At 38.9% G+C, this 144,179-nt stretch overlaps 1 long non-coding RNA gene across 9 annotated transcripts, besides 3 other annotated features; it reads right to left on the reverse strand.

Annotated features, from left to right (window-relative positions):
• Positions 1-4,378: 4,378 nt before the first annotated feature.
• Positions 4,379-102,892, reverse strand: LOC105374493 (uncharacterized). 9 transcript variants are annotated; one of them, XR_007058047.1, is made up of 3 exons: positions 91,263-102,892; positions 17,305-17,593; positions 4,379-6,664 (listed from the first exon to the last, which is right to left on the reverse strand). It is a non-coding gene; the product is annotated as an uncharacterized LOC105374493 (long non-coding RNA). The 9 variants fall into 9 exon arrangements; XR_007058049.1 differs by lacking the exon at positions 4,379-6,664 and adding an exon at positions 16,151-16,310; XR_001741370.2 differs by lacking the exon at positions 4,379-6,664 and adding an exon at positions 19,445-20,068 and having other exon boundaries at positions 16,151-17,593; positions 100,524-100,617.
• Positions 61,292-61,586: an enhancer, noted in NCBI's record as "tiled region #2307; HepG2 Activating DNase matched - State 5:Enh". NCBI's record gives its function as "activates a minimal TATA promoter and a strong SV40 promoter by Sharpr-MPRA in HepG2 cells {active_cell/tissue: HepG2}" and the evidence as "EXISTENCE:reporter gene assay evidence [ECO:0000049][PMID:27701403]".
• Positions 61,292-61,586: a silencer, noted in NCBI's record as "tiled region #2307; K562 Repressive non-DNase unmatched - State 24:Quies". NCBI's record gives its function as "weakly represses a minimal TATA promoter and a strong SV40 promoter by Sharpr-MPRA in K562 cells {active_cell/tissue: K562}" and the evidence as "EXISTENCE:reporter gene assay evidence [ECO:0000049][PMID:27701403]".
• Positions 135,281-136,290: an enhancer, noted in NCBI's record as "VISTA enhancer hs259". NCBI's record gives its function as "enhancer in: limb[10/15]" and the evidence as "EXISTENCE:transgenic organism evidence [ECO:0001131][PMID:17130149]".

A 144,179-nucleotide genomic window follows, 5' to 3' on the forward strand; every position in this document is an offset into this window, starting at 1 on the left:
TATACACACATATATACAGTTTTATATATATTTTTATATTATATATATGACAGTAGTTTTCTGGTAGCATCGTTTTTTATATATATATATATAATATATATATAATGTAATATATATATGACAGTAGTTTTTCCAGTAGCATGGTTTTCACACCTGAATTTCTAATATATAATTTCAATTAGAATGGAGCAAATCCTAGTGGTTTAGAGGAGAGGGATCTTGAGTCCTGCTCTCTCTGCATCAGAATTCACTCCCACCTCAAGACTCCTGGAGTTGCTGTGACTTCCCAGAAGCCAAAGATTCCACAAAACATACTGTGAAAACGTAATTGTCAAAATGAAAATAAAATGCAAAAAATATTAGAATGTTAAAAACTTATGTTCAAAAACAGTATTATAAGATAACCTTTAAAACATCAACTAAAAGTGTAAAGTTCCTTTAAATAAATCTAAGAAAATATGTAAAACCTTTATAGGGGAACCTTAACATTTACCCAAAGAGAAAAAACAAAACTTAAACCATGAGAGATATCATGTTTATGGCTTAAAAGATTGAATATAAAAAAAGTGTCAGGAAACTACAATTTAAGTGTAGTAACAATGAAAACATCAACAGGACATTTTACAAAGCCTAAAAAATTATTCTGAAGTTAATAAGGAAACATATGTGACTAAGACTAACAGGACAATTTTGAAAAAAAAAGGAGGGGGATTTAGTCATCACACATCAGTATTTTTAAAATGCAATAGCTATAAAAATACTAGGTGCAAGTGCATGACTAAACAGACCAATATTTCACAACCCAAAGTACTCAAATATATGTGTGTGTGTGTGTGTGTATATATACACACACACACACATATATGTGTATATATATATATACATATATGTGTGTGTATATATATATGACAGCCAATCATTGATATTTCACAGATCATTGAATGCACTTTTATTTACTTACCAAGTAATTGACCAACTGAATAAATGAGCAGGGGTATATTATAGTTCTGTTCGTTCTGGTCCATTCAGATCACTCCATATGATTGGGGCTCAAGGATGTTTACCCGACTTCAAATTTTCCTCTTTTGGAAGGAGACAATGAGACTACAGAATGTAGAACTTTTAAAGAGCAAGGAATAACAAAAGAACTGCATATATTTAGACTTGAAGCCAACCTAAGCTGCTTATAAATCTGAAATGCTGTTGTGGATTAATTCTACAGCAGACCCTGAAGGGTCCATGCACAGGATTTAAGGGGGGTCAATTTTGTCCCAACTGGTACAAGTAGCACATTTTCCTACCTGAAGGCCATATGGAGTTATGAAACCAAGAATTTGGAGTCAGGCAGAAGCAGATTCAAATCACCATTTTGTCACTTTTTCACTGTGTAACCTGTGACCTGTCACAAAGGCTCTGTGACTCAGTTTTCACAGAGGATTAAAATGTCATTAAAATGAGGATAATTAGAGGCAGCAGAACATTACTATGTAAGTGTGAGTTCTGGACCTACTGCCAGTGTTCAAATTCACTTTCTAGCTATGTGAACTCAAGCAAGCTGTTTAACCTCTTTGAGCCTCAGTTTCATCATCTATAAAATAGAGAAATAAAAGTAGCTACTTCAGAGGGTTGTTGGAAAAATTAAATGACTTACTATATATAAAGTGCAAAGAAGTGTATGTGGTTCCTAATAAGCCTTGCTCCTAGTAGTAATAATAATAATAGAAATAAAAACTACCTCAAGTGTTACGAAGACAAGTAGATGCAATGACACATGTAAAGCTTTGGGCACAGTGCCTGAAATATTCAAAGTGCCCTATAAAGGTTCCTTTCCTCCGTTCCCTTAAGCTGTCAGCAAAAGGAACAAATGTCCCTCCAGAGGTAGTGAGTCCACCATCAGCAGAAGCATTCAATCAGAAGTTGTTTAATCACATCTCCAGAATGTTATAGTAAAGCCTTGAAACTAGGTGAACACAAGGATTAGGCAATCCCTGAGCTCCTCTTCAAATAAAGATTCTGTGATTAAATCTAAAACTTTCGGAAAGGCCGTCAAATGGGAGTTGTGGGTAACCAAAACTTTCCTGAAATTTCCAGCTCATTTTCCAGGATAAATGCAGCCCCCACTACCCTACAAAGCACACCAAATATTAGCAACACACACACACACTCACACACACATGCACACATAAACACACACATGTACACAGAGGCATCATTCATACATCCTAACATAAATCTTTTCACCACAATGACCACGGTTGTCAGTGAAAGAAATACTCTTGTTCAGTCCAATGCACTTGGGTAGCCCAAATAAACAATAGTATAATACCCGACATTTATTCAGCACCCTTTGGGGCAAGGGCTCACACTTTATACGTATTTCTCATTTATCATGGCCACATTCCTGGGAGACAGGCTGCCCCTCAGAGAGGCAATGGTGTTGGGCTTTTGATTTCAGTCCTGCCTGGTGGAGAGCTGTTGCTTTTTGCATGTTAGAACATGCAGTACTTAAATGTCTTTCAGCCTTCCTGGGCCTGGCTGAGTGGCCTTTCATGAAAGGCTCCTGGTGTTGCATTGAGAGTTGCAGTGCCTCTGGTCTGGGCTGTTTCCCCTCACTACTGAAGCTTGCACCCTCATGGCTTAAGAACACTCGGGCTCTGAGTGACAGGCCTGGCATTGTGTTTCAGCGAGGGCATCCCCTTGAGAGTGCTGCAGCATTTGAATCCAACTGGAGAGAAACCTACGGGATCTTTGGAGGTCATTGGGAATCTCAGCCTGTGCCACTTACTAGCTGTGTGACCTCAGGGAAATCACCTACCTTCTCTTAGCTACCTAACCTAGAAAACAGGCCCAGTAAGACATGATTTGTGAGGCTTTAATGACACAACATGGGATAAAGCCTGTCCATTCCCTGTCATGTGGTGGAACTTGAATTTAAAATACATAGTATTATTATTATGATAGGCATAATCTTGCCTCCAAGTTATGGAGCTCAGTGTTTCCACACATCCAGTGTTATGGGCTCATTTATGTCCTGTTGAAGTCCTAACCCCCACAGGATATGACTGTGTTTAAAGAGAGGGTCTTTAAAGAGGTAATTAGTTAAAATAAGGTCCTCTAGGTGGGCTCTAATTTAGTACGAGAAGAGAGATAAGGAAGACCCAGATGCAGAGGAAATCTATATGAAGACACAGGGGGAAGGTGGCCATTTACAAGCCAAGGGAAGAGGTCTAGGAAGAAACCAACACTGCTGACACCTTGATCTCAAACTTTTAACCTCCAGAAAATGAGTGTCCATGGTTTAAGCCACCCAGTCTGTGGAACATTATTATGGCAGCCCTAGCAAACAAATATATCCAGCTTGAGTCCACAGACATAATCCCTAAACCTCAGGTCAGGTGATCCCTTTGAAAGATCAAGTAAATAATGTCCCAAGGTTCAGGAGGACACTTAAGCAAAGAAAAACTGTGATCATGAAGCAGAATATTTCCCTGATGCCTTCACAGGACTCACGAGAGGAGAGCCTCTTTTACTCAGCCCACCACTCTCAACTAGCAGGAGGGAGAGTGTGAGCAAATGGGTATGGGAACTGGAGTGAATGAGAGCTGGAACAATCTGGCTGCTTCAGCACCAGTGGGATCAAAGTTCACTCACTCAGACACACTGTGTTCTACTCCTTGTGGGAGGCAGCACACAGGTAAGCAGGTGCAGGAACCAGCCAGATGCTTTAGTGCCAGCAAGAGCAAATTCCATGTAGGCCCCATGGCAACGTCCAGGCAGGGGTGCCTGTGACCCCTGAAGCCTCACAGTGCTCTTTTAGCTCTGCCATCCATGGACGGCTTAAGTGTTAACAGCTTAGTGGGTCCTCTGCCTTTATTTATTTATTTATTTATTTATTTTTTATTATTATACTTTAAGTTTTAGGGTACATGTGCACGTTGTGCAGGTTAGTTACATACGTATACATGTGCCATGCTGGTGTGCTGCACCCACTAACTCGTCATCTAGCATTAGGTATATCTCCCAATGCTATCCCTCCCCCCTCCCCCCACCCCACAACAGTCCCCAGAGTGTGATGTTCCCCTTCCTGTGTCCATGTGATCTCATTGTTCAATTCCCACCTATGAGTGAGAATATACGGTGTTTGGTTTTTTTGTTCTTGCGATAGTTTACTGAGAATGATGGTTTCCAATTTCATCTATGTCCCTACAAAGGACATGAACTCATCATTTTTTATGGGTCCTCTGCCTTTTTGCGTGAGACAGCTGCCCCCTGCCAGCAAGGGCAAAGGGCTAGTGTGACAGCCTTTTGTATCTGCACTTGCGGCTCCTGAGCTCTTGTCTGGCATCCAGAAAAATGAGGTTGCGTGAACAAATTGAAAGATGGTAAATGAGGGGGATTTTATTGCCAATGAAAGTGGCTGTCAGTGGGAAGGGGAGCTCAAAAATGCATGGGGTGGATAGGTAATCTTTCCCTGAAGTCCAGCCATATCCAGCCAGATTGTTCTCCAAAGTTATATGGTCTAGCTGTCCCTCTGAAGTCAAGCTGCTTCTCTCTGATGTCCAGCCATAGTCTCATCTGCTGGCTGAGTCTGGGGTTTTTATAGGCACAGGATAAGGTGGAGGAGAGCCATGGGTGGATTAGGAAAAGACAACATTCAAATAGGAAAACAGAGACATAGGTTCTCACTTTGGGCCATGGTTTCAGGCTTTCCAGCTTCAGCGTGGGGTTTTGCTGGGGACCTGCCTTTTTCTGCCTAGAATTTCTCTGCCCCCTGTCCCTATCAATTGTACACAATAAGTTAATTGCATAAGCCCTTGGCAAAAAGAAAGTAAAATCAAAACCATTTTTCTTTATCAGTGGGATGAATGAGAAAGAGCACCAGATTTGAGTCAGAGATCAAAGGGTGAATCCCATCTCCACCAGCATTTAGCTGTGGGAACTTTGGTAGCCACTTATCTCTGTGTGTTTCTGTTTTACTTGAGTAAATTCACCTGTCTTCCACATCAGATCATCTTTAATGACCTGGACTAAGTTAATGATTCTTAATTATTCAGGGGATAACCCAGTTACTACTTTATAATAGAGTAATCATAAGAGTTTCTCAGATTAATGGAACGCTATGATTCTATTTGGGAATTATTCTCAAGGCTTCAGTAAAGAGGGAAGTGAAAAGACAAATGTGCCTTTCAATAAATATTGCTATCATTACAGTAGAAAAGAGATATCTTGGAATATTGGCATAGGAAAAACTCATTTCAGCATTTTCTACTCAGATGCCATGCATAGGAGTAGACAAGAAATAATGTTTTAAAAAATAGCCAAATCTTATCCATCCCACAAGCTTTATATAGTGGTGTAAAATAAATGTTGAACTGAATGATGTCCATAACTCTACTCTTTAGCTATATTTTCAAAAAAATTATTTTTGAAGACATGACCATATGTTTGTTGAGAGTTAATAGTCAACCTCACTAATCACAGCACAAGAAACATTGCTACCTCTAAGACATCCACCCATGGAAAGAGATCCTAAATCTTCTCAAATCTTGTTCCCACTCCACTTTCCTTTAATAAGTAGCCTCTCCTCTAACCTAGGAAATGTATATGAATCCTTTGCATTCCTTTAAGGCAATTCACTAGCACTTGTTATGCTGTTGTTGCCAGCCTTATTATAGTTAATTTCCTATCAAAATAATTTGCTACCTACCTTTTAAGTTGTGAGAGCTAAATAATGTGTTCTAAGTGCTTTGGGATTGCTTTGGGATTCTGAGATGAAAGTCCCATAAAAATGTCATGTTATTATGTCCTGACCCAATAAAAATTGTCAGGAAAAAAAAATCATGCCTTTAGAGGGCACTTTGTGCCTGTGGGACTTCATAATAAATGCAAAGCTACTCCTACTCCACATCTTTTGAGGAATTCTTTAGGCCAGCCTCATATAGTGGAAAAGTTGTGCATTTCACTAATCTTTGGAATCACTTTACATCTTGCAGCCTCAGTTTCCATTTTCTTAACTGTTAAAAAAAAACGATACAACTGACCTCAGAGGGCCATTATAAAGGTGAAATAATAGTTAGCAAGTACAGAGACTGTGGCTTATAGAGCAGATTAGAATATGTAACCTCTTCACTTAAAAGCAGATCCATTAGGCAAAAATCTGAACATGTTACATATTAATCATTATTCTTTTTCTCTACATACAAGAGGACTGACTATTTATATGACAAATGTATGTGTCATAAAGTTGTTTAATATAGTTGTTGCCTTGGCATCCATTTTTAGGCCTGGTATCCACTGTTGGAAACCTGTTTATATTCCTTCACCTTTGGACTAGTTAAAACTTTTCTTGCCCCTGTTGTTGTTTGCAATATGGCCTGCTTATTCCTATCTCACTAGCCTAAAATCCCACAGCTACTGTCCATGATAAAACTCAATGATCAATGTCAGAATCATGTAGATAAGTACTCCTGTTCACAAGTGTTTTCTTTAAATTGACCAATCCACAATCCCTACAGGAAAGCCTGATGGATAATACCCATGGACTTTAATGAAGGCCTCATCCCATATGTCATCTCTGGCTCCTGCTCTCCACCCATTGGTTGTATGCCATGCTGTCTTCAGACTTCCAGTCAGCCCTCCTGAGCACACCTCTTCTCTCGTGGACCTGTGAGTGATCAAATGTTTCTTTTATTTTCTGTTTTGTTGTGTTGCCTGCTCTGTTTTGCACCTAATCAATATACCTCAACGTAACTTTCCCCCATCAAGACTCTCCTAGAAAGCGATTATCATAGCTTAAGGCTATTTCCAGAGAGATATTTCAGGACCAAATCGAGGAAAATCACAATAATACATTAAACATTCACTATTCTTATACATAATGGCTGCCCTCGGAAGCTTCTAAGCTATCCAAGAAGGAAGCTTATCCAGCTACCGTTGTGTGCCCTGCAATCAAAGTACATTGCCAACTGTTTTAGTTGATGGTTCCACACAGCAAATAAAAACAGAAACAAGCACACAAAACCTGCCCTTGCTGAGCTTACAGTTGAGTGAGGCGGACAGTCAATACTCAGGGTAAATAAGTCAATCTATCACATGTTAACTCGTGATCAGTTCTACAGGAGAAACTAAAGCCAAGAAAAAAAAATAAAAAGTGCTCAGTGTGGGTTACGGGCTGCAATTTTAGCTGCAGCAGCATGAAGTGCCTCATCCAGGAAAATGGCATTTATGTAAGTGTGTAACGGAACTGAGGCCTTTAATCATATGTCACTTTTTCAGTGAAGGGTTTTGACAGGCTGCAAGTGCCTTAAGACGCTTCCAAGAGTGTCAATCCAAGCAGAGAGCCTGACATGGGTGACATGTGTTCTTTTCACAATGCTAGGTCACATTTACTCATTTTCACCAAAAGCAGTCACAGTTCTTTCAGAATGGGTTCTCTGTGCCCATCCGGTAACCAGTACCACTGAGAGCTAATAGTGCATAAAGATCTTTGAAGAAAGTATTGATTTCCTGGCCAAATAATCTGTAACTGAAACATTTAAAACCACATGATCAGGGTGATAAGGTTGTAAACATAGGGCTCTGGGTTCATCATTTATATCATCGTGATCTTAAGATTTTCAAACACACCTGCAGATATATATAGATAGATAGATAGATATAAATATATATAGATAGATATCTGCTGCCATCTATCTATGATATATAAATAGATATTGAGATACAGATAGATATGGAGATATAGATATTTATATATAAATATCTACATACAGGTATACACGTATACACACACACACACACACACACACACACACATAATTTGCTGAGATTGAAAGCCAGAGGTTTCTGAGGACTGGTCTAATATCGACAATCTGCTCTGGTGAAATAAGCTCAAGGAACACTGCCAAAGAGCCACAGAAATAAGCACTCAGAGGCAAAGCATTAGTTCTCTCCAGTTTTTCTGTGGAAAAATTTGTGTGGCTCAGACCTCTCACCCCATATTGGACTCAACCCTGGAGGATAAAATACAAGACATGCTAGATTTTAGCCTTCCTCATTCCTTCAACAGAGCCCAGGTCTGCAGTTTGGTCAGCTGTCTCACCTAGGCCTGGAGGAATTGTGAGAAAGAACCGGTTATAAGAAATTTCCCCATAGGATTGGGTGGCCTATGCAAGCTCGAGATTCTGTACAGCATGATTGTGGTTTCTGCTACCTCTGAAGATTGCCAGAATGTTTGCAGGGATTGAAAACAGGAAATCCAATGATCCACATAAATGATATTTTCCTAATGGTAATATTCCGCACATTTAAAGGACACAACCCTAGAATTGTTCAAGGAAATGGGACCCCTCCTGGTCTTCCTTTCATGCCAATAACTCTACTATGTGAGTCCTATGTCATTTTTTTACACCCACTCAACTTGAGACATGTCCATTTATGCAACTTGGATCCTGAGACTGTGGCCTTTACTGCTTGTCCCATACTTGCAGGAACATTCCATATACAACCAGTCACTCCCATGGACCGCAAACCAGAGTTGTTCTGAAGATGTGAAAATAAATTTTACATTTTTTACAATAGCATATATCTCGGTTTTGGAATTCTGTGTTCTGCTCTACATATGGAGGGTTATAGCAGACATTGTGCAGGGTACTATGGGGAATGGTTAAAGTGGAAAGCTGTGCACCCTGCCTGTTGGAAGTTGACAATCAAGGATGCAACTAAATTCAAAATATCTAATTCTCTGATGGGAATATAAGCCATTGGATAATTTCTGAATGTCAATTTGTAAAAATGATCAAGAAAATTTAAAACTATTTTTATTCTTTAATCTACCCTTAGAAATTTGTCCTATACAAATTATCAGATAAATGGATATTCATTGCACTTTTATTCACATGATAGGAAAAAATGGGAAAAAGAAAAATATCCAATTATAGGAAATAAACTGTGGTATATCAATAAAATGAATGACTTACCCAGTCATTAAAAGTTGTATTTATTAAGAATATACAGGCTGGGTGCGGTGGCTCACACCTGTAATCCCAGCACTTTGGGAGGCTGAGGCGGGCAGATCACGAGGTCAGGAGATCAAGACCATCCTGGCTAATGCGGTAAAACCCCGTCTCTACTAAAAATACAAAAAATTAGCCAGGTGTGGCGGTGGGCACCTGTGGTCCCAGCTACTCAGGAGGCTGAGGCAGGAGAATGGCATTAACCCAGGAGGCGGAGCTTGCAGTGAGCCAAGATTGTGCCACTGTACTCCAGCCTGGGTGTCAGAGTGAGAGTCTGTCTCAAAAAAAAAAAAAAAAAAAAAGAATATACAACACCAAAAATTACTTACGTTATAAATAATGTGATGAAGTAAACATTCAGATATAACATTATACTTATATAGTAAGATTTCAAATTTGTGTCCTTAACAAAAAATGTATGTATGCACGTGTGTGTGTGTGTACTCATATTGAGAAGATGGCAGCAGATATCTCTGAATGGAGCTATCAGTGACATTTATTTGATTCTTGAGTAGAAGTGTTCTTTTTCACTCATTACAAGCAACATATTATGTAATCTTATGTCCTGTTATTTCTCAGTGAAATAAATCAGAGGTCAAATCCAGTCAGACTTCTGGTTTTATCTTTTTCTAAATAAAGGTTTTTTTGGAACAAAGCCATGCTCTTTTATTTGTATATTATGTGTAAATATTTTTGCACAGTATTGACACAGTATAGTAATAGGTCCCAAGTCTAAAATATTTACTCTATTACGCTTCGCAAAACAAACAAACAAACACACAAAAAAATTGCTAATCTCTGGTATAAATGTAAGTCAAATATAAATTAAATCTGATTCTTAAGAGGAGTTATTTTGCTCTCATAGTAGCCATTTGGCAATGTCTAGAATATTCTGGGTTGTAACAGCTGGGGGTGATGGTGCTACTGACATCTGATGGAAGGAGGCCAGGGATGCTGCTAACATGCTGTAATGCACAGCACAGCTCTCTACAACAAAGAATCGCCCAGTTCAAAATCTCAGTAGTGCTGAGTCTGAGAAACTCTGCTGCAGCTTACTAGTTAAACCCTTCTAATATTCAAGTCAGATGACCAGAGTTAGCCAGCCCAACTCTTTTAACATTCAATGAACTTTGCATCTTTGTTGGTGACAGCTCAACTTAGTTCTTGGTTCTCTCTGTGCCTTTTTAACAGATAATTTACTCATGTCTATTGTCACTATATAAAATGAGTTCTTCTATCTGGCTTGACAGAATCAAGTTGTCTAGGAATAGACAATCACTAGAAATAAAATGGCCCTACTGCAACACATATGCTTTCTTCCATACATGTGGAAAACATAGAGGAAAGAATTATGTAAAAGCTTAAAGATTCCTATATTTTAGGCCCCACCCTGTTCTGAGGGAAGTTGAAATATATATATTTCATGTATATATTTCATATACATTTTGTATATATATTTTGTGTATGTATTTCATATACATTTCATATATAGTATATATTTGTATATTCTATATATTTCATATACATATATTTCATATATACATTTCATATATATATTTCTCATACATTTAATATATTTAATATGTATTTCATGTACATTTAATATATATTTTTAATATGTTTAATATATATTTCTTACATATTTTAATATATATATTTCAGCTTTCTTCAGAACAAGATATATATATATTTTTTTGAAGGAACAAAGTGAGACTGAAGCAACCACTGGAATATCATTTCAAGTTATTTTTTAAAAGGCAATATTTTATCTGTTAAACTCAAATATCTTAATTTATTCTATACAGTTTGGTTAATGTGTTTCTTGGACTCTGTGTGCAAAGCACAGGAGAAAGTGATTATAAATACAGTTTGAGGCCAGCTATTTCTATTTCTCAGAAAAGACTCTTATTTGGGCTAATATGCATGCAACTGTCTCAGCTTCTATCACATTGAATTGCCCAATCTTTCAGGCAACTGATAGAATGCATATTTCTGAAACAACTAAAACTGAAGTGAGAACCAGTCCATTCACTCATACCCTCTACTCTGTGAGTTGAGCAGATCCTGAGACACAAAGGTTTGAGGACAGCCCCACAGCCACCAAGCTCTTAGCTCTGATCCCAAGGTAAGCCCAATCATAGAATGAACAATTCCCTATGCTCTGAAATGGGGTTTATGAAATCCAGATTCATAGCTAGTGTGAGAAGGAATGAGCTAATATATGTGTATGTTGTTTAGTTCAGTATGTGGTAAGTTGTAAGTGCTATAGTATTATTAACCATATTTTATTATTTTCCCACTTACTGATCAAAACAATTATATAAGAATAGCTATTATTTGACCTGTATTTAAAATGTGGATGCTGATACTAAGAACTTAAGTAGCTTGCCAAAGTCCATACAACTAGTAAGGGATCAGGTCAACACACCACAATTTTACTCCAAAAGGCAGGAAAGGCAAACACAATGACAGCTTGGGAATAGCTTCAGTGGCTGATTTAGGTGACAGTCTGTGATAGACCACTGATATAGTTTGCATATTTGTCTCCTTCAAATCTCACGTTGAAATGTAATCCCCAGAGTTGGAGGTTGGGCCTAGTGGGAGGTGTTAGGGTCATGGGAGCAGATTCCTCATGAATGGCTTGGTGCCAGTCCTTGAGGTAATGAGTAAGTTCTTGCTCTATTAGTCTCTGAGAGATTTGATTGTTAAAAAAGAGCGTAGCACCTCCTCCCCTCTTACTCTCTTCTTCCCTCTCCATGTGATATGTGCTCACCAGCTGCGCTTTGCCTTCCATCATGAATGGAAGCTTCCTGAAGCCCTCTACAGAAGCAGAGGCTGACATAATTCTTCTTGTACAGCTGGCAGAGCTGCGAGCCAAATAAACCTCTTTTTTAAAAATAAGTTACCCAGCCTCAGAAATGCCTTTATAGCAATGTAAATGGACTAAGACAACTGCTGGAAAAATATCAGGTACTCCCTTAATTCTTGTGTTTGACAGCTCAGCCCTTTCCCTATCCACTTCCCTCCTGCCCCAGGTGCCCCTGTCAATGACAAAATGGCAGCTTGGGCCCATGGTGGTTCCAAACTAGCCGGGCAGATTTTATGTTCTTAAAGTCTGCTTTGGGTTGAAATTATTTCACTCTACATTTCAAAGGCTTCTAAGGCCCCTATTTTCAGGTTACAAAAACAGTCCCAAAAACCAACTTGAGCCAAATCACAAGTAATTGAGCAAATTATGTTTCCTAATCACCCATCTTCCCTTGCGCCTCAGCCGACAAACCCCTTCTCTTGACACGCTCCGGAGGCCCCAGCTTTCCAGCCTCTTCTCCAGTGTCATTCTAATTGGCACTAATCACTTCACTAAAATTCAGGCATCAAAAAGGTTCCCCCAATCAGTTTATCCTTTGACCCTGGGCTCTGGCTTCTCCATCAAGTTCAGGCATTACTAATCCACCTAGTGGTTTGTCCAGACAGCTTATTTTGTCTGCACCTTTTCTTCTTCTACTAAGATTTAAAATGACGACCAGCTGCATTCACAAAGTGTCCCTTCCCCCACTCTGACCCATAAACCCGTTGTGCTGTTGCCGGAGGGCGGGATGGGGTACATGTGTAACTCTACACGGGCTTTTCGGGTCGTGTTTGGGAGAAGACCACAGCGTGTAGGGGCATTCCTTGCAGTTCCCTCCCCCACACCAGCCCTTTCTTCCTCACACCTGCAAGGTGAAAAGCCAGGCTCCCTCGCTGAGCCTTCAATTTCATCACCTTTGTTTCTGTCCTAGGGTGAAAGATCAGGCAGGTAGCAAGACTGAAGTCACAGCCAGTGCTGTCAGAAAGTGGAAAACAGCGGGCCTCAGAGGAGATGAGGCTTAAGAGGATTCCTTTTGTGTGCTGCCTGCCCAACTTAATCCACCCAAAGCCACATCATAAACAAAACATTCTCTTTCTCAGGGGAGAAAAAAATGCACTTGACATCTAAAAGATAGTTAGGACTCAGCCATTCTCCCCCTTAGCGTAGTCAGCCTGCTCACGTATCCGGGAGCATCCTTGTCTTCTCCCTTTAAACTCAGAGCAGATCCAAGTCTTTGCCAGCAGCACCAGGGTCATTTCATTTGTGCACACTATCACTATAATCCCCAACATCCTCCTTGAAAAACGATGCATAATAAAAAGGACGAAAAGATTTTGTCCTCAGAAAATTAACCCCTTGTGGTAAATAATGGTATGACTTCCGACAGCCCCCTCCCCACCCACCCCCGGCCCCGCCATATATCACAGTTCAAAGTGTTACTGTCATCTCAAGGTTTGGAAAGACTCTAATAGGATCAGGGTCTGAGTTAGAGTCCACGTGGCAGCACCAGGAGCTTAGCCGACATAACCATGGAAGCAATATTTCTGGTGGTCCTCAAAGAAGGGAAAACATTTAGCCAGATGAAATAGGTAAATGTGTGGAGAAAGGTGTTCAGGGATGGGGGGCGGTCATGAGTTACAACGGGGCAATTCCTAGAGATTATTCCTGCATGTCCTTTCCCATCTTGTCCTTCCAATCCCAGACTGAGAGAATATTGGAAAGGCAGAAGGTACTTGGACTTTAGGCTCGTAAGGACTGGATTCTCAACTTTACTCTTCATTTGTATCAATTACCAAGCTGTCCTGACAAGATTTACCTCGTCTGTAAAATGGGTATTAACAATCTCTAAACAGTGGCATTGAGGACTGCATGAGACTGTATGAGGTTTTATTTCATTTATTTCTCAAAACGACTTTAAAGGTAAGTACTTTTATAATCATCCCTGTATTACACATGTTAATAAGTGAATTATAAACATGATGAACAATGTAGCTAGCACGTTGTGGATGCAGACCTTTGCAGATGGACTACATCTCTCAAATTCCTGCTGGCCCTTCTTCCTACCTCCCAGCCTCTGAAGATTAATCAGATAAAGGGGGAGAAACAGCCTTAGCAGCACCTGGGAATCAGCATGTGTTTTGTAATGTTATGTCTCCTCCTCTTTCACATTATTATTATTATTATTATTTTGAAACAGCGTGTCACTCTGTTGCCTAGACGGGAGTGCAGTGGCGTGATCTTGGCTCACTGCAACTTCCGTCTCCCAGGTTCAAGCAATTCTTGTGCCTCAGCCACCTGAGTAGCTAGGGCTCCAGGCGTGCACCACCATGCCCAGCTAATTTCTGTATTTTTAGTAGAGACGGGGTTTTACCATGTTAGCCAGGCTGGTCTCAAACTGCTGACCTCAAGCGGTCTGCCCACCTCAGCCTGCCAAAATGTTGGGATTACAGGTGTGAGCCACTGCGCCCGGACACTCTTTCACATTATTTTTTGACGTCCCTTTCAACCCTTACTCCTATCAAGAGTCTTTCCTACATAAGCTATTATAAACAGCTATACTCTGAACTGGGATTCAATTGATCCCTGTAGAACAATATTTGTTCTGAACTCATTGTTGCCTTTCCCCCTCAAAATAGTTCTGCTTTAATAAATGTGATATGGTTTGGCTGTGTCCCCACCCAAATCTCATCTTGAACTGTAGCTCCCATAATTCCCATGTGTCATGGGAGGGACCCAGTAGGAGGTAATTGAATCATTGGGGCAAGTCTTTCCCATGCTGTCCTCACAACAGTAAATAAGTCTCAGGATATCTGATGGTTTTATAAAGGGGAATTCCCCTACACAAGTTCTCTCTTGCCTGCCACCATGTAAGACATGACTTTGTTCCTCCTTCACCTTCATTCATGATTGTGAGGCCTTCCCAGCCATGTGGAACTGTGAGTCAATTAAACCTCTTTCCTTTATAAATTGCCCAGTTTCAAGAATGTCTTTATTAGCAGTGTGAGAATGGACCAATACGAATGGGAATGGAGGAGTAGAAACATTTATCCAGAGAGCTTGGTTAAATATCTAATCTGAATTTTGATTAGGTCTATCAAATTTTTCTTGAGTGTGAACAAAATTCTAGGCATGACTCCTAAAGACAAGGAATTTACAATCCAATAGGGAGAATGAAGTATACTTAGGAAAGCACGTACACATGCACATACACTCACACAGACACACACAGACAGATATGCACAGTAAAAAAAAAAGATGGTGATCAATGATAAGTAATATGAAAAAAAGCAGAAAGAGCAAACGATAGAGAAGTTCAGACAGGGAGACAAATAGGGAGGTTTTTACTATTAACCAGGCAAAAGGTGACGTGAAAGAAGTGATGATGGAGTGAGGTGGAGTGATCTGAGAAATAATTAGAACTTGGATGCCTGGGGAAAGGAATAGAGAAAGGAAGAATGAGAGAGAGGAGTCATGGATGCCACCAGGTTCTGGTTTGGGTACTGAGATAAGGACACAATTGGAGCCACAGCTTGAGGCCAAGGTCCTAGATACAGAGAGAAGATGATGGATTCTGTTTTTGACATCTTAAGCGTGACATGAGTCTGGGACCTCATGTCGTGGATATCTGGGAGCAATTAGACATCTTAGCCTCGAGATTAGAAGGGCAGTTTGGGGTGAAGATGGGACTATGGGACCCCTCAATGAACAAAGAGAGGCTACTGGCTAAAGCTTTAGAAGTCTCACTTTTTCGCAGTCTCTAGGAAGTAACTGTCTATTTTTGTGTACAGATTGGCTCCAAGGAGTGGTTAAGTGAGGGATTGTTAAATGAAATGCTTTGCAAAATGAAAATGCCATAGGAAAGCTGGTGGATCATCCCAATGATAACAGAAGCGGGTATGCACCCCCCATGCTGGAGAGCCACTGTGCCAAGACTGTCTTTCTTTCTGCTTAAATTCGAATCCTCTGAGGCCTCCCATCATCTTGCCTCACATTCTATGAAAGGCTTTTAGCAAATATCAAAGAAATTGCCAAGTTCAGCTATGAGAATCTCATTGAATTGATAAATAGATTCTTGCTTTTTCTTCCAACTGTTCTTTCCCATAAAATACTTAGTTTTATAAGCTAATAAAGATCAAATGTTAATAATAGTGAATCCTAATATCTGTGCTTACCACGTTCTAGGGCTTTTGACATGAATTATCAGATCTAGCCCTTACAAAAACTAAATGAGGTTGAAGTATCAGCTATTGCCACTATAATGCTGTGGAACAAATCACCTCCCAGAACTCGGTGGCTTAAAAGCAGAAGCATTTATTGTCCCAGATCTGTAGGTTGACTAGGCTGTCTCTGTTGCCCTAGGCTGAGCTTCTCTGGGCTGTTCTGCTTCTCACTGTAGGTCCGGGGTCGGCTTGGGCATTTCTTCTGCACATATCTTCAAACTGCATTCCAGGCTGTAGGGATAATACGAACAGGTATCCAGAGAGAATGCTTCTCATGGTAATGGCAGAAGGAAAGAGGTAAAGAGACACTGTGATTCTTCTTAAGGTACAGGCTTAGAACTGGCACCATCTCATGTCTACCCACATGTTCTTTGCCAAAGTGAGCAACACACCCAAGCTTCTGCCCATGTGGCACAAAAGGAAAGAGTAAAGAATTGCAGTTAATCATTTAATCTACCACAACTGGGTATCTTTATTATCCTCTTTTTACAGATACAGAGTTCTGTATATATAGAGGTTAAGCTTAATGCTTTATCCTTCTGTTTATTCATTTTTCTTTTATTAAAAAAACTAATGTTCTGCATAATATTTTCAAACCTGCCAAACCAGAAATTCATGACACCATCTCTGTTTTAAAGAATCCCACAGTGTATGCTGTGGGAGAGACAAACTTGTCGACACATCATTGTGGCACAGAGCAGGGGAATCCACAACAGAAGTCTCTATGAGATGCCGGAGGAGCCCAGGGAAATGGATGACTCACTCTGCCTGGAAGAGTTGGGAAGCCTCCGTGAATGGAAGAGATGATGTCAACACTGGATCTTTAAGGAAGAAGTGGTCATTGTGCAAAAGAAGGCAGATAAATAAGTTATAAGTAGAAGGCAGAATGTGTCCCATGAGAAGGTGTCTAGACAAATGAGCATCCATGAAAGTATATTAAACAGAGGAATGGCATTCTTGCTGCAATGTAGAGCATGAATTAGAAGAAAGGCAATGGAAGAGAGAGGCAGACATCAAGCAAAACCATAATGAAGTGCAGTCTGAATGAAGACACCGACTTTAGCACAGAGGCCTGCACAAGCATGGGAAGCTGCACACATGTATACACACACGTGTATACACACACGTGTATACACACACACGGGGAAAAAGTCTCAGCATAGATATTTTTAGAAGAGAAAAAAGAACATGGAAGCAATTTCAGCCACTTTCTTTAATTGCTCACCTGATGGTCCTGTGGGATAGGATTTCAGCTAGGGTGTCACACACAGTGCAATTCATCCTGAGACGTGTGACCTTTGCCATTTCTTTTCATTTCTCAGGTGTGTGCTTTTCACTCTGCCACGGAAGCCTCCCTTATCATTGACTCTGAATTCAGACTGGAACCTCCATGACTGTGTCATGGGGTGGTCCAGCTGACTTAGGTGGCTGAAGTGTCTCCTTGAGGTGCCCCATCAGGACTCTGGGGCTTAGAACTGGTGAGTCACAGACTTCAGGTTTCAGGAGTTGCAGCACTGGACAGGAGTGAAATTAACAATATTTAATTTTCTTGCCTTGTCTGAGTGTGCTGTATGTACCAAGTGCAGTGCGAAGCATTTAATGTGCAAATGTGCATCATCCCAGACAATTCTGACAGCCTTAGAAAATAGGAAAATAGTTTCTTTTCAAAAAAAAAAAAAAAAGGTTGGCTGGCTGCGGTGTCTCATGCCTCTAATCCCAGCACTTTGGGAGGCCGAGGCAGGTGGATCATCTGAGGTCGGGAGTTCGAGACCAGCCTGACCAACACAGAGAAACCCCATCTCTACTAAAATAATAATAATAATAATAATAATAATAATAATAATAATAATAATAATAATACAAAATTAGATGGGCATGGTGGCACATGCCTATAATCCCAGCTACTCGGCGGGGCTGAGGCAGGAGAATTGCTTGAACTCAGGAGGCCAAGGTTGCGGTGAGCCGAGATTGCGCCATTGCACTCAAGCCTGGGCAACAAGAGTGAAACTCCGTCTCAAAAAAAAAAAAAAAAGTTTCAAATGTCAATTTTTTTTAAAGGAATAGCCTATGTTTATTAAGTACTCAATTGTGACTGATTCAAATGCCCAAAAAACTTTCATTAGACCAGACCCATTCCTATGGGCATGCTTTCCTTGAGGCTGAGTGTTTTGCTAAGCAGACAGGAAAGTTTAATAGAAAGTGGGGCTTGCAGACAACCAGACTTTGAAACTCGGCTCCATCACATACTTCTATGAAGTCCTGGGCACATCCCTGAACTTCTCTTAATTTCAGTTTCCTGATCTCTGAAGTAGAGATAGTTAGGATTACCTTTCAAGTTATTGTCACTAAATGAAATGACTTAGGAAAAATGTTATCTGATTCAAGCAGCACAACTGGATTTGAGGATTTGGGTACATTGAGATTTATTCATGGAGATCTCTTTGGAAAACCTTGGGAAGAGGAAGAGCAGCAGGGTAGGGAAGGGGATGGAGAGATGCAAGAATGTGGGGTCGGGTTAAGTCTAGCTCACTAGGGGATTCAGTCCTGTCTTGAAATAAGGGAGTGAGACTTTTGTGCCCCTGCCCCAACCAGTCAAAACTATTGTATGGCAGGGGAGAAGGAACCTTAGCTTAACATCCTCTGGGCAATGTGGCTTCAATCACTGGACAATCTCCTGGAGAAAACTGCAGATGTGAGCCATTAGCAGAAGCACCTGCAGGACTTGGAGCACGATAACCAAACTAGTTAAGAGGACCTTGGTGTATCTGTAGGGCACCAACAGCAACTGTTGCAGTTCACCCCTGGCACCATTCAGATCTATGTGGTCTCATGTTAATTCATTGCTTCATGCTGCAGTGACTGGAGGAATTTAGTTAGTCACCATACTGGATGACCTCTTTCCCCACAGTAAAGTGTAGAGGAGAAAAAGAGTATAGCATAGCAGAATGGTGTGATACTGTGATTGTGAAGATCAATGCCTCTGGATTCAGACACCTAGGCTCAAACCTTGATTTTCCTTCTCACCTGCTCTGTGACCTTGTACAACCTCCTAAACTGACATTCTACCTCCTCATTCATGCAGGGAAGACCATAGTAAGTTGAATAGTGACTCCCCAAAATAAGTGCCACCTGGAATCTCAGAATGTCACCTTATTTTGAATAAGGATCTTTTTAGATGTAATTAATATAAAGATATCCAGATAAGATCATTCTGTATTGGCGTGACCATAAATCTCATGACTATCCTTTAAGTCACAGAAAAGGAGAAGACACAGAGACACATGGAGGGAAAGGCCACGTTAACACAGGCAAAGACTGAGGTGCAGTCACAAACCAAGAAATGCCAACAATTGCTAGGCAGTCACCAGAGGGAAGGAGAGACTCATACAACGGATCCTTCCTCGAGACTCCAGAAGGAACTGACACACACTGCTGACATCTTGATTTTGAACTTCCGGCTTCCACAACTGTGAAAAAATAAATTTCTGTTGTTGTAAGCCACCCAGTTTGGGGCAATTGATTAAGACACCCCTAGGAAACTAATATCATAACCATGTAAGACTGTTATGTGGATCAAATTAATTAATGCAAGTAAAGGGCCTAGGACACAAGCTGGTACATAGTAGGAATTTTTAAAGTGTCTGTACTTATTGTAATTGTTAGAATTATATAAACACCAATGCACACAGGGGCTGTTGAATATTATTTGTTGTTGACTGCGTCTGTTGTTGTACAAGCACAGTGAAAGTCTCAATTTGGGAACCCATACACAATTCCAGTCAGGTTAAGAGTGGCTCACATAGAATTGCAGGAACAAAAATCTTACTAAGTTTCACAGTACGTTATGCATAGTCCTTTGCTCTTAGCCACTGCTCAATAAGTGTGGAACCTAAAAATATAATTCAAAATGTTACCTGTTTGTTTAAATTCAACTGTTTGAACACAGATGCAAGGTTCTTGAGGGTCTAGGATGTCTCTGTGGATATTTCCTGAAATCAAGTAAATTTAAATAGCTCACCTTACCCTTCCCAAAAATGAAAAGTCTGCATTTAGCGCATGCATGGGCAATGCCAAAGAAAAATACATGTTAATAAGCCAATATTTCTATAGGTCCGTATTCTACATTTTGCACAATGGATTCCTCTGGAGATGAGGGCCCAAAGCAGGAAAGCTTTTCTGAAAAAGTTCAAGGGAAGAAAAGGTTTCTCTAGGACACAACTCCTGCCTTTTTTAAATCTGCCAAACAGCAGTGGCCTTACCCTCTTTCCAAAGTGCTAGAGATTATTTAGGTAAACTCAGTTATTGGCAGTAATGAGGGTTTCAATTCAAAACCCTCTTTTGGGTAAAGTGATTCAGAGTGAGAAGTGTTATGTTTGATTTTTTTCTCACTGTGAAATCCAGATTTTGCAAGGCTATAATGTTCCATTTTCAGGAAGGCTGGCAGGGCCAACGTTTAAGTCTGGTTCAACCATGCTTAATGCTATATCCTGTCATTTTAAAGCCCCCTCCCATTTCTTTCTTTACTCACCTTTCTTCCCTTACACTTTGCCATTTAAGATAAACTGAAAGATAATTATGACCCTGGTTTTTAGAGTCTCTTAATTCTGTTGTTTTAGACACATCCGAAGGCACTGAAGCATTTTTATTTTATTTTAACTTGTGCTTACCAAACCTGTATCATGCACTCCATTGGGCAGTGGGCTCCTTTGGGCTCTTTCCAGAAAATTAAAACCATAAATTAAATATAAATGGTCAAAGCCACAGAACAAGCAAGGCCTTCTTAGTGTCCACAGAGAGGAGTTCTATTACCACCACTCGCTTTGGAGAAGAGGGAGGTTACCTGTAATTCTTGTTCTCTTGAAGGTGTATATTTTATAATAGGTCTCCATTCACCACCCTGCCTTCCCCAAGGAGTTCTTAGCTGCTTGATTTTCTTGGCTAGAGAAGAACTGGCAGTTAGGGGTTAGCAAATTCTTAGGACCCCTGGGGTAGATACATTGCAGTTCTAGCAAGAGTTCATACTCTCTTAAACTGTGTTTCTGGATTTTAATTTTGCCTCAAGCTGTATGTTAAGAGAAGCTCTCTCTGATGAAAATAACTCTGCACTTAGGGAGAAATGCTTCCCTCAAGATACCATGTCTTTATTAACAGAAATTTTCCCCTCACCTTGTTTATTTACATTTATTTATTTATTTATTTATTTATTTATTTATTTATTTTGAGACAGAGTCTTGCTCTCTCTCCCAGGTTAGAATGCAGTGGCACAATCTTTGCTCACTAAAACCTCCACCTCCTGGGTTCAAGCAATTCTCCTCCCTCTGCCTCCCTGGTAGCTGGGATTACAGGCATGCATCATCATGCCCAGCTAATTTTTGTAATTTTAGTAGAGATGAGGTTTTGCCATGTTGGCCAGGCTAGTCTCGAACTCCTGACCTCAGGTGATCTGCCTGCTTCAGCCTCCCAAAGTGCTAGGATTACAGGCATGAGCCAGCGCGCCCAGCCATCCTATCCTTTTAAAATAATAGCAATAAGACATGAAGGAAACTCAAACATTTTTTAAGACCCCAGGATTCCCCAAACTTCTATTCCCTTGAGCCCAAACCATGCAGATTAATATACATGGGGACACATTTCAGTCTCTCTCCCTTACCAAAATTAACAACCTTTTGAAGCAAAAGTGTCAACTCATTTTGGCTCACCTGGCATCTCCTATTGATGGATAGTGGCTGCCTGCTTAGGAGAGTGGAGGCCAGATGCAGACTCAGCAGGAAGCAGTGTGGTGATTGATTAATGATGTCTGCTGCAGTGGAGGACAAGGGAGTGGCAGCATTTGTGCTGTGTATTTGCCATTCCTGGTAAGGACTGTGTGTTATTCATCTCTGTGTCCCTGTGCCTAGCATGGTGCCTGGCACAGAGCGGGTGCTCCATAAATATTTGTTGAACTGAATTGAACTAAACTTTCCAACCAACTCCCTCTTTATAAACACCGCAATGGTTTTCTCTGAGTCAGAAGGTATGGTGGTAGTTCATCTCTTGGTAGAAAGCAGTGATAGTAAGAAATTCTCCAAGGGTTGAATTGTTATGGGGACAGTAGGTTCAATTACCTCAGAAACTGTTCAGTTACTCTGCCATGGACCCAATGTCTATTAAACGAGCCTTTCATTACCATCAGCTCTTTGCTGTTGTCCTACTACCTCCCCGCAAATAACTAAATCATGTCTCCATGTGCCTAGCTGCTGGCTGACGTCCTGCTGTGACACATCTCTCAGTGCCCTAACACAGATCTGCCTCACAACATTAACCACTGACAACCATGTATCTTTTGCTTATATGATCTATGCATTGGGTTATACCCATACACTCACCGCCCTACCTCTGAGCATGGGAGAGCCTTTGGATCTTGTGCTTCAGACAAACTTCTGCTTTGCGGTAGCACCCAGTTTCTGAGTCTACTCAACACCACTTTGTTCTCCTACCTTTTCCCACCCTCATTCCCCTTCATCATCATGCATCAGTGACTTATTATTTTATGTATTCAATATCCCTGTAATGACCAAAGTTTCATGATATTCTATGCCACAGTGAGGTGAGTTGGATATTTGGAGTTGAGTAGTCCTGGTTTAAGCCTTATCTTTACTATTTAGTATCTCTCTGCTCCAACACAAGTTGTTAACCTATTGTGTGGCTTGCTTTTTATGTGTATTTTTGAATTAAAACATAAATGCAGATAACAATAGCACCTACTTTAAAGTATTGCTGGGAGAATTAATGAATGCATTATGCCTTGAATCTAGTAGAAATTGAATGAATAATAGCAATTATTAGTATCTTGTCCCAGGGTCTACACTGCATTAGAATTAAGAAAATAGATATGCCCTAAAGAGTCATACAAAAAACATAGGATCAGACTCCAGCTCATAATAACAAAACCATCGGAGGCTCTTTGAGATCATATTTATGAAACAGCAATGATTCAGCAAAGGTAATCAAATCCTCCAGCAGAAAAATCAATTGAAAACTACTCACTAATGGAGGGGAAAAGAGTAACCAAAGGGAGATTTGAAGAAGATTGCATACTCTTAATTTCTATTACTCTTTATCATTTTCATTATCTTACTTGCTCCTCACCACCATGTTCCCATTTTTACATATGAGGGTATTAAAGCTGGAAGGTGTTAATCAGCTTGCCCATGGCCAGACCCCCAATAAGTTGTGCACCTCAACCCAGGTCTTCTGCCCAGCTCTCGTTCCTCACCAGGTTGTCTCTTTACAGAAATATCTGAAAGGAATGAACAGGACCCTCACCAAGTAGGCTAATAAAAGCTTGGAAGGATGGAGCTTGTTGTTCTCACTCTGGAGACCTTCTCTAGTGCTGAGTACAGGACTCTGAGGATTTCCGTGCCATAACTTCTTCCCTTTCTGTACAGAGATCCTGGCTAGTGGGCCTTTTCCAGAGGCCCTCGACAACTGAGGGGGCCATGGTGTCATTGCGTCATCAGGCCACAGCCAGGCTCAGAGTGTCTGCCTCTGCAGAAACACTCCTGAACAAGCATCAGGAGAATGCCTTTCCCCAGTCTAGTGTAGAGTGTGATGGAAGAAAAATAGCAAATATGCCCATGATGAGGATGCAAACTTCAGCTGGGCCTGTTAGAACAACACCAACCTTTTTCTAAGGTACCCAAAGTCCAAAGCTTGTGTTTTCAGTTGCTCCTCAGAAATGTGTTTGAATAGAAATCGTTCTGAGGGCAGGCCTTCCCATGAAGGAGAGATTACTTGCCAGCTCTTTTTCATGAGCCGATTATCCTGTCCTTCCTTAAAGAGTTTCCACACCAAGGATGTGACATTTGCCTTGCCTCTCATGGTTTCAAATCAAAGATTGAAGAACAGAGATTCACTGGTTGTCATGTAACAAAACCAGGCTCAAATTAGCTGCACGTCACTGGGGAGTGATGAGAGTAATGGAAAAATATTAAAAAATATCTCATGGAAAATAAGAGCAGAGAATGTGGCTGGGTACCATAAGTCACTGAGGTCAATAAAATGACAATTTTTAGGGTTGAGAACCACGTTCTTTCCATCTACCTCAGCTTCATAGTTTTGTGTTAGTGGTTTTTTGGTTGTGTTTTGTTTTATCTGTGCTTCTTGATCCATTCACCTTTTCTTGTGTGTAGCTTTCACATAACTATGAAGCAGGTGACCCTAAACATCCCACCAGTTAAGGCATTCAACAGAGATTGGATAGAGCAACTGTAGCCAACTAATACTTATGGAAGGAATAAACTGATTGATCCAGTGTTACTTCTACTGAACCAAGTGTTTTTATCTGTAGGGAATGAGAGTCAAAGAGTGAAAACATTGTTGCAGGAATCACTCTGGGGAATGAGAGGCAGAGGTTTTCAAAGCAGGGTCACAGACTAGTAGACATCCCAAGATGTCTATCTGGAGCATCATATAACTTTAGAACAGAAAGAGGCTTCTCAAGAGCATTATCAGGAGCACTGATAATATCCCAAAAACTTACAGTGTCCTTGCAAAGTAAGTGTCTCTTCCCCAGAGGGAAGAGGGTAAGAAGAGTAAGACTTGGAGAGGTTAATTTACTCAAGATTATGCCTTCTGCAGCAGAAGTCATCAGTAGCAAAACCCATCTTTTCTTCTGCCAGACGTCCTCACAGAGAAATCTGTTACCTAAATGGATTTACCACTGCCCAGGTTCTAGCCCTCAACCTGCAGGCCCAGAAACCTGATATACCAACACAGAGAACACATCCATGTCTTTCAGTAGACACATACAAGTTCACAGGGATCCATGAAACACAAGATGCCTATCTACTCATCTACAAAGAGATGCTCTACCACAATTTATACCACAAACTCGCAATCTCCAAGTGGCCTAAATTGCATGTTACCTTCTTACAAGAAGACTGACTTGGGAAGAGATTTCCAAGTACATGGAATTAGAATAGGGGTATTTCCTATATAACTCAGATGTTTCATCTTACATAACAGTAGTACCCTGATGTGACCATCTGTATAATCAAAATGGACCTACTCCTAGATCTTGGTACTTGGTATCTCAAGACCCAGACATCCTCTATTCAGTGCAGCTCTTGGATGCGCATTGCCAATGTGTGTCTCTATGACTCTCCTTCTCCTTAGCTTCTGCTCAGCAAGCCCATTTCTGATTGGCATATCTTTTCTTGTAGGTTAACCCATTTAGTTACTGCTTGCTCCTGCCTGGAAACAAATTTATCTTTTCAAAATAATTTTTCCTATGTCTTCTCTCATCCAGCCTGTTTTGCGATTAAACTCTCTAAGGGAAACCTAGAGTTTGGGGTCTGCTTCATCCTTGCCCCTGTACCTACCACCCATAACCAGATCTGCATATTTAAAATGCAACTGGACATTAAAGCCATTACAGAAGCTTTCCAAATGGGCAAATATTTGCCTCAATTATTCTATTTACAATTCCAAAAATATTTCTTCTGTTGAAGTCTGTGTACAAGAAGTGGCTCCAAAACCATTTTTAAGGGAGTTTTGACATCAATGAAACGTTATGCTGGCAGGGAGAGTGAAGTGCTTGATTAATAAAGAGTCTCAGTGTTTTCAAACACATATTCCAAGCAGCCTCATTTGAAGAAAACCACAAACGGAGAATGCTTTGCTGCTCACAGTCACAAGGGGGTTGTGTATTTCATTCCCGCTTACACAGTCCGCTTACTTTGGAGCTTGGGTAGGAAAGAAACATGGCCAGCCAGCAGAAATAAGGCTACATTCAGTGACCCTACCCTTCCACCCATTGGCCTGATGGGAGAACTTTTTTACCCCTTAATGCTACTGTTTTCTTAGTTTTTAACCTTTTAATACTTAATAATTCTCTAAAAGACCATCCTGAGAGGAAAGAAGGGGACACCTTACGACTTCATTGTGTTAGCAATTGAGGATTCTGAGATTCCTAATTTCAGAATTTCCAGTCAGTGGTGTTGGCATGTCATACAGAAACGTAATTGAGCATGTTCATGTTAATTACTTTGAAGTGCTTTCCTCTTTTCCAGTGCTTTACAAAAACACAGCAACTTAAATTGGGTCATTATTTCATGTGTCTAAGATCCTACTCGGCTTCTTAAGGGAGCCATGGAAATGCAGTCAGAAGAATTAATTTAAAATGGTTCCAATATTTCCCCATAAAGGAAAAATGTAAATAAAAAAATATATTGGCAATGTAATTACTAGAAATGGGACTTATAATAATGATGATAATAAACAAAACACCATCTTTAAATTCCCCTTTCAATTCACTAATATATTTTGGGTGCCAGCAATGTCTAGACATCTCCAGTTTTATTTACCTTGCATCTTGTTTAATTCTCTCAACAATCCCACAAAATATGGAATCATCATGCCTCTGAGGCACAGAGAGGTTAATGACTTATCTGAAGTCACGCAGCTAATTCACGGGAGAACAGATCTGTGGATAAAAATCTTCTAAATCCTTGACCAAAGCTGCTTCTTTTAGTGCCCCATGTTTATCAGGAGCAAGAAATAACTTGTTAAATTATTATTATTATTATGATTTTGCAGGAAAATGAGATGAATGGGTACACAAATCTGGCTACCATACTTGTTTTCTCCATAAGTTTTAATCTACTTCTACTACATATTCATGGGTCCTTTGTCCAGTCAAATCCTTAACTAATTAATTTACAAAACTTCCCTGGTGCTTTGTGTTTCATCTATTCTATTCATTCCTTCATCATACACACACACAAACACATACACACACACACACAAACACACATGTACATACAGTCGGCCCTCCATATTTTTTGGTCCCACATCAATAGATTAAACCAACTGAGGATCAAAAATGTTTGGATAAAAACATTCTACCAAGTTCCAAAAAGTAAAAGTTGAATTTGCCATGCACCAAGACCTATGTTGAATCCATGCTAATGAAGTGATGTGTAGACATTGCATTAGTTATTATAAGTAATCTATACAGAAGATTTAAAGTATATAAGAAGGTGTGTGTAGTTTATATGCACATACTCCATTTAACATAAGAGATTGACCATTCACAGATTTTGGTATCTCCAGGGGGTCCTGGAACCAATCCTCCATGGATACCAAGGAACGACTATGTGTGTGTGTATGTGTGTGTGTGTGTGTATATATGTGTGTATGTGCGTGTGTGTATAGGTATATATATGTGTATATGTGTGTGTGTGTGTGTATATATATATGTACTTGGAATCAGCAACCTATGTGTATATACATAGTTGCTTGGAATCAGCAAGCTCCATGTATACAAACAAACACACACATACACGCTTATAATTCGGGGGCAGTCTACTCATCTATTTGGGAGACCGACCTCTCCCACTATTAATTCTCCTAGTTAGTCCTCCCCACTTCAGTGTTGCACATGTGCACCAGGCCTGGCCAGTGTGCATATATCCATTTCCCTGGCCACAGCGTAATAACCTGACCAATGCAGAGCCAAAATCTTCCCTGAGAATTTTGTGCAATGATCTGGAAAGGACGTGGTTGTAACCTCTGAGATTACACAGAAATGATGGAACGAGAAAGCCTGAAACTGCCAGAGCCATTTTTAATACAACAAAAAGATCGCCTGCCTGAGATTGAAAACAACACAATGGAAAGTGGACACAACAGATAAAGAGAAAAGAGTTTTCCCACAGATAGCTTTAACCCTTAAATAGCTTTGAGTCACATGAGCTAGTTCATTTTTTTGAGTAAGTTGGCAGATTTGTGTTTTTTAAAACCCAAAGAATCATGAATAAATGCATCTTTCTTCTGTGTTTACATCTCTAACCCACAGAACCACAGGACATTGAAATATGCCTCAAGAATTCTCCCATAATCTTGGTTCTTGACCACCTGTAGCTCCACTCATCACAACCAGACTCAGTTTTACTTTCCTGGCTTCTGATCTCCTCAGCTGCATTTAAGGATGATATTCAGTCTCCAATTTCTTGGCTCTATTCTTAGTGTTTCTTTCTGACTATGACTTTGACTTTATCTTTAGTTTTGTTTATTTCAAGCAACCTATCTGGTTTAGTGCTTCAACCCCAAATTCTGGAGCCTCCTACTCAACCCTATCACCCTCCTCTACCTGCCTTTTTATTTGTGATCTTCCCAATCTCATTAAATATATACAAATTTGACACTCCCTTAATTCTGTACATTTTCAAATATCTTGTCAAATATTCTTTCTCCTTTATGTCTAAATAACTCTATGCAAAAAATTTTGTACACCTTGAAGAAATGTATGCTTTCCCTGAAAAAAATATAAATGAACAAAACTTACACATGAAAATTTAGAAAGCCTAAAGTGCTCAATAACTATGGAATTTGTTGAAAGGCAAAAATAAATTACTTCCCCAAAGACTCTAATTTCACATAATTTTATGACTACACTGTTTCAAGTTAAAGTTATAGATTATTTATACATCATTTAAACTGGTTCAGAGAATACAAAGAGGAACACCTCTAAATTCCAGAAGATATATAAGTATAACCATGATGTAGAAACCTAACAAAGTGAGCCTATAATAAAAGAATTAAAAAGTTAAACTACAGATACTGTCACTTATGAGTTGTGATCCCAACATCCTCTATAAAATTCTAGCATATTTAGCACACAGTATGGTAAAATAATACACTACTATCAGGTATATATTTAACAATAGTTCATGACCCAGAAAACAAACTTTTAGTAAACAAGGAATAGAATAAATTTTCCTTAATATAATTTACTCTAACCAAATATTTCCCTTAAAATCAAACAGGAGATAAATCATAATACCTTCATTAGTATGTGCATTTGCTCTTAATGTTCTTCACTAGGAGAGCTTAAGTGATTTTCACAGGGTTACTCAATAGGCAGGTGAAAGAGTTGATATCCCACAGAGCAAGCTCTGGCTCTGAAGCCTGAAATTTCTGTATTATTCTTAGCCCTCAGAGGTGGATATCCTCAGTTTTTTCTTAGTCAGCATCCTTCCCATTTTCTGGCAAGATTTTTTTGGGAAATTATCTCTCACCTGTCAGATAGAATCTTGATGGCCTAACAATCAAGCCATCCCGCCCTCTGGCCAGGGAGTAGGCATACAACCAATAAATGGGACTTCCTTTCCCTTCCCTTCTCTTGTTTCTTTCTTTCTTTCTTTCTGTCTCTCTCTCTCTCTCTTTTTCTTCCCCTATTCTGTGGAACTTCAATCTTTAGACTAAGTAGACTAAATGATTCAATCTGATTTATCCTGAAGGGTAAAGTCTTAGTAGACTATCCTTTAATTCCTAGAGTTTTCTCATTTCTTTCCTTTTTGGAGGCCTCATTTTAATGTCCTTTCAATCTTTGAGTGACTTCCAAATCCTTCCTTAAAAATCATTTAAAAAAGACATTTTGTTAAAGTGAGCCAGTGTATGTTTCTATCACTTGTAAATAACCCTAGCCAGTATGTCTGTACCTCAGTCAAGTAAGCTAGAACTCTGAATTCAAGTACCTTTTCTTAGCCAACACTATCCATCAGTTCATGCAGTCTGTGGATTTTACTTACACAATATGTTTGGTCTTCTTTTCTTTCCTTTCCCTTTCTGCTACTGCCCTAGTTTAAGTTATCATTACCTCCTGCCTGAACATTGGCCTCCTACCCTTTTCTCTTGCCTGTAGTCTCTTTCTCTCTTATCCATTCCACCAATTGTCAGATTATTGGTGCACTAAGAATATTCTTGATGATGTGACTACTCTGTCCCGAATTTGTATTTCAAACACAATTAAATCTGAAATCCAAAAGACAATCTGACAATCCTGAGCCTATACCTCTAACCTTAACCCTCTCTTCTTTTATTTTTTTCACTGTGCTCTAGTCAAATGAATAATCTGTTGTTTTCTTCAAGACACTATGCATTCTTGTCTTTGAGCCTAACCAAAATGCTTTTTGCCATATCTTACAATCCTCATGCAGCCAAATATTACTTATATTTAGAGGTCACACATAATTACCATTTCCCCCTGAAACCTACCCCAAAAGCTGAATATCTCATCTGCTTCATCTGCATTCTCTAAAGCTTCATCTCCACCTATCTTGTCAGCTTTAGATAGCACTTCCTACTCCTATTTTATGTAAACAAGAACATATTTCCTTTTCCCACAGCAAGACCATGACATGTTTTTCAGGACAACTGGAATAAAAAAAAACTGGGTAATTACACAGGAATGGAAGGCTATATCCACACCAAGATATTCCCTAAACTCAGCCCATTGAACCCAGGAAGATAGATGGGGTGTGGTCACTGAGACTATTTCTGAGAAGGCCCTGTATGTATGAAGACTTCTTTGAGCTTGTAACTCCATTTGTGAATTGTGTGGTCACAGCCTGGTGACCAATGTGGTCAGCTGAAAGTACACCCGTGGCCACACACATGTATGATGGACTGCCAAGGATGAGTGACAGCAGCACCATTGTTGAAAGAAGCTGAATAAAAAATGTACGTCATTCTTGAAACTTACACTTCTAAGCCTTCTTTGTTTGCTTTGTGGATGACATACCTCAAGCCTCCAAAAAGCCCTAATACCAAAGTGCATAGAGCAGAGTAGTCTAGACCTAGGGAGAACTCAGGTTTTAAAATCAGACAAACTCCAATTTAACTTCTAGTAGACCATGTATTAGTTATGCAGATTATCAATCTTTTCCTTTAACTATAAAGTGGGTATCAAAATACTGACCAAGAAGTTCATTTTAAAAATCAAACAAGATTATGCATATCTAATGTCTACCACAGTGTTGAGCAATTTAATGTGCTTATGCTAATAATTGTCTTAACACCGTAGATATTTTTATCTAAACTTAAAAAAAAATACTATGAAATGAAGATAACTTCAAAAATAGTTACTTTTTTTTTTTTTTTAAGAAATTGATCAGGGAGCCAAGATGGCCGAATAGGAACAGCTGCCGTCTACAGCTCCCAGCGTGAGCGACGCAGAAGACGGGTGATTTCTGCATTTCCATCTGAGGCACTGGGTTCATCTCACTAGGGAGTGCCAGACAGTGGGCGCAGGTCAGTGGGTGCATGCACAGTGCGCGAGCTGAAGCAGGGCAAGGCATTGCCTCACTCGGGAAGTGCAAGGGGTCAGGGAGCTCCCTTTCCTAGTCAAAGAAAGGGGTGACAGACGGCACCTGGAAAATTGGGTCACTCCCACCCGAATACTGCGCTTTTCCAACGGGCTGAAAAAACGGCGCACCACGAGATTATATCCTGCACCTGGCTTGGAGGGTCCTACGCCCACGGAGTCTTGCTGATTGCTAGCACAGCAGTCTGAGATCAAACTGCAGGGCGGCAGCGAGGCTGGGAGAGGGGCGCCCGCCATTGCCCAGGCTTGCTTGGGTAAACAAAGCAGCCAGGAAGCTCGAACTGGGTGGAGCCCACCACAGCTCAAGGAGGCCTGCGTGCCTCTGTAGGCTCCACCTCTGGGGGCAGGGCACAGACAAACAAAAAGACAGCAGTAACCTGCAGACTTAAATGTCCCTGTCTGACAGCTTTGAAGAGAGCAGTGGTTCTCCCAGCACGCAGCTGGAGATCTGAGAACGGGCAGACTGCCTCCTCAAGTGGGTCCCTGTCCCCTGACCCCCGAGCAGCCTAACTGGGAGGCACCCCCCAGCAGGGGCAGACTGACACCTCACACGGCTGGGTACTCCAACAGACCTGCAGCTGAGGGTCCTGTCTGTTAGAAGGAAAACTAACAAACAGAAAGGACATCCACACCAAAAACCCATCTGTACATCACCATCATCAAAGACCAAAAGTAGATAAAACCACAAAGATGGGGAAAAAACAGAGCAGAAAAACTGGAAACTCTAAAAAGCAGAGCACCTCTCCTCCTCCAAAGGAACGCAGTTCCTCACCAGCAACGGAACAAAGCTGGACAGAGAATGACTTTGACGAGCTGAGAGAAGAAGGCTTCAGATGATCAAATGACTCTGAGCTACGGGAGGACATTGAAACCAAAGGCAAAGAAGTTGAAAACTTTGAAAAAAAATTTAGAAGAATGTATAACTAGAATAACCAATACAGAGAAGTGCTTAAAGGAGCTGATGGAGCTGAAAACCAAGGCTCGAGAACTACGTGAAGAATGCAGAAGCCTCAGGAGCCAATGCAATCAACTGGAAGAAAGGGTATCAGTGATGGAAGATGAAATGAATGAAATGAAGCGAGAAGGGAAGTTTAGAGAAAAAAGAATAAAACGAAACGAGCAAAGCCTACAAGAAATATGGGACTATGTGAAAAGACCAAATCTATGTCTGACTGGTGTACCTGAAAGTGACAGGGAGAATGGAACCAAGTTGGAAAACACTCTGCAGGATATTATCCAGGAGAACTTCCCCAATCTAGCAAGGCAGGCCAACATTCAGATTCAGGAAATACAGAGAACGCCACAAAGATACTCCTCGAGAAGAGCAACTCCAAAACACATAATTGTCAGATTCGTCAAAGTTGAAATGAAGGAAAAAATGTTAAGGGCAGCCAGAGAGAAAAGTCGGGTTACCCTCAAAGGGAAGCCCGTCAGACTAACAGCGGATCTCTCAGCAGAAACTCTACAGGCCAGAAGAGAGTGGAGGCCAATATTCAACATTCTTAAAGAAAAGGATTTTGAACCCAGAATTTCATATCCAGCCAAACTAAGCTTCATAAGTGAAGGAGAAATAAACTACTTTACAGACAAGCAAATGCTGAGAGATTTTGTCACCACCAGGCCTGCCCTAAAAGAGCTCCTGAAGGAAGTGCTAAACATGGAAAGGAACAACCGATACCAGCCACTGCAAAATCATACCAAAATGTAAAGACCATCGAGACTAGGAAGAAACTGCATCAACTAACGAGCAAAATAAGCAGCTAACATCATAACGACACGATCAAATTCACATATAACAATATTAACTTTAAATGTAAATGGACTCAATGCTCCAATTAAAAGACACAGACTGGCAAATTGGATAAAGAGTCAAGACCCATCAGTGTGCTGTATTCAGGAAACCCATCTCATGTGCAGAGACACACATAGGCTCAAAATAAAAGGATGGAGGAAGATCTACCAAACAAATGGAAAACAAAAAAAGGCAGGGGTTGCAATCCTAGTCTCTGATAAAACAGACTTTAAATCAACAAAGATCAAAAGAGACAAAGAAGGCCATTACATAATGGTAAAGGGATCACTTCAACAAAAAGAGCTAACTATCCTAAATATACATGCACCCAATACAGGAGCACCCAGATTCATAAAGCAAGTCCTGAGTGACCTACAAAGAGACTTAGACTCCCACACATTAATAATGGGAGACTTTAACACCCCACTGTCAACATCAGACAGATCAATGAGACAGAAAGTCAACAAGGATACCCAGGAATTGAACTCAGCTCTGCACCAAGCAGACCTAATAGACATCTACAGAACTCTCCACCCCAAATCAACAGAATATACATTTTCTTCAGCACCACACCACACCTATTCCAAAATTGACCACATACTTGGAAGTAAAGCAGTCCTCAGCAAATGCAAAAGAACAGAAATTATAACAAACTATCTCTCAGACCACAGTGCAATCAAACTAGAACTCAGGATTAAGAATCTCACTCAAAACCGCTCAACTACATGGAAACTGAACAACCTGCTCCTGAATGACTACTGGGTACATAACGAAATGAAGGCAGAAATAAAGATGTTCTTTGAAACCAACGAGAACAAAGACACAACATACCAGGATCTCTGGGACACATTCAAAGCAGTGTGTAGAGGGAAATTTATAGCACTAAATGCCCACAAGAGAAAGCAGGAAAGATCCAAAATTGACACCCTAACATCACAATTAAAAGAACTAGAAAAGCAAGAGCAAACACATTCAAAAGCTAGCAGAAGGCAAGAAATAACTAAAATCAGAGCAGAACTGAAGGAAATAGAGACACAAAAAACCCTTCAAAAAATTAATGAATCCAGGAGCTGGCTTTCTGAAAGGACCAACAAAATTGATAGACCACTAGCAAGACTAATAAAGAAAAAAAGAGAGAAGAATCAAATAGACGCAATAAAACATGATAAAGGGGATATCACCACCGATCCCACAGAAATACAAACTACCATCAGAGAATACTACAAACACCTCTACGCAAATAAACTAGAAAATCTAGAAGAAATGGATAAATTCCTTGACACATACACCCTCCCAAGACTAAACCAGGAAGAAGTTGAATCTCTGAATAGGCCAATAACAGGAGCTGAAATTGTGGCAATAATCAATAGCTTACCAACCAAAAAGAGTCCAGGACCAGATGGATTCACAGCTGAATTCTACCAGAGGTACAAGGAGGAACCGGTACCATTCCTTCTGAAACTATTCCAATCAATAGAAAAAGAAGGAATCCTCCCTAACTCATTTTATGAGGCCAGCATCCACCTGATACCAAAGCCTGGCAGAGACACAACCAAAAAAGAGAATTTTAGACCAATATCCTTGATGAACATTGATGCAAAAATCCTCAATAAAATACTGGCAAACCGAATCCAGCAGCACATCAAAAAGCTTATCCACCATGATCAAGTGGGCTTCATCCCTGGGATGCAAGGCTGGTTCAATATACACAAATCAATAAATGTAATCCAGCATATAAACAGAACCAAAGACAAAAACCACATGATTATCTCAATAGATGCACAAGAGGCCTTTGACAAAATTCAACAACCCTTCATGCTAAAAACTCTCAATAAATTAGGTATTGATGGGATGTATTTCAAAATAATAAGAGCTATCTATGACAAACCCACAGCCAATATCATACTGAATGGGCAAAAACTGGAAGCATTCCCTTTGAAAACTGGCACAAGACAGGGATGCCCTCTCTCACCACTCCTATTCAACATAGTGTTGGAAGTTCTGGCCAGGGCAATTAGGCAGGAGAAGGAAATAAAGGGTATTCAATTAGGAAAAGAGGAAGTCAAATTGTCCCAGTTTGCAGACGACATGATTGTATATCTAGAAAACCCCATCGTCTCAGCCCAAAATCTCCTTAAGCTGATAAGCAACTTCAGCAAAGTCTCAGGATACAAAATCAATGTACAAAAATCACAAGCATTCTTATACACCAACAACAGACAAACAGAGAGCCAAATCATGAGTGAACTCCCATTCACAATTGCTTCAAAGAGAATAAAATACCTAGGAATCCAACTTACAAGGGATGTGAAGGACCTCTTCAAGGAGAACTACAAACCACTGCTCAAGGAAATAAAAGAGGATACAAACAAATGGAAGAACATTCCATGCTCATGGGTAGGAAGAATCAATATCGTGAAAATGGCCATACTGCCCAAGGTAATTTACAGATTCAATGCCATCCCCATCAAGCTACCAATGACTTTCTTCACACAATTGGAAAAAACTACTTTAAAGTTCATATGGAACCAAAAAAGAGCCCGCATCGCCAAGTCAATCCTAAGCCAAAAGAACAAAGCTGGAGGCATCACACTACCTGACTTCAAACTATACTACAAGGCTACAGTAACCAAAACAGCATGGTACTGATACCAAAACAGAGACATAGATCAATGGAACAGAACAGAGCCCTCAGAAATAACGCCACATATCTACAACTATCTGATCTTTGACAAACCTGAGAAAAACAAGCAATGGGGAGAGGATTCCCTATTTAATAAATGGTGCTGGGAAAACTGGCTAGCCATATGTAGAAAGCTGAAACTGGATCCCTTCCTTACACCTTATACAAAAATCAATTCAAGGTGGATTAAAGACTTAAACGTTAGACCTAAAACCATAAAAACCCTAGAAGAAAACCTCGGCAATACCATTCAGGACATAGGCATGGGCAAGGACTTCATGTCTAAAACACCAAAAGCAATGGCAACAAAAGCCAAAATTGACAAATGGGATCTAATTAAACTAAAGAGCTTCTGCACAGCAAAAGAAACTACCATCAGAGTGAACAGGCAACCTACAAAATGGGAGAAAATTTTTGCAACCTACTCATCTGACAAAGGGATAATATTCAGAATCTACAATGAACTCAAACAAATTTACAAGAAAAAAACAAACAACCCCATCAAAAAGTGGGCGAAGGACATGAACAGACACTTCTCAAAAGAATACATTTATGCAGCCAAAAAACACATGAAAAAATGCTCATCATCACTGGCCGTCAGAGAAATGCAAATCAAAACCACAATGAGATACCATCTCACACCAGTTAGAATGGCAATCATTAAAAAGTCAGGAAACAACAGGTGCTGGAGAGGATGTGGAGAAATAGGAACACTTTTACACTGTTGGTGGGACTGTAAACTAGTTCAGCCATTGTGGAAGTCAGTGTGGCCATTCCTCAGGGATCTAGAACTAGAAATACCATTTGACCCAGCCATCCCATTACTGGGTATATACCCAAAGGACTATAAATCATGCTGCTATAAAGACACATGCACACGTATGTTTATTGCGGCATTATTCATAATAACAAAGACTTGGAACCAACCCAAATGTCCAACAATGATAGACTGGATTAAGAAAATGTGGCACATATACACCATGGAATACTATGCAGCCATAAAAAATGATGAGTTCATGTCCTTTGTAGGGACATGGATGAAATTGGAAATCATCATTCTCAGTAAACTATTGCAAGAACAAAAAACCAAACACCGCATATTCTCACTCATGGTGGGAATTGAACAATGAGAACACATGGACACAGGAAGGGGAACATCACACTCTGGGGACTGTTGTGGGGTGGGGGGAGGGGGGAGGGATGGCATTGGGAGATATACCTAATGCGAGATGACGAGTTAGTGGGTGCAGCGCACCAGCATGGCACATGTATACATATGTAACTAACCTGCACATTGTGCACATGTACCCTAAAACTTAAAGTATAATAATAATAATAAAAAAAAAAGAAACTGATCAGATTGTATAGTAGGTGAAACAATGATCCCAAATATATCAGGCCCAAATCCCTGGAGTCTTTAAATGTTACCTTATATGGAAAAAGTAACTTTGCAAACATGACAGTTAAGAGTCTTGAGATCGAGAGATTATCCTGAATTATCTGGGTGGACAATGAATATAATCACCAGCATCCTTTTAAGAGGAAGGCAGAAATATGTGACACACACAGAAGAGGAAAAGGCAGTGTGATCATGGAAACAGATTGATACGGCCAGAAGCCATGGTATGCAGGCAGCCACCAGAAGGTAAAAGAGGTAACTGATTCTTTCCTACTGTCTTTAGAGGAAGTGCAGCCCTGCTGACACTTTGATTTTGGCCCAGTGATACTGATTTTATATTTCTAATCTCCAGAATTGTAAAAGAATTAATTTTTGTTGTTTTAAGCCACCAAGTTGGCGATCATTTGTTATAAGGGCCACAGAAAACTAATGCAGATATTGGTGCTAGCAAAGGAGATGCTGCTATAATAAATACCTGAACATGTGGAATTGGCTTTAGAATTAGAAATGGCTAGAGGCTATATAAATTTTGAGATGCAGTTTAAGGAAAAATAAAACCCTAGATAGCCTTAAACACAGTGTTGGTAGAAATATGAACAGTAAAGACATTAAGGTTGAATGCTCAAGAAGGAAATAAGCAACATGTTATTGGAAACTGGAAAATAACCAATCTTTGTTTATAGGGGCCAAAAACTTAGCCAAATTGTGTCCTACAATTGAGTGGAAAGCAGAACTTGTAAGTGATAAACTGATTAACTTGGATATTTAGCTGAGGAGGTTTCCAGCCAAAGTATTGAAGACACAGACTGGTTTCTTCTTGTTGCTTATAGTGAAATGCAAGAGAAAATGCAAGAGAAAAGAGATAAATTGAAGAAAAAACTGTTTAGCAAAAACGAAACAGGATTCGTTGACTTCAGAAATATTCAGCCTATCCGTATTGTAAAAGATGATAAAAAAAAAAAAGCAGCCCATTGTTAGGAATGTATAGTCTGGAGGGAAGGCCAGCTTGCAGCAATATAATATCTTGAAGATGGATATTATAATAGGACAATGAAGTCTCATAGAAAAAGCATTGAGCCAGAGGTAGTGTCAAACATTACGTCTTAGACAAAAACTAAAACGAAAACAGCTATTCCAATAAGAAGAGAAATGAAGGTAGAAGGATGCATGAGACTTGGTAAATTTGTCAGTGGTAAGAAGAGCAAAGTGAAGTATTTCATATCTAATGATCTGTTGTCTCTGTGAAATAAGGGAGGGAGGAAGAATCACTTGCTAGGAGTGAGAAGGCAGGTGGTCTGGAAGATGACTCTAGAAAAGAGGTCAAGTTGTTAGTTCACCTGTACTGCAATAATGGTGATGAAAATGATGATGATGATGATGATGATGACGACGATGATGATGACAGTAAGGGCAATGAATACTAATGGCTGTAGCTAGTATATTTGTTATGCATTAACTATGAACCATATATATAATATTAATCATTTTTTAGAGTTATTATCACATAAAACTATCACATCAGCCCTGAGAAGTAGATCTCATTATTATTTTCAATTGTCATTAGTTTATATTATAAATATATGTACTATAACATGTGTAACAAAACATAATAAATTATGTGTAGTATCAGATATTTTATGTAACATAACAAATGTGTCATATATAGACATATGGTATGTTATATATTATATATAAATAATATATTTTTAAAAGTAAACATATAGATGTTTACTTTTATTATGCTATTATTGTTTTATAGAAGAGAAAATAGACTCCGATAGGTTAGGTAAATTGACCAAGGATACACAGCTAGTAGATGGTAGATTGTGGAGTCAAATCTACCTAATCCAAAGGATTAGGATTTGATTATGGAATCAAATCTGTCTAATCCAAAGTCTGTTTTCTTAACTATTAGATTATACTACACCATTATCTTAAAATGTTTTCTCAAAGAAGCCGGTCAAAAGCCCACTTGCCTCTTCCTCAGTATTCCACTCCTTAGCATGTCAAATCAAAACCATTCATTTATCCCTGCATTTTTTCACAAAATATGTTCCCCAAATCATCGTGTGATTCTCCACTGCCAAATCCACTGGTCCCTTATGAGTCTACACCTTACTTGACATCAGATCTTGCACACCGCTCTTCTCCATACACCTCTTTGCTCCATTGCCTGCAATGGCAACACAGTCCTGGGCTCTATTTCTTTTGGTAGAACCAGTTGTATCATATATTCAGAAATCCAGTCTCATGGATACAATGAAAGGAATACTGACCTAGAAAACTGCAGAGCTGGTCCTCACTCTCTCTGGATCACTGAGCCACTGAGTAGCCTTGGGCACTGTCCTCACTCCCTCTATGCCTCCATTTACTCACTTCCAAATAAAGGAGATGATCCAGTGAGTCCCAATCAGCTTCCACCCTCTATTAGTCCAAGTTCATAAAAAGGACATTGAGAAGAGAAATCTTGGCTGTCTGCCTCAGGGAAAAAATAACTAAGATATCACTTTGCAAAAGGAGTAAGTGAATTTCAACAGCATTGTGACTGTCTCTGCCTGGAGTTGGCTGTCTCTCCAACCCTGGGCTCCCTTCTGGACACTATAAATTATCCAAGGACATAGGCTAATTGACACAGTTGAGAGGAGAGGGACACAAATAGTCCCAGGCTTGGAGAGTGATACCTCTGTGGGGAGGTTAATAGAGCTGGAGCAGCTCAAGCTTGAGGAAGGGCTGCTGAAGGGAGCCATCATTCTGCCGACACATTCATAAAAAGATATTGTGAGAAGGGCAGGGATCAGTCTTCTTATTAATCAGCAAGGGCAGAATGAGAATTAACAAGCTGTAAGCTGCAGTGAGGAGTATCAAAGCTAAATATCAGGGAAAATGTTAGACCACTGGGAGCAGTTAGGCAATGGAACAGACTGCTAGGAGAAGCCATGAAGTCACTCTAATTGGGGGCATTTGAGGCAGAGAGCAGATATACATCCGTCACAGGGGAAGGGCCTCCTGGGGGAAAATAAGGAGCAGGACGCTAATGGACCTCAATGAACGAAGCATAACAAGCCCTCAACTTTAACAGCAGAGCACAGTCTGAAGGTGTGAAGGCAGCGTGGGGCGAGATTGGGAGTTGAAGAGTGCAAACAAACAGTCATGGTGGTATTGTTGAGATGGTGATTTGTGCAGTTTTCATGAACTGGGTTCAAACTTTCATTCTGCTACCTGCTAACTCAGCATGGTTTCCTTCTTGGATTCAGTTTCTTTGGCTATAAAATGGGGAGCATGATGATCATTTCACAATGAATGATATGAGGATAAAATAAGGCCACATCTATGAATCATTTCACCTGGCATCAGTGACACAGGCAGTTCTAGGTAAATGATATTTATGATAAAAGCCAGAGCTCTCCAGGACAAGAAGTGAGGCAGAGGGAAGGCTCCAGGCCCCAGCTTGCTTTAGTAGCTCATCTTCTACTTTTGAGGGTGGCAGGGGGTCAGTGTTCAGAACTGGTGACATTCAACTACTGAATGAATCTGTCCTGCAGAGAGGTTCAAGGTCAGGAGGAAGTAATTTTGGAAATTCATGAGGCCATGGGTGGGAAAGGCAGTGTGTTTTTCTGAACCACCCATGTGTCTGGGAGTGGCAGAGGCCAGAACTGAGGAAAAGGAGCTCGGTGACTTTCAAAGGGTAGGGATTGCTGCCAGTAGCAGATGCTCTCAGTGCCCCACAGCACACCCCTCTTGGCCAGCCTCTGTGTTCACCACTGTGATGGACAGCTCTACGTGAGCTCACACTCAGATTACAACAAACCCTCACCTCTCAAGCCAGTCTTGCCACTATCTGCCTTAGAAAAGGGCTCTTTCTGAGGCTGAAGAAGTCAATGGGCCCCATGCACAAGGGCAGCCCAGAGGTTTATTGATACCCCAAAGAACACCCTCAACCAACACAGTATAGAAGCCAGTGGATAAATGCCCCCCATTTCCCATTATTCGGGCAGAAATTCTGGGATGCATTGGTTCTTCAGAGGCCCCAGTAGAACCAAGCCCCTACTGCCTACAGTGGCAATGCCACTCCTGTTGGCTTTTCCTTCTTCTGGTCTCAGTCTCCTCAGGCTCTCACTCATGCTTCATGTAATGATTTCCCAAATCAACCACCCATACCTAAGTCCTTGGATCAAACTCTGCTTCTGTGGAAACAAAAACTGAGGCAGTGTCTGAAAAAAAAAATTCAAAAGGTCAGAAACAGGCTGGTCACGGTGGCTCATGCCTGCAATCCCAGCACTTTGGGAGGCCGAAGCAGGCAGATCACGAGGTCAGGAGATCGAGACCATCCTGGCTAACACAGTGAAACCCTGTCTCTACTAAAAATGCAAAAAAAAAAAAAAAATAGCCAGGCGTGGTGGCAGGTGCCTGTAGTCCCAGCTACTGGGGAGGCTGAGGCAGGAGAATGGCATCAACCCGGGAGGCGGAGGCTGCAGTGAGCCGAGATCGCACCACTGCACTCCAGCCTGGGCAACAGAGCGAGACTCCATCTCAAAAAAAAAAAAAAAGTCAGAAACCAGACACAGCTTACAACAGAGAAGCTTTGTGTAGTAGCACACGTCATAATGAATATTTTGTATGTGTTCTCAATCATTAATTTTGAACTTATATTGCCATCTATTTGTTTTTCTTGTTTTGTTTTGTTTTCGATTAAGTGTTACTCTCATTTGAAATGCCTCCAATCTCATCACAGAGGTAAAAACAAAACTTTAAGACTCAAAAATGCCTGCCATCCTCCTATCTTCTGACATATCCCTCATAGCCCAGCTTATATCCTGGCACTTTGATCAGTATTTTTCTAGTTTAATCTGCCACAGCATCTTCCTTCAAATAATTTACAGAGCACTTTGAACTCAGAATCAGTACTCATCAAATTACTGTTTACTTCATGCATATATATATATATAATCTTCCTAGGGAATAGAAACTGACATCATACACACCCCCAGCAGACTACCACTTTCATTTTGACAAGACTTGTGTGTTATGGCTGCTCTTAGCTGCAAGAGAGGCAGGACATTTAGGTTTTTTCTTCTTCTAAAGTGGAGACAGACAAGCAAAAAGGGTAAAGAATGAGCACTTAGACAGTGGAAAAGATCTTTTTATAACAATATGAATCAGTTATTAGGCATTGGGTCACATCATAATTATGGAGGCTGAAAATTGCATTATGGTGGCTGAATATCTGCCATTTGCAAGCTGTACACTCAGGAAAGCTGGTGGTGTAGTTCAAAACCCTGAAAGCTGCATAGCCAATGGGGTAGATTCCAGTCCATGTCTGAAGGCCTGAGAATCAGAAGAACTGAGGGCAAAAGATCAATGCCCTGAACTGATCAGCTGAATCAGTCAGGTAGACTTAATTCAGCCTTCCTGCACCTTGTTGTTCTAGTCAGTCTCTCAATGGATTCAGTGATGTCCACTCACACTGGGGAAAGCCACCTGCTTTACTCAGTTTCCTAATTCAAATGCTAATATCTTCTGGAAATGTCCTCACCCAGAAATAATGTCTAATCAGCTGTCTGGGCATCCTATGGCCCAGTGAAGTTGACACATAAAATCAGCCATCATAATAACTTCTTGTCAGATGAAAAATTTTACTCCCATGTTTTTACAGAGATTCAGGGAGCTGTTGAGTTTTATTCAAGGAAGTCATGACTAGCTAGAGACAAGTTAAAACTTTCACAAACATATAGGTGCAGAAATAATAACCATCATAGGTTTCATAAATTATGCTGGTACTAGGAATATAAAGGAATAACCTGACATCTGCCCTCATAAATCTCCCAGCATGTTAGACACACAAGGAGCTCTCAGCCTTTTAGGAACATGCACAGATCATTGCAGTACATTGTGGAAAGTGCAAAGGGTGTGATGTGCATGGCACATCGTGGGAGCACAGACTGGGGAATCGGGGTGGGACTTAATTGAGTTCTCTTGATGATGTTCAGACAAGTATTCCCAGAGGAGATGAGCAGGGGCTTAACAGGTTGACTTGGTGATTTTTTGTTGTTGTTTATTTTTCTTAACATAAAAAGGGATGATTATAGAGTTATAAGCTGGGGAGCAAGGTGATCTAACTTACCCTTTACCAAAGGCAGTTTTATGTAGAGGAAGGACTATTGGAGAGTGGTAATAAGGAGACTTCTTCCCACAATCTTTCAGGTGATTGAGAGAGAAAATGGCTTGCTCTGGGGTTGTAGCTTTGGGACACTAAGGAGTTATCAAAATGAGAATATGTAGTAGAGTTATTGTATGATGTTGAATTTAATATAAAATATAATAAAGTCTAAAACAGCATGTACATTTTTGGCTGAGTAATTGAAAAAATGTAGGTTTTGTTTAATAGGATAGGGAAGTCTGGCTGGTAATTAGGTGGCTCTTTTCCTTATGTTAAGTTTGAGTTGTTCATTAGTTTATGAAGTAGAGATGTCAAGTGATATGGTTTGGCCATGTCCGCACCCAAATCTCATCTTGAATTGTAGCTCTCATAATTCCCACATGTTGTGGGAGGGAGCCAGTGGGAGTTAATTGAATCATGGGGGTGGTTCTCATGATAGTGAATAAGCCTACGAGATCTGATGGTTTTATAAGAGGAAACTCCTTTCACTTGATTCTCACTCTCTCTTGTCTGCTGCCATGTAAGATGTGCCTTTCACCTTTCACCATGATTGTGAGGCCTCCCCAGCCACATGGAACTGTGAGTCCATTAAACAACTTTTTCTTTATAAATTACTTAGTCTCAAGTATGTCTTTATCAGCAGCTTAAAAACAAACTAATAAATCAAGTAAACAACCTGGTGATCAGGGGAAAATCTAAAGCTTATGGTAAATCACTGTTACTTTCTTTATTAAAATGTCCATGATCCCTCAATCCTTGAATCTGATTTTTAAGTTTTCTCCTCACTGGGCTACTTTAGGACCTCTCTTGCAGTTCTTATTAAACTCTTTGATTATTCTCTTTAGAAATCTTTCTTGCCTGTCTGTAAATTTGTTGAGTTCAGCTATTGCATTTTATCTTTGAATTATCATCACAAGTTCTGACATATGATAAGAGTGCCACACATATTTATCAGTGGCAAAAAATGTCTTATTTAATAAGAAATGAGCACCTTTTTCAAGTAGGCAAAGCATAAATGACTATGATTATCATCTTCATCCTCTATGTTTTATAAGTATTGAATGTCAAATATTACAGACTCACAGCCCATCTTCTAATTTTAAATCATTTATTCTTGACAGTACATCATGAAAAATCAGATATATAAAAACTATAGAATTGACTAAATTGACATGTTTCCATGGATTCTGGAAAGAAATATCTCATTTATTTAGTAGATTTTTTAGAAGTGTCAAATACAGCAATGGAATGCTGGTCTCTCATCCAAACCAGCCACTTACAGATGTTATTAGGTAAGTTTTATTAACACTTAACTAGATTGGAGTATTGAAGAAAAATAAGTTACTGCTGAAGAATATTACTGATGATAGACCATACGTATTTCCATTTTAATTATCATTATTATCCTCTTAATATTTTGTAATAAAAGGGCCAGTCCCTTGGATTAAATTTTGTGCACAATTTGAAAACGAAGCTGGAGTTTGAGCAACAAAATTTGATAGACATTTCTTCCAAAACTTTTTTGAAATGGAAAATAAAAATCTCCATGTTGAAAATATTTTGTAATATATTATCAAATTCAGCAAACCTTATTAAACATGGAATAATATGTTCAGATAACAAGGATTTTCAGTATATAAATTAGATGTTTATTTTGTTTTCCTTTCTTTCAATTCCTATGTACTCTGAAAGATTTACTAATTATGAGTGTGTTGTGATTTTCACCAATAAATTATGTTATCTGCTTGGGATTTTCAAAGTTGTTACTTTTCAGTCAGCATCAATCTGTCACCTGTTCCAGCCACATTCATCTGCAGTGATTAATTAATTTTGTAGAAAAGTTGACACTACCACTGGGAATAATTCTTTGTTATTTTTTATCTCCTGAGGCCATATAATTTAATACTGGATGGTTCCATATAGATTTAATTGGAGGAAAAAACTTATATATTATTACTAATGTGAGAGGAAGGCTTAGAGAAAGCCAAATTGAATTTAGAAAATATCATGCGTGGCATTTAGCAATATCTACTATAATAGTCTGTATATTTTAAAATTGTTTTTTATCCAAATAAACTGCAAGTGAACTTCATGAAGGAAAAGTGCTTTTGTGTCCCATACCTAGAACACAAACTGCCACATAGCACATACACAATACTTTTGGAATGAATGACTGGATCATTTGGTTAAAAGTGTCTTGAGAGCTCAGATGACCTTGCTGCTCTTGAAACCATCATCAGTTCATCATTGTAGCAAGATGATACTAATAGCTGATTAAATTTGTATAATACTTTAAAATTAGCAATGTAATTTGTAATTTTCAAAGTGCTTTCATTCATTTGAAGCTCACAGAAACCTCGTGAAGCAAAAGGGGTTTTATTATCTTAATGGTACAGAGGAGTAAACTGAGACTTAGATAAAATGAAACAATTAGACACAGCATATGTCTAAATCCAAATCCATACATAAGAACTAGAGGGCATCATGACATTAGCCTCCAAAAGAAGGATCTACTATGTCTGTGTGTGTCAGGGTGGGGCAGGGGTGCTACCCATGAAAAAGGTGAGGCCTCAGCAGAATGTTGAAGATCTAACAAAGCTGAGAAATTAAGGTGGAAGAAAGGGTATTCCAGGCACAGAAGTATAACTTGTTCTTCCTTTTCCATCAGTCTCCATCGCCTCACTCTCCTCCATTTCTTTTAGTAGCTCTTATCACCTACCTGATATTATGGTACATATATACTCATGTGTTTATCGACTACTCATCCACAGGAAGGTAAAATCTCAGGGACTCTATGTATCATATTTGTCACTGCCTTCCCAACTCTTAGAAGAGACCCTGCCACACATGAGGCACTTAATAAATATTTATGGGGTGAATGAATGCTGAAAGGACCTCATGAATAGATGCAAGTGACAGGGACAGGTGACACATCAATGGCCCTTTTGAAAAACTTCAAAGCCATCTGTCTTTCTAATAGGTTGAACCATATGAGATGCTAATATTTGACTGCTTTTGATCTGTTTACATGGAGATTTTGTATAGTTACTGATAAAATGTGAAGAGGAAATCAGAAAAGGAAGAGCTCTTAAGGCTGGAAACAAAGGAATTGACCAAATTTGGGATGGACTAATTTAGCATGTTAAGATATCTGGATAAATCTTAGGAAAATATGGGAGTCACTGAGAGGCTTTAAGTAGAAGATTGTCATAACCTGATAGATCCATGTGATGATTTTGTAGCAGATGGATTCAAAGGGAGAAGAATGGAAGAAGCCAGGAGACAATTCAGAGGTCATCACATCATCTGGCAAGAGGTGGTAAATGCCAGAGCCCCCGGGTTAGTGGAAGCTTTGACTCACCCTACTCAGGCTGGCTTTCTCCTAGGAGTCCTCTCCCTGAATTTCCTCTGCATGACGGGACATCACCTGGTTCCCCTGGTGGGTACCAGCTCTCCCTTTTCACCTTCTTTTCAAGCATGGAAGGGCCCCAAAATATATTTTTCTTCCTTTTTTTCAAAGCTGAGACAAGTTGGGTTCACCTGAATATTAAGTGGAAATGAAATGGAAGAAAATAGACAAAAACAACCAAACGTAGATTTTTGAACTGATCAAAGGCAATTCACTCACCACAAGTTCTTTGAGATTTCACCTCTTTACTCTTTTGAAGTCTTAGTCTCTTTCTCTATCCTCTTTATTAATCTCCATTGTCTAAATATTTATTTTTAAAATCTGGCTTTAATTTCGTAAAGCACAGATCATTTTTTTGTCTGTTTTCAACCTGATACTATTTCAGTAGGGAAATTATTGTAGGCATCTGATTACTTCTAAAATCAATGGCTAAAAGCCATCAAAGCACCCATTCTGTTACTAATAACATAAATTTTTGCAGCATCTATCATCTGACTGGATGACCATATAATTTCTTTGCCCAAACTAAGAGTTTTAAGAGGAAAAAGATGCACAATAATTAGTTGAGACAACAGACATAGACCAGGAATTCCCCAGGCAAACTGGACACAGATCATCCTATATGTAGCTAAAAACTCAACATATAGATAATCAAATATCTCTCACAAGGGGTGTATTTTGCAAACAATTTACTTGAGATAATTTACCAGGACAGTGTAGTGTGTGAAGTCTAAGTGTTCTTTAGTAACATTGCTTATATCAGCTTATATCTGTTTCAAGATAAAATTTTCAGGCCAAAACTATTAATATATTTTTGCTCTTTATAGCTTTCAAAGTTCCACTGTATATCTTCTAAATGTATTTAAAATCCTGTGAATTCCACAAGAGTCGAGTTAATATGTGCATTTCATATATATATAAATTGGGGCTCAGAACATTTAGATTGAAAAGACGATGATGTAAAGTAGAAGAATACTGACCCAAACACAAAACATGTATTTGAGCACTGGCATATCACGTTTTGTTTTTGTTTTTGTTTTTGTTTTTTTTTGCAGTGCTACCCAAAGCATGGGTCGCATACAGTTTAACCATATGCAATGAGAATAGACTTATAGAAACCTTTATAGAAATTCAGTAGAATTATTTTCTGTCTGTTGAAGCTAATAAAAAATTAGGCTTATTTTTTATAGGCCTTCTTTGTCTAGTAATTCATGTTTACTGTGTTTCACAAATGCATCAGTTCATGAAAATTGAAAATTAAAAAAAATTATCCCCCTATAGATCATTTTAAGAAATGCTAGGCCACAGGATATCAGGAAGTTATTTAACCACCCTGGATTTTAGCCTCTACACATTTAAAAACTGAAAACAATAAGTGATTCTACCTCACATGGCTCAAGAAACAATAAAAAGTAATAATAAAGGAGAAGAGTGGTGAAAAAATATAAATACAACAAAAACAAAAATATAATAAAATATAACTAGCATTTGTCTAGGACCCTAAAGTAATTATTTAAAAAATATGCTCAATAGTAGCCCCAAAGTTACTACAAAACTTCAGTTAGTAGAGGTGGGGGCTTGGTGTGCGATTTCAGCACCATCTTCCAGCTGCACTCCTCACTGCCTCTTTGAACTGAGCAGGTTTGCTTTCATTTCTTTAAAATATTATGTTTGTGCTTTAAGTTTGCCATTAAGAAAAGGGGCCCATCTTTAAAATTCTAACTTTTCTATAGAGTGTACAAAGTGTACTCACTCACTTAATTCTTACAATGGCCATGTTATGTCAAGATGTTATTTTCCGGAAGAAAGAAAAAATGGCAAGCTTGCAGGGTGCTCGGGATCTAGCTGCCAAGCAACAGAGCTCAACACCAGCCCAGGCTTCATGATTCCACACCCAGGTCTCTTCTTGGCCACCTGGCATGTATAAGATGAAATCTACAATTTCTTATATGTTTTCCTTTTTGTTCTACTTCTACTTCTTTTCCTCGCAAAATCTTGACTCATGAAAAGAATCAGGACCAAGAACTCAAAGATTTCCAATAGTACATATTGTGCTTGGGAAAATCCAAGTTATACTTTCTATTTTTTTATTTTTAATTTTTGTGGGTAAATAGTAGGTGTATATATTTAAGGGACACATGAGATATTTTGATACAGGTATGCAATGCGTAATAATCACATCATGGAAAATGGAATATCTATCATCTCAAGCATTTATCTTTTGTGTTAAAAACAAACCAATTATATTATTTTAGTTATTTTAAGATAAACAATTAAGTTGTTACTGACTATAGTCACCCTGTTGTGCTATTAAGTACTAGGTCTTATTCATCCTTTCTAACTATTCTTTTTTACCCATTAACCATCCCCAACTCCACCCCTCAAAGTTATACTTTCTAAATAACTAGCTCTGAAAGCATCTCTTTACCGAGGCTTAGCTGTGTGTGTTATGGAGAAAATTGTGCTATTGCCCTGACTTTATATATTGTAGTCCTACCCCCTAGCATTTAATAATATGACCATATTTGGAGAGAGGGTCTTTAAAATGATAATTAAACTAAAATGAGGTCATAAGGGTGGATCTTAATCCAATATGAGAGCTGTCTTTATAAGGAAAGGAAATGTAAACACAGACATACACAGAGGAAAAATTATGTGAAGACAGAGAAGATGGCTCTCAACAAGCCAAGGATAGAGGCTTAGAACAGATCTTCCCTTCACAGCCTTCAGAAAAAAACAACCATCTTGATCTTGAACTTCTAGCTTCCAAAAGTGTGAGAAAATAAATTCCTATTGTTTACGACAACCAGTCTGTGACACTTTGTTATGAAAGCCCTGCAAACTAAGATAAGTGTATAATGTTTATGATAACAGTATGCAGAATCAAATAAGTCACTTTTTATGTACCAGGTAACAAAAACATTTCATATTACTGTTGTATTCAGGAAGTATTCTGTTGGCATTCCAAGACAAATGAATCACAATTTCTGGTGTTTTTTTTGTTTCTTTGAAAATTCTGCATTTTTATAGGAGTGCTGAAACTTTATACTTAGAGCAGCCCATATACAAGTATTTGGTAAACAGGAACTGAACCCTTCTTTGAGGTTTGCAAACTGAATCTCTATGGAATCAATGTGCTTACCATTGAGAGCATCAGGAAGGTATTCGTCCTCTTTGAACCTTAATTTTTTATCTATAAAAAGGAGAATTGGCAAGAATGATCTCTAAGGCAATGACTTATGGTTCCAAGAGCACTGGATTTGGGGCAAAGACAAAAAAAATCTGCATTGAAGTCCTTACTTTGTCACTCACTGTTTAGCTATGTGATATTAGGGAGGTCCCTTTGCTCCTCTGAGCTTTTGTTTCCTCTTTTATAAAAATGTGGCTTATAATACTGAAATCACAGTGTGCCTATGAGAACGTGGTGAGATAATAAATGTAAAAACACCTCGCACATTGAAGAATCCAAAGCAAAGTTGGTTGTATTTTCATTTTAGCTCCAAAGTACCATGTCTAAAAGCACTTTGGAGCAGAGAGTATATCAAAACTTAATTTGAACTAATTTCTAACAGGCAGGCAAGGTTGCCCAAAGAGTGTTTTTGTTCTTCCCACTTGCTCAGATATGTACATGTAGAAAAATCACCTCAGTCATCTTGCATTTTTATTTCTTACAAAGATATTTTAAAAGGCAAGAATGATGTCTTATGGACATTACCACAACATGCCAAAAATGATGTCATTTGGTGTTGAAATCACTCATCTCCTCGAATATCATTCCTGCTGGCTAGGATGTCTTGGATATGTCAGAAGTGATTTTCCTTAGTCCAACTTGTTAGTAACAAGTTTTTCCTAATTTTTGACCATTAACCATCCACCCTTAAGAAGAAGTTTTGAATGTTGCTTTGTCTGGTTCTTATATAAATTTAAAAACCATCCTCAAATTATCAGCTGCTAGATGTGAAGTCAGGTGTCTTCAATTTCAGATGAACCAGATAGAAGGTGTTACAGATTTTCAGTAAAGTGATAAAATTCAAGTGGATACTCAATCCTCACAGGCAAGCACTTGGGCCTGTCTGGTGGTTTTAAAGAGTGTATCTGCAGAGACCATGGTCCTCCAGAACAGATTGATCAGGGGAGCAGAGATGGAAATGGAGTTAAGTTAGCAATTCAGGAAGAATCAGAAGGTATTGATCAATCCATCCATTCACTCAACAGATACTATGCATCTATCAGATGCCCATCACTGTGCTCCTAAGAGAGGGAGAAAGTCACTTAGCTCTTCTCTTTTGGTAAAATTCAATAAACATATTAATGGCCTAGTGTGTAATCTGCTAGAAATAAAGATGAATATAGCAGGAGTTCTTTCCTTCAAAAATATATGAAGAGCATACAAAAGTCACTTATTATACATATAAGGGTAATAGAAATATAGATGTCAAACACTACTTTATTAACAGTGAAATCAGCAACTGATAACCCATTACAGAGCTCTGCTGAAAATTCTTTAGGCACCTGAAGCTGAAGCTCAAGGCTGAAGCCAAACCTCTGCTCACCTAGACCCCATCACAGCTAACCCCTGGGATCTTACTTTGGCCTACAGCAAGGGGAGAAGAATTATTGGAAGTTCCAGAGTCCATTCACTCTGCCACTTCTCCATTTCAGAGAAGCAGAGACAGAGTAAGACAGAGTGGCAGAGAACGTTGAGATGTATTAGAGGAAGCCTAAAAGAGTTTTTGCTAATGTAACCAATCAGATTAAGAATTTCTTCTCCCTTATCTGAGAATTAAAGAATAGCACCAGGGATAAGAAATTGTGAATTTTTCTTACTTAGGATACTAGAGGAAAGGGAAATTAGACCCAAAATAATGAGTTAGGAAACTATTATACTTGGCCAGTTTGAGGGCTTCCAAACTATGCTTTTGCTTTAAATGATGGGAATACATCTGATAGAGAGAAAATGAGAAAAAACTCAAAATCATGGACTCTCTGAACAAAAAGAGAGCCTCAAAATAATGCCACAGTTTTGAAGTCTTGTCAGCTGAGGCAATGACTATTAATTTACTCAGCAAACATTTTTAAACATCTTCTATGTACATTCACTGCACTAGCCTTGTTAATTTACAGAAACAGACATAATTCCTGACTTCAAAAAACATCCATTTCCATGCCGAGCTATATCCATAAACACATGGAATGCAACATGCTAATTGCTGTAATGAATGGGACCAGGCGAATGTAGAAGAAGCACCTTGCTCCACCATGTGAAGAAAGACTCCAGTAAAAGAGAACATGTGAGCCGGCTCTTTGAAGCAGGAGAAAGGGCTGACTGAGCTAGTTGACTAAGTGGAGGGAGAAACACTGACTTGACAAAGGAAAGCAAGCATGGCAAAACCCATTGTGTCTGGAGAACCTGTTATTTATATGTCTATTGAGCTCCCAGCATGCGTGCAATACAAGAGTGAATAATAGAGTAAAGTCTCTGCTGTCATGAAGATTTCAGGTGGCTGTGGAGGAGGGGCAGCATAGATAATAAACAAACAACGATAGAGGTATTTTTAGAAACCAAATATGCAATGTAAAAAATCAAATGAGCTAAATGGTATAGTTCCAGCAGAACTATTTTATTTGGGACATGGGAGCGTCATCATGGAACGTGTCTTTTGGCTATGACAGCCAAACCCAAAAGTTAAGAAGGATTCTTAACATGTGAAGACAAGGGGGTTGAACACTGACCAAAGGGAGCAGTAAGAGAAAACATTCAGAGAGTGGAAATGACCTGGAAGACTCAAGACATAGGTTGAAGGCCCACATGGGTAGAGATTGTGAGTGGGGGATTAGGTGGAAAGACAGATGATCAAAGAGAGGAGAAGTGGCCACATCATGTAAATCCTACAAATGTTTGACACAGTAGAGGCACAGAGTGGAGCAACTACAGTAGTAGCCAGCAAGGCAGATTATAAAGGGCCAACATGCTTCACTGTGAAATTTGGACTTTCACCTGTGTGATAGTGATGTTTATGTGTGAACTGGGCCACAGGGTGCCCATATATCTAGTTAAACATTATTTCTGGGTGTTAGTGAGGATGTTTTCCAGAAGAGATTAGCATTTTATTTGGTGGACAGAGTAAAGCAGATGGCCCTTCCCAACTAGAGTGGGCAGAATCTGATTTACTAAGGACACAAATAGAATGAAAAGGCAGAGAAAGGTTATATTTGTCCCGCCTCTGCCTGATAGCTTGAGCTAAGACATTGATCTTTTCCTGCTTTTGACATTCCCTGGTTCATGGGCCTAACTCAGACTAGAATCTTCACCATTGGCTTTCCAGCTTTCAGGCCTTTGAATTGCACCACTAATATCCCTGGATCTTCAGTTTGTACATAGCAGAATAGAAGACTTCTCAACTTCCATATTTGTGTGAGCTAATACCTTATAATAAATCTAGATAGATAGATAGATGATAGATAGACAGACAGACAGACAGACAGACAGCTATCTCCTATTGCTTACATTTCTCTAAAAAATCCTGACTAATACCACCTGGAAAACTGCAATGTTATTCCCCTCACTGTAACTGGATACTGATATAAAGGAGCCAGATTGTGAAAAAGTTCTAACTTTACTTTTGTTAGCCAGTTGAGTGGATGAAACGCTATGACCCAGATAGTATCCAGCCTCTCAATATCTTAAAAATAGCCTATAAGGGATGTTTGCAACAGACAAAATTTGGGATTTACCGTCAAGAAATTATCTATTTGAGCCTAAAATCCAAACTCAACAGTCATCCAGAAAGAGGCAAATTCACAAGTTTTTTTTTTCTTTCTTTCTTTTCACAGGCCCCCTGGATACAGAATGTCCACTGTGAGCTAACCAGGAGAAAGAAATCTGGCTTTACAGTGCATGTAATCTGGAGAGCAAGGAAAGAAACATTTAAGCTGTTATTCAAACAAGTTTCATTCCAATTACTACTTTCCTCTCTGTCAGAATCAATTATTCTCAATGTTGACATGGCCATTGCTTGTGGAGGTGATTGGAAGATCTGCTTCCATATTTTTCTCCTGGTGTTTTCTCTTTTCTTCAGCTGTTTTTGGTTGTGGGTTGCTCTATAGCGTTGTTGTTGATTTTCCCACTGGAGCCAGCACCACAGTGTTGTTTTTACATGGCCATAAAATAAAATGAATGTACACAGGAAAAGGAGCTTTGCTCCAAGTCAAGTACAGGACAGCTTAGCTTAACATGCACTCAATTTCACAAGCAGAGACCTGTTTGAGGGACCTGTTTACTCTCATTGCTTACAGACACAGTGACCATTTGCTTTGTGACATCCCCACACCTACAGTGGGCCCCAGCCAGACAAGGACTGACAAGCCAGCTCATTTTTGCCTTGTGGCAGTGGGAGAAACACTGATCTCCTGATGACTTTGATGGGCTAATTGCAGCAGCACACTGAATTAATCACACCACACCACCGCTGGGCGCCTGTCAGCACCTCCATGACGCTATCAACTGGGGCTGTTGAGTCTACATGAAATAGAGAAAAGGGAAGTGAAAAGAAAGCACTTAAGTATTTCCTAATATGTGGCTATTAGACTGAATTTAACCACTGGTCAAGCAATCAGGTCGGATCACTTTTTACTCTGTCATCTTGAGTTGTCTTGTGTTATTCTTTGCTTGTCTTCTGAAAGCCAAGCATGAGTTTCAAAATGATGGCAAGCATGATTAAACTTTAAAAAAATGTATTCAGCTGCACTTGAGAAACATTTCTGAAATTTATATTATTTCCTGTCAACGCCCTAGGGAATTCAAGAAATATAAGTTAAAACTCAGTAGGGTGTTAGGCAGAGAGATGTGGAAGAGTCAAGGGCACCCATGCTTTGTTTTTATGTTACAGCCAAATAGAATTTATTTCTATCCTCTGCTTATTTCCTGATTCTTATGGCATTCAAGACTTTTCTCATAGAGTTATTAAGTAATAGAATTTCTTTTTACAACCAGTCCAACATTTACATGTTCAGATTATATCCATTAAAAATACCACTGTTCTTCAAAGTTAAACACCCCCACTAGCATTTCTCTTTGATATATTCCAATAAGAATAATTTATTCCTAAATTTTTTAAACACTCAAGGCCAGGAAGTATACTGTGTTCTCTTGATGATTTATCTCCAGCACATAGTAAGTGCTCAATAAGTACCTGTTTAAATAAATGTTGAATGATAAATTCTTGAGATGCAACCCAACACACCTCCTAGCAGCAGATCATAAAAGACTGTATGTATCATTGTTATTCGGTATACACACAACTTTGGTTCCAATTTGATTCAATTCATCAAATATGAATCATGCAGTTGAGAAAGAAAACATCAAAGATGATTACAAATGTCTGGATGACCAAAACAATGGTATTGTGATTCACTTACTTATAAATTCACTAAGGTGGACTGGATGGCTTGTCTATGTAACAAGTGACTTTGTCTGAGAGCACATAAAAAATTTGTATGATAGATGCCATATCAGAAACTTCCCTAAAATTGTTTTGATAAAACAAAATATAAACCTCTCTCCAAAATGGAGAGGAAAAAGAAATTAGTTCTAACTGAGGAACTGGGGTAAACTCCACCTAGGACACGTGAGCAGCATCTTCAAGAGTAACTCACCAAGCAGAGTAGTGAAGGAATAGTGTTCCCAACAGAGGGATTAGAAAGGTGAAGGGATAGTTAGCTCTCCCTTAATGCTGTCTGGCTTTTCAGTACCAATATCACTCTTCACAAACTTGACACTTTCCTGTGTTTATTTAAGATCCCATGAGCTTTTGGTAGAGATGATGCTTCTAGCTTTAATATTTGCATCCCTCATGATAGAAACAGATGTCTCAACTGCATAGCCACGATAAATCCAAGCCCCCCTGCCAGCCTAGGAAGTATCGTAGCACACATAGGTGTTCAGGACCCAAGTTCCTTTATGTTCTATCAATGCTTTCTTCACTTCCCCACTATTTCTAGCACCACAATGATCAATCTGAAGCCTTCATTCCTACAAACATTTCTAGCAGCTCACAATACTAGTTTATAAGATACTTGGATATGACATTAAAAGGGTGGTTGGTGATCAGATTGCCAGGCTGTGCCGTCTATACCATATCTTTCCAAACTATTCAAATACTAGACACACAAAAATACATATTTCCTTTTGTTTCCATGTGACAATGCCTCTTCAGCCTTACTAGTTTCTGAGCCTCTGGGTATTGGCTTCCAGAATCACTGTAATTCTAATCCTGTGCCCTACTTCTTAGCATCTTACTTTCAGATACTCAGTAATTAATGAGGATTTACTACACAACTCCACCCATTTCTTGTAAAACTGGCATAACTAACCAATTAATCAACATAGTTATTCAACAAATATTTATTGAGTGAGAACTACATGCCAGCTCTGCTCAAAGGCAGGGATGCAAAGAGCAACAAAGCAGAATTAATCCCTGGTGTCACACAGTTTATAGCACAATGGTCTTCTACATCTTACTGAGTAAGTTTCTCTTGAATATCTTCTGTTTTAATATTGGTTTAATTGATTTATCCCAGTTCTGAAGGCTGGGAAATACAAAATCAATGTGCCTGCAAATTCAATGTGTTGGGAGGGCCCTCCTCATTTTGTGAAGATGGTTGCCTTCTTGCTGTATCCTCACATGGCTGAGAGAGATAGCATCTCTCTTATGCCTCTTCTTACAAAGGCATTAATCCCATTTATGAGAGTTCTACCCTCATGATCTGATTAGCTTGCTCCAAAGGACTCACCTCCAAATACCATCACAATGGAGATTAGGACTTTTAACATATGAATTTGAGAGGGACACAAACAATTAATCCATAGCATTCTGTCCCAGGTCCACCCAACATTTATCTTCTTCTTACTTGCAAAATACATTCATTTAATCTCAACAGCCCCAACAGTCTCAACTCATTTTAGCCTCAATTCTGGTCTGAAGTCAACAGTCTCATGTAAATATCATCTAAATCAGATAAAGGTGACACTTGAGGTTTGATTCACCCTGAGACAAAATTCCTCTCCATTTGTGAATGTATAAAACCAAACCAGTTATGTGTTTCCAGAATACAATGGCAGGACAAGCGTAGGATATACATCCCCATTTCAAAAATGATAAATAGGAAAGAAAGATAAATAGGAAAGAGGTCTCAAGCTAGTTCAAAACCTAGCAAGGTAAGCATTGTATTTTAAGGCTGAAGAACAATTTTTCTTGGCTCTATTTTCTGTCTTTCAGACCCACTGTGGCAGAGATTCTGCTCTACATCTCTGGAGATAGGGGTCTGGTCCCCAGGGCTTTGCCCAGTGAGCGATGGGGTGTCCCACACTCATGACTCTGGGTGGCCTCACCCCAAGGCTTCTTGTGGAGGCTGCCTGGCCTGCCGAAATCAAGACGATGGTTTTCTCTTTTGAAATCAAGGAGGTAACACTGATGATTTATTAATCACCTTTTATGGCTGTTTGTCTTTTGTCTTGAAGAACAGTGCACATTCACAGTCAAATAACTCTATAGTCCCTTCCTGTAAAAATCTAAGAAGTTTGATTCTCTTCCTGTATCCTCTCTCATCTCAGTTCTCTTTCATTTAAACTGGCAGTGTTCTGCTCGGGTGACTGACTAGTGCTTTGATTCACACCCACACAATCTCCTTATCAAATGGTTGACCCACCATGTCCTTGGTGTTCTCTTCCAAACATACTTGCTCATTTTTGTATAATATAGACAAGCTAAGAAGTTTCTAAATCTTTCAGTTTTGGAATATTTTTGTGTAACCATTTTGTCTACAATTTATTTTTCTCTTCTCTCATTTTACTATGAGCAGTCACAAGGGCCCAAGCAGCTCCTTCAACACTACATTTGAAAAGCTCCTCAGCTAAATGTCCAGTTTCATCACTTACAACTTCTACCTTCCACAAAACACTAGAACATAAACATAATTCAGTCGATTTCTTTACCACTTTACAACAAGGATCACCTTTTCTCTATTGTCCAGTAATTCATTCTGCATTTCTACCTAACACCTCATCAAAATGGCCCTTCCTATCCATATTTCTGCCAACATTCTAGACATGGTTATTTATGAGTAACTTTCTCTACAGCTTTCCTCTTTCTTTTCTGAGCCCTCACTCAAGTTGCTTTTAAAAGTCTCTTCATGGCAATATCAGCTTTTATAGCATGCAATTCAAGACTCTACCCTTTACCTAGTTCCCAAGCTACTTCTACATTTTAAAATATTTGTTATAGTAGCACCTCTACTCTCAGTAGAGGTCTCAGTCTGCTCATGCTGCTATTACAAATAGCATAAACTAGATGGCTTAAGCAACATTTATTTCTCACAGTTCTGGAGGCTGAGAAGTGCAAGTTCAAGGTGCCAGCAGATTAAATGCCTGGTGAAGGTTACTTTTCTGGTTTTAAAACAGTTGTCTTCATGCTGTATCTTCACGTGGCTGAGAGAGATGATCTCTGTCATGTCTTTTCTTATAAGTGTACTGATCCCATTCATAAAGGGTTCACTCTCATGATCTAATTATTTTCAGTGTCCTCACCTTCAAATACTTTGGAGATTAGGACTTCAACATATAAATTTTGGGGTGATAACAACATTCTGTTCATAGCAAAAGGTATAAGAAGGATTGGCTGATGTCCACAGTTTACTTAAGGTTCATTGTTTTCCAAAAAGTTTATTCCTGTACAAATACAAGTACATAAATATACATAAGTATAAATATGTACATATATATTTTTCCATTTATTTATTTTTGCTAAATGTCTTTTTTTTTTTTTTTTTTTTTTTTTTTTTTTTTTTTTTTTTTTGAGGTAGAATCTTGCTCTGTCACCCAGGCTGGAGTGTAGTGGCATGATCCTGGCTCACTGCAACCTCCGCCCCCTGGGTTCAAGCAATTCTTGTGCCTCAACCTCCATAGTAGCTGGGATTACAAGCGTGTGCTACCAGGGCCAGCTAATTTTTATGTTTTTAGTAGAGATGGGGTTTTGCCATGCTGGCAAGGCTGGTCTCAAACTCCTGACCTCAAGTGATCTACCCGCCTCAGCCTCCTAAAGTGCTGGGATTACAGGCATGAGCCACTGCACCCAGCCAATTTTTGCTAAATGTCTTGGTTGACATTATGAGCTTTGATAGTATTGGCAAACTTAGAGACTTATGGAAAATTGAGTATTTTTCCCACATAAACATCAAAATTTTTCTATATTAAATAAGCTATTTTCTGAAACTCTTTACTTACGAGAATTTTTTGTACATTAATGAGTTGACTTTACTTGAAATAGCCATCAGAATTATAATTGCAGTCTCCTAAATTTAATATTTTTAAATTATTTCAAAAGAATATGACTCACAGCAACTCAAGGAAGGAATAAGTGGAAATCTTTTCTTATAGGCTTATATGTTGTATACATCAAAAAAATAAAGTCACTTAAAGAGAAAATGATGGGGAGTCTTTTGAGGCAGTGATGTTAACTGTCTTTTTCACATCTATAGCCCTCCATCTAGTATTTTAAGCACTTAAATTTATCAATTAATTAATTGTGAAAGATATATAATTCCTTGTTCTTAAAGCTGCTGTTACATTTTTAGTCTCCAAACTTACAAGCATGTGCTGTGTGCACATAGACACATGAATAGTTTCAACAATAGGTACAAGCAAACCTTGCATGAATACCATTATTTAAAGATTTTGAATTTTTTAAAATATAAGAATCATTATCATTATAAAAATAAAAACTTTATTTGATGTTCTTAAAATTATTGCATGTCTTTGAATTGTTTATGAATTTCATAGAAAAGAAGGGGAATGGGGCTTCATAATTCTTTGGTGCTCATAGTCCCTGAAGTTCTTATTTTGGCTGTCTCCCCACATTTTTTTCTGCACGAGCTCCTGCTTCTTTCGTCCTTTGAATTGGAGTTTTTAGACTTTTTTTTGCTGTCAAAACACCTAATTTGTACGTTTGCAATGCCTACTAAGAGAAGCTCTCACAACCTGAAAAATCTCTGCACTAGCACAATGGTTAGCCACCTCTGAAATACCCACTCAGAAACCCAGAAGCTATATGTAGTCTTGTCCCAAGTAAAAGGCGGACCTCCAACCCAGTGGTGTTTATTTTTCCTTTAATCAACTAGTGAAGCAGCACAGACATACATAAATGCCAAGGGTCTTCTCCCAAAACAGCAGCAAAATGAGGTTAGAGATGCTGGGAGGATCCCCTGGTGAGTCCTGGCAAAGTTTGAGACAGTCCTGGGCTTTCTCATGTCTGAGCTCAACACTCAACAGCTCACCACAAGGCCGTCCCAGTGAACTCTGTCCCATTGATATTGGACATTACAGGAAAAGATAATAATCAGTCTTACAGACCTCTGTGGCCTGGGAAGGATGGACAAGGGTATAAGCTGCTGGCTACCTAAGGTTGCAAGGACAATGAACAGGCTGGTATCACCCCTGCTCTTTGATGGTTTCAGGACAGACTCACAGAATCACAGAATCGAAGAGGTGGAATGCAATGAACCATCTCTATGTTTCGTTTCTTTGTTGGTTTTCTGCCAAAATGACCCCTGTGATGGAACCTTACCAATTTCTAAGGCTGCTACTTTACTTCTTTAGTAATTTTAACTGCTAGGCATATCTACTTAAATATAACCCAAACTGACCTTGCATTGCTCATTGTTTTGTCCTGTAAAGGTAAAGAGATGAGAGCTAGTTTCCATAAGAAGTTATCAACTATTTGAAGGCAGCCATAATCCCTCTTCTCTCTGGGCTAAATGACTACATTCCTCACCCTCCTGCAGCCTGGTTTCCGCTCTCACTAAAAGTGCTCAAACTGCCACCCTTACCTCACTAAACTCCTCAGATGCATCCAGCAGGCATAATTCATTCCTCCTTTGATGTCTCCCTGGACAAGGCTTTCCCAGTTCTCCACCTATCAGGGAACCTGTTCTCGGTAAGCCTTCCTCACTGGCTTTTCTGCTTTCCTCACTTCTTAAGCTAAGGTGCTAGCCTTAGCCCTCTTTTCTTCTCACCAAAAAAGAACCCACCTCAGTGACTACATCCATACCCAGACCTCAACTCTCATCTAAATGTTAATAATACCCAAACTTTATTTCCTGTTTGAAAGTCACATGACCATATCCAACTTCATCAAAAACACTCCACAGGGGCCTCAAGCTTAATATAATTACAAATTAAAATAATTATCTTTCTCATAAAATGAGTTCTTTCTTACCTGTATTATTTTCCACCTCCTCTGTCTTCTGCAACTTAAATGGCTCTACTGTCTATCTCTTCAATGACACAGTGAAAAAGAAAAAAAGGGAAGGTATCCTTAACCTATGTAGTTTATCAATAAAATGCTAGCCAATAAAGAAGCAAAGGTGGACGTTAAAACCAAAATTCCTGATTCCAAGCCAAATGGCTTTTCTTCGTACATTTTCTTTTGGTATTTTTTGGTATATTCATCTTTGTATATTTACTCAAGTAAACAGAGGCAAATACAACTTTTCAAGGACTTTCAGATAAAATTGATTATATGTGACCAGATTCATTTCAGGAACCTATAAAATGTATACTATTTTTCATTCTATTCCAGTTCACATCATCTTCATATAAATGTAGAGCTTTGGTACATACTACAATTGGATGTGAAGTCTATTTTTGCCAATGAAGCAATGAGGCAAAGTTCACAGCTGAGGACAGCCACACTTTGCCAACAGTTAGCTTAAACAAGGAGAACTTTGACACTTGTGGTAAGGGGGAAACCTTTTCATGAATTGCTGCTTTATTGAAACCTTGCCTAGCAGATGCAGTTTAAGTGGAAAGGGAATTTCTGCTGCAGTTTATAGGACTGTGGGGGTCAGAGGCCAACCAGGGCCTTCTGAAAATGGACTGGAAGAGCTTGCCTCTTCTAAGACAGCCCCCATATTTTCACTTATGACAAATATTTGGAAATTAAATAATTATCTTAAGGAAGGCATGATGCCTTTTACAGCCTGAAATCCTGAGGGTTGCCATGGCTGTGAACTTCAGAGTTTCCACAGCATTTCTAAATATTTGCAGAGAACCATTTCCTGTTTCAAGAATGACAAAAGTCTAACTTGAAGAGTGAACATTTTAGTGCTGGTCAATTATTTCAGAAGAGTTGTACTTTGTTAAAATCCACACTCAAATATACTACAACAACATTTTGGGCTTGGGAACGTTTTCTCGATCTAGGAAGTTCAAAATAAAGCCTGAATGCTCCATCTTTAGAGCTTTCAGCAAGGGTAAGGTAGCATAGAGGAACTATTACATAGGATGCCATTCTCTGCAAGCAAGTGGTGGAAATTAGACATAAAATCCTCTATTCAGGAGAATACAACCTGGCATTATCCTAAAATGTGTATGATTAGGTGAATGCATTCGGATAGAATAACATTTAGGTGAATGCATTCAGATAGAATAACATTTCCTCCTCAATTCAGCCTCTTAACCTTCAGCCACCTCTAAAATGATTTCATTATTCAGATTTATAAAATTTAACTTATATTTGCCTCCTTTAGCTGCCACAAATTTTCAAACTGTTGCTAGGATCTACTAGATATTCTGGGGCCTAACTGTTGAGTTTCTCACCATGGCATGAAATACCAGATACATTCACTCTGCAGACAGGAAACAATAGTTACCATTTATTCGATGCCTTCCATGTGTTGTATTCTATATAAAGCTCTTTGCAGGTATCATCTCTTTAATTTTCATAAGACCTCTGTGAGTCAGAAATTATTTTAAATTTGTGCATACTCTGCTAGAGCCCCAAAAGGATACGAGACTAATAAGATGCACTTAAATATCTTCTTTGAAGAAGTATTTTAAAACTAAGAACAGTTAGATAGATTTTGTCAAAAGCATACAGCCAAGGAGTAGCAGAGTTGGAAATTTTACTTAAATAGATCCAACTCCAAAGGTCAGACTATATCGCTCACACCATCAGTAGGAACTGCAGCCAGCAGAAAAGTGACCAGGGACCCATAGGGGAAGTGAGGGTGGAAGCACAGATCATGAATGGGGAGAAGCAACTGCTGGCTGAAAAACACAGAACCAGGAGACAGAAAAACCCCTTGCTTGTATGTAATTGATGCAGTGCCTCCCAATGGGAGTACTATTAGCATTTTGGATGAAACAATCCTTCACTGGACAGGACTGTACTCACACTGAGGAATGTTGCTTAATGCTTTCCCCAAACACTTAATGCCAGCATCATCCCTCATCATTGATAAAAACAAAAAACACCTAACGTATTACCAAATATCCCTTAATGAGGTAGGGCTGCTTAGAGGAAGTGGAATTTTATAATCCTAAGCATTATAGGTAGTATTGCTTTCCTCTTACAGATGAAGAAACTCCAAAGTTTCAAGTGCAAACCTTTGGAATGGAATATAACGGTGAATAATATTAAATGTTAGGCCCTTTCCCCAATGACACCATCATCCTAAGTGCCTTGACATTTCTTTCCTTGCCAAGATAATAATCTCTTTTACACAAAGGTCATTGTGTAGACACATACACAGATCCCTAGCTTTCTAGAGCAGAACTTGGGTCTTCTACATACTGCAGTGTGTTCTTCTCATTATAGGATCTCCAATAATCAATTACTTGATTTTCAGTTTAATTAATTAAGGACAAGATCATAATTAAAAGCAACCCATTTTAATTAGGTCCATTTAATTAGAAAAACAGGTTCATTTCTATTTGGGAATTTTAACAGGAAAACTGCATGAAATATGTGGTAATCTAGGGCATATTAAAGGACACATTTTACTTAGGAGGGGATGATAGACTGAAGCAGCATTGTGATGGTGAGCAAAAGAAAGTCTTTGACATGGAAAAGACTTACGAAGTGATCATGCTTAGCTGGGCCAAATGGCTTGTGTTATTTCCAGGTGGAAGTATATTGCAGGGCTTCTGTAGCACTCTGGAGGTACAATTGGGAAGCAATTGGAGCAGTTTGGAACATCTGTCTCTAATCAGCATGGCCCTGCCCTTATCCATTTCTGTTCTTGTCCAGGAATGGTAGAACATGAGCATGTCCCAGCTCCAAAGCCTCCACTATAGCACATGTTTCTAATGAGTACTTAAGAAAGCAAGAGCTCCCAGCGAACACATCACAAAGACATGAAGTAAAAGGTAGACTCCTCAGAGTGAGCTAGATTTTATTAAAGCAAGGAGGGGAGTGCTTGCACCCTCTCTAGCACATTTAGTGCATACTCCAAACCATCTCGTTCCCCACTCAACCTTAACTCAGCCCCTTATTATCAGCCAGACTCCCATCTCTAGTGTTCTTTATTTATCCTTCCTCTTACTCAGTCCTCCTTCTTTTCCCTCTTTGCTGGCTAGTCTATGTTCTCCCACCACCACCACCCCAAATGCATGCTTTGCTTTTACCTGCCCCACTTTTGCCCTAGAAGCAAACTCCTATGAATGGCAGCTTCCAGGCTCCCTGCCCTCTAATTTGCAGGTGAGTACAGCCATTGAAAGATCGAAGCAGGTAATCATGGGTTAGGTAGACAGAATGGAGGGGGGCCTTATTCTCCCCTGCTTCCTCCCTGGTTCTCTGCTGTGCTCCAGGCAGTGGCTCTATACCTCTGTTCCCTTAGGCATTTCTGCCTCTATGATTCTGGCTCTCACCGGGCTCTTTCACAGTTTCCTGTCCTTGCCACTTCAGACTCAGGAATAGTAATGGCTGTCAATCATTGCTAGTCTCAGGATACCTTCACTTTTCTAGCTGGTTTCCTTAACCCTGCCTACACACGGCTAAATGGTCTTCCGTCATTAAAAATCTCTAAGTTGAACCACCTGAGTCAAATTTGTTTTTCTGTCCGGACTCTGACCAACATATCCTCCCTCCTATTGCTGTCTGTGGTGCCTTGGAACTACCCATCTATAATCAGTAAATTCTACTTGATCCTTGGTCTCCTCCCAGAACATTTACTCTACTGTCTTATCTAAAAATCTACCTGACTCCAACTTACGAGTTCATTTCTCCTACAGTGTTTTCAAGTGAACCATCTTTTATCTCACATCTCATGTGGCTTAGGAGAGGGTTGGCTTGTCGTTACAGCTTCTAGGTCACTATCCACCTCACACACACCAAAAGCAAAGGAACTCCCATTGCTTATAAAGGTCAGGCCATTCTGTTTTATCTCCATCATTGCCAACTTGTTGCTGTCATCTACTGACCTCCAAGTCAACCTCCCTCATTTATTAAAGCCTTTAGCTGTGAATTTAATTATCTTGTTCTCATTGCCACTGACATCAGCCTTAATTCATTCATCCCACAAAAATTCATTGAGTACCTGTTGACAGACCATGTTCTAGTTGCTAGGGATACAGTGTTGAACAAAACAAAAAAAGGAAACATTTCTACTTTCACATACTTGTGTGTATGTGGGAGAGGACCTTTGTGTCTTAGCCTAAACAGGGTCAGGCTGACTATGTGAAGGGCTCCCCCTGGAGTTGTACAACACAGTGGCCCTGTTCACCTCTCCATTCCTCACTTTCCTAATCTCCAGTGACTTTTCTTTCCACTTGACTTTACATATTCACTCCCTTGGGTCATAAGCACAGTGTTGTCACCAGGAGCTGCACTTCATTCAAAATCTTTCATTTAAAGATTGAATTTTCTGATCCCCATTTCCATTCTTGGGTGTCCTTGCTCTAGTGACCCTCCTGTCAGTTCTTTACCCTCACTAGACCTCCAAACTATTGAACTCACTACTTTCTCACTGTCCCTCAGGTTTCTTCTGTCCTTAGGACAGATGAGAGAGCTGAACCCAAGACTCAACATTAAGCCAGAGATTCACAAGGGAGCTGAAGAGGCCCCAGGTCATTGGTGCTGGTTACAAGATTTCCTGCCTTTGTCTGCCAGGCAGCCTAGGGGTTACAGTGCTTTGTGATGTTGTGAATCTCTTGTTCAACTCTTGGCAACTCCATTGCCTACGTAACTAATGCTCTGCAATAATATCCTCTGCTTAAATACTTGAAGACAGTTTTGTATTTTTCATTAGACCTTGACTAAAACAGAAATGCCCAATAAGATTGTAAAGATGTCCAACTTCAATAGTATCAGAAGGAAATAAAAATTAAGATCATACAGCAACCAAATTGACAAAAAGTAAATAATAGTTCACATAGCTACAGAATTAAGAAACTCTTATACTCTTCTACTGGGAGTATAAATTAAAATAACAAGTTTAGAATGATTTAGCATTATTTTACATTTGTGGACATTTGCATAAGCAGCAGGTATAAATCATATTACTACGAGAAACTCTTGCCCTCAAGCAACAAAGTCTTTTACAATAATTAGCATATTTTTTAAAAGTTGATAACAAAATACAAAGAAAGGAGATAATCCTAATGACCATAATGACAATTACTAATAATAAACATGGCAAACTATATATATATATATATATAATATATATATTCTCTAAAATATTACAAGACAGTGAAAATGACTGAAATATAATTCCTTGCACAAAACATAGTTTATTCTGGGAAATATAATCTAGAGTAAAGAAGTCACTGAAGAACATACAGAATATCCACCATTTATAAAAAGCTCAAAAATAAGTGACATTAGACAACATGTTATTTATTTTATATATATATATGTATATATATGGCATTAAATTATTTTATGAAAAAGGAAGAACAAAGATAAACACAGTGATTACCTGGTCTTGGTTACCATGGAGTTGAGTTAGGACAGGGACCCACAGGTGCATGGAAAGGCTTTGTTAATGTACTAGACCTTGGATTAGTGCTTATTTAGTTATTATGCATCATCAGACTATATATATGCATGTATACACACATATATTCACATATACAAATCTTATAAATTTTATGTAAATTATACATACATATATATACATACACACACACATATGTATATACAAAATTTTTCTTATTTTTATACTACTAGTTCTCAGATTGCCCATTGGGAAGCATCAGCTCCCTAAGGTAGGTCTTTTTCATCTCAAATATCTTATAATTTCATAAAACTCCAATATTCTAAAGATGCATAATTCCATACCATAACTAGCCAGATTATTCCTAATCATGCTTTATCATTAGTTCACTTGCAAATCCCATGCCACCGAATATGAGAGATTACTGCTTCTTAATGGTTACTTCACTGCACTGTCCCTCAGTTCCTCTGAAAAATGAGGGACTAACTCTATGTACCTCATGGGGGCTCTTGTGAGGATAAAACTGAGTAATTTAAAGAAAGCATCTAGCAATGTCTGGCATATAGAAACATTCAAAATACATGAAAATATTCAAAATCTTCTTCGTATAATATTAATATAAATAATGATGTTTTTACTCTCTCTAAATTAATTTAGAGAGAACACATTGTGGATTGTTCTGTAAAGCGTGCACATAATAGAGTTTTTCTTAGAGGGCCTCATTACATGAGAAGGCTCACTTGCTCACATAATTATGGAGCCGACATGTCAGGTAAGCCACGCACAAGGCATGAGCAGGACTTCTGGTTGCATGATCATGATCTTTACCTAAGAATTCCTCCAATACAAACACAGAACCCAGAAGGAAATAAGCTTGTGGTCAAAATTAAAGTTTAAAGAGAAGTAAATTATATGTCATTAATGATAATGAAACTCACTGAAGTTCCATCTCTACCTCCAACAAATTAGGCATGAAGCTCAGCCTCTCTGGTCTTCCTTTCTTAATCTATATAACAGCTTAAGACTGAACTCTACAACCAAACTGCCAGAGATTGTACCCTGGATCCACTGCCAACCACTGTAGGATTTGGCTTGATAAACTCCCCAAGCGTCAGTTTCCTTATAGGTAAAATAGGGTCAGCAACACATATAGTGGTTGAGAGCATTACATGAGATGTTTATAAAGGGCTTACCCCAGTAGCAAGCACATTTAAAGTGCTTAACAAATATTTTGACTGTCACCATTCTCTAACTCCATCACTGCAGTCGTTGAAAACCCAGGGCCACCTTTCATTTATCTTTATACCTCTAGATTCCAACACATTTCACCTATACATAGTGCATGTTTGGTGGATATTTGTTGACTTGCATTCTAGATGGTCACAGAAAATCCAATGGAGTCTTTAAGTGTTCACGTAAAGGTTATCCAGAAAACCCTTTGGAGTTAATTTGTCCTGTGCTCTTGGTAAAACATGGCTTCTATGGTAGGAAGAGGGGAAAAGTCTATATTTTAAATGGTTTCATGGACTGCCAAGAACTGTTATAAAACAATATTTTGATGAGTTACACAGTACATGAATCAGAAACATATGAGATTAATTTCCCTGAAAATACATGTGGGTTTAAAAATGAAAGGAAAGGAATGTTGGCACAATGTGCTATGCCAAACCGAAAATGTTAGAAAAATATTTTATGATATTAGGATGCACAAATCCTAAAAGCAGCTCAATTTGCTCATCTTTCAGTGGCCTGCTCCCAATGTACCTGTTGTGTCTGGTCCTCTACAGTGAGAATAAGTAAAACCTAAACAAGAAATTTAAAAGCCATGGTATAAGACAAGGAGCCAGAAGTTCCAAGTCTTGGGCCTGGTTCTGCCACTGGCTAGCTGTGGAAGTCTAGATTAATCACTTAATCTTCCTGGGCCTCAACTCAGGAAAACAGTCCATGACTTGCAGACCTCACAGGATTGTTGAGAGTGCTGTTAGAATGCGAGTTCAGAAAGCAGTGATAAGCCCAGGATGACAGAGACCAGAACAAAAAAGTAAGATGCTACTGTCAAGAGGAGGCAAGTATCCAGATGAGCCCATACCCCTGTGTCAAAGTGAAGCAGGCATGCACAAGATGTACACGTGGCTAACTGTGGAGGAATCTTCAGCAAAAGTTAAGCAGAGTATCCATGATGGATTATAGTTCTTGTTCATCAATATCCTCAAGCCCTTTGTATTCTCTGCCTTCTACCACTTCTAAGGTGCAAAACCCCAACTCTACATGTAGGTGGCTGGACACCTCAGAAGGATGGTCGGCAACATCAGCTGGACCCAGAGGGATCTTTTTCTACTCTTCTGTTTTGCGGCTCTTCTTCACTGTGCTAACTCCCAACTCATCACTCAGGTCTAATCCTTCTACTAAAATCGCTATCCTCTTATTTATGGAAAATCTGAGACCAACTAGCATTAGTTAACCAATAGTATTCTCATCTGTATATCTACTTCTTCCCATACCCATTGGTATCAGTTATCTGTTTCAATGCAACAAATTACCCCAAAACTTAGAAGATTAAAACAACAAGCATTTATCTCATAGAGTTTCAAGGACAGAAATCCAGGACTGACTTAGCTGGATGATATTGGACATGGGTAGACAGGGTCTACCATGGTGTTGCAGTCAAGCTATCAACTGGAACTGCAGTTAGGTGAAGCCTTGACAGGGCAGAGGGAGCCTCTTCCAAGCTCTCTCATGTGGTTATTGGTTGGGCTATTGACCTCTGGTTTTCACAATGTAGGCCTCTCCCTAGGTTGTCTGAGTATTCTCATGAAATGGTAGCTGGATTTCCCCAAAGTGTTATGGACTGAACTGTGTCCCCTCAAAACCTTATACTGAAGCCCTAACTTCCAACATGAATATATTTTGAGATACAGCCTTTAAAAATGTAACCGAGACTGAACTGGGCTATACAAGTAAAGCTCTAATCCGATATGACTAGTATCCTTATAAGAGGAGGAAGAAGCACCAGCATGCCTGTCCTAACAAAGTGATGAGAGAGAGAGTACACCTAAGAGGGATGCTACAGCATTTTATAAATTAATCATGGAAATAATATACTAAAACTTCTACCACATACTACTGGCCACATAGATTGACATTCGTGTAATTTCAATGGGGGCTACACTAGGGAGTTAGTACTGAGATGTGGAAATCATTTGGGCCATCTTAGAGACTAGCTTCCACACCATCTGCACTCTCAACAAGAAGTGAGCTCCAGCCACCCTGCTCATTTGGGAGGTTGATCCCGTCACTTCTTGCCTCCTCTTAGTTATTGTTCTCAGAAGCAGTCATCCACCTGCTTCTGAACATGTGCTCACTCTCTCTGTCTCTACTGACTCTCCACTTTCACTTTACAATATCCTTGTACTTGACCCACTATAGGCAGATCTTATGGGGCTCAGGAGATTACCATAACTAAGACTGCCTTTTATTTTTCAAAAAAATAACTTAATTAACTCTTTAACAAATTTTAAGGCTTATGACACTTATGAAAGAAAACAATTTTGCTTCCCTGTCCACAAGTGATTGAAGCCATAAGTGAACTAAATTTAACTAGGTAGGGGTGGACAAGACAGAGGTCAGCCATATCTGAAATGACTTGGTGCTAATCTCATTCCAATAAAGGCATTTGTATATGGCAGTGACAAACCTACCTGATGAAATCAAGCCTTTTGCAAAGAATAAACATTAAGTAAACAAAGAGAAGTAAGGTGACTTGGATGCGGGGCATGAATCAAATAATATGGATGTGCTATTTCAGTTCTTCATATCTTTCATATATTCCAGTCTACAAACACAGAGCCCAGAGTATCGGAAGAGCTAAAGAGATGATATCCCTTATTTCTCTCATATTCTTATGAATGTTTGTGATTAATACCTCATTACCAAAAGTAGTCTGTGCAGACTTAAAATGCCTGACTTCCCCATTCCAATAAATAAAAAAAATCTATCTAATCGTTTCTCCTACTACAGCATTCCAACTCCATCACCACTACTTTCTTCTTTAGTTTGAACTAGATAAATTGCTTTGCATGTAGAATGCCCCCTTCCAGCATTTCTCAATAAAACAAATACTGTATAGCCCACCAAAGTCCAAATATTCTTTATTAACTCATGCCATATTATTAATAGTTCTGTTTATTTCTTATCTACAATGGTGTGTCAATGAAGTATATGATCAGTGGCATTTTTCAGAAAAGAACATACATTCACTTAGCCAAACAGAAGTTTTAATCTTTGCACAAAACAAGAAGATAGGTATACCGTGCTTGATGGCTGATTCAGTGGCTTTATTATTTCATGAAGGACACATGGTCCATGGCCATTCTGCTTCATCATTCTGTGTGTGGCTTTTGTTTTCATGCTTATCTCACCGAGGTTGCGAAAGGGCTGAAAATGACTGCTTTGCCTCCAACATTGTATCAGTCTTTCAAAAAGAGATGAGAGGCAAAGGACAAAAGGTATGGAACATATGAGCCTAAGCTCTGTATAAGTTTTACAAAGTGATTTCCGGTTACATTTCATTGACTAGAACTCATTGTCATTACCACAAATTACCATTGCCAATCAGGGCCACCCACAAAGGAGGATGGTGTTTTATTTGTTTTGTTTTGTTTTTATTTTATTTTAGATGTAAACATTATTACTCTGAATGAAAATCAGGGGTCCATTGGTGTCAACAAAAGAGAAGATGGATAGTGAGCAATTGTCCCACAGTTTCTACTTCAAAGAATGCAAAACAAAATAGTGACTATTTGTATTGTGTCATCTCAGCTAAGCAGGAGCTCTGTTTCATAGAATCTCCTTACTTTTGAGGGTCTGGATTAGGGTGGCCATGACAGAATTTTGAGCCACGTTTGAAGGCAAAAGTAAAGCTTCAGCCATATTTTTATTTTATTTTATTTTATTTTAAGTTCTGGGATACATGTGCTGAACGTGCAGTTTTGTTACATAGGTATACATGTCCATGGTGGTTTGCTGCACCTATCGATCTGTCATCTAGCTTTTAAGCCCCATATGCATTAGATATTTGTCCTAATGCTCCCCCTCCCCTTGCCCTCTACCCACCAATAGGCCCCAGTGTGTCATCACTATTCCCCTCCCTGTGTCCATGTGTTCTCATTGTTCAACTCCTACTTACGAGTGAGAACAAGTGGTGTTCGGTTTTTTGTTCCTGTGTTACTTTGCTGAGGATGATGGTTTCCAGCTTCATTCATGTACCTGCAAAGGACATGAACTCATTCTTTTTTATGGCTGCCTAGTATTCCATGGTGTGTATGTGCCACATTTTCTTTATCCAGTCTATCAGTGATAAGCATTTTGGTTGGTTCCAAGTCTTTGCTATTGTACATAGTGCTGCAATAAACATACATGTGCATGTGTCATTGTAGTAGAATGATTTATAATCCTTTGGGGATATACCCAGCAATGGGATTGCTGGTTGGGGTAGTGTCAGTTGTCACTGGTTTGCTTGCTTCCCTTGTTACCATGGAGCAATAGCTGGGCCCACAGATCCTCCTTCCTTTCTGCCCTGCTGAATTCAGTCCCAGCACCAGACACAGAAGCAACAGTATGCGTAAACTGTATGGCCAGTTTACCCAATTACCTAACATCACATTTCAATGACAAACACTATATTCTGTGTTATTTCTAGTAGTTCATTTTATAATGAAGAAATTAACAATGACAAATGAATTCCTGATGTTGAAGCAGATTGAATGTTTCTTACTAAAATTAAAAACATATAGGCTGGGTGTGGTGGCTTACGCCTGTAATGCCAGCACTTTGGGAGGCCAAGGCAGGCAGATCACAAGGTCAGGAGTTCAAGACCAGCCTGACCAACATGGTGAAACCCCATCTTTATTAAAAAATATAAAAATTAGCTGGATATGGTGGCATGCACCTGTAATCCCAGCTACTCAGGAGGCTGAGGCAGGAGAATCACTTGAACTCAGGAGTTGGAGGTTGCAGTGAGCCGAGATTGTGCCACTGCACTCTAGCCTGGGCAACAGAGCAGGACTCTGTCAAAAAAAAATCTATATCTATCTATATCTATATCTATATCTATATCTTCTGATAATTAGTGAGCATGGAAAAGAACAAAGAGCATAGTTAGCGCAGTCAGGGAATTGTTGGTTTATATCCCAAATCTGCAATGTTGTAAAAGTTTGACCTTGTGCAATGCATCCTCTTGAAGACCTGATTTTCTTATCTGTATGGCAAAGCTAATTGTACATGTACCTTTCAGAGTTCTTGTGACATTTACTAATAATACATATAAAAGGGCCAGCATTCTATTTAGTAAAAAATAGATGTTCCAATAAGTGATGGCTGTGAATGCAGTGCACTTTCCATTATACCAGGAGAAAATAAATAAAAATATATTTTTAACGTTGTGACAGAAAGAGCAATATTCCATAAATGTAGGAAACAAACAATTAATTGTATTAGATGATAAGGGCATGATAAAAGCAGAACATTACCTAAAGATTAATAGTTTAAGAAAGAAAATTTCTCTTTCTCTCTTTCTCTCTCCCTTCTCCCTTACCCATCCACCCACAACTACCACTATTATAACTAACCCAGTGTGTGAGTTTAACAACTATATTGCAGCTTTTCATTTAAGGCCATTTAATTGCCTTAAAGGTGTTTTTAAAAATCTTTAAAATCAATCAATAAACAGACAAATATCTTAATGAAAAAATAAGCAAATAAACTAAATGAAAAAACTCTCAGAAAAACAGTAATACTAGAATTACATATTAAAATATTTTCATTCTGGGCAGGAAATATAAAAGATGAGCCTGGAACACCTTGTAGTGCCAGCAAATAAAAACAAATGCTCAGAAGGAAGGAAGGAAGGAAGGAAGGAAGGAAGGAAGGAAGGAAAGAAGGAAGGAAAGAAGGAAGGGAGTTACGGAGGGAAGGAGGGAGGGATGGAGGGAGGGAAGAAAAAAGGAAGGAAGGAAGGAAGAAGGAAGGGAGTTAGGGAAGGAAGGAGGGAAGGAGGGAGGGAGGGAGGAAGGGAGGGAGGGAGAGAGGGAGGGAGGGAGGGAGGAAGTTAGCTGAGGTCATATTAACATGACATAAGAGCCAACTGAAAGAGCTCCCAATAGCCAAAGTTGACACAATTTGAGCAAAATATTAAATAAAATAGGATCAAATAACACAAAGTATAGAATAAATATCCATGAGGCCATACCGATATAAATATATAAATGAATGAATAAATAAATAAATGTATAATAGACAAATCTCTCTTTCAGAAGAACTCCAAATAATTTATGTAGATACCTAGTTCTCAGGTTAGATGAAGGGTAACTTCTCTCTCCCTAAGTGTGGGGCTATTCATAGTGAATTCATCCCAATGAGTACAGTATGGAAATGGAGAAAAACAGAATAACTTCATAGTGCAGAAACTGACCAACATTACCTCTTCCAGGCGAACATGGTTAACACCAGCATTTATAAGTCATGTTGACAGCATGTGCCCTGGATACACTCTGATGAAAGCACTTCACCTCTCTTGTTGTGCACATAATCTCAATATAATAAGAAAAACACCAGGCAAATCCCAATGAAGAGATATTCTGCAAATATCTGACAAATATGCCTCAAAAGTGTCAGGGTCATCAAAAACAACAAAAGTCTGAGAAACTCTTAAGATGAGAAGGACACTAAGGAGACATGACTACGGAGAGTAATATAGTATCCTGGACAGAAAATGGGACCTAGGTAAAAACTAAGAACATCTGAAAAAAGCATGGGCTTTAGTTAATAATAATGTATCAATGCTGGTTCATTAGCTTTAACAACTGTACCATACTAATGTCAGATGTTAATAATAGGAGACATAGGTCTGGGAATTCTCTATTTTCAAATTTTTTCTGTAAATCTAAAATTGTTCTAAAATAAAAAGCACATTTTTAAAAGATATTCATTCTCATTGTGCTAAGTAAATAGTTTTTTTAAAGTTATAATTTTTCCCATATTATACTGGCAAAAGGTTTTTAAAGGTACAGAAACTTAGTGTTAATAGAAAATGGATACTTAGTATAAATTCACACAATTTTTCTAGAGAGCATTTTGCATTAATAGTTCAATGAGGCATACACATTGATTCAGACATCTCATTTCCAAGATTTATTCCTGCGATGCTTAATATACAAGTAAGAAAATACATAAGAATGTTTCTTGCAGTTAAAGTTTTATCAATTTGATAGTCATTAAATGAGGAATAGTCCATCCATATATCCAATATTGTATAGCCATTAAAATTATGCATTTGGAAATATTATATCTACATCACAGTTTTTATGAAAATTATACTGTGATTCTACTTATATAAATACATGCACACACACACAGGCATCTACATATATAGAGAGGGTAGTTAGTGGAAAAATACTAGGGGTCGATAGTGGAAAAAAGTAGAAAATTCGATTATTATTATGTTTTTCTTTTTAGTTAATTTTATGAAATATTACAAATCTAATTTTAATGCTATAGTTTTTGTTCTTTAATTTTTAGATTCTTAAGGAATATCTTATCCTGGTGAACCAGTCAGTAATCATGAACTTCCTTTTACCTCTCAAGTTTAATGCCCAGAGTTAAAGACTCCTAGATCCAGCCCCACACTCAGAGTATAGCTTTTTGGATTTTTTTTTTCTTTTTTTTGAGATGGAGTCTCACTTTGTTGCCCAGGTTAGAGTGCAGTGGTGCAGTCTCGGCTCACTGCAACTTCTGCTTCCCCAGTTCAAGCGATTCTCCTGCCTCAGCGTCCCAAGTAGCTGGGATTACAGGTGCCCACCACCACACCTAGCTAATTTTTATATTTTTAGTAGAGATGGAGTTTCACCATGTTGGCCAGGCTGGTCTCGAACGCCTGACCTCAAGTGATCTGCCTGCCTTGGCCTCCCAAAGTGCTCGAATTACAGGCGAGAGCAACCACGCTCAACCTAGCTTTTTGAGTCTTCAGCTGATTGGGGAACAAATGAATGCAAATGTAAACAGGAGAAAACTAGTCTTAAGTGGTTGAACAACTTGGACCAAGGTCACACTGTTGGCGAGTAGACTCACCAGGATTCATGTACTGATCTGTTTAATTTCGAACCCAGCTTTACAACCACCCGACGTTGTTCTGGAAACAGACAGACTGTAATTGCCTGTATTTGTTCAAGTCTCTACTCTGCTGTGTCCTAGCTGTGTGAATATTGAGCAACTTAAGTAATCTCTCAGATCTTCACTTTCATCATCTGTAAAACTAGGAGGCCGGGCACGGTGGCTCACGCCTGTAATCCCAACACTCTGGGAGGACGAGGCAGGTGGACCATTTGAGGTCAGGAGTTCGCGACCAGCCTGGCCAACATATAGTGAAACCGCGTCTCTACTAAAAATACAAAAATTAGCCAGGCGTGGTGGTACATGCCTGTAAATCCAGCTACTCAGGAGGCTGAGGCAGGAGAATCACTTGAACCCGGGGAGGCAGAGGTTGCAGTGCGCCAAGATTGCACCATTGCACTCCAGCCTGGGCGACAGAGCGAGACAAACCTGAGGTAACAACGCCTACTTTCCAAAACCATGCAAGAAGAAAATACTGCCAGAATTTAGAATAGATGCCTAATAAATATTTTTTGAATAAGTAGATGAACAAATGTAGGAACAATAAATGTTACCTAAACAGAGTGTGACAACCAGTTTGTCAACACACTAGTGATATAAAAGTTTCCTAATTATGAAACATCTTTTACAGGGATTATTCACCATAAGATCCAGGACTCTATACATTTTGCTCACTGCTAAGTAGTCCTTTCTTACCAGTTTAATCTCCCTCTAAAATGCTCATTCTGTCTCAAATGCATATTGTAAGCTATTTAAAAAGTTGGATTTTCTTCCTTGGGAAAGACACTATTTCTTCTACTTGCCAAAATAATACATATATTATATGGGTAGTTAAAACAAACATTTTTAAATTTTATTAAAGGAGTTTTACTGATTTCATAACTGAAATATAAGATATTAACAATAAAGATGTTTTGACAGTAAGAGTCTGTCAACATTATATCTAGAAGTATACATAAATCTAATATAAAATATCTAGAAAATCCAGAAAAATTAATGACAGCAAAACTATAGTCCAAACACTGATGAGTCTCATCAGCTGACTGAATATGACACATATTAAGAGAATGTCTGAAAGTCAGTTATTTTCTCAGTTTTTAAGGCCAGTATCTGTCAATTACTCAGATGCAGCATAAGTAAATGCATAAAGATTAGCCTTTTTCATCAATTTAAAAATCATGAGAAAATAAAATTTTTAATTCAATAGGGTCTCTAAAGATCTATTTCTTAAAACTAAATATAACCTGCTTTTAAAAGGGAACACAAAGATGTGAAACAAGAAAATGAATTAAAATTCCTTAACATTTAAACTTTCCTAAGTGAAAACTTTTCACAGGCCTGATAGTGAGGGATGAGCTGGAACTCTGTGGTGGGAACAGTGCTGGGGGTTTATCTACAACGACGATGGTTAAAATCCGGGACCTTCTTGACCTGTTCAGTGGTGGGTTTACATTGAAACTGTTATAAATTATTACAGAGGTGAAGCCAAGCCAAACAGTCCAACATAAATATATCTGCAGACATACTGGCTACTATATATTCTAAACACTGTCGGTAAATGAATAAACAGAGCTTTCTAAATCATTTAAGAAAATATATTTATTCATAAAATCAATAATTTTCAGTTTTCAGTTTGAGCCTCCTAAAAAATGAGAGACCTATTATAACTAATTTTTTGGAATCCGTAAATATCATGGATTCCCAAGCTGCTCCCTTCCTGCGATAATGGCCAGAACCTCACACTTCTCTAAGTGATGTGTGAATGTTTTTCAGTTTGGACACTTGACTAATCTCTACCTGTTGAAATTGTTCCACTGCATTACACAAGTTAAATATTTGAGCTCCACAATTTCAACAGACTGACTCTGCATCTGTATAAAGGGACAAAGAAGTATAATATGACAGTCTGATTTTCCTAGGGTTGTTGGGATAGCAGCAAGCCTGCTGCTGGCTTGCCCATATGGGTGAATCATAGCCAACCAGGGTAGACCAAATTTTGTGGTCTGGTTTTATTTGCCTAGTCATATAACTCAGGGCTTTAAGTCTGCACATTGTTGACCAAAACATTAATTGTGGCAAAATAGTTTGTGTCTGTACTGAAAGAGTAATACCAGGGTAACCCACATGTAGTGACCATGAATTAGTTAAAAAAAAAAAAAAAAAAAAAAAAAAAAAAGGAGGAAAAAAAGGCATGAGGCTGTGTTTTGTTGCAGGGGAAAGCTCCTAACCTCTGAAGCTAAAGTCATTGGGAGGTCTCATGTTGAAGACAGCTTCAATAGAAACGAGGTTGTTTTATGGGAGGGAGGAGGGGCTGCCGGTTAAAGCAATAGGTGCTTTTCTGGATAGTATTTATTTTCTCTTTGTGTTCCAGTATTAATCAATGTAAGTGTCTTTCTCTGTCATTTGAGTTTCCCTGTCTATTAAACACAGCCAGCTGGTGATAATCTGCAGTTCACTTTTCCTAAGGGAAATTGGCCTTCACTGGTCCCTTTACTGATTGGTAAATTGATAGGTTGATTTTGATATAATCAATGAATGTTAGACACAGGGGAGAAAACCAAACCCCAAAATGTCAAACTGAATGTCACAAAATATGGAAGATTTCTAGGGAGAATATAAAAAGAGATCTCCTGAGGCAAACATATGGGTTCAGGATGAAGGTCTCAGCTGGATGAGTGATGAAAGTGAACGCTATTTTTTTCTTCCTGCCTTAAGCATTATTCAGAGTATCCACTTTGAAGCTACGCTAGAGAAAAAACATGCCTCAGACCCTATGTGTTGGTCCCATACTATCCAGGCAGCCATCAAGAGAACATTAGTATACTAGTTTAGGTTTCTGTGAGCAAGGGAGGGCTGTTTTTCCTTTTAAACGGCCCCAGGACTCCAAAGAGTGAAACAGTTTCCCAGGGCCCTGGCAATGGTAACATCTGTTGGTGGAAACCCAAGAGCTGCTGGGTAATGAGGATGGACCTCCAGACCCTGAATGTCTATCTCACCTATGGCTCTTTAGGATAAGCTAATTGTGTTCTAATTGTATTAGTTTCCTAGTGTTGTTACAACAAAGTACCAGCAACTCTTAAAACAAAAGATGTTTATATTGTCTTGAAGTTCTGGAGGCCAGAAGGCTGAATCCCAGGTTAGCAGAGTTGGTTGGTTCCTACTGAGGGCTTTGCGGAGTCTGTTCCATGCCACTCTCCTAGTTTCTGGTGATGGTTGGCCATCTTTGGCATTCTATGGCTTGCAGCTGAAACCCTGCAATCTCTGTCTCCGTTGTCACATGGCAATCTTTTTACAGTATGATTCTCTCCTCTTCTTCTAAGGACACCAAACATATCAGAGTAGGCTCACCCCATTCTAGTATGACTTCCTCTTAACTAATTACATTGGCAATGACCCTATTTCCAAATAAGGCTACATTCTGAGGTACTAGGGGTAGGACTTCAGCATATCTTTTGGGGAGGGATAAAATGCAATTAATAACATTGATCAATTCATATGTTATGTTTCTTTCAGTCTATGAAAATACTTCAACCTAAAATGCTAGTAATACTTTCAAACAAAATGTAGTCCCATGTTCTGTAATACCCTTTCAGGAGATCTATAAGGCCAAAACTATTTTTGTAGTACTATTATTTGACCTTTTTATTCTCAGTTTTGGGCAACTATACAGAAATCCTTAGTAATCCTTTTCAAATTCTTTATAATATGTAATAATGTCGTCACTCTGATGGCTAATGGAATGTGCATTTGTATATTATATTATCTAGAATTTTCTGATGTAGTGCTACAGAATAAATTTGTACATTTTCAGAGATAACTAGATTTATTCCTAGAACCTCTACTGTGCTCCTGTTAGCTATACTTGGTTGTAACTGCTAAAATCATTGTAGTCTAACTATTGTCAAAAAAATCATTTGTTGAAAATTCCAAAATTTTTCTTATAATTACATAAAACACAACAAGAAATAGTACACATTTGTGTACTTACTTACATTTGTATTTGAAGATAAATCCTTTGCTTAAAAAGGGAGATTAAAATACTATTTCAATCCACATCTAAACATTCTGAAAAAAATTAAAATGATTTTTCAGTGTTCTCTGACCAATGCAAGAGAGGAATCTACACCAAAGAAACTGAGAAAACTATAATATAAAGATTATGTTTAAAAAACTAAAATAAAAAGTGATACTATAACAAAAAGTGTTTTACTTTATTGTGTCTTAAGCAACACATACTTTTTTAATAGTATCATGGTGACAGTTAAATTGAGGTGCCATTTAGAGATCAATCATTCAGAATTTAAGAAAACCAAATATTCTAAATGAATGCACAATGAGCTCCTTATGCCAACAATTGTCTGTTACAGTTTTTCAAACTAACATGAAAAAGCCGAGCCAGGTGCAGTGATGTGTGCCTGTAGTCCCACCTCTCTACCTGGAAGGATCCACTTAAGCCCAGGAGATCGAGACCAGTCTGGCAACACAGCAAGACCTCATCTCAGAAACAGACAAACAAACAAACAAAGCTACTGAAGCATCTTATAGGAAAAATTATATATTGCATTGGCTAAAGGAGGACACTCAATAACTAAGAGCTTAATAAAACCATGTAGAGTTGACATTTTCAAAATGCCTGCTGAATGAAAAGTCAGTAAAATAAATCACAGCACCACCACTTTCACAAGTTACAGTAACTTGTGAAATTAAACATGTAGCTGCAAATATGAAAACTGAGTTAGTCCAGGAGTGGTGGCTCACACCTGTAATCCCAGCCCTTTGGAATGCCAAGGCGGGCAGATCACCTGAGGTCAGGGGTTTGAGACCAGCCTGGCCAACATGGTGAAACCCTGCCTCTACTAAAAATACAAAAATTAGTCAGGCATGGTGGCGTTTGCCTGTAATTCCAGTTACTCGGGAGGCTGAGGCAGGAGAATCCCTTGACCTCGGGTGGCAGAGGTTGCAGTGAGCTGAGATCAAGCCACTGCACTCTAGCCTGGGTGACAGAGTGAGACTCTGTCTCAAAATAAAATAAAATAAAATAAAATAAAATAAAATAAAATAAAATAAAACCGAGTGAATATCTTTATTACATATTTGAGTAGCAATTTTTCACCATTATATATTTGCAAGAAATTTTAAAAGAGGAAAAGAAGCCAGTGTCACTTAAGAATAACCTAGAAAAAGCACTAAAACATTGATTTTATTAATCTCAATTTTTGATTATAAGCCACATTTTAATATTTTGTGTAGTAAAATGTGAAGTATGCACAAAACACTTTGGCTACAGAACGAAGTCTGATGGTTGTCTCCAGGACAAACACTGCTGCAGTTATTTGAGTTGCAAGCTGAACTACTGCTTTTTTTATTTTGTTTTTGTTTTTCACAGAACATCATTTTTATTCAAAATAAAAACTGACGAACTATATTTAATCAAACTTGGGTATTTGGCAAACATTTTCCTGAAAGTGAATGAAGTGAAGCTGTCAAGTCAAGGCAAACAAATGACGGTATTTGTTGTCGATAATAAAATTCAAGCTTTTGAGTCAAAATTAGAATTTTGGAAACCCTGTATCCTCTACCATGAGATTGACAGCTTCTAAATACTTACAGACTTTTCTGATGAGGTTGGTGGTGATATTAACAAATATAAATCTTAGTGTTAATTTAGAAAACCTGAATAATTCAAATAACCAAATTTTCAAGTATTGAACAATATTACAAAATCAAACATAGATAAAAGATCCATTCAAAAATCAAGATAAACAATGGCTTTTAGTATAATAGAAAATCAAAAGTTTATCAATATCATTTCAGATTACACACTAATCTTTTACAAATTATCCTTGGAAAGTTGATATAGTACAAAAGAAGAACATCAATAATTATTTGAAAAGCTGATTATAAGTTCAACTATGTGTGTGTGTTTGTGTGAGAGAGATTGAATTTTCTACATATATTTCAACCAAAACAATTTATCACACTGACTGAATGCAGAAGCAGATAGGAGAGGAGCTGTCTTCTTTTAAATCAAGTATTACAAATGTTTGCAATGAAAAAAACAAAGTAAAAGGCTTGCAAAAATATAAAATGATGATTTTTAATAGAACTGTGATCATACTTGTTGCTTTTAAATGTGTTAATAAACTTTCAAAAACTCTCACTGCTAATATATAACAAATAAAGATTTAAAAACATCTTTTTGAGGTACTCAATATTTTTTAAAACTAAAAGGAATCTTGAGATCAGTTTGAGAGCTGTTGATCTGAAAATCATTGATAATCCTTTTATGCTCCTTTCCCCTGCTCTTTGAATCCAGCTTGCTTTAAGTTAGGTTCAGATTCTTTATTTCAAGATCATAGCTGGAAGTCCCTGCTAGTATAGTCCATGTGTGGGAGAACCATTCTCTCACTCTCCAGAATGCTTGATTAGAAGGCAATGGGAAGTAGAGAAAAAGAACTGATGGGATAAGAGGAGCAGAGAGGGGAGCAAACGGAGAAGATTGGCACAGTAAGCATACTCTCCTTCTTACCCTGATTCTCTCCTCCACAATCCAGACACAATAGGGCTAGTATCTGCCATGGCACAGAGCTTCCAGGACCCAGACCCAGCACTAAGGCAACATTTATTTTCACCCATTGATGCTATCTATGTTCTACTTGCTCTTAAATATTTTAAATGTTATTCTGACATGTGGCATCATTAGGAGGATTAATTACCACAGCATACGTAAAGTGCTAGCACAGTGCCTGGTGCATAAATATACTCAGTGAATGTTACATATTATTATCACCATGATTTCTTCATCTCATTTTTATGTCTCTGTCTTCCTTGACCTATCTCTGTGTCATGACTGTATTTTACCCTATCTTTTCACACTGGGGCACTACCAGTCCTGAATTATGCAATGAAGACTGAAAACAACTTCAGCATATTCCAAAACAGTGGTTTGCTTTGAGATGCAACCCAACACCTTTCAAAGGAGCCCAACAAAGTGTTCGGGGCATATGCATACCTTCTAAGCATTGGCTTTTGTTGCCCTTTGCCAATTGCAAAAGGAAAAAGAGCAAACTTGCAAAAATATCCCCAAGAGACTACTTGGTATTTGAACCTGGCTCAAGGCAAAAACTATGAAAAGCCCTGTGTGAAAATCGGTCTTTGGTGAGAGACTTCTGGCCAGCAAAGACTGCCTCAATACTCTTCATAAAGCAAACAAGCCTCTGAAAACCTGGCCACTCACTACTGAAGCAACTCAAATTCCAACACTAGGAATTTGACTTATTACTAATACAATTTCCTTCATGAGCAGATGTTGGACACAGAGAATATCCCAACCAGGGCAATTCAGATTCCCAATCCTTCCTATTTTACTTAAGCTGTAGGTGTATTTACACAAAACTTTGGGCAGCATTAAACCACAGCTAGTCAGAGAGGTCCTGGATGCTCAGGAGTAAGTCATCCTTCCCCACTTGAAAGGCATCTTTTGCCCAAGAATCAGCCAAAGGAGTTTCCGGTTCATTCGGAATCCAGGTCTTCAGCACAACATGGCTTTTTGCTTTTTAAATTTTTTTTCCCTACCTGTTCAACCAACAAGCAAGCTGAGACATTAAGTATTTTTCCACGGTTCTCCACAAATGCAAAATGTTGCTTCTGCTCGCATACAAATGAGGCCTTACCGTTTACAAAGAGCTCTCTTACGTGTTTCCTTATTTCATCTTCACAGGAGCCCCTGAAAGTGAGGTGGATGAAGGTTCCAGTTTCCATAGGGTAAAATAAAAACAACTGAATTTGGAGTCAAAAGAACTGACCTTAAGTGCAGCTCTACTGTTAACTAGCTGTGTGGTCTTATATCAGTTAGGATTTAGGTCAACTCTGAGAGACAAAAAATAAATCTAAAATAATAGTGGCTCAGACGAAATAGAAGTCTATTTATTTCTAATATAACAGAGTCCAGAAGTAAGCTATCCAAGATAAGATAAGAATGATCATAAGGGATCCAGCTCCTCACATTTTCTTAGATAATATCTTAGCAGAGATGTGGAAGGGATTTTGTGAAAGAGCATTTGTATTTTAATTCATAGAATATTTGCACCACTATTATACTGATCCTCAACATGCAGCCTCCACCTCACGTCTTAAGATAGTTGCTTGGACTCCAGGCCACCCTGTCCACATTCCAACCATCAGAAAGGAAGAAGAGTGTGTAGGGCAGCTGTTCTCTGTGTCACCACAACCACCTGCCACTTACAAAATTTTCCCTAAAACTTGGCCATGTGACCACAACTAACTTCAAGGGAGGCTGGGTCTTATTTCAGGCATGTGCCCAGCTAAAAATCACAAGTCATATAATAAAGAATAATGAAAAAAAAAAAAAAACGGGTTTTGAGAGACAACCAACAAGCTCTGCTACAATCTCAAGCAAGTTGCATGACCTTGCTGAGCCTGTTTCTTCATCTGTGAATACATGAATTTTAACCCCACAGCCTCGACTGGGGCTGAGGCTGGCCTGACTGATCATCAGCTTTGGGACAGATGGTGCCTGAATCAGGGACTTTATTCTTTTAATATGTGAGCTTCTGAGACACAAAGTACAGATTCAACTAGAACCCGGGCAGGAGAGTGGAGGTCCAAATGCTAAGCACTGAGTCAGGAAAAGAGGTATTTTTGGATGGGATGGAGATGGAATAAAAGTAAGCACTAAGAAGGTAAAATCAAACTACAGGTAATGTGAGGAGTTCGGAAAGAGAAGAAAGGACCAAAGTTATTGCCTCGAACTGCAGACGTTTAGTAGCATTGAATATTTGTTTGTAATGGATGTTTGTTTACAGAGGTATGTTTCTCAAAGAATCAACCTAGTGTTAAAGTCCAGGGTCAGTGCAGGCAATGACGAAGATTAAATGAAAATGTCTGCAAAAACATCTTGTGAACTGTAAAGTGGCACTCACATGTAATAAAAGTAGTATTATTAATAACTAATGCTATCTTACCTTTTTTGCAATTATAAGTGAAGGCAGTACCTCACAAAATCTCGAGTGTCCCAAATGACTGTTTCTGATGATGAGAAATATTTTTTCAGGTGCTCTCCCATACCAACCAAGAGAGTCAGCTCTGGACTGGAATACAGGAAACCCAATTTCCTGACACAGCGCCACAACTTACTATATCTGTGGCCTTTCTAAGTTATTTAGGCAAACTGAGCCTCAGTGTACCCAGCTATAAAATGAAGCAATGTGTGCTTATCTCAAAAGATAACCTTCAACATAGATCCTGGATCCACATGTTAAATAAATATTAACAGAGTAATTTCTACGTGTCATGTATTTTGCTAGAAGCCACTATGCAAACATAATATGGTATGAGGTAGTGATTAGGAGTGTAGATATGAAGGCAGGGTGCCCTAAATCCTAGCTCTGCCATTTGCTAGGTGTCTGATATTGGCCAAGTTCCCTAACCTCACCTTGCTGCAGTTTTCCCATCGGCAAAAGAATGATAATAATGCATACTGCATAGAACTGTCATGAAAGTGAAATGGGTCAATGCATGTAAAGTGCTTAGAACAGTACCTGGCATGTACCAGGTGTTCAATACATATTATCTAGTATTATTATTAAGGTAATTGTTGTTGTCACAATAAAAGCAATTATCTAGCCTGCATGCATGTCATTCTTACCCTTGACTCCACCATCATATAGATCTTTCAGTGGATGTAATTTGGGGGCAACTATTACTTGCCAGGCAATAGACAAGGACTTGGGTATCCGTCATTTATTTCTTACAAGTAACATTGGAATTGTTGTTGTTACCAGAAGAAACTGATGCTTTGTCTAAGCTCCCACCTGGGATCTGAACCAGGTCTTTCTGACTGTAATAATTTTGTTCTTTCTACCTCAACCTATTTTATTTGTATTTCCCTACCTGATCTTTGCTGATTATTTGTTTTTCCTGCCTCGCTGATTAGGAGGAAAGTTCTATTAATAGGAATTATGATTAGTTGACCAGTAGGTGTTATCTATAAGATAAGGCCAGGCTCTTGAACATAACATTGAGTGCCTCCATGGTCTGATTCTTGCCTATCTCTCCAATCTTTTCTCTTTTCCTCACTCTCTCCCACCACTCTGTCATCTATATACTCCCTTTGCCTCACTGAGCTCTTCACTGCTCTTCAAAAGACTCCTCCCCTCCTATAACCAGATTTTTTTCTGACCTTGCCATCTATTTTGCCTTTAATGCTCACCTTTTCTTCTGTTCATCCTATATGATAACTCAGGCTCCTTTAAGACCCATGTCAGAAAGGAAACATCATGAATTACAGATGCAAGCTGCAATAAGCAATGACTTCGTAGAAACCCATTCCAGCTAAGTATTAAGGAATGAAATAAAGATGGTTTATTGATAGCCTCTCTATACTCTATAGAATGAGGGTAGGATTTCCATTCCTGCCTTTCTTACAATGTGTAAGCCTTCCCCCAAAATTTCCAACTGAAGTCTCATTCTTCAAATATTTATTGACCCTGGACTCTGTTCTAAACTTAAACTAGAAAGAGCTGACTCTCTAGAGGGGCAGTGAATACTGATCACATCCCTAAAAATGTGCAATTATTCCTCTCCCCAAATGTAGTTTGGACATTTATCAAGAAATTTGCATTTGGAACCATAGCCATAGATATGATTGAATACAGCAATTCAAATCATTATAAATCAATGCTGCCAAAGATCTTCTAAGCATCCTACTTCCTAGTTTCAGCTCAGTTTTCTCAAATTGTTCTTGAAAGCATTAAGTGCAACTGCAGTGGATCTCTTTGGGCTGAGCTACATATTTCTGCCACAAATATGATGTTCTACTTTGTCACACGTTAACTCCAAATAACCACATGTAGCTGACCTCATGCCTGCTCTGGGAAAATGGGACAACTGGGCTTTGTGCATTTGCATTATGTGTCTTGGAAGTGAAATAGACAAGTGACGGTAGTTTTGCTAGTCCTTTTGACAAAGGATGTCTCTTTGAACTTTTGAAGAACAATTTTAAAGATCCCACATTAGAGTAATATCTCAGCAGAGTTATAGAAGGGACTTTGTAAAAAATCATTTGTACTTTAATTTAAGGAATATTTGCAGCACTAGACACAGAAACAGGGTCTTAGTAAAATGCAAGCTTCATTGGTGCTACAGAAAGATCACAAGGATGGAGCTAGACCTGAAGATAAATTCCAGCTTTGCGACATGCTATGCAGCTTTGGGCAAGTACCTGAACTCCATTAAGCCTCAGTTCAATCAGCTGTAACCTGAGAATAGTAATAATTTCTGGCATTTGTAGGTGTTAGAGAAGCTGTAATTATTCAAAGACATTATCTAAGCTACTTGCCTTGGAAACCAGAGCCTTAGAGACAACTGAACACATAAGTATAAGGAACTATGGCAGAGAGAAGAGAGCCTGTACTGTGAATGGCAGATAGTCTAGCCAAGGCTGAGTTGGACCTCAAATCCTGGATCTAGGCCCCTGCTCTGAAAGCCAAGTGATCTAGTCTATGACAGCCCTAGAGGTGATCACTTTATAAGAAACACACTAAAACATACAGAAGATGGAGGCAGACAACAGAATGCTACTGTAACTGGAAATCTGATCTTGAACCATATCTTAAAACTGTGCTGTAAAAGAGGACCTATTTTGAAAATATCCTCATTGGTAGATACTTCAAAACTTCAGTTGGGTTCTAGGTAGGTGCTGGAGAAAGCTAAAATATCTTCTCAAGAAAATGGGAAAGTGTGTGTGCGTGTGTGTGTGCATGTGTGTGTGTGTTTCTCCAGGTAGGTATGTGGTCCGGTCTAAGACTGAAGGAGTAGAGAATGGGGGAAGGGGATTTCAAAGAAGAAACCACTAGGATAATGAAAGGAAACAAGGATACCTAAGGCTCAGTTTAATGTTATTTGCTCTGCCCTAAAGTTCCACTATCTCAAAACTTCAGGGAAGATCTCATGCCTACTCTTGCCTTATATATATTGGACATTTTTTGTGTGTTTATGAAGAAAAGAGGTTGATTTTCCTGGATCAATGGCTGAGAAGATGTAAAGGAAAAACTAGAAGATCCAAAGTGGGGAAATTTAGCAAATTAGAACCAAAGGTAATCCTATGAATGTAAACCTGCCCTCTCTGCCTCAGCATGAACTCACAGAAATATTAGAAACAGCATTAAACTTTAAACGAAGCATGAAGTGGGAGGCTGAAACAATCTTATCTAGATTCTAAGGGGTAGATGTAAGTGTAAAACTTTAATCAGGAAAAAAATGTATTCCAGGAATTCAATTATTTGAAATCTTCATGATGAATGCCTATTTTCTGCCATCACTCTCCTTAGGAAGCTAAGTCCTAATCAGAATTTTACTTAGGTAAGTAGAAAGTCAGAATCATAGAAATGTAATAATCTTGGGAAAAGGTATCCTCTGAGATATCTTCTATATGTTTATAAAATGGGAATGACTTTGGGACTTTGGCAATTTAAGAATGACCTACACAACTTCTGGTTGACCAAGATTCCCTGTCTTCCAGGCAGTGCTAGAACAAATTGGCCAGGTCCTTATTTACATTCTCTTGGATGTACTAACTACACATATTCAGACCAACCTCAGATGGTATGTTTTCTCTCCTAGAGTTTATTAGTATCATTGCCTGTGATTCAACCTTATTGGGCAGGTGTAGCCTAGTCTTTGTTAGGTCCAGAGCTACCTCAAGATTGACTAACCTCTTGAGGCATTTCCACCCTGTTATTTTAGATTGGTTCTTTTAGGGCTAATTTCCTCCATCATGTGCTGACTTTGTAGTTGAGCCTTCAGAAGGTAATCTTGTGTTCCTTGTTCCCAAGTCCTTAGAAGACAACTTGCTATAGCCTTGAGGATGGAAAATAAGTGTAATAAACTTGGCACCTAGTTGATGTTCAATAAATGTTAATTCCCTCTTTTACCTTGGGGTATAGAAGACCTTTGCAATCTATTTATGAACAAGTATTTAATAAGGGTTGGCAGAGAGTAGTGAGTTAATAACAGCGGCTGCTATGTAAAACGTATTGGCAAAGTGAGTTGAGAACTTTTATGCATTTTTTGTAGAACACTAATAATGTGTATATAACTTGGTTTGATTGAGAGGAATGAAATGATATTGATTATAATGGCAGCATATCTATGCAAAAGGCTTTAGATTCCAAACTTATCTGGAATCTAAACTCTTGAGTTAGTACGAACCTATGGAAATAAAGACTTGTTAAAACTACTCACATCACCAATATAATATATTCCTATCATATATTTACCTTTACATTTGTAAAATCCTTGAAGTGAGAAACTGTGTTTATTCCTAGTATTCAGCAGTGCCTGCTACACAGTGATATTGAATAGGTGTTTCTGAAGTGTGTGTTGAATGCACAACTGATCTCTCCATTTAAAAAAATCACCTTGTCAATGGAACAATGATATCCACTTTATTACTATGTAAATATTCATCCCTCTTGCTGCATTTCTTTCTAGTGGCCATTATTTATCATCTTGCAGTTTGAATCTTTTGTAAAATAATGAGGAAATAAGATGTGCTTGGCATGGGTAGAGGTTTATCTTTTGGGTTGAGGTTTTTTAATTTGTTTTATTTGGGGAGATCTATTTGAGATTTTAATACTAAAATATTTTCTAATTTTTGAAACAACCCCAGCAAAGATAGTATACAAAACACAAAATAAGTGTAGACATTTGTCTAAGATAAAATTCTACTGAATTCAGGGAATCTCTGCTTCACTCATTGTGCATGCTGATGCTGCCTGAACTTCATCCATGTTCACTGAAGAGAAAGGTCAGGGTCTTCCCATGAGTGATGGAGCAGTGCTAAGCAGCCAGCACAGAAAGGAAAACAGAAAAACAAACATCAGGTTCCCGGAAGAGTGAAAGGAAAACAAGTGTGTATTGAATGTCTACTTTATGTCAGGGGTTGCCCGCAGGATGCTTTTCTGTGACTTGATTCAATCCTATAAGAAAGGGATTTATAATTTTCATTCTAGAGAAATATAAACTGCTTTAGTTAAAGTCACATAGCTACTAAGTGGCTGAGATTTTTATTTGGTCTGTCTGGCTCCAAACCTCTATCTTTTTCTACTAAACCAGTATTTCCTATGTGTTTCTGATTCAAAAAATAACCTGAAGCACTTAATAAAAATATACATTTTCAGGCCTCTGTCTAAGAGATCTCATCTGGATAAGTCTGGGTTAAGTTTGTGAAATTTAAACAATCACACCAGGTGGTTTTTGTGAGCAAGCGAGGTCTGCATCCCCCGACTCACCATTCTACCTTCCAGAGATATCCAAAGTGTCAAAATATACAAGAGCTTCAAAATAGCCCAAAGAGAGACAAAGCGCTAAAAGACTTTAAATATCCCCATCATCATCTCCCTTCCCCTTCATCCTGCCATCTCTCCATTTCATTTTGTGAACAGTAGACATATATTCACAGCATGTACCCTCAGCTTAAAGCACCCGTTTCAACAGATTTATCCCACCAAGCCTCTCCTATACAAAAATGATGAAATCTACTCTGGAAAGAGCTCAGTCTTGGTTAATTTCATTCTAGAAAGTCTGGGCAAAAACACACACAAAAAAAAAACAAAAAAAAATAGTCAAATGATTTTCCAGATTAATATGGTTTGAATGGATCTGAAAGTTCTCTCTCCTAGCTCCCCTCTCCATTTCTCTTTTGAGTTCTCACTGTCTGTTTCTGCATCTCTGTTTCTCTATAAGTTGTATGCATATTCTAAAATACCTGCGTCTTGCCACTAAACTTTGTATGAGTCATCACTTATGAAGATGAGGCTTCTAGGATTCCCTCTCTATAAATAGATTATTTTTAAGGAGTCAATTCTTAAGCCAGTATTTGTAAAACATTTTCCTTGAAGTCTAATGACAGAAAAAAGTTACTTGTGCCCTTGGAAGTTGTGGAAACACAACCATAGCATCCTACAAAAAGCATGCAATTCATTTAAAGTTTTTTTTTAAATCTTAAAATTTCATGTGAATTTGTTTTTTAAATTATTGACATAATTTAAAATTTGTCCATATTGATTTTAATATAAGAATTTTATTTTTCAATATCTATGAATTAAATTAAATATGTGTATATGTATGGACATCTATGGATGTGTGTGTGTGTGTGTGTGTGTGTGTGTGTGTGTAGCTTTTCTGAAGCTTTGCCATCCCTGTGTACAGATGAAAATACATAGCATTCAATCACTACCATGCATTAACACTTCACCTTAAATAAGTTTACTTGATTAGTTAACTTTCCCAAAATAATGTGACCCAAGATGGAAATTTATTAAATAGGAAATGGAAGAGAAAAGGTCCAAGCAATGGTATGGATTTGCACATTCCCTGAGGCTGATTATCAAATGAAAGATACCTTATTGTTGACTAGTCAGTTTGAGTACAAATATTACTTTGAGTCAGATCCTGCTTCCAAGTCTCTCTCAACTTCAGAGTGAATAAGCCTGATTTATTTTCCAAATTGCATGTCACTTCCACATTCACTGTCATATGTGAGCTTTACTTTAACTTTATAGAACTAACAAGGCAGAAATTGTTCTCTGAATCTGACAGAGAAAAAAGAAGGAACAGCAAGATTATAAGACTTACCTAGAATCACACAGATCATTCTAGTTTCCATTTCTCCATATTTCTTCTATGACCTATCCAGTAATATCTCAGACATTTTCAGAAATATTAGACATATTCAGTAAGTTATGGCTGAACTGAATTTATTATTCCAACATAAGATTGGGAGTGCAAAGCTTAGATTTGCAGCTCAATTCTTTCACTCTTCTTAATCTGGTGTCATTATAAAAACATAAGTTGCATTGCAAAAAATGCTAGTAATTTGATAAATAATATTTATGCACCTCCTTGCAAACCAGCTTTCAGAGTAAAAATATAAAATTGTGCACTGCCCAACTAAAAAAACAAAACAAAAATCCCTCCTGTGTTATCACTGAGAAATCAAGAGACTATTTTTTAAGTTCCAAAGGGCTCAACAGAAGTCAATATTTGTAAATATTAACCTTGTGAGCAAGCAAGGTTTGAATCTCTTGCTGCACCATTTTTGAGTAGTCCAATCTGATAAGAAGAATTCAAATTGGATTGTGATCTGTTTAAATGAAACTCTCCATTTATATCAAATGTGCTCTTTAGTCAGAATAGGAGAGAGGGTAATAAAAAAAGAGTACAGTTCCGCTGAAAGAGGCCTTGACTCTTTATCATCCATCAGGCAAGGTGAAAAGCTCACTGAAAACTCCAGTGAGATTACATTTAACATAAACTTCCTGAGCTGAATTCCATTATTGCTAAAATAACTAGAAGGGAATCATTTAAATATTTTCCTGATGCCAGTATGGGGTCTTATTCAGCTTCTGACTAACAGCATTTTGAGAACAGTTCATCCTCCCTCAAAGTGTGGAGAATTGCTTAAGTTTTATATATAGAAAAAAAAAAACATTTTAAAAGTGTTATTTTAATCTGCCTGCTGATGAAAGTTATCCTGATAGAAGTGAACCACTGCTGCTTCAGACATCCAGCAATAGACATCAGTACTTCCAAGGAAGTTCATGTCATTGTTGGACATAAAATTATGTTGGAAAGATACAAGCCACAGTGAAGTGAAAAACTGTGAGAGCATACTGCAACCCCCAGCCAGAGAAAAGAAATGGGTGAGAAATTTCTCAGAGGCTTCTTGCAGTCAGGTTTGATAGGGTCGTGGCAAAAACTGTTAACAGTTCAAACATCTGCTAGAAATCTCATTCATTTAAGAGAAAAGCATGCAATGAATTCTTAATTCATTCACTGATAATTTTCACTTTCAGAATAGAGAGGAAAGGTCAGAATATTTGGGCATTATTCTTACAAAGTAATTACTGGTCTTGTGGAAATGATTTAAACTTGAAAAAAAGAGTGTATTATATTAAATTTCATGTATTTGAGACAATCAACATGGTGCAGAATTGGATAAAAGGCAACTCTCAAAAAGACAAGACCAAAAAAATAGTGCCATTTCGTGGTATTCATTTATTCGCTTATTCTATTACCTTATTACTATTTGATATTTATTGAACATGTACTGTATGCCAGGCTCTGTGAGGTCCCAGAGCATAAAGATAAATAATAAAGTCTCTGCCCAAAGGAGTTTGTAATATGGCAGACAACACAAGAAAAATGAATCAAGGATTCAGGCCAGTGATGATAAGTTTAAAAAGAAGGTTGTGATCTCTTGACTACTCTTCCTGTGTACATTACAGGATTTGGGTAAGAGTACTACATGCCACTCAGGGTCAAAGCAGAGGGAGAAAGGAAAATCATGGGCAAGTATCTTTATGGTGGTTTCCATGGGAAGAAACAGGGAATACAGAGTACACGGGCTCAGAATTAGCGAGTCTGAATACCTTCAGTAGGCTCTGAGGCATGGGGTCATCCCTGATTGTCTGGTACCTGGCCCTGGGGCGATTAGGCTGGTGGATAGTGTTCAGGCATGTGAAAGCCTGATAAGGAAGTGGTTGGGGGTATGGAGTTAATTAGCTGTTCAAGAAAAGAAACTGACCAGCCTCCAGCGGGGACTTCAAAACTAAATCAAGAAAGAATTTTATAAAACCATGTTACATTCATGCCATCTCAGAGCAGCATAGATAACTCATCATAAAGTGCATGCTGTGCTGCAGTTGCTTATTACGTCTCCTGTATTTTCTACCTGATTAAACTAGCTCTATGAGGGCAAGGACACCCCTAGCATCCAGCACATACAAGATGTCTGATGAATGCTTTGAATGAAACAGAAGGGCATTTAGGTTATGTTTCAAAGAATGAATAGGAGTTGCCTAAAAGCAGATGACTGGGGTAAGAAACCAAAGAAAAAAAAAAAAAGGTAGACCAGTGCTAGAAAGTGTTTTGGAATGGCAAACAGTTTTAGGTTTCTTAGCTTACTATTTAGGGAGAAATATCAAGATATAATGAGACTAGAAAAAAAAATTGAGGTAAAATGAAGGAAAACATGATGTGTTCGTGTAAGAAATTTTAATTTTATCCTATATTAAATGGTGAGGCAGGAAGTTCTAGCACAAGAAGATGGCCAGACAAGTGAGTGCCATGGGTTGCTTTTCAACGTGGAAAATAAATAGGAGAGATAAGATTTTTCTTACCGTAAGCAATGTCCCATAATAACTGGCACAGTTCTCTCTAAGCACAAATGCTTTCACCTCTAGAGCCAGCCTTCATTTTCTGTTTATGGCTGGGTCCATGATGAAACACAATGATATGTAGTTATGACCTACACAATATGCTACAAAAAATCCCTCAGCTAATATCACCAATAGATTTCATCTTCTTTTTCACTTTTTTCCCCATGTAGCATGAGCAGATGAATTAAAAAAAAAACTATATAGAAGTACACATTTTTCCAAGAATATGTAATGCCTAAAATATAATTGCTTAAGTCATAAAAGATCTGGTCTCCAAACAAGTTATATTTATCTAATGACTGTCCAACTGTCTTTAAATTACTGTTTAATAACTACCTTGTGCTCTTATTAAGGAAAAATCATACATGGTGTGATATTGTGTTATGGTTTATTATTTTTATTCAGACACAGACATGACACCATAACATTAAGAAGTCATGTCTTTGGCCATATTCAAATAAATAATATACACTAAAAGCCGCAATCTGTGAAGGATCGCAGGGTTTCCATAAGAAAACGAAAATGTAGATGCAGACATCTGATTTGCTCAGTTCCTTCACAAGATCCTTGCAGCCTCCTCCATGTGGGACATAAAGAGCTTTTGTGACGCACATGCTGTGCATCACAAATGGAGAGGCTGGCCAAGAAAAATATACAGTTACCAGAAGAATAAACCCAGGATGAAAAGCACAGAGGTAGCATCAATAGACGTCTAATATGCCATTGGCCCCATCTGGTTAGAATCACATCATCAGAATCAGAGCTGGAGTAGACCTTCCAGGTCATCCCTTCCATCCTCTTACCAACACAACAATCATCTTTTTGAAGACCAAGTCCAGTTCAATTTCACATGTCTCAAGAGACAAAAATTCCACAGATTCTGGAAGCAAGATATTTACCATATTTAAAGAGCCAAAAGTAGACATAGTAGAGATTTCAGTCAGTAAAAAAACTGTATTTGGCCTTTGAAATATAAGTATAGGTTTTTTAAAGTAAAAATTCTCCCAGTAAAAGACAGCTTGAGGCAGAGGGAGAATCACAACTGAGATGGAAGGAAGAATTGCTGTGAGCTGTTAACAAAGATTTAAGGGACCCTCAGAATTGTTTTCAAGGGAGCTTCAAGAATCAGTCTAGAAAAATTCTGTCAGTGTTCAAATCCTTCCTCCATGCTACAGAGGACAGTGGAACAGTTGTCACCAGGAACTAGCTAAGGTGTGGAAAAAAAGAGCTGAGCTGAAAATCAAAGCTTTAGGTTCTTTTTTTTTTTTTTTTTTTTTTTGAGGCAGAGTCTCACTCTGTCGCCCAGGCTGGAGTGCAGTGGCACGATCTCAGCTCACTACAACCTCTGCCTCCCAGGTTTAAGCAATTCTCATGCCTCAGCCTCCCAAGTAGGTGGGATCACAGGTGTGCACCACCACACCTGGCTAATTTTTTTGTATTTTTAGTAGAGACAGGGTTTTGCCATGTTGGCCAGGCTGGTCTCGAACTCCTGACCTCAAGTGATCCACCCACCCTGGCCTCCCGAACTGCTGGGATTACAAGTATAAGCCACGATGCCCGGCCTCTGTAGGTTCTTATTATAGATAACGGAAGACATTTGGCCTTTGGGAGATGGTAGGGAGAGGAGGACGATTGCCTACTAAGAGAAATCCTATGTGAAGAGCCAAGAGGCAGAATCAGAACATGTATTAAATTTTTAAGAGTCTGTCTGAAGGTAAGATCAAAGATAGCCTATGGAGACAAGAGTTTGCGAGTGAGAAAATAAGATATAGTACAAACAGGTTTAGGCCAAAAAGAATGAGGAACTCCTAAATGGTTGTCTTTAAGAGTCGTTTTTTGTTCAAAAGAAGTACTATGTGGTAGTCTAATTATATACATATAATTAGACATATATATATATATGAGACAGATAAAGCAGAGATATTCTGGGTAAAACATGAGACAGGATTGAATATGTGGGGAATGCTCCAGGCCTCCTGCTCAAATCCACCTATTCCTTTGGAGGCCCTTGCTGCAATGCTGTGGAACTCCCAGGAAAAACACCAATTCTCAACTGTAGAATTAAGATTTCATTTATGAGTATTCTGTGGTGGAGTATGTCAAAAGGGAAATGTTAAAGCTCCTGAATGAGGAATTTTACCCGCAGAACTCAGAGCTTGTTTTATTGAAGGCAATGTTCTATCACCTTTCACATCCATGTGACTCAGTATTCTTCGCAAATGCCACAATCCTATCTGTCTCAGCAGAGTATGTGATGTGCAGTCTCTGAACACTTTCTGTGGCTTGCTTTTATGTACCAGTAAAGTGAGACAGCCAAGTCTAAAGAGGTCAAGGCAGGAAGTATAGCAAGGAGATAGAAGGTAAATAGTGTGAAAAAGAGAAATGAGAGAATCGCCAAACCATAATACAGGAAAGCAGTAGAAAATAAAGCCAGAGTAGGTAAAGAGACCCTCAAGGACGAAACTGGGTATTGATGGTATAACCAACAGTGCTATTTTCTAAACCAAAGGTAAATACCATCATTTTTTCTTGTTAGGAGAAATATTTTGTTTGGAAAATATACTCTCCTACACCCAGCCTTGTATTTAACTAGATCAGTCATAGGAATTCCATCCCCCTTGCAATATTGATTAGGAATATGACGCCATCATGGCCAAAGAAGAAATGTGAAAGGGGGCTTCTGTAGAGAATTTTCCTGCTCCGATAATGGCACAGCTGTGATGAGATGGCCTTTCTTCTTCTCTTAGGTATTCTGTCTAGCCACCTAGAATTAAAGAAGTCATCTGTGACTCAAAAGGAACATACGGGGTGACAATGTTGACACAAACATCTTTCTTCCTTGATGTCAACGTTGCACCAGTGAATTGTCCAAGCCCTACTTTGGGCTCCTCTTTAGAGAAAATATCAGTTTTTGCTTACTTCCTGGGTAAGTTGAGAAAATAGGTTTCTTTAGCGGTGAGCTAAGCATCCCAGTTGATACTGGAAGGTGGAAAGAAGCCTTACACCCTAACTCACAATTGCTATCTCCTGAGCATTTCTTGTAGATATTGCTTTGTACCTGTCACTGAACTGAAACTTTTTTTTTTTTTAAGACGGAGTCTCGCTCTGTCGCCCAGGCTGCAGTGCAGTGGTGCCATCTCCGTTCACTGCAAGCTCCGCCTACCAAGTTCACGCCATTCTCCTGTCTCAGCCTCCTGAGTAGCTGGTACTATAGGCGCCCGCCACCACGCCCGGCTAATTTTTTGTGTTTTTAGTAGAGACGGGGTTTCACCATGTTAGCCAGGATGTTCTCAATCTCCTGACGTCGTGATCCACCCGCCTCGGCCTCCCAAAGTGCTGGGATTACAGGCGTGAGCCACTGCGCCTGGCTGAAACTTTTTTTCTTAAAGCAACAGATATTCATTGGGTAGAGAAGGACTAAGAAATATGATGGAAGAGAAACATGGGCTGGTTTTGTAAGATGAAGTTAAACCCTTCTTCCCCAAGTTTGAGTGAAAAGTTTAAATATTTATGCATAGTGGGCAATATGGGAGAAAGAAAAATTTTTCCCTGGGGAAAGCAAAGTAAATGAAACAATGCCCGTGAGCTTCTTGAGAACAGGTACCATGGTTTGCCCATTTTGGAGTATCCAATACCAGCAACATGCCTGACACATGGTAGGTACTCTGTAAATGCAGAACTAATTAATTGAAAGACACCAGAGATCTAGAAATTAATATTTATTCTCAGTCTCATCTAGGCATTTCCCAGTTGCTTATAGCATGTTTGTGTATGGGCCTACATTGGTACCAGGAACTAAATCTAAACATGAGAACTTGTTAAGCAATAGCTGCAAATGTGGTACAGCCATGGAAATTTTAAAGCAGAAACTGATGACTGTTCATTAAAATTAAAAGCTATATTCAGCTTCCCAGGATAGTAGGAAGAGTCACAATGAATGAACCTAAAGCTTATGTGCATGAACATTACAGCTCAAAATATTTTGATGTGTCCTACTTCCCGTGGTCCTTCCAACAGTTCCGAACACATATTAGGACAGATTCTTCCCTTGTATGGTTTAGCAAGGTGGCTGAATTCTAGCCAACGGATGTCAGTGAACTTATAGGTATCATTTCTGCATACAGCTTTTGAGAAATATTCCATTTCCATATTTTCTTTTCACTGTCCTACCAGCAGTGATGAGAGCAGTGAAACTGTAGGGAATGTCAGAGCCAAAAACTAGAAAGTTTCAAAGACACAGTAATTCATAGACAATCTTTGAGCCTATGAATTACTGCAATAAACAATCAATGCCAACCAGAAATACCTGCACTGGGATTGATCTGTTTTATATTTTGTCATTATTTTGGTGCCATAGTTTAGCCTATTTTACGTAATACAACTTGTACACACCTATTTGGCTTATGAGCACAATACAAGCTTTGTCAACACCTTAGAATGATAGGCAGAATCATGTCAAAAAAAATCTGCAATTAACATGAGTGTGCTTTGCAGTTCACAATGCTTTGACATACACTAGCTTGTATGGTCCTTCCAACAGCCCCAAGAGACAGGCAGGGTAAACATTATTATCTTCATTTCAGAGGTGAGAAGTTCAATGATCAGGGAGATTAAACAAATTGTCCAAATCTAGTGAGTGCTAGACTTAGAATTAAAGCATGAGTCTTTTGATTCCAAATCCTTTGCTTTTATCATTGTAATATTCTGAATGTCTGCCTCTGTATAAAATATTTTCGTGATTGATGATTTTTTGCGGAAATTTCTCTGAGGGATTAAGGCGCTTCTTGGAAAACTCAATTCGCTTGAGTTCTAAATATGAAAGGATTTATAAATCCAGAGGATTTAGCAATAAGGCTGGATCTAGCACAGATCACTTTTCTTTGTAGACGCTCTCAGTGTCTCAGACTTGGATGGCTCCTGCAGAAGTTGTTGAGCTCACTCTCTTTCATTGAAACAAAGACTGCTCTGACACATCCCTGAGAACTGATCAGTCAGCCTCTGCTTGAACACCTCTAGTGAGGGAGCACTCACTACTTTAAAAGCTTTCTCAATCTGTTGTTATGGTAGCCAGTGTGGCCTGACTTCCCCAGAACTTTTCTGGTTTTAAGGCTGAAAATCCCACATCCTAGGGATGCCCTGAGTCCTGAGTAAACAAGCAGGGTGTTGGCTACCCTACTACCATTGTTGAACAATGGAAATTATTGAAACCTTTTAATTGAAATGAAGCATGCCTGGCTGTAACTTCAATCAAGGTTACCTGTTCTGCCCTCCCAGTGTCTGTTATTCAACCAGCATCTGTTTCTTGCAGATTTCTGGATTCTCTGGTTTTGTCTAGCTACAAGCCGGAGGTAAAACTTCATTTTCAGGTTTACCCTACTTTATGTCTCACAGACAGAGCCTGATGACACACTAGCAATAATCCAGATCACCTAAGTAAATTATTCTCCCTATAAGACTAAAGAATAACCCTCTGGAAATTATTTTTCTGTTTCCCCAGCATGAGCTTTATGATGGCATTAATAACAATAAAAATAAATGTAATACTATTATAATCAATCAAGGGTAAGGCTAATGTATTAATAGTAATTGATTCTTAAACAGGAACTAATTATTTTCTCACTGCATGGTCTTAAGAAAAACAATACTATGTCTTCTAAGGTTTCACCACTGAACTTAATTTGCCTCTGAGATTTGAATTATTTTTTTCTTCTTTTCTTTTTTCTTCTTCTTCTTTTTTTTTTTTTTTTTTTAATATGAGTGCACCACTTACTCTTTGGGGAAAAAGGAACAGTTTCTAAATTATTGGGTACTGAGGGACTACCAAAACCAGGAAATTCATGTTTTATGAGTTTTCCCCAAATCAAAGCAACAGGGTTATGGTCAACATCATCCTTTCACTCCCACTGGGTCCTTTCTGGGAGGTGCTTTCAGAGGCAAAAGAAACTTTTTGCCGTGAAAGTCACATCCACTTTATGGCTTTGTTTCCTGCTGAAAATCTAGATCTGATTGTTCTAAATCTGACTGTGATTCAAACTTCCTACATAAATTTAGGAAAAACCACTTAAGGTCTTTATTTCAGTTTCAGATACATACACACATAGACCTGTATTACCTAGCTACAGTATGTATCTTTCATAAAACAATAGTAAATGTCTGATAAATAAGTAATATTTTTTGTGCTTTTTCCTATACCAAGTGTATGCTAATGAATTTCTGTGCTTACATCCAATAGTGTAAGTTGGGTTTTATTATACACAATTTACAGGTAAAAAGAATAGCATCCCAGAAGGATCTAAACCTTCCCAAGGTCATCACCTCATGCAGTGGCTCTCTAATCTGGGCAATCGTACCCTTTTCACCCGCTACCCCCACCCCACTCCAAGCCAGGAGTTATTTAGTAATGTCTGAAGGCATTGTGAATTGTTGTAACTGGGCAGGTGCTATTCTCATTTAGAAGGTAGAAACCCAAGATCCTACCATATATCCTACTGTGTGTAAGGCAGGCCCCTCTCCCCTTCAACATAGAACTAAGTGGCCCAAAATGTCAGTCCTGCTGAGGTTGAGAAATACTAAGCTAATACATGGCAGACTGAGGATTCAATCCCAAATAATATAATCTCAGAGTGCACATTCAATATTTGCTCTTGAAATACATATTTAGTATTACATACCTTACCTGGGCATGGTTGCTCGTGCCTGTAGTACTAGCTGCTCAGGAAGCTAAGGCAGGAGAACTGCTTGAGCCCAGAAGTTGAAGTCCAGCCTGGACAATGTAGCAAGACATCATCTCTAAAAAGAAATAAATACATACATACACACATAAACACATAAACAAAATATTATCTATTTTATCAAAATACTAATGATAATAGAAATCCATCATTTTGCAATATATTGTTGTACTCCTTTGTCCATTTATAACTCATAGTTTTTAGGGTCTAAGATAAGGGACCTGAATAATTCTTGGTAGACTATGGCAAAGGCATTTGCATATATATTATACATAACGAAAGCTAATGAGAAAGATGGAGCCCACCTAAGAAAATCTCAAGGGCTAGATCCATTCTAAAAGGGTGTTAATGCCTAAAGTGTTTTTAAGAGCATAGTTGGGTCACATTTTATTGATGGAAGTGCCTTACGAAGATTGGTAGAACTACAATTGAGATAGACCCATGTGCTTAATATTGAATTATTTTTCACAAGCAACCTTTGCACAATGAGCTGGGATTGGTATGGCTATGAAAGTGGTAACTCAAGGTCTGTACCCAGAATGATGCCACTCAGGCTGGCATGGGCTTTAGCTAAGTCCAGGTCAAAAGCTCCATGCTGTGCCCTGGGCAGAGAGCAAGATTCAGTCTCCTGTCATGGTCCACCCTTTTCCTTGTAGGCACCAAGCATGCACTCTGAGGCCAGAGCAAGACTTTGTGTAGCCAGAATAGATTCAGGAGAGAGCAATACTTGGCTGTGATGCAGACAACCTTTGAACAGGGGATGACTTCTATAACTACAATTTCTGATAGCTTCAGCGCACAAAAGGAAACCATGAGAGTCTTGGCAATTGCCAGCACTCAGGCAGGCATGGATCCCAGACCCCACTTCGTGTTTGCATTAAGCCAATAGCTCATTGGAGTAAGGCTTTAATGGGGGAATAGGACCTGATGTCTGGTTTTTTGTGCCAGATATTCTTTTTATTCTCATCTCACAAGTATTTCTGAACATTTGATATTAATTGTACAATTTTTCAAGTACACACACTGGTAAAACCAAGAAGGATACGAGAACATCCTTGTGCTCTTGGGATTTTCACTTTAGTTAGTAAATATTCAATGTGATCATTAAGAAAAGAAAAGGAGTTATTTCCTTATTTACTATACATTTGATAAATATCTACTATGTGCAAAGTATGGTGTAGGTATGAAAGAAAAATATAACTGAATATATGAGCCCTCTCTTCAGAAATCTTCTAATATGGTGCAAGAAGCAGACGGATGGTGTGGCAAGAAGAGGAAAGGAAGAGAAGCAAGGGAAGGGAAGTGAAGGGAAATGAAGGAGACGGGAGGAAGGAAGGAAGCTCAGATGTAAATATGGCCTCCCATTTCATTGTTGGATTACCTTGGGACAGCTACTGAACTCTCTCAGGCTCAGTTTTCTCATCCATAAAATAGGCACAATAATACCTATTTTGTGAACAGAACAGAAATTTTTAAGAGCTTTAATAAAAGTATAATTATGGGTGTTCACTTGCTCTCGGGTATGGAGATGGCCAAAAGAGATGCCCCTAGCTTCTGTGCCAGTCCTAAAGAAATTGATGAATGGTCAATCTGCTATCCTCCCCACCAGTGATGCTCTAACCCAGAAGGACCAAGGGAATCCAGGCCCAGAGACTGGGGAAAAAGAAAATGAAAAGTGGTTTAACTCAGCCACACAGTAATCAAAAAGACAGGTGTAAATTAGCAGAACTTACTTTCTTAGAATACCCTAGGGCATTTTATAGGGAATAGGCTTTGAAAACATGGCTTGGGTTGATAGAACATTGACAGTGAACTCTGTATCTCCTGTTTCTATTCTTCCGTCCTAGCTGTGCACTCCTATCACCTTGTGTATAAATGCAGAAGCCACGAACACACACAAGACCACTGAATCAGAATCTCTGGGGGCAGAGCCCAGAAGCTGTACATTGAAGAATCACAGCCAGGAGTGGAAATCACTGCAGTAGAGCATCACTGCATTTGGGTTGAGGGGTTGGGGGGTGGGGAATAAAACCTTTTCACTTCTGGTTTAGGCTCCTCAGTATGCAAAAGTGACTCTAAGATGATTTGATATCATGCATGAGAAGGTAGATTCTTCCTTTGACTGTATGATTATTACTTTGTCAGTCCCTCTGGATAGTGTCACACACCATCCCTCCAGCCAGTGCACTATCTTTAGGAATGACACTGACATTTCTTCTCCCTTAACTTCCACATTCTTTCACACCCCAAATCTGGTCAACCCAACTTTCTTAGTGTTTTTCAATCCTTATCATCGTCTCCCTCTTCATTTATACTGCCTTCTTCCAAGCATTCATAATCTATTACTTTCTTATTTAAATGTCTATTTTATTTGAATAAAAAGTGTTAAATATTAACATTTAAAAAGGAAAGAAAAAGACAGGAGCTAACACATAAAGCAACTACTGGGTATGAACCCTGGATGGGAGTCTTCATACATCATCTGATTTTGATTGCTGTAACAACCTCATGAGTTTAGTTTCCATCTCAAACCACTCTGCAGAGGAGAAGATGAAGTAGTCAGTGATTTTTCCAAATGCTATACTGCTAATACAGGCAGAGCAGGTTCTTAAATCTAGTATCCTTAAAGCAACCAAAAGTTTTTCAACGAGTTTCATAATCATTGCCAGTACATCCTTCCTAATGGCTGATCCGCATTCCAGCTGGCTTTATATAAATCTCTTTTTATTGTTTTCTTTGCCTGAATGAACACAGGGACCAACTGTTCCCTGTCACTCATCTATTACACTTTCAGACACTTGAAGCCTGAGAATCGCTTCTAATTTTCTAATTAATCAATCATACTTTCATATATACTAAATTTAGTTTCCATTGATGGAACAGCCACAGATTGCTGGCACCATCCTTGGCACTGGTGGGCAGTGGTCAGGAGGGAGGAAGATGACAAAGTCATTGGAATTGGGGCACTTGAATCCAATAGAAGCATGACAGATGACAACCAGGCAGAGTAGTTAAGTGCATTCTCTGAAGCGAATTCCTGAAATAAATAGGAAGGCTGTGGGTAAAATAAGGCAATAATCCAACAGCCCTCTTACCCAGCTGGGCAACCTCCTTAGACAAATAAACAGCATCCTTTTAACCATCTACACAGGCTCACAGTTGAGCCAATTTATCTGTATCATCTACAAACAATATTTCACTTAATCTAAGGCAGAACAGCAGCACAAACATTGAGGTCTGGGTCTGTAACCATTTCTTCAACACTGAAATGTTTATGGGAACGTTCAAGGCTAAGAAAGAAAGAACATGTGAGTCCTCAGCGGACACTGCTATCCTTGCTGGGTACAGTTTCTCACTTATTCATATATGATGTGCTACAGAGGACCAGCATTAGCCAGTCATCCTTCAGTGAGTATCAAGTCAAGAGCTTTTGGTTCTTGGCTGAGCTGTGTTTTTCACTAGTTGTGTGATGTTAGGGAAGCCACTTGAGTTCACTCAGTATCAGTGTATTAGTCTGTTTTCATGCGGCTAATAAAGACATACCCAAGACTGGGTAATTTATACAGGAAAAAGGTTTAATGGATTTACAGTTCCACGTGGCTGGGGAGGCCTCACAATCATGGAAGAAAGCCAGGAGCAAGTCACATCTTATGTGGATGGCGGCAGGCAAATAGAGAGAGCTTGTGCAGGGAAACTTCAGTTTTAAAAACCATCAGATCTCATAAGACTTATTCACTATCAGGAGAACAGCCCAGGAAAGACCTGACCCCATGATTCAATTACCTCCCACCGGGTTCCTCCCATGACATGTGGAAATTGTGGGAGTTACAATTCAAGATGAGATTAGGGTGGGGACACAGCCAAACCATATCACTCAGTTTGGTCAAAAATCCAAACAGTGAGTTAAGCTAGGTCTCTCTATAGAGCTCTTCCAACTTAGTATCTCTAAAGCTTCACTTGGATAAGGATTTCTAACAGAGAAAATAGTATCAGTGCTTTTTACCTGGAGATATTCAATAGTCTGAACAGAAAGAGCATCTTCACTCTTCCTCAATTTCTATGTCACCTGTATGAGTAATTGTCATTGTTCAACAATACCAGCAAGGAATATATGATGCTTAATGTTTCTCCTACTCTACCATGTCTGCCTTGTCTTCCCACTAGTTCATCCACAGGAATCTTTCCTATGCTTGGCATATCAACATTCACAGGTACTATACTGTGTGTGAGTAAGGAGGCATCAGGTAGCAAGCACTATGCCATGGAATCGACCTCTGAGATGTCAAGAGGAAATTTCAAGATGGAGGCCAAGCAAGGAAGTAACTTGAATGACATCCTCACATAAATTTGTACCTTCATAGGCATGGGGGAACATCTGTTGTTTTTGTTCATCCACCATTCACACCCACTTCCTCCAGAAACAGCAGTCCAACTTTTCTTTTGGGAAGAATTTTTCCCCTACACATGGTACACATAGTTTTGGAGTGGATAGGGGAGTCAAGCCTCAACCAACCACATGGTCTTTCCTCTGAATATAGTGACTGGCTCAGTGATGGGGGCATGATCCATCTGAGGCTTGTAAGAATTAGCTCTAGGTTGGAGAGAGACTTCTCCTGGTACTACCCATAACAAGCAAGATGTAAACCTAGAACTGCTAGGAGCCATCACATGGAACATGAAAACAAGCCAACACAAAGGAAGTCATGAACTCTGATGATACGGACTGAGTCCTTTGATTCAGCCAGGCCTGAAATGACTTCTTCATTTCTAGTAAAGCCAGTTTCTATTGGGATTCTACTACTTGAAACCAGAAGATCCGTGGGTTATACACTAAAGGCAAGCATTGGCCCTTGAATTTGCTTTTTAAGAAATTTTAGTAGGTGCTTTGATAGATTAACAATCTCTAAGATAGCTTCCAGTTTTATCATTCAGTGTACCTTTAAAACTAACTTGACCAACCAAAAAAGGAAACTTAAAAAAGAAGATAAAACTAATCTGGCCAAGAAAAGCCACATAGTAGATCAGTGACTGTTAATCAGGCTGACCTGAGTTTGAATCCCAACTTATCTACTGCCTCATTCTAATAGCCTAGTTACTTGGCCTCAGTGAGCTTGTGTGTTTCTCTATAACGGGTGTAATGATATGTAGCTTGAAGAATTGCCTTCCAAGATTAAATTAAAACATTGAATACCAGGTCAATTTCCTGACACACAATATGCAGTCAACGGATGGCAGCTGTGATTATTTTATAATTTTATTTGTCCATGGAACCAGAAGCCACATCTAACAGTGTCTTATGTGAGTGTAATAATGGTCTTTCCTTACAACTGCAAACTCAATACACTTTCAAAATATTTTCATACCCATTAGCTCATTTTCCCATTTCCCCATTGCTCAAGAGTAGTCAAAGTTGGTGTGACAACTATCACTTTAAAGAAGAAGAAATCAAGGTCTTACAGCCACAAAGTAGAGTCAGAACCAAAACCACAGCCCTCTAACCCCAAGCTCAGAGCTCTACTTTCCCCACCTCACAGACCTGATGCCCAAAACCTGTGTCATCTCTCAGGGTCTCCACTGATAGAGTTCTGTATATTACCAAGTCATAGAGTTATGAAGTTAGAACAGTCATTGGAAATCCCAACCTCTACCCCTCCAGAATTTCTAACAATATTGTGGTTAAAAGCATAGAATGGAAATTCAGAAAGATGTGGATTAAAATCTATCAATTTTGGGCTTTGTGGCCACAAGCAAATGAAAAATATTGCTGATTTTCATTTTCATAGCTGTGTTATAGAGGTCCTGGAAGTGCCTACCTCTTCTGCTTGTCAAGAGAATTAAGTGTTATAAAGCAATTAGCATAGTTTCTATCACACGGAAACCTCACTGTGCATGGTCCATATTATGGAATTATTTATTGTTGTGATTACTATTATTATAACCTCAGGATTCTGAACCTCCAGTGTTTTCTTCACTACTGCCTGCCTTTTCATACTATAAACTTAAAATCATACACACACACATCCATGTGCCACTGAGACCAGGGACTATCTCTCTTGTCTTTACACCCACAAATCAATTCATATTTTCTGGATGTCTCAATAACAAATAATTGCTATTCTAAGGCATTAATTTGAAATAATATCCTAAGGGAATAATTACCTTTGAATTCTGATGTGGGCTTCTCTCCTCTCTCACTGGGAAAGAGACTCTAGCAACTGACGAAGGTGAGGAAGATTTAATCACACATTCCTACTCCATTGAGAGCTGCTGCTTCTTGTGTTTTTTTTTTTTTTTCTCTGTGCTTACCGCTTATTTCTTCCACACACCTACTTCAGGCATAGCCAAGAGTAAAGGATAGTGGTGCTGGATGTGGGCCCCATTAGGGAAGATTTAGGCTTTATCCTTTGTTTGTGTTCTCCACTTGTGATTTGTATTAAATTCACTTTGGGACACATACCACAAGGTACAAGAGGGCTTTTTGATTGAAAAGTGAAAGGAGCCTATTAGAAATGTGAAATCATAATTTCTGGAGGTTTGGGGATTTAAAAAAATGTGGACAGCTGCTGGCTAAAGAACTGAGAAACGTTTAAGTCAGAAAAATATTCTAGGCAACGGAGCCAGAGAACCTAAATCAGTGGCAAATACTGCTAAGCCATCATTACATACTAAATAGTTATTAGTCATCTCTTCGTTTTAAACAGAAAGCTTAAGGGTCTGAAGTCCAAAGCTTAGACTCCATTCTTTCTAACAAATCAAAAATCCCATCCCTTCCAATAACAGAAATCTGCCAAGAGAACATTAAAGGTCACGCTAAACCCACAAATGCAAAGCAATGCAGATTTCAAAGACCTCGAGTGGAAAAATACAATTAAAAGTCACCAGCTCATTCTGAGCAGAAGAAAAGCCCGAGAGCTTGATTTAAGGTCAGGAACTCAAGGAGCATTAAAGAAGAGAAGCAGGAACCATAAGCCAAGTCATAAGCAAAGTGGCCTGGAAACCCTCAAGCCTGGTGTGAGCCTTCCGCTTTCGGCCCCCCTCGTGGGTGAGTGGGTCACAGCGGGGTTGGGATGCTGAGTTATCCCGTGGGGCCTATAATGGAAACTACATGTGAGGACCTGGCCTCCAGCGGATGGGCCTGGGCTGCTGGCTCTCACCCAGCTCCGCAGCGATTTTCCTGTATTACCCTAAACAAGTCATTCACCCTGCCCAACCCTATTTTTGCCTAATTACAAAATAATTTCTTTTAATGAGGCCAAGCTTACTAGTAAGCCTGTATTCCGTGGTCTGAGGGTTGCTAAGACGGCACCACTGGGACTTTAGGCCCAGCTCCATGATATTTACATCTCCCCACTCTACTTTGCACCAGTACCTGAAACACCACCATTCCTGTGTATATTTAATCTACAAGCATGCTTTGTGTGCCTGCTTTATGCCAGACACTGTACTAGGAATTAAGTATACAGGGGTGAGTAAAACAAGCATAGACCCCATGCAGAATATAGCTGGCAGAAACCCACTAAATAGGTAAATACATGTGTGTATATATATATATATATATATATATATATACACACACACACACATATATATAGATATATATACACATATATATATACACACACACAGACATGCACTGTAAGGTTAGTGAACAAAGCACTCTAAGAAATGAGAAGTCTGAGTCTTAATTAAGGTCATTAGAAAAGCCACCAAAAAGATAATCTTTAAGCAGAGATCTGGAAAGATCCAGGAACATAGTATTCTAAGCTGGAAACTAGCATGTGCTACCCTCTAGGCTAGATGGGAGCTTGATGGAGTCTAGAAATTGAAAAGGAGCTCATTGTAGCTGGGACACAGTACATGAGATGGAAAGAGACTGAGATCAGGTGAGAGCTGCTTGAGCAGAGATCACATGGGGCTTGGTAGGCCCCGAAAAGGAATCTGGATATTGATTCACCCCCAATATGAAGCCATTAAAGAATCTAAGCAACACTCTTCTCTCACTATTAAAATTACTCTGGCTTCAGTGAGGTAGATAGAATGGTGGAAGGCAAAAGAGGAAACAAGAAACACAGGTAAAATATTTTGCTCCCCTCCCTAGATTATAAGCTCCATGAAGGCAAAGAGTTGCATCAGTTTTATTCAAAATATCTCTGTGGTTCTTAAAACAAAGATGTCCCAAGAAATTAGCAAGTTCTGATGGTGAATAAAGGCAAAGCCTTACTTAGGATCAATAAGAAAAGTACTCTATGTGGCACTGAAAAGACATTCTATCAATAAATATTTACTGATGAAAAAAGAATGAGTAAAGATAACTGTACTCCAGAAGAAAATATTACAGTAGCTTGGATATACTGGTAAAGTGGAGAGTGCAGGATAAGTAGGCAGATTTGAGATCTATTTTGGAGGCAAATATAAAGGACTTACAGAGCAAATGGATGCAAAGACGGAGAGAGAAGGACAAATGAAGATCAATACCCTCATTTCTGGCTTGAGCAACAAGGTAATTGGCAAAGGCATTTCCTGGGAAAAGAAAACTTCCTGGGGGACAGGTGGGTTCGACTATTGGTCTATATCTAGAATCACAATGACTCAGCCTCTACAGACCTGTGTATGTCAGAATAAATGTGTACTGTTACTAAATTTGGGGGCAGTTTATCATGAAGCCTTACCATGGCCATAGCTGACTTCTGTGGTTTGGATAACTGATCATTCCAAATATGATGTTGAAATGTAATCCCCAGTGTAGCAGTGTTGGGAGGTGGGCCCAGTGGGAGATGTGTGGGCCACCGGGGCAAATTTCAAATGAATGGCTTGATGCCATCCTTACATTAATGAATGAATTATTGCTCTATTAGTTCCTACAATAGCTGGTTGTTAAAAAGAGCCTGGAATCTCCCTGTTTGCTCTCTTGCTTCCTCCCCCACAGTGTTATATCTGCACGCAAAGGCTCCCCTTCAACTTCTGCCATCAGTGCAAACAGAGGCCTCACCAGAAACAGATGCAGGTGCCATGCTTCTTGTACAGTCTGCAGAACCATAAGCCAAATAAACCTCCTTTTTCTTATAAATTACTCAGCCTCAGGCATTCCTTTAGAGCAACACTAAATGAAGTGAGACACTAACTGAAGCAGGAATCAAAAGATTCAAAAGAAAATCATAAGTCCAATATCCAAATGTCAAATTTAGGAGAACTGTGAAACACCCAAGTGAGGATATCAAGTAAGCAATTGGATACACAATTCCATAAATGTACATGTATTGAGGGCTCAACTAAAAATAAACTTCTGGAGTTACCAGCGCATAAAGATTATACTTAAAACCAAGAGTACCAGTGAAATCAACTAGGAAGAGGACACAGAAATATACAAAAGTGTCTCTATCCCAATCATGAAATTCTTCAACTTTTACAGGTTATGAGAAAGAAATTTTGAAGACAAAGAAGGATGAATCAGAAATGAGGCAAGAAAACAGAAAGACATGGGAGCATAGCATCCAAGAAAGGAGATTTTTAAAAAATACATAGCAAATACTCAACTGGGTGAAACACTGATTGAAGACTCTATTAGTTTTCTACTGCTATAACAAATTACCATGAACTTAGGGCCTTAAAACTACAAGAATGTATTTTACAGTTTTGGAGATCATAAGTCTGAAATAAGCCTCAATAAACTAAAGTATCAACAAGTATGTGTTTCTTCTGGAAACTTTAAGGGAATGTCAGTTTTCTAATTTTTCTCAGCTTCCAGAAACCACCCTCATTTCTTGCCTCATGGTCCCTTCTTAAATCTTCAAAGCCAACAGTGTAACAATTTGAAATCTCTCTTGGGCATTGACATGGTTTGGCTCTGTGTCCCCATCCAAATCTCATCTTGTAGCTCCCATAATTTCCATGTGTTATGGGAGGGAACCAGTGGGAGATAACTGAATCATGGGTGTGGAACTTTCCCATGATGTTCTCGCGATAGTGAATAAGTCTCATGAGATCTGATGGTTTTAAAAATGGGAGTTTCACTGCACAGGCTCTCTCTTCGCCTACTGCCATCCATGTAAGACATGACTTGCTCCTCCTTTCCTTTCACCATGATTGTGAGGCTTCCCCAGCCACATGAAACTGTAAGTCCATTAAACCTCTTTCTTTTGTAACTTGCCTAGTCTCAGGTATATCTACAGACTAATACAGGCATCAACACTGACTTTCCTACCTCTCTTTTTCACATGTAGGGATACTTGTGATTATACTGGGCCCACCAGGATACCCCAGGAAAATCTCCCTATCTCAAGGTCAGCAGATTAGCAATCTCAATTCTGTCTGCACCCTTAATTTCCACCTTGCCCCATGCAACATGACATATTCACAAGAGATTAGAAAGCAGCCATCTTTGGGAGACCATTATTCTGCCTACCACTGACACCAAATAAGATGAGCTTTGCTTTTGGGGAAAATGGATAGATGTTTTAGGGAAAAGTTAAGGCTCCTAGTGTGTTAGTTCCACAGAATATTAAGAGAAGAGCTCAGGCTAACTTTCGGCTCTATATAACTGTGTTTTCTTTTCGCAGATCCAACCAATTCAATTCTCCCACACCAGTTGGGTATTGTATCATCAAATTTAATTCTGACACTAACTACCCAAAGTTAGCACAGACCCCACAAGTTAAGGACTCGGTCTCACAAGACTGTCCCTACTTCAGAGCCAGGTGCAAGTGATGTCCCCAGGTTACCCACACTTCTGCTCAATCAACTACAAATTTGTGAGTGTCTGCAATGCACCCTCAAGTTTTACCATTCTCTAGAACAACTTACACAACTCAGAAAAGTGCTTTACTTACTATTACCATTTATTTTGAAGGACACACATGAACAGCTAAGATAAAGAGGCACAGGAGTCATGGTTCAGAAGGGTTCTGAGTGCAAGAACATCTGTCCCTGCAGAATCAGGGAGAGTTACCCTCCCAGTATATCAACAACCAGAAAGCCCTTGAACTCTGTTGTTTTCATAAAGGTTTCATTAAAGTGGGTAGGATTGATTAAATCATTACTATTGTTGATTAAACTCAATCTCCAGTCCCTCATTTGGGGAGTAGGGCTGAAAGTCCTAACCGTCTAATCACATGGTTGATTTTCCTGGCAATCAATCCCCATCCAAAGCTGTCTAGGGCCTCCCACCATGAGTTATCTTGTTAGCATACAAAAGACATTCTTATCTCAGTTTTTTTTTTAATACTTTAAGTTCTGGGATATATGTGCAGAATGTGCATGTTTGTTACATAGATATACATGTGCCACAGTGGTTTGCTGCATCCATCAACCCATTAGCTAGGTTTTAAGCCCTGCATGCATTAGGTATTTTTCCTAATGCTACCCTCCCCTTGCCCCAACCCCCTGACAGGACCCGGTGTGTGATGTTCTCCTCCCTGTGTCAATGTGTTCTCATTATTCAACTCCCACTTATGAGTGAGAACATGAGGTGTTTGGTTTCCTATTCCTGTGTTAGTTTGCTGAGAATGATGGTTTTCAGTTTCATCCATGTCCCTGCAAAGGACATGAACTAATCCTTTTTTATGGCTGCATAGTATTCCATGGTGTATAAAGATTTCATATGCTTGTTGGCTGCATAAATGTCTTCGAGAAGTGTCTGTTCATATCCTTTGCCCACTTTTTGATGGGGTTGTTTTTTTTTTTGTAAATTTGTTTATGTTTTTTGTAGATTCTGGATATTAGCCCTTTGTCAGACGGACAGATTACAAAAATTTTCTCCCATTCTGTAGGTTGCCTGTTCATGCTGATGATAGTTTCTTCTGCTGTGCAGAAGCTCTTTAGTTTAATTAGATCCCATTTGTCAATTTTTGCTTCTGTTACTATTGCTTTTGGTGTTTTAGTCATGAAGTCTTTGCCCATGCCTATGTCATGAATGGTATTGCCTAGGTTTTCTTCTAGGGTTTTTATGGTTTTAGGTCTTACATTTAAGTCTTTAATTCATCTTGAGTTCATTTTGTATAAGGTGTAAGGAAGGGGTCCAGGTTCAGTTTTCTGCATATGGCTAGCCAGTTTTCCCAACACAGTTTATTAAATAGGGAATCATTTCCCCATTGCTTATTTTTGTCAGGTTTGTCAAAGATCATATAGTTATAGATGTGTGGTGTTATTTCTGAGGCCTCTGTTCTGTTCCATTGGTATATATATATATATATATATATATATATATATATATATATATGTATGTTTTGGTACCAGTACCATGCTCTTTTGGTTACTCTAGCCTTGTAGTATAGTTTGAAGTCAGGTAGCATGATGCCTCCAGCTTTGTTCTTATTTCTTAGGATTGGCTTGGCTATATGGACCATTTTTTGATTCCATATGAAATTTAAAGTAGTTTTCTCTAATTCTGTGAAGAAACTCAATGGTAGCTGCCAAAAACTGCCAGAAACACAACAAAAAAAGAAAATTTCAGGCTAATATCCCTGATGAACATTGATACAAAAATCCTGAATAAAATGCTGGCAAACTGAATCCAGCACCACTATAAAATGATTAGGAGACAAGAACGTCTTAATGGAAATTAAAAATATGATGCAAGTCTGGTTCAACCCACACAAATCAATAAACGTAATTCATCACATAAACAGAACCAATGACAAAAACCATATGATTATCTCAATAGATGTAGAGAAGGCCTTGGATAAATTTCAACTCCCTTTCATGCTAAAAAAAAAAACTCAATAAACTAGGTATTGATGGAACATATCTCAAAATAATAAGAGCCTTTTATGACAAACCCATAGCCAATATCATACTGAATGGGCAAAAGCTGGAAACATTCCCTTTGAAAACCAGCATAAGACAAGGATGCCCTCTCTCACCACTCCTATTCAACATAGTATTGGAAGTTCTGGGCAGGGCAATCAAGCAAAAGAAAGAAATAAAGCATATTCAAATAGGAAGAAAGGAAGTCAAATTGTCTCTGTTTGCAGATGACAGGATTGTATATTTAGAAAACCCCATCATCAGCCCCAACACTCCTTAAGCTGGTAAGCAACTTAAGCGAATTCTCAGGATACAAAATCACAAGCATTCCTATACCCCAATAATAGACAAACAGAGAGCCAAACTATGGGTGAACTCCCATTCACCACTGCTACAAAGAGAATAAAATACCTAGGAATACAACTTACAAGGAACGTGAAGGACCTCTTCAAGGAGAACAATAAACCACTGCTCAAGGAAACAAGAGAAGACACAAAGAAATGGAAAAACATTCCATGTTCATGGATAGGAAGAATCAATATCGTGAAAATGGCCATACTGCCCAAAGTAATTTATAGATTCAATGCTAGTCCCATCAAGCTACCATTGACTTTATTATCCCAGTTTTAATAGCTCTTCAGCAGGAACCTGGGGCAAACACCAAACATATTTTTTCTTAAATCACTAGGTCTATACTGCACAAAAAGCCTTAGTACTGAAAAATGTCTCCCTTATATGCAGAATTATATAAGGAACATTTAAGAAATCAGAAAAGCAGACTTAAACCATAAAGAAAGCTCATTTAAGTTACTTCTTTTAATCATCTGTCTCCAAACATTTGAGAGAAAAAGAAGACAGGATAGAAAAATCAAGATGGACACACACACACACACAAAATGCCTGATACTGGAATACATAGATGATCTACAGAATATGAGATCTCTCAAAACTATGTATTTTTTTTTTTTTTTGAGTCTCACTCCATCACCCAGGCTGGAGTGCAGTGGTGCAATCTCTGCCTCCTGAGTTCAAGTGATTCTTGTTCTCAGCCTCCTGAGTAGCTGGGATTATAGGTACATGCCACCATGCCCAGCAAATTTCTGTGTTTTTGGTAGAGATAGTTTCACCTTGTTGGCCAGGCTGGTCTCCAACTCCTGACCTCAAGTGATCTGCCCACCTCAACCTCCCAAAGTGCTGTGATTACAAGTGTGAGCCACTGTGCCTGGTTCTCTCAAAACTACTTTAATGAGACTTCTCAGAGTCTTTGGGAACAGATTAAATCAATAAAATAATATTAATGGGTTGATATAAAAGGAGTAGGAGATAAGAACATATTAATGGAAATTAAAAATATGATAGCTGAAATTTCTTTAAAAATCGGTAGCATGGCCTGAGAAAAATACCACAGAACATAAGGCAGAGAAAAAGAAAAGAAAATATAAAAGTAAAGTTTTAAAGGATCAGTCCAGAAGGATTGTTACCAAAATGTCAGGGATTTTGTGTAGGTCCTGCTGCTCACTACACAGAAAGCCAATCACTGAGACAATGAGTATTGCCAGGGAAGAAGGCTTAAATCGGGTGTTGCAGCTGAAGAGAATGAGAGATAAAGTCTCAAATCCATCTCCCCAACTGATAAAAACTGAGGGGGCATAGCAGAGAAGGCAGGAAAACAAGAATTAAAGAGGGATAAGGAAGCAATCATGAGGGATGAAGCGTCTAGCATCTCATTGTCTGGATGTGGTGATCTGAAGAGTTTCAGTTGCTTGCTTGAGGGTTAGTTTCCTGAGGAAGGAACTCAGATGAGACAAAAATGAGTTTCAAGTTTCAAAACCAGGAGTTTCAATTTGTATGTTTATTCAAAAAAGTGTAAATATTAGTTCTATGGATGATTGGGCCAGTTTCAGAATCATCATCTATCCAAAGCAGTTTTAGAGAAGAGAACAGTATATGAAGGAGATTCTGCAAGACAGCAGGGCAATAACTATAACATTTTAAGGAAAATATTATCTTTAACCCAGATTTTCACACCTAGACACAATACTTAGTGTGAGAGTAAAATAAAGAAATTTCCAGACAGGAAAGGACTCAGGCCAAAAAATTCTTAATAATGTACTTCAACACAACGAAAGAAAACGTGAAAAGAGCAACCCATGGGAATAACTCAGGAGTGTGAGTAGAGCCTGTAGTCTTTATCTGTTCTGAGGCAAACAGTGGATCCATTTTCTGTCATCTCTCCATCAAGGTAGGCCATGTGACTGCTCTTGACAATGGAATATGATCAGAAGTCACAAGTGCCACTTCTAGCCAAAGAAGATTAAAAGCATATGTGCTTTCTGCATTGCCTCCCTTTTCCACTGGATGATTGCAGAGGTGAAGGCAGACTTAGAAGATAGCTCACTCACCTGATGGAAATCTCCGTTTCAGAGTGTCTGAATGGAGAGGAACTTCCTTCTGGTTCTAGGTGGACTGGGATAGGAGTGGAAAAAAAAGTAGACTTCTTATAAAATTAAGCATCTGAAATTTGGAGATGCTACAACATTTAAACTAGCCTGATTAATAAATAATTAAATGGGAAGAAATTCTGGAAAAAGAGCTCTGCAGCAGGCTCATAAAGCACTAAATCCAAATTTGAATGTAATTCAGGGCACCCTAATGGTTTAATCTCTAAGAAGGAAGAAGACTATTAAATATTTAATAATAGAATTGAAAAGTCAGGAAATCCTATGGGCTTGGTAGAAAAAGTATGTGTTTCTTTTGTCAGCAAGTGAAAAACAGCAATCAGAATCAACAAGAAAAATTAAAGGATGTATAAGAACATCATTGTTCAAGTAGAAAGCGAACTAAAATGTGATATGATATTGAGCAATTAGAAGAAAGGAGAATCCATTTAAATTTATTAACATTGGAAACATTCTCTGTCAATCCTAAAGAACATAGGATTACATTCTTTCACTGTGATTACAAACCTACCACTTGCTCCTAAAGCATCTTTACAATTCTTACATTGACATTATCATAATATTATAAAGACTGTTTGTTTTCAAACTTTTAGCATCATTTTTCTAAAAAGCAAAAAATAAAACAAATATAATCACAAAACAGAATTTAAATATTAACATTCTGATACAGGATAAATAATTGTATAGCTGAAACAACTTCGGAAATACAAAGGAGAAGAGAGGTCAGTAGTTGTGCTGTGGCCCTAACTTCCCTATTGGAAGTAATGAGGAATCAAGATATACTCTCTAAATTTGATAGAGCAAGAAACACAATTTTAAATATACTATTTAACAAAACTGGGAAGTAGTGTATGTGAGCCCAGTCCTATTTGTCAAAGCAAAGAGTCAACACATACGTCAAGAAATATACAATAATGTACTGTTTAATATTACCTTAGCAACCATTAGAAGAAATAAAAGCATATGTAATCCTACTAAGAAATGGGACTCACAAAGGAGGGTATAAATAGGGACTGAAGAAATGTTAATTTTTTACTTACTACTGACTTTCAATTATTCAAAGAATGTGCATATATTATTTTTATAGTGCTATCAACTAATACTCTACAAGGAGGAAGCAAAACAGATGTAAGTGGCCGGCGGCGGGGATGGGGGGCAGGGGGTGGTGGTGGGTAAAGATTTTGGAATGTCGAATCATTTACTTGAAATCTGTTTTTCTTTTTTGTTTTTTGGTGTTTTTTTGTTTTTTTTTTTTTTTGAGACAGGGTTTCGCTCTTGTCACCTAGGCTGGAGTGCAATGGTGTGACCTCAGCTCACTGCAACCTCTGCCTCCCAAGTTCAAGTGATTCTCCTACCCCAACCTCCTGAGTAGCTGGGATTACAGACACCTGCCACCATGCCCAGCTAATTTTTGTATTTTTTAGTAAAGATGGGGTTTCACCATGTTGGCCAGGCTGGTCTCAAACTCCTGACGTCAGATGATACGCCCACCTCTGCCTCCCAAAATGCTGGGATTACAGGTGTGAGCCACCACACCCGGCCTACTTGAAATCTTTAGATCAAACAAGAGCATTTACTATAAGCTCGCTGATAGTAGGATTATAGAAATATACTTCATATACAATGGAAGACTTCAGTGTACTCATGTTAAAATTTGCATTTCTATTTTGAAAGGAACTTTGTGTTCCAATTTTTTATTGTTTGTTCTCAAATGTATCCACTTCTTTGACTTAGAGCAATTATGTTTAATAAAAACCAAAGCATGAGCAATTTTTCCATTGTTCATCATAAAAACCTCATTTTACTTCAGGTTTTCCAGTGTCTTCTCAAGTGCTTACATTACCGAAATATTTATTTAAAAAATAAAACAATGCAGAGTGTTTGGATTGGTAAGTTTCCCTGAGTCCTTGAAGTAATGTATCAAGAACTTGGTTTGTCATTCAATTAATAGGCTCCTTCCCAAGCCCTGTCTTCATAAGCAGTACAGCATGTAAGAATTCAGTGGTCTTATCCAAGGGAAAATGCACAACAGAGAGATGGAAACACAGGTCCAGACCTTGGCAAAGATAGAGAGGTCAGGATTAAAGGAGTATTTTGGATAGCGATTAAAAGGCTGATAATGCAAACCATGGAAGTGGAATTAAATTGCCTAAGCAGGGAGTAGAGGGAAAGGAGATGAGAGAGAATGACAAAAATTCAGGCGATGCTCAGACACAAAGATGCAAATGTAAGAAGAATAAAGCACTAAAGTATAGTCTGGGGGAATAAGATGCAAACTCACTAGATTATGAATTACTTGAAGACCAAGACTGTCATTGACTTTTAATCTAATCCTTCTCTCCCCAATCCCATTATATTTAATTCTCTGACCTTCCTCTCTCCAACACTTGGAAAATGGTTTTTAAATGAGATAGAAGGGGAAGAATACATAATGGAGAAAAAATAAAAGAAATTTCTAATAGAGCCAAGAGAAAATAATCGTACTGAATGAAACTGTCGCCAAAAGACAAGACTTTGTCCCGTCAGAACCTAGCAGTTTAGGTGGTAAATGCTCAACAGAGATGAGAGGGAATGAATGAAGTATAAGCTGGGATGGGCACACAATGCAAGACAAAGAAAAGATGGTAGAGGGGAACTGGGAACTAAGATTAATTTAGGAGCCCAGCATTTGTATTTTTGTGGCTGGACTAAAATCCAAAAATCATAATCATACATATTATATGAAATGGCATAAGTAGTAACCAAGATGGCTCCAATAAAACAGGTCCAATAGGAATGACCCCAAGCCATATCAGTCTCTTGTGTCACACTTTCTTTTAAAGTACCGCCAGTCATGTTAGAATCTGTATCCCACATCACAGTCCCTAGACAGAAATTTCTAAAGGCTCACTGCTGCCTTCAGAACAACCCCACATTGGGATGTTGAATAAAAACAAGACATAGAGCTGTTCTTTAGTTTAAGTAAAGGGACTTATGTCATCCAATTGGAAAGTGATGAAGAATTGGCATGAATGCAGTAATTTTACCTCTTAGGTGCAAAAGCCAATTTAAGAGTGTGCAGGCAAAATTTGCTTTCATTTTCCCTAGTTTTCCAAAAAAAGTCATGAGTGTGGATCAGACTATATAAACATTATGAAAGCAGCATAACATCAGTACTGGGTGAACTGCAAACCTATGTGATGCACTTAGTTTTCAGGAGAAATGGGCTGATTTTCGACAACAGATAGGGGCCAGAGGAACAGCTGCTGGTCAGAACTCACTGATCTCTACCTTACCAAGATAATGATACTTCTTCTCTTCAGATATGTGTCATTTACAGGCAGGAAGAATTTTTATATTCTGAAGCCTTCTGTGGATTTCTGCCTCCCATTGGTTCTCAGAATGGAGATACACACACACACACACACACACGCACACACCAGAGAAAGAGACAGAGAGAGAGAGAGAGAGAGATTAAGAGATATCACTCTTGACTGGGTGTGGTGGCTCACCCCTGTAATACCAGCACTTTGGGAGGCTGAGGCAGGCAGATCACTTAAGGGCAGCAGTTCATGACCAGCCTGACTAACATGGTGAAACCCCATCTCTGCTAAAACTATAATAATTAGCTGGGCATGGTGGCGGGCGCCTGTAGTCCCAGCTACCTGAGAGGCTGAGGCACAAGAATTGCTTGAACCTGGGAGGTGGAGGCTGCAGTGAGCCTGTATTGTGCCATTGCACTCCAGCCTCAGTGACAGAACATGACTCCATCTCAAAAAAAAAACAAAAAACAAAAAAAAAGAGAGAGAGAGAGATACCACTCTTACATCTTTCTCATTCTGCTAAACGTCAACCACAAAATCATTTTCGTGAGAGAACAGACATCAAAGTACTGTTGATTCCCATTGTTTGTGGTTGTTGTGTTCTATAAAGTCATCACAAAGGCTGAATTAGCAAATACTGAACCATTGCTTTTAGAGAAACTATGGGATTTGTTTCCTTCAAGCCTCTGGTTACAACATTTTCATTAATCGAGCAATACTCAACTTTGTTTTATGTCGTTTTAAGGACAAGTTATTTGTTTTGTATTGTTGATTCATTGACATTGAACTCATGGCTGACAGCACTGTAACTCATGCTACAAAAAAGCTTACAAAATGTACAGTTATGCGTTGTGTAACAACATTTCAGTCAATGATGGACTGCATATACAGCAGTGGTCTGGTAAAATTATAATATCATATTTTTACTGTATCATTTCTATGTTTGGATACACAGATACTTACCATTATTTTGCAGTAGCCTACAGTATTTAATACAGTAAAGTACTGTCCTGTTTTGTAGCCTAGGGAAAACAGGCTAGACCATGTAGCCTAGTTGTTTAGCAGGCTATATCATCTAGTTTTATGTAAGCATACTCTGTAATGTTCACACAACAACAAAATTGTCTCATGATGTGTGTCTCAGAATATATCCCTATTGTTAAATGACATATGACTATGTTTTCTTTGTGAGGCACATTACAGTCCTCTTGTCTTTGGAAATGCTAGGTGCACTTCAGCACAACACTTGAGGGCCATTTAAATAGCTAAAATAACAAAAAGGCACAAAAATGCAAAAACACAGCATTCGATAGACCATGAAAGGACACTTGTTTACAATATGAGGCAGGGTATTACTCTGTTTGATTTCAGCTGGAAATGTGTGCATCAGGCAATTCCTATTTTTCACCCCTCTGCACATGTCCACAAATGACTATGAAAGTGCCGTGAGTATTGATTTGAAGATTACAATAAATTTTCACAAGTAGGTGAGACTTTCAGCTTCTGTTGAGGCCCTCAGGCTGCTTCCACTCATGGCAGAGGCAAAGGGGACCAAGCATGAACAGAGATCACATGGTGAGAGAGGAGTGTGTAAGGGGAGAGGCTCTTTTTAACAACCAGCTCTCATGAAAACCACTATGGCATTCTTCCCCTAGCCCCCCAAATCTCATGTCCTTCTCACATGCAAAATATAACCATCCCTTCCCAACAGTCCTCCAAGTTGTAACTTGTTCCAATACCAACTTAAAAGTCCAAAGTCTCATCTGAGACTCAACGCAAGTTTCTTCCAGCTATGAGACTATAAAATTTTAAAAAGAAGTTATATAATTCCAAGATATAAGGATTGTACAGGAATTGGGTAAACATTCCCATTTCAGATGGAGACTTACTATCTTATTCTGAGCCCTCCAAATGCTTCCAGCCTCTGAAATTGGGAAAACATTCCTATTTCACAGGGTATAATTACATTTGAAGTGGGAATGTTATACTTCACTCCTGGCCAAAAGAAAGGGGTAGCAGGCCCCATACAAGTCTGAAATCCAGCAAGACAGACATTACATCTTAAAGCCCCAAAATCATCTTTCTTAACTCCGGGCTCCACATTCTGGGCACACTGATGTGAAAGGTGGGTTCCCAAGGCCTTAAGCAGCCCCAGCCCCCTGGTTCTCCTAGGCACAGACCACATGGCTGCTCTCACAGGTTGGAGTGAAATGCCAGAGGCTTTGGCAGGCTGTAGATTCATGCTACTGGTGGCTCTATAATACTGGGGTCTTAAGGGTAGCAGTCTTGCTCCTATGGCTCCACTAGACACTGCCCTGTTTGTGGTAGCTCCACATCTGTTGCAGACTTTTGCCTGGGTTCTCATGCTTTCCAGTATATCCTCTGAAATTCAAGTGGAAACTGAAAAGCCTCCATGACTTTTGCATTCTGTGCACCTGCAGACTTAACACCATATAGAAGCTGCCAAGGCTTACCACTTTCACGATTTGGAGGCACAGCAGTACCTGGGGCCCTATCAGCCACAGCTGGAGCTGGAGTGGCCAGGATGTGGGGAGCATCATTCCCAGATGGCACAGGGCAGATGTGCCCTGGCCACTGTGTGCTCCTAGGCCTCTGGGCCTGTGATGGGAGGGGTAGTCTTGAAGGTTTTGGAAATGCCTTCAGGGCCTTTTCCCCATTGTCCTGATTGTTAGCACCTGGCTCCCTTTTAGTCATGCTAATCTCTTTAGCAAGTGGTTTCTCAGCAGCAACCATTTTTTTTCCTCTCCTCAAAACATTTTCCTTCTCTATCATACGGACCGGCTGCAAATTTTTCAAATTTCTATACTCTGCTCCTTTTTTAATTATTAATTTCATCTTTAGGTCATTCCTTTGCTGCCACATCCAACTGTAGGCTATCAGAAGCAGCCATGCCACTTCTGGAGTGCTTTGCTGCTTATAAATTTCTTCCACCAGATACCCTAGGTCATCACCCTTCAGCCTTCCATAAAGCCCTAAGGCATGGACAGAATGTAGACAAGTTCTTTACTAGGGAGTAAAAAAGGATGACCTTTGCTCCAGTTTACAATCAGTTTGTCATTTTCATCTGAGACCTTGTCAGCATGGTCTTTATTGTCAATATTTCTATCAACATTTTGGTCACAACTACTTAAGCAGTCTCTAATAAGTTCCAGACCTTACCTCATCTTCCTATCCTCTCTTTGCCCTCCACATGCTTTCAACCTCTGCTCATTACCCAGTTCCAAAGCTACTTCTGTATTTTCAGGTATCCTTATAGCAACACTTCACTCCTCAGTACCAATTTCCTATCTTAGTCCATTTGTATTGCTATAAAGGAACACCTGAGACTGAGAAATTTATAAAGAAAATAGGTTAATTTGGCTTATGATTTTTCAGGCTGTACAAGAAGCATGTCACAAGCATCTGCTTGACTTCCTGCTTCCACTCATGGCAGAAGGCAAAAGAGAGCCAGCATGTGCAGAGATTACATGGTGAGAGAGGAAGCAAGAGAGACAGAAAGAGAGAGAGAGAGAGAGAGGAGGGAGGTGCTAGGCTCTTTAAATCATTCAGCCCTCACAGGAACAAATAGTCTAAGAACTCAATCATTTCTGCAAGGACAGCTCTCAAGCCATTCATGAGGGATCCACCCTATGACCCAAATACCTCCAATTAGGTCCCACCTCCAACACTGGGTATCAAATTTCAACACAAGATATGGGGAGGTAAAACAAACAAAAGTATAGCACAGGTGAATTCATAAATATGGAATCCATGAATAAGGAGGATTGGCTATAATGACAAAATAATAATAATAGTTAACATCTACTATTCAATCACTGCATGCCAAGCCCTGTTCTACACTCTTTAGATATTAACTCTATATGGTTCTCACAAGAACCCACAGAAGTCGGGACAATTCCCACTTCTATATTATAGATAAGGTAACTGCAGATGAACGAAGTGCCTTGCTGCTCAGGGTGGCACCAGCATTTAATCCCCAGTGTTGTAATTCAAAGTCTTTGCTCTCAGCCACCTCCCTGGATGTAGGACAGTCTGCAGGTCTTTTCCTGAGCCAGGCCCACCCATCAATGTGCTTTCCTAAATAAAATAATCATATGCATGAGCATAAATTAATTCAAACACTCCCTGAGGGACAGAAAGACTCTAGAATCAGTTTTTTTAAATGGCAATTATTTCTTTCTTCTTGCCAAATACAGATGACAGTTACTATGTGCAAGGCACTGCCATGGTGGTGGGGGGATGGAGACAGTTACCTGGCGTGTGAGTAATCAGCAGCTGCACAAATGATAAAAGCTGCTGACTCCAAGACCCTCCTACACCCTGTGTACTCAGTTGAAGAGAATAAAGTTTAATTAAATACACGTACAAGCACCTGGGGATCTCTGTACCTCAGCAGTCATATCAGTCCAATAAGAGGAAAAAGGCCTAGCTCTTTCTGAGGATACTAAAAGGGGTGCACTGGGCTAATGATCACAGGGGCAGTGTCTGTGATTCCAGCCCAGACCTCCTTGAGGATTTGAAGCAACCCGAGCTTGTCTTGGTGCACAGGTCTTTGTAAGAGCCTTCTAGAGTATATAAGAGAGTTAGGCATAGAGCGTATGGGGAGGGTGTGACTACCTCTGCCCTTGCTAACTATACTTTCACCACCATCTTCCATCTCCCCTATATCCCTGCAGATATGGGACAGAAATGATTATTTCATATCCCAAAAGAAAAGCAAAACATTTAGAGAAATTGTGCCACCAGGCACAACTGTCGGTTGCTTTTCTTTCCCTTGGCAGAATTTGTTGACTTCTGTAATGTGCCAGGATATAATACAGCAGTGAAAAAATAGAGACAACTTCTGATGCCATAGAGCAAGACACTGAGCAAGCCACTGAAGGGTAGACAAGAGATAGGGAGGTGTTAAGAGAACAGGTAACAGGAGCCCCCAGCACCACCAGGGAATTAGGGGAATACTCACCATGGAAGTGATATTGAGGCTGTCATCTAAAAGTGAAAGCAGGAAGCAGCTGCCAAACAAAAAGAGGTACAGGTACAGAAGCTGAAAGGTGGGAAAGACTTATTTAAAAATCTGAGAAGACAAGAGCCCATAGAAGTGAAGGGAACCTAATGTGGAGGGGGCAGTGGACTTGATATGGACCTGGAACAACAGAACCAGATACTTTAGGGCCTTCTACTTCAAAGACCCAGAGAACTCAATACGGTGGGCCAGCCAAGGCACCTCTCAGTTGTCAGGGGTCCCTTTAGAGGGGAGGAAAGCAAGCTCATTAAGCTCTTTAATCTCTCCCCTCTAGGTCATTTCCTCCAGCTACGAATGAATCATACAGTTTCCTCCTCCCTGTCCACATGGCCTGGGTACCGAGGCTTGGAACAGGGGCCTGTTTTCCAGGTGCGGTCTCACCAGTGTCGTATAAAGGGGATTATTCCCCTTCCTGCAGCTTGACTCCTCGCACAGGCCAACCCCAGCCGAGTCGGCTTTCCTCATGGCCAGATCACATTACAAGTTAATATCTAATTTGTAAGTTCTATATCACACCTCAGTTTCACAGCACTGTGGCTTCCAAGTGAACATTCACTTCTTCCTTTTTCAAAATTAGTTGGGTACCCTATGGTGAGACAGGGAGAATGGAATGTACAATTGGCCAACTAAAACAGAGAGGCCCTGAATTGCTGTCTGACCCAAGGATGTAGCTTCATCTCTTAGTTAACAATCTGTAAAATGGGGTCTTAATTTGCTCTGCCATTACATAGCTGCATAAATTCTATGTATTGGAATTCAACTTCTAATACCAGTTTTTATCACTAAACATCTCTCTTGTCCTCAGTTTCCCTTTCTGTAACATAAACAAATAGGAATACATGATCTCAAAGGACCCCTTTAAATATAATATTTTTTACTTTTCAATATGATTAGTAGCTAGAGGATTATTCTGAGGATTTTTATGTCCTAAAAATTAATATCACAGTAGTTGCATTGCTAATTTTTTGTGTGTCGAAGACTTTTTGGAGATAAAGGCAGAGGCTACATAAAAGTAAACAATTTTTCAGAAGAGTAGCATAATGGTTCCAATTCCTCCCACTCCCAGACCTATGCCATGTAACTTTATAGTGTGTCCCACTCTGACTCAAGACTTGCTTTGGGACAATGTGATGTTGGAGAACATGATACAAGCAGAGACTCAAAAAATCTTACATGATTAGCGTTGCTTTTCTTGCCTTCTACCAAAACCACACAAAAGACATGTCCAAGTTATCCCACTAGCCTCAGAAGAGGATGTGGGATGTGTGGAGCAGAGTCAACCCACAGACACATGAGCAAACCCAGCCACACTGCAGACACATGAGTGAGCCCAGCCAAGACCTGCCAAGCCCAGCCTAGGTGATCTGATCCCTGCTGATGTGCTAGAAATAAATATTTATTATTTTATACCACTGAGTTTTGGGGTGATTTGTTACACAGCATTATTTTAGCAGCTGATACAAATCTGAACCTAAGTCCAGTATTTTATCATTTGTTTAGTCCACCCAAAATAATTACACGAAAGGTAATACCTAACTTGTCTCTCTGCCTCATCGTTCTATGTCTCCATTTGTCCTCCATCTTCCCCTCTGTCTTAGATAAAGACATGTCCCCCCTTTGTACCAACACTAACCCTATCTTCTCTACTCCATTTCTTGCCCTTCCAACCTTCTGTGTGATGTGACACCATCCATTATTCCCTCCTTCAGAAAGGTTAATGCACCCTGACATCTTTAAGGGTGGTTTCTCTCAGAAAGGTAGATTTAAGAGCAAAATACCTTATTGTCTAGAACAGAGGGCTATAAAAGTACCACTTTGTTTTGATGATTTAAAATAAAAGTGCCCATCCTCTAGCACTCACCAGTGGGATAAGGAAGGATAGGTTTCCTCCCACTGGGAAGTGGCTCAGTGGGAGGGCTGAGTAATAACAGCCACATCTTGTGGGAAAGGGTAAAGGGTAGAGTGGGGGGCAAAGGTGGAATCTCCTTAGCAGGGCTTTGCATGGAGGGAAGGTCAGGGTCTTCCTTTACAAATCAGATGCCCTCTTTTCTACTCTCCCTTTCTTTTCCCCAAGCCCTGCCAACCACATAACGTATTTTTTCTATTCTTATTGTCATCCTCCCTATTCTTTTCATAGCCAAGTTTATATTCATGCACGGTATTGACATTCCTTGTTTTCAGTGGCAAAATTTTCTTCCTTGTCTTTTGGAGACTCATGAAATAAGTGCAGGTCTAAATTTTCAAGACCTTCTTTAATTAGTGTTTAATTTATTATGTGGCATACAGTGAAGAAAGGAGCATTTATCTTTATTGTAGAGTGAAATGCTAATGGGACAACTAAAAGAAAAAGATATTAGGCATTTTCAAAGCCTCTGTTCTGAAAAGGCAGCAGGTTGACATTGATTAAAATATCACATATTGTGGAACGTGTGAAAGAAGGTTAACTGGGGCCAGCAAAAATATTTTTCCTCTCAGGTGTGTAAAATCTTGGATTTCATGGTTTACATATATCCTAGACCGGCTTGGAGGCAATCCGAATGTGAACAACACGTCATCTTTTCACTCTGAAACTGGCATTTATTTGTATAGTTCTTCTCAGAACTACCAAGAACAGTATTGGATGATCTTGGTAGAGGGCAAGATAATCAATTCCAATCGTGCAAGAGTTTTTACGTCTCTGCTTGTATCACACTCAACATCATCACATTGTCCCAAAGCAAGACCGGAGTTAGAAAGTGGGACACACTCTAAAGTTACATGACATGGATCTGGGGGTGAAAAGAATTGGACTGTTATGCCACTCTACTAAAAGATTGTTTACTTTCACCTAGCCTTTCTCTCATCTCCAGAAAGTCTTAGTAATTTCAACACTTTAAAAATTAATATCAACTACTATGATGTGAATTCTTGATATCTGAAAATTCTCAGAAGAATCCTCTAGACACTAGTCATATAGCAAAACAAAAAATGTTACTTTGAAGTGAATCCTTAGAAATCCTTAATTCCTATCTGTTTATGTTACAGATGAGGAAACTGAAGACAGGAAAGATGGTTAGTGAAACAGCTGGTGTTAGAAGCTAAATTTAGTTCATTTAATACTCTACTCTAATTAGGACTTTATACAGCTATGTAATGACAGAGAGAATTAAGACCCCATTTTACACGTTGTTAACTAAGGGGTAAGGTTGCATCCTTGTAGTCAGATCACGACACAAATGGTCTTTTTTTAACCACATCACTGAGCTCTCCAGGGTCATGTGCTTCAGGAAATCACTTGCCTAAACAGCTCTACTCTTTCCTAGGGAAAGTACAAATATTTATTAATACTTTCTATTGTCCAAACTCAATCCATAGTTTATCACAATCATCAGATAATAAAAATTAGGTATATTACTTCTTTCTGTTCTCTAGACAACTTTCATTACTCCTATTCATTCTTTCTTTCAATTTTTCAATGAATGTCAATACTGTAAAATTTATGACAACAGATGTACACATTGGGTCTCTTTCTTCCTGCCTAGTGTTGAGCAGTTTCTGATGTGTAATGTTTATCCCGCAAACATTAAATGAATTAATGAATGAATGAATTCAAGGCAACATAGTTTTCAATTCAGGATATGAAAAGGAATATGAGATATCATTTCATTAAGATTATAACACATAAGAAAGACAAACGTTACCAAAAAAAAGTTACATTGACATAGATGCAATGACACAAGATGGCAATGATAAAACCTGGGGGCTGAGGACGAGCGCAGTGGCTCACGCCTGTAATCCTAGCACTTTGGGAAGCCAAGGTGGTTGGATCACGAGGTCAGGAGATAGAGACCATCCTGGCTAACACGGTGAAACCCCGTCTCTACTAAAAATACAAAAAAAAAAAAAATTAGCCAGGTTTGGTGGCGGGCACCTGTAATCCCAGCTACTGGGGAGGCTGAGAAAGGAGAATGGCGTGAACCCGGGAAGCAGAGCTTGCAGTGAGCAGAGATCGCGCCACTGCACTCCAGCCTGGGAGACAGAGCGAGACTCCATCTCAAAAACAAAACAAAACAAACAAACAAACAAAAAACCCCTGGGAGCTGAGTTGGAGTTGGAGACTGAGAGAGGGAGTTATTTGTGCTGCCTGCAAGGCTGGGTTTCCCCATCACTGACACTGGGAGAGCGAAGCTAGACCATCTCCCTTTGGAGCTGGCTTCTTTATGTCGTCTATAAGCGAGACATGATTGGTATTATTATTATATCTCATCCTTTTAAAAATTAATTAGTTAATGTTTAAGTTAAACATTGTAATTGTATATATTTATGGGGCACAATTTGATATCTTGATACTTACATGTGTGTATAATGATCAAATAAGTGTATTTTCCATGTCTATCACTTCATGCATTTATCATTTCTTTGTGATGAGAACATTCAAAAGCATCTCTTCTAGCTATTTTAAAATATACAATACTTTTTTAAAGCAAAAATCAACTCTCCTGGGTGACATATAGAGTAAGATTGGGATAATAATAGTAATATGAGTTGTTGCCTCCGCAATGTATATTATGTGTCAAGCACTAGCATAAATGCTTTCTATGAATCATAATTTAACTCTCACAATAACCCTAAGTGCTAGGTAATATTATTGTCTTCTTCTGTTGCTGAGATACATAAGACTGAGGCATGTGTAGTACATTCAGATAGACATAGAACCCAGCCAGAGACCCTTAGATAGATTCTACCCACTGCCTACCCCAACATATTATGGTTCTTCCTAGGTCATTTTTCTTCTCCTAAATAATTCTTTTAATACACGCTGTTTCTAATATTGTTTCTTAAGAGCAATCCAGTGAAGGAAAAGGAAAATGAACACTAATTCTATTAGCAAGGGCTTTGGAAGTTGCAAAACGTGGGTTCATATCTTGGCTTCATCACTTTCCTTACATTCCTTTGGGTATCACTTAGGTCTTCAGTCTCTCTTCTGTACAATGGGTATGACACTAACGTCTTTCAAGAGTTCTTCTAAAGATGAAATGAGATGCACAGATAAACCACCTCACACATGTCTAATTCAGCTAATGATTTTCTTTTCTTGGATCCCACTCATTATTCCCTAACTGGGTGGTTTCTCTATTACAAGAAAAAAGTAAGTAAAAACAAGTGCAAAGAAGATCATATGAGGCTAATTGTGATGGGTAATTTTATGTTTCAACTTAACTGGATCATAAGATGCCCAGATATCTAGGTAAACATTATTTCTGGGTGTATCTGTATGGGAGTTGCAGGAAGAGATTCACACTTGAAAACTAAGTACTAAAGAAGATCCACTCTAACCAATATGAGTGGATATCATCCAATTTGCTGGGGGCCTGACTATAACAAAAAGGCAGAGCTAGGTTGAATTTACTTTCTACCTGACTGCTTGAGCTGAGACACTGATCCTGCCTTTGGTGCTCCTGGTCCTCAGGACATCAAACACAGATTGGCAACTATACCAACTATCTGGCTTTCAGGCCTTCAAACTATGCCACTGGCTTTCCTAAGTCTCCAGCATGTATTTGGCAGATCATGGAACTTCCCAGCTTCCATAATGCTATGATCAAATACCCTATAAGAATCTCATTTTGTACATCTATACAATACACACACACTACACACACACACACACACACATACACACACACATCTATAAATATGCATACACACACACATATTTCCTACTGGTTCTGTTTCTCTGGAGCATTCTGAGTAACATACACCAGTCAAATAAAACATGGGAGTACCTACTGCTTACAGTATAAATACCTGCCTCCCTTCTCATCTTTTTTTCTTAGCATCGTTATTGAGATTTAATTCATATTCTGTAAAAATCATCCTTTTAAAGTACAAAATTCAGTGACTTTTAGTATATTCAGAGTTGTACACCCATCATCAAAGCTAAGTTTAGAACATTTTTATAGCCCCCAAAAGAAACTTCATACCAACTAGCAGTTACTCCCTTTTCTCCCTCCCTGCCCCCAGCTCCTAGGAAACACTAATATACTTTGTGTCTCTATAGATTTGCCCATCCTGGATGTGTCTTATCAATGGGATTCTACAGTTGTGGTCTTGTGTGACTGGCTTCCTTCACTCGGTATAATGTTTTTCAAGATTCTTCCATCTTTTCACATTTATCAGTACTCCATTCCTTTTTAGTCCTAAATAATGTCTCATCATATGTATAAAGCATATTTTGCTTATCCATTCATCAGTTGTGGTACATGTGGGTTGTTCCCCATTTGAGTAATTGTTAATAACAGTGGTATAAACACTTGTGTGCAAGTTTTTGTGTGAATATGTTTTTATTTCTTTTTCCGAGAAACCTAGGAGTGGAATTGTGGGGTCATTCTCCTTTATTTTTGAGCAAAGGGAAAACCTAGGGGGTGCTGAGGAAGACGATAATCCATAGAGTTTGTGCTGAAACCACTGACAGTGTCATATGGGAGTACATTCATTTCCCATTGCTGCTGCTAAAATTACTACAAATTTACCAGTTTAAAACAGTGCATTTTTTAAAAAAAATCTACTGTTATGGAGGTCTAAACTCCAAAATAGGTCAACAGAGCTGATTTCCTACTGAGGACTCAAGGGGAACCCCCTTCCTCGACTTTCCCAGCTTCTTGAGGCCGCCTGCATCCCTTCACTTGCATCTCCTTCCTTCATTCCTCCATCTCCAAAGTTAGCAGCATAGCATCTTCAGTTCGCTCTCGTTCTCTCTCTCTCTCTCTCTCCAACCCTGCTGCCCAGTTTCTGTCCTCACAGCTCCTTTTCTTGCTTTCCTGCCTCCTTCCTATTATAATCCTTGTGATTACATTGTGAATGCCTGAATAATTCAGAACTATCATCTCATCTCAGTGTCCTTAACTTAGTATCTGCCAAGTCCCTTTTGACATGCAAAGTAACATCCACAGATTCTGGGGATTATGACAGTAAGATGTGAACATCTTTGTGTGTGTGTGTGGGGGGAGGGGGGTATCATACAGGCTACTATATGGAGAATATCATAAATTAAGGGATTCTTTAGACCAGACACTTTGGGGTAAATGTGTCCAGTCCACTAAAAACTTCATTTATCCAACCATAGAAAATTGACTTAATTTTGATTTTATATAAAAGAAAAGCATGTCTGTTATCTTCATTTGGATAAATATGAATCATAGTATTACAGAAACAGTTAGAGTAGGTGTATGAATGGGTTTTGGGGTCAGACTTTGGGGAATCAAATCCTAGCCCTCCCACTTATCAGCTGAGTGACTTTGGCAAGTTATTCAGACCAGCTGTACCTTAGTTTCTTCATCCATACAATGGAGAATATGATAATATTACTTCATGGGCTTGCTTTAAGATTTAAATAAAGTAATACATGCATGGTGCTTAGAAAAGTGTCTGGAATGTAGTAAATGTTAGTGAATATTTATCTTTGCAAAATTAGCAAAGGAAATTGTTAAAAGAGAGTAAGTTAGCCTAATGCCATATAAAGATTTGAAAAGATGTTTCTATAGGAAAGCTTACCCAGAAAATCTGCAGCTTTGTTTCTTTGTAGACTATTGTTTTCAGGTTACTGAGCTCTAAGATTTTGAGTTAAGCAGCCTGTCCTGGTTCTAAAATGTTTGGGTATTCCTAAAGATTCTTAGTTTTACAACAGAGAGTGGGACTAGAGAACTTTATCTAATGCCATATTGTCACTTTAAATCCCTCTCATAACTCAACATAATAATCACTCTGATGGTTGACATTTACTGAGCACATGGTATGTGCTAGAAAATATTCTTAACATTTCATAGGAATTAAATCATTTGATTGTCACCTAAGCCCTAAGAAGTAGATAGTATACAATCTTCATTTTATACAAAAGGAAATAAGACCCAGAAAGCTGAAGCACCTTGTCCAATGCTGCACAAACTATTAAGAAGCAAGTCAGAGAGTCTAAGCCTTATCTCCTGATCTCAAGTACACACTGATGTTTCCACTAGGCAGGCTGTGAACATGGTGGTTGAGAGCAGTCCCTGAAGCCAGGCTGCTTTGGTTCAGTCTGGCTCCATAACATGTACAACATAGGTAGCTTAGGCAAATCACTTTACTTCCCTGTGCCTCATCTCTACACTGGTGATGCAGAAAGCGGGAACTGAGTGCTAATGTTTGCCTCATGGAGTCATTGTGGGGATCAATAAGACCCTATGCAACATTTTAGCACATTGCTTTGCCTCCAGCAAATGCTCAAGCAGAGCTTCAAAGTTGGAATTGGTTTCCTTGGTAATAGGCTCTGCCTTTTAAATGTCTTCAAGAATAACAGAAAATTAATTCTAGCTGTTATGCCCAATCGCCTTCCCTGATATTGGCTCATAAACTCATGTTTGGTCCTCCACAGCCTTTCCATGCATTTTCTTATTCACTCATTCATTCGTTCATTGTCTTATGTCTTCAATAAAACGTGTTGAGCCTCAGGCATGAGACAAATTCTGTCCCATAAATTCCTACAACTGAACATCTGATCCCTATAAAAACCTTCCACGCAAATGGCACTATTGTTTCCATTTTCTGATGAGAAAATTGAGATTCAGAGACTCTAGATGACAACGGTAGTAGATGTGGTCCCAGGAAACAGGATATCCTGTCACCCAGTGAACATTCACACCACCCTTTCTGCTGTTGAATTGTGGAATGAGCATAGACTAAGCAAGCATAAGGTATGGCTAGGTTTGCTTTAGGCATCTGCCAGCCATTGACCTTCAATGGTATATTCACTCTAAGTCTCAGTTTCCTCATCTGTTAAGATAAAAACAATTACAACTCCTTCTGTGGTTGTTGTGTGAATAACTCAATATATTTGCATGACTAGATGAGATTAGATGTCCAATAAATAGTTATTTCTGTGGTTACTATTTGTATTTATTTGTTAATTCCTTTGTAAATCTTAAAGTGTTATTTCTAATAAAGCACTAATATGCCCTTTGTATAGAAAGCTTCAGGGAAAACTTTTTGTATAGATTTTATTTTATTTTAATATAAATGATGAAAAGGTAGCCTGGAATATTTTACACATATGTTACAAAACCCCTGGGAATTTGCTGGAAAAAAAAGTCTTGAATCCAAAGCAGGTGGCTAGGCAGGACATATTAGTCTGTTTGAAGGGCTGGACTTCCCTCAAAAACTCACAAACTCAGGGAAACGTCCAAGGGAACTGTGAGAAAACAGTAATTAATGACTACAAACTCTGTGCTCCCAGTCCTCGTCTTCTGTGGAGAGCCATAAAGAGATCAATTCCACATTTTAAATTCTTCACCTAATTCGAAACCAACAGGAGCAAAGCCCCAATAGCACAGCGCTCCAGCTATAAGTCAAGAGTAGAAGACATTTTGTGTGCATTACCTCATCTTTTATCCACAAACAACTATTATGGGTTGAATTGTTTCTTCTAAAAATTCATATATTGAAGCTCAGTACCTCAGAATGTGACCTTATTTGGATACAGAATCCTTGTAGATGTAATTAGGTTAAGATTAGGGCATTAGGGTGGACGTTAATCCAATATGACTAGTGTCCTTTTAAAAAAGGGAAATTTGGACAGACATGCATACAGGGAGAACGTCATATGACAGTGAAGACAGAGATCCAGGTGATGCTTCTACAAGCCAAAGAATGCCAGAAATTGCCAGCAACCACCAAATGTAGGAGAAAAGCATAGAGCAGATTCTCCCTCATAGCCCATGAAGGAAGCAACCCTGATGACAATCTGACCTTAGACTTCCAGCTTCCAAAACTGTGAGACAATACATTTTCTTTATTTAAGCCACCGAGTTTATGATACTTTCTTATGACATTTCTAGCAAACTAATATAACAACCCAAAGAGTGAGATATTCCACACTTTTAAAAACTCATCATTAGAAAATCTGATTTTCTTGCCTAAGGAACCACAGCTAGTGATTGGCGAATTTAGTGGAACAGACTTATTCCAAAGTTCACGGTGTTGGGCTATGTAGGTTCCATTTTTCACTTTCTTTCTAATTTTTATGAAGAGAAAGGAAGCCCCTCATAATGATTTTGTACTGAGTAGCTGAACTTTCTCAGAAACCATGTCTGCTTTATGGGATGCTCATTTATGCCAACAAAGACTATTGGCTTGCCCAATGAGAAACAATGTAACACTTCAATAATAATGACAAATATTTAAATTGTATTTCACAGTACTTCCTGATGTTGGTTCAGGTTTTCACAGGAGCCCGTGTGAACAGACACAGGCATTGCTAATCTCAGATGAGGAACACAACTGAAAAGGCTGCGGGATTTGCCAAGTTCAAACAGTGAGCATGTGGCCACGCCAGAACTGGAACCAAGAGTTCCCAGTCCACTGTGTTGTTCTCCTGTCATAAACACAAGCCTTACTTGCTTCTTCTGCATCTGATACATCTGTTCCTTACCTGGAACACAGAAAAAGCCCTTGATAGTCACAGGATCCTATTCGAAAAAGCATGGCTTTAGGAGTTGAGCTGATATGCGTTCAATTCTCAGAATTTATCAGACCCTAAGTCTATTTCACTGTAAAGCAGATTGTTGTGAGTATTACTGATGTAAGCTATAAAGAGTGACCCACAGAAAATTCTGCTGAACTAGTTGTATTATTTTTTAAAATACCTGGCCTGATTCTACCTCCACCATTTATTAGGGGTGCCATTTTGAGCTTACTAAACCTTCCTTTGCTTGCTTGTTAATTAAGGTGGTCGTACAGCAATGAATGCAATAACACTTTCAAGATTTCCAGTTCTACAAATGCAAGGAATTCATTTTAAGGAACATGAAGATATATAAATAGTTACCGTAACATAGAAGGCATTAAGTAACTATTTGCTTGCTGAATAAGAATGGGCTATACCCCACACCACTCCCCAAATTCAAAAGAACCAGTCATAATGGATACAAAAAGATGTTACCCAGACAGTGTTTGCAAGTGTGAGAAAAGGGAGGGAGTAAGTCCACTTGCTCTTGAAAACTGGAAATCACAACCACTACACCTTGATCAAGAAGAGCATCTCATGCCTGAGGTTTAAGTTTACCTAAAATCCAAATGTTTCACTGAAAAAAAAAAAAAACCCTCTGGGCAATTCCTTTTAAGTTAACTGTGAATTTCATTTTAAATCCCTTCATCCCCAGGCTTAATATTATTACAAATAAAACATGTTTTAACCCATGTTCCTATAAAATATTTTTTAGTAACACATATATGGATTTGTCTCAGAGGAATTCTAATAAACATATTGAAATCTACGTCAAATCTTGGTTTGATGTCTGATAACTGTGAATGCAAGGAAAACCTATCTCAAAGTTTCCCTTTAGAAATCAACCTCAAATAACCACTCAGTGTTCAAAGTCAATTCCTATTAATGCTTGTACATATGGTATTAATTCCACATTAATTCTGTCAAAAGTGATATCATAGTTAGAAGTTCCAAATGATGACATCACTAAAACAACTTGCTTTTCATGAGTGTGGGACCAGTCAGTGCCAAAATCCAATTCAATCTATTCATCTGTCTATTCTGACAAGTTCAGTTTAATTAGTTCATGGCCTCATAACGAACAAGAGACTGGTTTTCTGTCCAATTTCCAGAGCCATTTCTATTCTCTTCAACTTAAGTGCCAAATGCTTACGCTGCTTTGCCCAATTTATACCTTTGCCTATAATTACTGGTCCCCAAGGTGTGATTGTCCTTTTTCATAAGAGTTTGTGCAGCTGCCAACATGAAGTTGTAAATAAATTGTAATACCGTTGCTATGAGGTGTAAAAATCCCACAGCTCATATCCAGAGCCTTGTATAATAAACTCAAGTAAACATTCCATTTCCTGCAAGTGATTGTGGTCTGTGACTAGATTTAGAAAACAGGGCAGTAAGTCATCTTTCTTTAATGAGTCGTTGAAAACAAAGTCGTATCCCATGAAACCAAAACCTGTCCTTGACAAAAACAAATAGCTTATTTGTAAAAGACCCTCCAAGGGGGGGTCAGGTTTTTCTGCAGTTTATGATCTGAGATTCATTTTTGCTATCACGAAGTGCTGAAACAATAGCAACCCCACTCTCCCAACAGCACCCACTGCCAATGAAGTGCGAGAGACTGGTTTTCTAACTAGAGAGGCAAGGAGCTATTGGAGGAAAAAATTAGAAAATCAAATGTAGAGAGATCAGGTTTGAGGACTTGGTCTTCTATTTACCAGCTATTTATAACCGCTGTGCCTCAGTATCTTCAGTTGTATCTTAGGGAGAATGATGCCTACCAAACAGCATTGGTGTGATCACAAAACAGGATAATTAAATATAAAGTACCCTGCAACAGTGCTTTCCAACAGTAGACAACACAGAAAATAGTCATTTCTCCCTCCTTTATCTTTGTGATAGACAGCAAATCTGCATTTTTTGGTTTCCACTGGACCAGTGCTGAGCCTACTGTGTGGAATGCGCTTCACTAAAGAGCAAGCCATATTTTTCTTGCGTCACTGTTCTTACAACCCTTAATAATGCTATCTTTTTAAATGGCCTCATCTATGAAAGGTGATTGAAACTTCTAAAATGATATCTTTACAGACTCCAGTAACTCTCTAATTTCATTAAGATCATTGGAATTTTTCTCATCTTATTTATTTTTATCGAAAGTATTCAATGATTATTTATTTATTTATTTGAGATGGAGTCTCACTCTGTCGCCCAGGCTGGAGTGCAGTGGCGTGATCTTGGCTCACTGCAAGCTCCGCCTCCCGGGTTCACGCCATTCTCCTGCCTCAGCCTCCCGAGTAGCTGGGACTACAGGCGCCCGCCACCACGCCCAGCTAATTTTTTGTATTTTTAGTAGAGATGGGGTTTCACCATGTTAGCCAGGGTGGTCTCGATCTCCTGACCTCGTGATCTGCCTGTCTCGGCCTCCCAAAGTGCTGGGATTACAGGCGCGAGCCACTGCACCCGGCCCCAATGATTACTTTCTTAAGTTGAATTTAAGAAAATTAGAAGCTTCATGTCAGACTTAGATACACCATGAGTTCAACTTCTCTTTTTCTTTGTAGGGACAAGTTCTCACTAGGTTGCCCAGGCTGCTCTTGACCTCCTGGCTTCAAGAAATCGTCCTACCTCAGCCTCCCAGAATGTTGGGGTTAGAGGGGTGAGCCACTGTGCCAGGCCTCAAATTTAATATAAAGCTGCACAATTTTACACTTGAACCAATTAGGTCAAGAGGTAATCATTGTGTGCCCAACAGCAGCCCAGTTCTTATTGTGGAAAATTAAATCAATCAAGACCAAAAATTCTTGCCTGTATGTGGCAAAGACCATTAATCCTACCAAATATACATGGTTTCTCCAGCATCTCCCAGCCTCCCTTGCAGTTAGCTTGGCGCCATTTGACTGGCTCTGGTCAATGGACCCTAATCAGAAATGATGTGTATTACTTTCAGTTAAAGGAAGTTGAGAGTCTACATGCTTCCTTCATCTCTCTCTTCTCCCGCTACGGAGAACCCGGAAAACATGTACCGGGTGATGTAATACCAGATGGAGTAGAGCAAGTTCACCTTCATAGAATTATGTGCCAGTAAGAGATTAAATATTGCAATATGATATTAATATTAAGGATGTGGGGGTTGTCTGCTACAAAGAGTCTTTTGTGTTCATGACCTATACCTTTCTATGAGACCACACTTCAGAGTTCGCTTTGCTTTGTGTTCTAAAAAGGTTTTCCCCAGATTTCTAGCCTTTGCCCATCCCTTGGTATAATTGGGGAAACATTCATGGTCCTCACTTGAACAGAGGTCCCTCCCACCTCCCCATTAGGTTGTGCTTGGGCTTCCAATGGGTAGTTCCCATGTATAATTGCCATGAAATATTCACCAGAAAAGTCATCATTTTGGTGACCATAGCTTCCTCAAATGAGCACCACTTTCACTTCTAGTGGGTCTTTCCATATCTACTGGGCATCATGTTTGCCCAAGGCCTTGATGTCTATATTAACTTCCTATGGCTGCTGTAAAAATATGACCATAAATTGGGTGACTTAAAACAATCAGAATTTATGTTCTCACAATTTTGGAGGGCAGAAGTCCAAAATCAAGGTGTCCTTGGGGCTGTGCTCCCTCTGGGGTTCCAGAGAAGAATCCTTCCTTGCCTTTTCAGCTCTGGTAGCTGCTAGAATTCCCCCACTTCCTTGCCTTCTATTTCTGTCCTCATCCTCACATTGCCTTCTCTTCTATATGTGTTTTTGTAAAAAAAAAAAAACTTCATCTGTGGATTTGGGGACAATTCTGATAATTCAGGATGATGTCTTGATTTCAAGATCCCTAATGTAGTTACATTTGCAAGAACCCTTTTTCCAAATAAGGCAACATTCACAGGTTCCAGGAATTAGAACTTAGACATATCTTTTTGGAGACTATTTTTAGGCGTGGTACAATGTCCTCTGCTAATGTAACAACCAGAATTCTGCTCGCATTTATGTTACCCTCCAACAGCAGGTTCTAAAGCAGAGTTGCCTTGTTCTCCAATGTCTCAGGGTTTTAGTTACAGATGGGATGAAAAGGTTCTTTTAGTTTCTTACTAGCAGCTTCCATTTCTCTAAGACTCAGACATAGGCCATGAACAGACTGATCTGCAGAACTTCATTAGACTGATTGCTATGCGTTTGTCGTCAAGCCAAAATTTTCTATGGGAAGAACATTTCCTTCCCTTGAAGATACCTCAGTCCCTCATTTATGAAAATTTCTGGCCATCTCACCTAGAAGTTCCCTAGCATATCACCACGACTTTGATTTCTAAAAATATTCAAATATAGGCTCAAACCTGGATTCAAGCTACAGTTAGATATTTTGCATCTCTCAGTCCCATAACACTCAGATCCTTGTAACCAGAGACTTACTGATCATTCTTTTCTTACACTGAATTGGCAAGCTAGTAATGTAACATATCAAAACAAAACCACACATTAAATCATCATCAATAAGAATATCCTGAATTATGAGTAGGACTATATAATTATAATAAATTAAAATAGAAAAAAGAATTCAAATCATGTCATTAAGCCTCTTATTTTATAGAAGAGAAAGCTGAGATCCTCCAAATGATGTTACTTATTCAAGATCACCCAGTAATTCAATTATGACTCACAAATACCATTTTATTTGTTGGAAATGTTCAACAACATTGACTCCTGGTTAGAAAAGCTAGATTTTAACCCTGACACTAATTGCTGGAAAATCTTCTAAGTCATATGGCTTCTTTCAGCCTTAGCTTCTTCTCTTAGAAATAATACCAAAAAGGAAATTGATGCCACCCTCTGACCACCTGTGCAGCTCATGTAACATAATATGGGTAAAAAATATCTTGTAAACATTTTCTTACATGCCTAGCTAGAATGAGCTCCTTGAGAGCAGACAGCATGACTCGCCCCTGGTCCAACCTATAGCTCAGTAACTGACACATGAATGGTGTTCAGGGAATGCTGAGCCAATGATCATGTTAATCAATTAATTAATGAAAGCAGAAAGTGTTATTAACCTCAAATAAAGTGAGAATGTATAAAAATAGGGATTAAGAGCAGAGACTCTGGAACATGACTTCCTGGGTTCAAATCCTAGCTCCAACACTCATGATCTATGCCACATAGGACAAATTACCTAACCTGTCTGTGTCTCAGTTTTTCTTCTCTAAAGGGGAAAGAATACAGGTAGTCACCACATAGAGTTAAGATGACAATCAAATGATACAGAGTCTGACACAAAGAGACTATCAATATATATTTTCTTTAAAACTTTAATGCCTATAACTTTTCTGGAATATGTTCTAGTACAGCTTCCCTTTGTTTGTGTTTTCAATCTGATTCTGGTGCTTTGCCATTATCATGAGTTTCCATATGTTTTATCTCTTTTCAAATTATTAAAGAGAGTGAAGATTATAGAAATCTTTGTATTAGCTTATGAATGCTCACAGTAACCAAAAGCACACAGAAAGCCAAGAATACATCAGATTACATCATGTTTCATCAAAGCAGTGCTCTGATACTTCAGAAAACTTCAGCTTTGAAAGAAGATGCCAAAGTATCAGGCACATCACAAATGAGATTTTCATAAACTCACCCAGGAGTGATATGATTTAACCTGTGGTTCTTACTTGGCCCCCTTTAGGAATAGCATTGTCTATTTGATCTGCCCTGAACGCTAATAATACCCTAATTGTATTGGCAGCAAAGTACTGTATGTTTATAACCTAAAGCTACTACCATGACTGGAGAGGGTGACTCACACCTCCCCACCTCTCTCTTGCTTGCCCCTTTCCTGGCATGTTGTGCACCCACATCTTCATCCATCTAACTTAGATATATCTTCAAAACTCAACACGGGTTCCCTGTCACTTCAAAAAATTCTTCTCTACTCATGCCTCCACCACACACTCAGTTATGGTATCCCTAAAGAAAGAAGCCAAGTCTCATGGATGTTTGTATCTGCAGTCAAATATCACAGTGTTGCTATGTTGCAGGCACTCAGAAATGTGTTATAGAATAAAGCACAGACCCACAAAAATGAGACTTTCAGTTAGCCTTGATTGGTTGTCTTAAGAAGTCCCTATTATTATTATTATTATTTTATTATTTTGTTTCTTTATTTATTTATTTGAGATGGAGTCTCACTCTGTCACCCAGGCTGGAGTGCAGTGGCGCGATCTTGGCTCACTGCAACCTCCACCTCCCCGGTTCAAGCAATTCTCTGCCTCAGCCTCCTGAGTAGCTGGGATTACAGACGCCCGCCACCATGCCCAGCTACTTTTTGTATTTTTAGTAGAGATGGGGTTTCACCATCTTGGCCAGGCTGGTCTTGAACTCCTGACCTCCTGATCCACCAGCCTCGGCCTCTCAAAGTGCTGGGATTAGAGTCGTGAGCCACCGCACCCAGCCTGAGGTCCCAAATTTTTTTAAAGAAAAATACGTCACATAAGAACTTGAAATTTTTTTAAAAAATCTTTATTTGGGCAAGATAGGTGTATCAGTCCATTTTCACACCACTAAAAAGAACTGCCTGAGACTGCATAATTTATAAAGGAAAGAGGTTTAATCGACTCACAGTTCAGCATAGCTGGGAGGCCTCAGGAAACTTACAATCATGGCGGAAGGTGAAGGGGAAGCAAGGCACCTTCTTCACAAGGTGGCAGGAAGGACAATGAATGCAGGAGGAAATACCACTTTTCACATCTCTTGAGAACTATCAGGAGAACAGCATGGGGGAAACTGCCTCCATGATTCAATTACCTCCACCTGGTCTCTCCCTTGACATATGGGGATTATGGGGATTATAATTCAAGATGAGATTTTGGTTTGGGACACAGCCAAACCATATCAGTGGCGGAGCAGAAGACCCCAGCCTTTGACCCCCATAAGGAAGATATCAGGAACCCAGTTAAGAAGCTGTAGTAACACAATAGAGCCAAACACCCCAGGGTAACTACACAATAAAATGATAGATAGTAAAGTTTAGTTTTGCCTGCATCTTTCTGTCCCCCAGGTCAGAGCTGCTCAGCAGTAAGAGAGAACTCCCCTGCCCTTGATTTCTCCTGGTAGGGAAAAGGAGAGCAGGGTGAACAATCAGCTTTTCCAGCCTTTCAGGAACTGACCAAGGTTCCCCTTCTGTTTCATGTCACCAAGAACATCAAGACTAATGGCATAGCTGAGGTGTCTGGAGACAGGTTGGAACAAAGAAGGGAGGGAGCTGTCACTATTAACCAGTGGTGGAAACCACAGTGGTCTCCAATGACCTGCTCTACAGAGGACTCCTGAAACCTTTTCTGTCGAGGTCCTCAACAGTCTGTGCAACCACAGCAGACCCCCTAGAGCTTTCACTGTTGATGATCCCACAGTGTTTGCAGCCATGGACCCCAGTAGCCTGCTCCATACAGGACCCTAGCAGCATTCATCACTGAGGAAACCAGCAGCCAGCACAGTTACCATGGACTCCCCACAGTCTCACTGCTAAGAGTCCCACAGTTTTTCATCTTCACAGACACTAGTTGCCTGAGCCACCACCCACTCTCACTTCTCGTACTAGAGTCATCCTAGTTGTCACCAAAAATGATGGCCCAGCCCCAGGACTGAGCTCAGTCATTGTGGACATGCTTGCAGATGGCTCAAACCCCTGTCATTGGCTCCAACATCCACTGCTGCATGTACACCTGTAGTTGACCCCACAGCCATAGGCATGCATGCAGTTAACTGCAAGCTCTGCTGCCAGCTCCCACTGCCTCACATCAGTGACATCCAAAACTTAAAATGCTGGCAAAGAGGAGCAAGTAGCTGAAGTGCAGTTTTTGTATGTAATAGGAGCTAAAGTTGTTATCAGCTTTAAATAGACTGTTATATCTATAAAATATTTTATGTAAACCTCATGATAACCACAAAGCAAAAGTTTATAATAGATAAACAAAAGATAAGGAAATCAAAGCATGTCACTACAGAAAATTATCAAATCATAAAGGACAACAGTAAGGGAGGAAGAAAGAAACAACGGATCTACAAAACAGTGACAGAATACATTAACAGAATGGCAATAATAAGTCCTTACCAATCAATAGTTCCTTTAAATGTAAGCAGACTAAATTATTAAATGAAAGACATAGAGTGGCTGAATAAATACAGGAAATAAACAAGACCCAACTTCATGCTGCCTGCATGAGGACACACATTAACTGAAAGTGGAGGAATGGAAAAAGATACATCACTAAAATAAAAACCAAAAGATAACAGCAGTAACTATACTCATATTACATAGAATAGACTTTAAGTCAAAAGCTGTAACAACTAAAAAAGAAGTTTACTATATAATGATAAACAGGCCAATTAATCAAGAGGCTATAACAATTGTATTTCTATTCACCCAATATCAGAGCACTTAATATAAATGTAAACAAAGTATCAACAGATCTGAAGAGAGTAATATACAGCAATACAATGATAGTAGGGACTTCAATACTACATTGTCAGCAATGAATAGATCATTCAGACAGAGTATCAAAGAGAATCAGTGGAATTGAAAAACCTATAGACCAAAGGGACCTAAGCAATAGACATAGAACATTCAATCTGAGAACAGCAAACCACACATTTTTCTCAAATATACACAAAACATTCTCCAGAATAGAGCATATGTTTGGGCACAAAACAAGTATTAATAACTTTTAAAAGATTATTATTGTATCAAGCATCTTTTCTTACCACAATGGTATGAAACTAGAAATCAATAACAAGGGGAAAACTCAAAAATTCACAAATGCATGAAAATTAAACAACACCTTTCTAAACAATCAATGGGCCAAACAATAAAATCAAAAGGGAAATAAAAAAGCTTTAGACAAATAAAAATGAAAATGCAACATACCAAAACTCATGAGATGCAGCAAAAACAGTTACAAGAAGTTTTAATGATAAACATCTACTGGTTTTAAAAACAAATATCCCAAACAAGCAAGTTAACTTTACACCTCAAAGAACTAGGAAAAGAAGACCAAAGTAAGCTGAATTTTAATAGAAGGAAGGAAATAATAAAGTTATAAATATCAGAGCAGAAATAAAATAGAGTCTAAAAAAATAAAAAAGATCAATAAAACTAGGAGGTGGTTTTTTGAAAAGAAACAAAATTGACAAGTCTTTAGCTACTCTGAAAAAAAGAAAGGAGATCCAAATAAAATCAGAAATGAAAGAGGAGGCATTACAACTGATGTCACAGAAGTACAAAGGATTATAAGAGACTACTATGAACAGTTATACACCAATGATTTGGATAACCTAGAAGAAATAGATATATTCCTAGAAATATAAAACCTCTGAAGACTAAATTATGAAAAAATAAACAATTGGAACAGATCAATAATGAGTAAGGAGATTCCATTAGGAATCCAAAATATCCCAATAAAGAAAATTCCAGTACCAGATGGCTTCACTGAAAAATTCTACCAAACAGGTAAAGAATAATTTGTATCAATCCTTCTTTAACTCTTCCAAAAAAAAAATGAAGAGGAAGAAAC

This window comes from Homo sapiens, chromosome 4, assembly GCF_000001405.40.
Source record: "Homo sapiens chromosome 4, GRCh38.p14 Primary Assembly".
Taxonomy (NCBI): Eukaryota; Metazoa; Chordata; class Mammalia; order Primates; family Hominidae; genus Homo; species Homo sapiens.